Source organism: Anas acuta, chromosome W, assembly GCF_963932015.1.
Source record: "Anas acuta chromosome W, bAnaAcu1.1, whole genome shotgun sequence".
NCBI classification, from domain to species: domain Eukaryota; kingdom Metazoa; phylum Chordata; class Aves; order Anseriformes; family Anatidae; genus Anas; species Anas acuta.
In genome coordinates, this window is record NC_089016.1 from 9257545 (window position 1) to 9400302 (window position 142758).

The 142758-nt window shown below is 49.8% G+C and overlaps 5 protein-coding genes and 1 pseudogene across 5 annotated transcripts; 3 read left to right on the forward strand and 3 right to left on the reverse strand.

The window, feature by feature from the left end:
• Positions 1-31956: 31956 nt before the first annotated feature.
• Positions 31957-32991, forward strand: LOC137846754 (olfactory receptor 14J1-like). The gene has a single exon (XM_068664863.1). The coding sequence runs from the start codon at positions 31957-31959 to the stop codon at positions 32869-32871; it is 915 nt and encodes a 304-aa protein (XP_068520964.1). The 3' UTR covers positions 32872-32991.
• An 11847-nt stretch (positions 32992-44838) lies between these two features.
• Positions 44839-45774, reverse strand: LOC137846844 (olfactory receptor 14C36-like). Its single transcript, XM_068664954.1, has one exon. The coding sequence runs from the start codon at positions 45772-45774 to the stop codon at positions 44839-44841; it is 936 nt and encodes a 311-aa protein (XP_068521055.1).
• Positions 45775-60967: 15193 nt separating this feature from the next.
• On the forward strand, positions 60968-61906 carry LOC137846845 (olfactory receptor 14C36-like). Its single transcript, XM_068664955.1, has one exon. The coding sequence runs from the start codon at positions 60968-60970 to the stop codon at positions 61904-61906; it is 939 nt and encodes a 312-aa protein (XP_068521056.1).
• Positions 61907-72668: 10762 nt separating this feature from the next.
• LOC137846758 (olfactory receptor 14C36-like) lies at positions 72669-73592 on the reverse strand. Its single transcript, XM_068664866.1, has one exon. It carries the CDS (start codon positions 73581-73583, stop codon positions 72669-72671), a length of 915 nt encoding a protein of 304 aa, XP_068520967.1. The 5' UTR covers positions 73584-73592.
• Positions 73593-92333: 18741 nt separating this feature from the next.
• Positions 92334-92924, reverse strand: LOC137846846 (olfactory receptor 14C36-like). Its single transcript, XM_068664957.1, has one exon. It carries the CDS (start codon positions 92922-92924, stop codon positions 92334-92336), a length of 591 nt encoding a protein of 196 aa, XP_068521058.1.
• A 15018-nt stretch (positions 92925-107942) lies between these two features.
• On the forward strand, positions 107943-108905 carry LOC137847388 (olfactory receptor 14C36-like; annotated as a pseudogene).
• The last annotated feature ends 33853 nt before the right edge of the window (positions 108906-142758 follow it).

Genomic DNA, 142758 nt, shown 5'->3' on the forward strand with positions numbered 1-142758 from the left:
TGGGCTGAGTTTTGTCTTTTAGGGATACGTTGAGGTCACTCATTAGAGTAGTCAATTCCTGTCAGGGTGCTGAGTAGCATATAGGTTTAGGAATTTAGTTTATAGGTCGAAGCTGGGGAATAGACTCATATGACTATTTAAATTCACAGTTACAGCAGCATCAGCATAACCTGAACCCTCTTACCTCTACAAAATCCTTAATTTTGGCTGGCCAAGCCCCTATTTCCTCCTGTCTATCTCACATTTTTCCTGACCAGGCTTCTCTTGATTTCCCCATATCAGTTATCTTTTTAGGGGCATGCTTATGATGCCTTGCATGATCTTAGACTGTCAGTGCTCTGTTGGCTACTCTATTCCTGAGAAAAGCGTCACTTAATACACGATGGAAAAGGACACCAAAGTCCATCAGAGCACCCTGCACAATGTGCCCAGCAGCTCTGCAGTGCCACAAAAGTGCGATTCCTGCCTACAAGTTTTCTTTCCAGAATGGCTCCTATGGCTCCAGGGTAACTTTTCCCAGGCACTCACTTCCCCAGGCCACACCACTCTTGTCCGCAGGCCCCACGTGTCTCTCCAAGCCTCCCCTCTTCCCCTGCAGTAGTGGCACCTCACTGCAGCAGGTTGGTGCATGTCCAGGCTCAGGGGTGTTTGCTGAGGGCCCACCCCGTGTGGGGAGTGGTGGGGAGGAAGAGAGCAAGGTCATCTCCTGGGACATGGCTGAGCACAGCCCAGCCATCCTGCACTGTGGGCAGGCCCCTGCTCCCAGGCTGAGGCACACATGCAAGGTGGACACTTCTCCATCAGCCCAGCTTCACGCAGGGACCTTCAGCCCTGCCCCAGTCCCAGGACTGACCTCATCCTCCTACTCCATGCACAGACAGCTGCTAAAGCTCTGAGTGTCTCTGTTTCTCACAGCTTTCACCCAAGTCCCAGGTGGGGAGGGCCAAGTCTCCTGGCCCTCCCCACTGCCCAGCACTGCCTCTCAGGTGGCACTCAGTGACCCTTCAGAAGGGCCTTTGGGCTTCCTCAAATGTCCTGGTGTTTATTAGCACCTCCTTGGCTCCTTCCAGAGCTCAGAGGGAGCCTTCTAGTCCAGCACAGGGCCCTGCACTGGCTGTGGCTGGGATGGCGTTACTCTGTGCAGATCATCTCCTGTGGTTCTGTGTTTTTGATGTGTCTAGAGCAGTGTTGGTCACCCATGGCTCTGGTCCCTGTTCCTGAGCATTGCTTGCACAACATCAAGGCCTTCTCTGCTTCTCACTCTGCCCGACCAGCAAGGTGGTTGAGGGTGGGCAAAAGTCTAGGAAGGGAACCCGCTGTGACAGCTGACCCAGCCTGACCAAATGGATGTTCCATGGCACATAACATAGTGCTCAGCAATACATATTGGGATCATCTTTCCAAGACAAGGTGGCACTCTCTCAGAGACTGCGTGCACAATGGTCTGCTAGTGGGAACTGATGAGTTACAAAATGTTCATCATGTTTGGCTTTTGATTTTTATTTCTTTCTTTTTTCTCTTCCTTTCTTATCCTGATGTGTCTTTCTGTCAACTTGTGAGTTTCACTTACTTATACTGTTCCCTCCCCTCTGCCCTCTAGAGGAGGAGGAAACAGGCAGCTCGTACATGTGTAGTGTCTGTTTGGGGTGAGCAAGGAGGAGGCTGGCTATGGTGGCAGGAAATGGAGGTCCGTGAAGCTGCAGGAGCCCTGCTCTCCTGCCTGGCAGATCCCCAGCACACAGTACCTGTGCCCCGCAGGGCCAGCCCCGCTCCCCAGGCCAGCACAAGAGGCCTGGCCCAGCCACAGGGCAGCCTGTCCTGAGCAGGGGCCTGCACAAAGAGCTTTCCCTTTCCCCTTTCCCCATCAGTGCAGGCCCAGCAATGCTGCCCTGCTCTTCCCCAGGGCCATCCCTGCTCCCAGAGAAGGCCCAGGGTAATGTGTCCATGCTGGCCTGGCCAGCCGTTGCTGCTTCCCTCCCCATGCTCCTTCAGGGCCCCAAGCTGGTGGTGGTGCTGTGAGAGCCAGGGGCTGTGGTGACCCGGGACCCCGCGGGTCTTCGCCCTGCCCGTGCTGCTCAGGGTGGGCAGTAGACTCAACTCCATGGGGATCTCTGCGGTTGAGCTCCTTTCCATGTGTGCTGATGGCTCAGCAGCACAGGGCAGTGCTGGGCAGGGCCATGGGGTGTCTCTGAGGGCACAGAGGACAGGCGAGTGCTGCACCAGACCTTGTCCATTAGGCCTCAAGAAGGTTATCCTCAATTACTCTACACTCTTAGGGGTCTTTGTCCTCTGGCTCTTCAGCACCACTCGTGCCATGGCAGAGCTGTCCTTACCCCATGGACTCCTCAGATTCCCCTTTTTCTTTACCAAACTCTTCTTTGGATGGCCATTAATTTTATGAGGTTCTAATCCCTACTATCTCAGCGTTGCATGTTCTCCCTGCAGATCCCCTGACATCTCCTGGCAGCTCCAGATTCCTCTCCAGGCTGATAGTGGCCATGAGCCCCACTGCCATGCGGATGAGTCCAAGACCGTTTGTTGTCAGGTCCTGCCATAAAGCTCTTGGTAAAGCCTTTGCTCCCTCACAGACTTCCCTTGGACTTCAAGTCTATATTCTTCAAATAAAACCCCATTTTTGGTACTAGCAGGGAGACAGCTGTGACCCAGGGCTGCACAGTGCCTGTTGCTGCCTGCAGCCACAGGAAAGCCACTGTAGAGAGAACAGGACTGTCACCAAGGTACACGAGATATCAGGGCTTACCCAGAAAAAAAGAAGCACAATGTGGAAGCCAAAAGAGAGCAGCAGGGAAAAGGCCATGTCCTGCTGCTGGCCATGGCCATGGCTCCAGGGAAGCAGCAGCCCCGACCCAAAAGCAGCAGAGAGGCAGAGCCCAGTGGGCAGAGAGGGGCAGCCCCGAGGGCCACCGGGGCTGTTTCTGCATGTGGCAGCTGGGCTTTTGGCCCTGAGCCCCTCCTGCATGCTGGGGTGCTCCCCGACCTCCAGAAGAGTTAGGAAGAGAGGGATACTGAGACCAATCAGGTTCTGACAGCTTCTCAATTGTCATTATCTACAAGGCAGGCATGGTTGTACAGGTACATGAGATATTTGTGAGAAACAGAAAAAAAATTGAGAGATATGAAAATAAAGATACCGTTATTAAATTAAAATCTAAAGATGCAGTATAAATATTACAAAATAAGTATAACAAAAAATATTCTAAAAATTTTATAGAAAAACGGTGAGTCCTGACTGGATTGGGGGCTTCAATATTACTGATGAAGAGGCATATATCCAAAGAGTTTCTACAAGGCATCCTTGAGCTGCTGGTTCCCCATGCTATAGATGAGGGGGTTCAGAGTTGCACGAAAGACTGAGTACACAACAGCCACAGCCAGACCCAGGGACAAGGAGGAGGCTGAAGGGGGCTTCAGGTAGGCAAACATTCCAGTACTGAGAAACAGGGAGACCATGGCCAGGTGAGGGAGGCACGTGGAAAAGGCTTTGTGCCAGCCCTGAGAATAGGGCATCCTCAGTACTGCCCTGAAAATCTGCACATAGGATAGCACAATGAAAACAAAACTAAGATAGACTAAAGAAACACTAACTACAATAAGCCCAACCTCCCCGAGGAATTACTTTGAGCAAGAGAGCTTGAGGATGTGGGGGATTTCACAGAAAAACTGGTCCACAGCATTGCCTCGACAGAGGGGCAGGGAAAATGCAGTGGCTGTGTGCAGGACAGCATTGAGAAAGCCACTGCCCCAGGCAGCTGCTGCCATCTGGGCACAAGCTCTGCTGCCCAGGAGGCTCCCGTAGTGCAGGGGCTTGCAGATGGCAACGTAGCGGTCGTAGGCCATGACGGTGAGCAGCCCCTGTTCCCAGTGCCACTCTCAGTCAGCACCAGCCAGAGCTCAAGCAGGACATTCAATAATAGAACGTCAGCTTTCTAAAACTCCAAAGTGAGTTTTAGAAGGTTTCTTTGGTTGGCTTTTATAGTATCTACCTCACCTCTTGTCAGCCCCTGCCCACTCAGGCTCCTGGTACAAATGTGGCCCCGCACCAATACCACTGCTCGTGCTGCCTTTTCTGCCTCACCCTGTCCTCTCCCTTGACTCCTTGTCTCTGCTGGGCCCCACATTCCACACCCTTTGCTGTTGTCACCCTCTCCCCTGCCCAGTGGGATGGCAGAGCCAGGGCAGGACATGGTAGAGTTAGGCCCTGTAGAGCCCATGCAGAGTGCTTGTGGCAAAGTGGGAGCTGAGAGATTGGGTTCTGTGGTGCAGAGGAGGCCCCAAGCAGAAAAGATGAGGTTAAACAGCAACTTTGCGGAGGGGGGGGGGGGTGTCTTCATCTTGGTCTGGCAAGGAAGGCTTCTGGCCATGAAGGGCCAAGGGATGGGTCAACCACAACTTCTCCAGGCAACCTGTTCCAGTGACAACCAGCCCTAAAGGAACCAGCTGGCTCAGGAAACCCCCCTGTAGACCATGATCCCCCACTGTGCAGCAGAACGTGCCCACCTGCAGCTGAGTGCCTCGGTGAGTCCTAGCATAGTCCCAGGGCAGCTGTCACCGAGTGTGTCCTTGGAGAAGAGCAAAGGAACATTGCTGTGCCTGCAGGGAGGCAGAGGGGAGAAAGAGCAAGGTGTCTGTGTAGGCACCTGCCTGGGGCAGGGTGCGCTGGGGCTGGGCCAGGGCTCTTTCTCTGGCCTGGGCAGAAAGACTGGCCTGGAGGGACACAGGCTGAGCGACACCAGAGAGTTACACACTTAAATGAGAGTGGGATGAATTATTACGAGAAATTTCCATTCAAAAATAGTAGATAGGCATTGGAACAGGTTTCCCAGGGAGATGGAGGAGTCACCCTTCCTGGGGGTTTTGAAGGAAACGCTGGAAGTGTTATCTGGGAACATGGTTTGTGGGTAATATTGATGGCTGGGGAATGGTAGGACTAGATGGTGTTGGAGGGCAACACCATAATGATTCTTTTCCAACCATAATGATTCTATGATTTTTGTGGGCAACACTAGGAGAATTAAAGCTACTTTAAAAGCAAACAAAGAAAAGAATATTAACCAAAAGTAAACAAAACAGAAGCAAGAATAAACACAACCAGAAAAGCAAGAGAAGACAGAAGTAATGTGATGTCACATAACGAGTCACATACAAAAATTTAGCAGATTGCTGCTTTTGAAACATATCTAGTCAGTAATTTCCTGAGTGCAACTTTGAGCTCCTGGTTCCTCATGCTGTATATTAGTGGATTCAGTGTGGGAGGTATCACTGTGTACAGAAACGAAACCACCAGGTCCAGGACTGGGAGGGACACAGAGGGGGGTTTCAGGTAGACAAACATGAGTGTGCTGAGAAACAGGGAAATGGAAGTGAGGTGAGGGAGGCACGTGGAAAAGGCTTTGTGCCGGCCCTGCTCAGAGGGCATCCTCAGCACAGCCCTGAAGATGTGTATGTAGGATAGAGCAATAAAAGAAAAGCATCCAATACCAAAAAAGGCACTAACCACAAGAAGCCCTGCTTCCCTTGGGTAAGAGTTCGAGCAGGAAAGTTTAAGGATGTGGGGGATTTCACAGAAGAACTGGTCCACAGCATTGCCTTGGCAGAGGGGCAGGGAAAGTGTGTTGGCCGTGTGCAGGACAGCATTGAGAAAGCCACTGCCCCAGGCAGCTGCTGCCATCTGGGCACAAGCTCTGCTGCCCAGGAGGCTCCCGTAGTGCAGGGGCTTGCAGATGGCAACGTAGCAGTCATAGGCCATGACGGTGAGAAGATAAAATTCTGCAGATATGAAGAAGAGAAACAGAAAAACCTGGAAAGTACATCCTATGTAGGAGATGGCCCTGTTGTCCCAGAGGGCATTGGCCATGGCTTTGGGCAGAGTGGTGGAGATGCAGCCCAGGTCGAGGAGGGCGAGGTTGAGGAGGAAGAAGTACATGGGGGTGTGGAGGCGGTGGTCGCAGGCTACGGCGCTGAGGATGAGGCCGTTGCCCAGGAGGGCAGCCAGGTAGATGCCCAGGAAGAGCATGAAGTGCAGAAGCTGCAGCTCGCGCGTGTCTGAGAATGCCAGCAGGAGGAACTCAGTGATGGAGCTGCTGTTACACATTTCTATCCCCTGGGCAAAGAAGTCTGTCCAAAAGAAGAAATGACATTGTGAAGCTGAAGGAGTTCTTTAACCAAAATACATTACATGTCTCATAGAACAGTCACACACAACACAGTCTTTCACATTCCGTTCACTGGAAGAGCTTTCTTCAGCTGCCTGGCTTATTCCTGGTTGGTGCTCTGAGGGTGCTACAAGAAGCAGGGAGCTGTGCTGTGGGCTCTGCAGCAGTTAGTCCTGGGCTACAGCAACAATTAGAAGGGAACCTGGAGTGATCTGAGAAGTCCCTGCAGCAGGACACCACGAGAAGATCAAATAATTCCCTAAGAAACAACAAAGGTGGTGTCGGTACCATCTCTATGCTCAGGTGTTTGAGATGCCTCAGAGCAACAGCAATGCTCAAGGAGCCTTAGTCTCTGCTACAGATGTTCCAACTCCATGAGCATCCTTCTGCCTCAGCACATGGGCAGGAAAATGAAGCTGATTTTAAAAAGTGCACTGCCTTCAGGTAGCTGTCACCAGGCAGTTCTGCAATGCAGTGCCCTGGGGAGGTGTGGGGCTGTGAGCAGCCTGTCCCAGGCAGCAGGCTCTGGGCAGCAGCAGGACCCTGCCCTTTCCTGCCCTGCTGGAGGGGCTCGTTCCACCCACAGCTTCTCCCCACAAGCCCTGGGCAGCTCCCCAGGCAGGCTGAGTGCTGAGCCTGGCAGGCAGCAGAGGCCCTGCCCTAGCACACAGCCCCTGGGGCACAGCAGGGACCCTGCTCTGCACCACAGCCCTGGCCATTCCTGCCTGCACCCCCGGCATCTCCTTCCTCCAGGACCTGCCACTGCATTGACTTCCAGCCAGAGACTTACCAGGTTCAGGGCTGAGAAATGTTCTCCCCCAGTGAGCTCTGTGCATCCTGCCACTTCTGCCTGCCTTTAAGCACTCTGTCTCTGCAGGCAGTGCCCCCAGCCCTGCTGCGCTGTGCAGAGGAGCTGCTCCTGGGCACAGCTGTCTCTCTGCACCACGGCCCTCTTGCCACGAGTTCTCTCTGACCCACAAACCCAGCCCAGCTCAGCAGCACAGCACCAGCCCAAGGTACTGCAATCACCCCTCTGGGGGCTTGGCTGATGAGCCCACAAACCTCAGGCACTCAGAGACAACTGAAGACATCTCTCCAGAAGTGCAAGTCAGAGGCAAGTTTCCTGCAGTGTCCCCCTGAGGGCCAGCACTGACACAGCCTCCCTTGGAGCTCGTTAGAGCAGAACACTGGAGGCAGTGAGGACAAGGAGACAAAGGCAATGTGAAGGTGACACTGATGTGTAGGAAAACTGGATGTGTGTCACCAAGCACAAGGGCCAGGCCTTGAACCTTGGCCCATAGGAAGGGAGATCCTTTCCCTTGACACCTTGCTCAGGGCTCTTTGTGGGGCAGTAGGAGATGGGGATGTGCATGGCCAAGTGCAGGAGAATGGTACGACCCCTGCCTGGTTCATGGGTGGGGGCGAAGAGACAATGAGGCCCTGGTGCATTAATAAGCAGTCTCCTCATAAGCCTCTGTGGCAGAGGCAACAGCCATAGCCATGGACACAAAGACCTGGGTCCTGTTGGGACTTTGAGTCTTGCCATTCTCATTGCTCCTCTCCACATGAGGATGTCCTAGGGACTCCCAGACCTGCACCTCTTTACTGGCTAGTTTTTGGTACTTGTTCATGCGGTGTCTCAGGGGATCTGAGCTGTCTGATAACTGAGATCTTCTTGGTGGCCATGCTCCTCATAAGGCAGCTCTGTAGGAAGCTGGCCTGGTTCCTGGTGAGCAGGCACCACTGCTCGTATGGCATCCCTCGTGGTGCCCAGGCCCTCCTCCTCCTGGGCACTGCTCACTCAGCAGGGTCCCAGTGTGCCCTAATGCATGGGGTTACTCTTCCTCTGGTGCAGGACTGGGTCCTTCTCCTTGTAAACATCAAGAAGTTACTTTAGGCAAAATCCTGCAGTTTCTCAACATTCCCCCACACTCATGCTCCTTTCTGTCAGCCATTCATGTCTGCAGGCAGATGCTTCAACCTTTGTGTGACTGTGCTGTCTCTGAAAAGATAGTAGCATTACAAGCTGCGGGAATGTTTGGATAATACAGGAGTAACCAGTTGAATGGAACAGCAACCCAGAGTCACAGAAAAACAGTGGGTGGAAGGCTGCCAGATTGTACTTTTCCTGTGCTTCCTTCTCATGCATGTTGTCAGTTTGTCTGGATCTGCTTCCTGAATGTTATGGGGCTGTGCAGGTCAAAGTTCGAAGGGCCAAAGCCCAGCTGGAGCTCCATCTGTCTATTACTGACAAAGACAATAAACCCTGCTTATAGAAATACTTTAAATAAAGGAGAATTAAGGAGAATCATCATCCTTCATTGGACATGGGGGAAATCTGTTAATGATCTAGAGATAAGCTAAAGGCTGAGGTACTTAATGCCTTCTTTGCCTCAGACTCTAGCAGCAAGACCAGTTGTTCCACTGGATATTTCTTCTTCCTTGTAGCCAGTGCCAACCATCCATGGTGCACTTTGTGGCAGTTTTTTCTCTCCTGCTCTTTCCTGCGACCAAAGGAAGCTGCATCTGATAGGAAACCCCTCCTGAAGTAGGCATCCCAACCCAGCAGGCTCCTTGCGGCCTCTCAGCCAACCAGACACAAGTCACCTCAGCAGCAGCTTCCAAGCCAGGGGCCTGCTGCTGGCCTTGTAGCTTCTTGTGGAGACACAGCCAAGCCTTGTGCCTGCTGTTGCTGTGCAGTCATGGACTCAGGCACAATGGACAGGACAACCCATATGGGATCTTCTTTCTGCCTGGGTCCTCCTGGGTGTGTAGGCAGAGGGGATCCCCCAGTCAGCATGCAAAGCAGGTGCCTTCTGCTGGCCTAGCAGGGCCACTGACAGATGTCAGCCCAAAAGTGCAGCTCCCAGGGAGAAGTCAAGGCTGACCTGCCACCTCCAGACACAAGTGACCTCACATTCCCTTTCTGTGACACCTTCCTGCAGCTGCCCTATCAACTGCAGAGGCACAAGTAGCCTCACAGTCCCTGCCACTGTGTCGTGGTTTAACCCGGCCGGCAGCTAAACACCACACAGCTGTTCGCTCACCCTCCCCCCTCCCTCTCTGGGACAGGGGAGAGAAATGGAAAGTGAAGCCCGTGAGTTGAGATAAAGACAGTTTAATAAGACAGGAAAATAATAATAACAATAAAAATAATAACAATAAAAATAATAACAATAACAATAATAATAACAATAACAATAACAATAATAATAATAATAATAATAATAATACAATGATTATAATAGTAGTACTACTAATAATGTGTACAAACACGTGATGCAAAATGCAATTGCTCACCACCCGCTGACCGATGCTCAACGTAACCCTGAGCAGTCCGGCCCCCCTCCCCCAGCTAGCCACCCCTATATATTGTTTAGCATGACGTCAGATGGTATGGAATACCCCTTTGGCTAGTTTGGGTCACCTGTCCTGGGTCTGTCCCTTCCCAGCTCTTACTGCACCCCCAGCCTGCCCGTTGGCAGGACAGAGCAAGAAGCAGAGATGTCCTTGGCTTGGTATAAGCACTGCTCTGCAACAATTAAAACATCGGGGTGTTATCAGCACTCTTCTCATCCTAAGCCAAAACATAGCATTCTACCAGCTACTAGGAAGAAAATTAATTCTGTTCTAACTGAAACCAGGACATCTATCCACCCCTTATTCCATACCATTTATGTCATGCTCAGGTTACAATCTGTTCACAGAATCACAGAATCACTAGGTTGGAAGAGACCTCAAGATCATCAAGTCCAACCTCTAACCTAACACTAACAGTCCCCACTAAACCATATACCTAAGCTCTACATCTAAATGTCTTTTGAAGACTTCCAGGGATGGTGACTCCACCACCTCCCAGGGCAGCCCGTTCCAGTGCCTAACAACCCTTTCAGTAAAGAAATTCTTCCTAACATCTAACCTAAAACTCCCCTGGCGCAACTTTAGCCCATTCCCCCTCGTCCTGTCACCAGGCACATGGGAGAACAGGCCAACCCCCACCTCGCTACAGCCTCCTTTAAGGTACCTGTAAAGAGCAATAAGGTCACCCCTGAGCCTCCTCTTCTTCAGGCTGAACAAGCCCAGCTCCTTCAGCCGCTCCTCGTAGGACTTGTTCTCCAGGCCCCTCACCAGCTTTGTTGCCCTTCTCTGGACCCGCTCAAGCACCTCGATGTCCTTCTTGTAGCGAGGGGCCCAAAACTGAACACAGTACTCGAGGTACGGCCTCACCAGAGCTGAGTACAGGGGGACGATCACCTCACTAGCCCTGCTGGTCACGCTGTTTTTGATACAAGCCAGGATGCCGTTGGCCTTCTTGGCCACCTGAGCACACTGCTGACTCATATTCAGCCGACTGTCCACCATCACTCCCAGGTCCTTCTCTGCCTGGCAGCTCTCCAACCACTCATCTCCCAGCCTGTAGCTCTGCTTGGGGTTATTGCACCCCAGGTACAGGACCCGGCATTTGGCCTTGTTGAACTTCATGCAGTTGACCTCAGCCCATCAGTGCAGCCTATCCAGATCCTCCTGCAGAGCCTTCCTACCCTCGAGCAGATCGACACACACACCTAACTTGGTGTCATCTGCGAACTTACTGAGGGTGCACTCAATGCCGTCGTCCAGATCATTAATGAAGATATTAAAGTGGACCGGCCCCAGCACCGAGCCCTGGGGGACGCCACTAGTGACTGGCCTCCAACTGGACTTGACTCCATTTACCACAACTCTTTGGGCCTCGCTATCCAGCCAGTTTCTAACCCAAGGAAGCGTGTGCCAGTCCAAGCCAAGAGCAGCCATTTTCTTGAGGAGAATGCTGTGGGAGACGGTGTCAAAAACCTTGCTGAAGTCAAGGTAGACCACATCCACAGCCTTTCCCTCGTCCACCCAGCGCGTCACTTTGTCATAGAAGGAGATCAGGTTCGTCAAGCAGGACCTGCCTTCCATAAACACATGCTGACTGGGCCTGATCACTTGCTTGCCCTGCAAGTGTCGCATGATGACTCCCAAGAGGATCTGCTCCATGAGCTTCCCTGGTACTGAGGTCAAACTGACCGACCTGTAGTTCCCCGGGTCAGCCCTCCGGCCCTTCTTGTAGATGGGCGTCACATTTGCTAGCCGCCAGTCAGCTGGGACCTCCCCCGATAGCCAGGACTGCTGATAAATGATGGATAGGGGCTTGGCCAGCTCCTCTGCCAGTTCTCTCAGTACCCTTGGGTGGATCCCATCCGGCCCCATCGACTTGTGCACATCCAAGTGCCGTAGCAGGTCACCAACCAGTTCTTCGTGGATGGTGAGGGCCACATCCTGCTCCCCGTCCCCTTCCACCAGCTCAGGGTACTGGCTATCCAGAGAACAACCAGTATTGCCGCTAAAGACTGAGACGAAGAAGGCATTGAGCACCTCCGCCTTTTCCTCATCTCTTGTTCACTAAGTCTCCCCCCGCATCCAGTAAAGGATGGAGATTCTCCCTAGTCCTCCTTTTTGTGTTGATGTATTTATAAAAACGTTTTTTTTTATCTTTAACGGCAGTAGCCAGATTGAGCTCCAGATGAGCTTTGGCCTTCCTAATTTTGTCTCTGCACAGCCTCGCTACATCCTTATAGTCCTCCCTAGTGGCCTGCCTACTTTTCCAAAGATTAGAAACCCTCTTTTTTCTCCTAAGCTCAAGCCACAGTTCTCTGTTGAACCAGGCTGGTCTTCTTCCCCGTTGGCTCATCTTTGGGCGCATGGGAACAGACCGCTCCTGCGCCATTAGGATTTCCCTCTTGAAGAGTGCCCAGCTTTCCTGGACCCCTCTGCCCTTCAGAACCGCCTCCCATGGGACTCCATCAACTAGTGTCCTGAGCAGCTCAAAGTCAGCCCTCCGAAAGTCCAATACAGTGGTTTTACTGGTTCCCTTCCTGGCCCTGCCAAGAATAGTGAACTCCACCATTTCGTGGTCACTCTGCCCAAGACAGCTCCCGACAATCACATCCTCCACCAGTCCTTCTCTGTTTGTGAAGAGAAGGTCTAGCAGGGCACCACCCCTGGTAGGTTCACTAACCAGCTGCGTCAGGAAGCTATCTTCCACTCTCTCCAGAAACCTGCTAGACTGCTTTCTCTGGGCTGTGTTGTGCTTCCAGGATATGTCAGGGAAGTTGAAGTCCCCCACGAGTACAAGCGCTGACGATTTCGCAACTTCTGTCAGCTGCCTGTAGAACTCCTCATCCGTCTCCTCATCCTGGTTCAGCGGTCTATAGCAGACCCCGACCAGGACACTAGCCTTGTTGTCCCTGCTGATCCTAACCCAAAGGGACTCGATCTTGTCATTCCTAGCCTCGAGTTCTACAACCTCGAAAGACTCTCTAATATCGAGAGCCACACCGCCACCCCTTCTGTGCTGCCTGTCCCTTCTGAAGAGCCTATAGCCAGGCATCGCAGAACTCCAGTCATGAGACTGGTCCCACCACATTTCTGTGATGGCAACCAAGTCGTAGCCTGCCCGCTGCACGATGGCTTCCAGCTCCTCCTGTTTATTACCCATGCTGCGTGCATTGGTGTAGATGGACTTCAGCTGGGCCTTTACCTTATCCTCCAGCCTTGCCATTGCTCCCCCTGGCACAGCCCCAACAGTCCTTGCTTCAGCCCCATCCCCCTTCTTACCTAGTTTAAAGCCCTATCAATGAGCCCCGCCAGCTCCTGGCCCAGGATCCTTTTTCCCCTAAAGGATAGGGACCCGTCTACGGCCATCAGACCAGGTGCTGAGTAAAGTGCCCCATGGTCGAAAAACCCAAGATTTCTGCGTAGGCACCAGCCCCGGAGCCACGTGTTTAACAGGTGGGCTTTCCTTGTCCTCTCTGTACCCGTTCCTGTCGACGTAGGGATGGACAAAAATACTACCTGCACTCCTGCTCCGTCCACTAACCGTCCCAGCCCCCTAAAGTCTCTTTTGATAGCCTTCAGGCTTCTCTCTTCAATGTCGTCACTGCCCGCCTGGACTATCAGGAGAGGATAATAATCAGAGGGGCGTACCAGGTTGGGGAGCTTCCTGGCAACATCCCTGACCCTGGCCCCAGGGAGGCAGCAGACTTCCCTACGGGTAGGGTCAGGCCAACAAATAGGGCCCTCTGTCCCCCTAAGGATAGAGTCTCCCACAACAATCACCCTTCTTTCTTTCTTGGTGGAGGCAGTCCTGATGCGTGGAGTCAACCTCCTCGCCCTAGGCATCCTCCTGGGAACACTTTCTATCTCTTCCTCAGTTGCTGGTCTCTCAATCTCCAGGGCCTCAAACCTGTTTTGTAAGGGCACCTGGGAAGGTGGGGCCGGAAGGGGAGGGCATCGCCTGCCATGTTGCGCAGGGACCTGTCTCCACTCCTCCTCAACTCTCAGATCCCCTCCCTCTGTCCGACGGCGACAGGGCGGGGGGTCCACCCCCATTTGGGGTGTCTCACCCCGGTACCTCTCCTTGAGGCCCTGCAGGGAGTTGCTCCAGAAGTCTATCTCCCGCTCACACTCCCTGATGGCCCTCAGCCTCTCCACCTCCTCCTTGAGCTCCGCCACCATGCAGATCAGGTCATCCACCTGCTCACACCTCACGCACGCAGCGTCTCTGCTTCCCGCCGACGGCAGCAGCAGGCTCTGACACTCCCTGCATCCGGTGACCTGAACCGCTGCATTCTTTAACGGGCAGTCGGTCTGGGTGTGTACCGACCTCCTGCAGAGCGCTCCGTGCCTTGTGGAGACCATTAACGCCTAGCTAAAGACCGTCGTTAAGAGGTGTTCGTGTGGGCGGGGGTTGCTCTCCGCCCTTCCTGCTCGCCCTGCCTGCGCGAACTGCCACGCTAACTGCCGCGCCACTCCCTTCTGACGCGCCACTCCCTTTTTGCCCGCCCTGTTCGCCGCGCTCCTGGTCGCTCGCGCTCCCTAGGGGCTGCTTTTGAATGGCCGGGGAGGGGGCGCTGCTGGCTCCGCCTTCGCCTCGTCAGCCTCCCTCACGAGGGCTGCCAGCTCCTGGCGGCTCCCCGAAGTCGGCTCGATGCCGGAAAGTTAGCCCTGCCTGGCCCGATCCCCCGCTCCGCTGCAGAACGCGTCTGCCCCGGAGCCGATCGCCTCGGCAAATATCCAACCTAAAATACCCCTGGTGCAACTTTAGCCCATTCCCCCTCATCCTGTCACCAGGCACGTGGGAGAACAGACCAACCCCCACCTCACTACAGTCTCCTTTGATGTACTTATAAAGAGCGATAAGGTCTGAGTGCTGATTGACCCTCTGTTGTTAACTAGCCAAGTGGCTTCTGGTAGATTGAAGTCCCATCGTTTCCATGCCCCAGTACCCAATGCTCATAACATAGTCTCTAAAAGTCCATTGTACCTCTCAACCTTCCCAGAGGCTTGTGGGTGATAAGGGATGTGATACACCCACTCAGTACCATGTCACTCAGGAGGTGACAAGATTGTTTTGGAAAGGACTTCCACTGTCAGACTTAATTCTCTCTGGTGTACCATGACACCACAGCACTTGTCTTTCCCAAGACAGTGTTTTGGGCCATGGCATGGTTTACTGAATATATTTCCAGCCACTCAGTAGTTGTTTCTACCATGGTGAGTGTATACTGGTTCCCTTGGTGGGTTTGTGGGAATGGCCCGATGTAGTCAATCTGCCTGGCCTTGCCATATTGAAATCCAAGCCGTCTCCCCATATTTCAGGGAGACTTTACCCTCATGGCTCGTTTGATTGCAGCACAGGTCTCACACTCATGGGTAACCTGTGGTATGACCTCAATGGTAAGGTCCATCCCTTGATCTTGAGCCCACCTGTATGTGGCATCCCTCCCTAGAGTCCTGGTTTCAGTTAGAACAGAATTAATTTTCTTCCTAGTAGCTGCTGGAATGCTGTGTTTTGGCTTAGGATGAGAATAGTGCTGTTAACACCCCAATGTTTTAATTGTTGCAGAGCAGTGCTTATACTAAGCCAAGGACGTCTCGGCTTCTAGCTCTGTCCTGCCAACGGGCGGACTGGGGGTGCAGCAAGAGCTGGGAGGGGACAGACCCAGGACAGGTGACCCAAACTAGCCAAAGGGGTATTCCATACCATCTGACGTCATGCTAAACAATACATAGGGGTGGCCAGCCGGAGGAGGGGGGCCGGACTGCTCAGAGTTAGGCTCGGCATCCATCAGTGGGTAGTGAGCAATTGCATTGTGCATCACTTGTTTGTACACATTATTAGTAGTAGTACTATTATCATCATTGTTATTATTATTATTATTGTTATTATTACTTTCCTGTCTTATTAAACTGTCTTTATCTCAACTCACAGGCTTCACTTTCCGTTTCTCTCCCCCATCCCAGAGAGGGAGGGGGAGGGGGAGCGAACGGCTGTGTGGTGTTTAGCTGCCGGCTGGGTTAAACCACAACACCTAGATGTCCTGATGTTTAATGGGCCCATCGAGCTGCAAACAGCTCACCCTTACATCCCTAGTCCGGGTCCACCACAGCCACTTCAGCTTATATGATTTCTTCTGCTTTGTGCTCCTGCTTCCAAGATGGACCAACTTTGGAGAAACCTACCTCATCCTCTTCTTCCTCCTTTCTTGTCTGGGTAGGGGTTTCCTTCCTTTCTAAAGAAAAACTGAGTTTCACACCCACTATTTTCTGTTGTATATAGTCAACTGATACTGGCTTAGGTTGATTCTCTGGCCCAGTGATGTGTCCTATTGCAGGGGCTGGAGTGACTGCAGGAACTATCACAGGAGTTGTTCTGGCCGCAGGGCCTTTTGGAGGAGTTGGAGTGGCTGCAGGGCTTCTTGCAGGTTTGGGAGGGGCTATAGGACCTATTATAGGGATGTGTTTAACCTTAAGCCCATTGCAGGAGCTGGAGTACCTGTAGGGCCTGTTGCAGGGTTTGGAGTGGCTTTGGACATGCTCTGGGCCTGTCAAAGGGGCTGGAGTGTGACTGCAGGAAAAGCCACAGGGGTTGGAGAGGTGTGGACTGTAGCTTCATAAGCATACCTTAACCACCAGCATATTGCAGTGATTTGTGTCTCTTTGAAATTGCCGGCGTGATGACACAAATTTCTAAGCATTTCACAAGTTTTTTTAGGACTCTGCACTTGCTCAGAGGTGAAATTCCAAAGCACTGGACATGCCCACTGCACTAGGCGTCTGCCCAGATCCTCAAACTCTCCCTGCCACTCCTAACTTTCCTGCCTCTGGACAGATCTCTGGATGGCACGTTTAAGTAATTGTTTAAACAAAAACTGAATGGTATTCAGGAGACCTAAAAATAGGAACATGCTGGTTTGACCATCCCAAGGATATTCAAAGCTTTGAAGCGCTATTGTAATTAGCCTGGAGGAGAAGCATGAGGTGGAGGAGAAAGGGAGAGTGAAGAAGTGGGGAAAAGCATCCCCCACCACCCTGCATAGATTTACTCCCTGAGGAGAAAAGGCAAAGAGTGTAATTCTTAATAGTTTCCAAGAGATGAGGAGATGGTTCCTGAGGTATTGAGGGGGCAATAATTTGATCCTATCAGAAGTCAGTGTTATCCAGTACAGCAAAACAGTAAACTTAAATCAGCCCCCAGAATTCATAAACAGCATGACATGGAAGACAGACAGTTATTAATGTGCTATACAACACAGTTCAGGGTGTTGAAGTAGCATTTAGGTTTAGGGATTACTCTTTAAAACTCTTTAAAACTGGCTTTTCTTTAAAACTGGTTACTCTTTAAAATTGGCTAACAGCCTTACATCAATGTTTTAATTCAGTGTTAAAGCAGCATCAACATTACCTGCAGCCTCTTACCTCTACGAAATTGTTGTAGAGGTTCACTCACCCTCCTCCCTCCCTCTCTAGGGATGTGCGGATCAGCCCCTGGCTTTGTGTTTCATGGATTACTGAGGGCAGATTGAGAGACATCAGTCAAGGCAGGGAGGTGCTCAGGTGAGAGCAAGGTGGGGAAGCAAGGTGGGTATCTAAGTCCTGCAGGGAAACAGGTGCAGACGTGACAGGATAGGACAGCATGTGGTGGTTATGGTCAAAGATCTTTTGCAAGATGAAAGCCCTGACAGAGCCAACAGCTTTGTCTGCTGGGCTCTGGCTCTTGTCTCCGTTAGTGATGCCTATGAGGAGACACCTCATCCTTACAGCAGTAGGGCCTCAATGCCTCCTCATCCCCCTCCAGGAGCCTGGGAGATGTCCTCCTGTAGCCTTGTACTTGGCACTGCCCTTACCCACTGTGCACTGACCCAGGAAGAGCCCTAAACTCCGCTGGAGGGACAGCATCTCCCTTCCCAGAGGCTGGGGTCAGGGCCCGACTGTTGGACTTCATGGGACACATCAAGGTTTCCTCAGCATCAGGGCCACCTTTCCTGGGCCTTGGTCTCCCCATCATCACTGCCTGCCCTTTTCTGCTCTAACAAGTCCATGGGGAGGCCTTGACAGTAATGTCCCTCAGTGGGACCGTTAGCACTGTGAGAGGCTTTGGAGTTTGCATCAGACTTGGACTACTTGAGAAGCTGCTTCAGCCACCCAGATAAGGCTCCTTTGCCAGGCACAGCATTGCTGGGGGCACTGCGTGCAGCTGGCATGGGGAGAAGAGAGAAGGGGGAGAGAGGTTCAGGGCAGCCTTTAATAGGAAGGCAGGGGAGAGCTGGCAGAGGGAGAAATCTTCCCAGCCACCTCCTTACACATCCAAGGATATATGCATAGCATGAGTTTCTCACCTAATCTTCCGACACATGCTCTAGGCCTGGGTCACCTTGCCCTCAGTCTGAGATACAAGTCTGTAGGCTCTTATAGATAAAGCTGACTAATCAGTGACTAAAGTAACATCAGGGGTGAATGCTTCTAAATTTCCTTCTCTCTAACAGAACCTAGTAAAAGTTTCACCTATCTCCTAATGAAGCTTTTCAAATTTGAAGCCATTGTTCTGTCAAGGAAGAGACCATTTTGCCTTTCAGCTCAGTATCAAGGGGAGGCCAGGAAGCCCCTCCCAAGGCTGCTCATGCCACCAGAGACAAGGCCAAGGATGAGGGAAGAGAGGGGAATGGAAGGGATGTGGTGAGGTCCCTGTCGCTTTACGGCCTGGTTGCCTGGCAGGAGATGTGCTGGCCAGCAGGCCTTGTGAGGTCACCCAGCACCTCACAGAGCACCCCAAGGCAGCAGGGATGGCACTGGAGAGGCGGGTGGCAGAGCCCAGCCAGGGGCTGGCTGTGGGTCCTCTCTGCTGCAGCCGCCTGATGGCGCGTGGTAGGAGGAGGGCAGGCAGGGCTCGGGGACACTGAAAACCAGGCACCTAGGGGGCTAGAGAGAGGTCAGCTCTGCCTCAGGATCTCCTGCCCCAGGAGGAGGAATGTGACTGTGGCAGGGACTGTGAGGCCACTTCTGTCTCTGTGGTTCATAGCACAGCAGCAGGAACGTGACATGGAAAGGGACTGGGAGGTCACTTGTGTCTGGAGGTGGCAGGTCAGCCTTGACTTCTCCCTGGGATCTGTACTTTTGGGCTGACATCTGGCAGTGGCCCTGCTAGGCCAGCAGAAGGCACCTGCTTGGCATGCTGACTGGGGGATCCCCTCTGCTTCCAGACCCAGGAGAACCCAGGCAGAAAGAAGGTCCCAAGATGGGTCTTCATGGGCCCGCATAAGTACCTCAGCCTCTACCTTATCTCCAGACCAGCACCAGATTTTCCCAACATCTAACAAGAATGATGATGCTCCTTAATCCTTCTTTATTTAAAGTGTTTATATAAAGAGTTTTTTATTGTCTTTGACAGTAATAGACAGATTTAGCACCAGCTGGGCTTTGGTCCTTCTAATTTTGACCTGCACAACCCCAGAACATTCAGGACACAGCTCCAGACAAACTGACAGCATGCATGAGAAGGAAGCAGGGAAGCGGTGGAACCTGGCAGCCTTCCATCCCGTACCCTTCTGTGACTCTGTGCAGCAATTCCATTCAACTGGTTACTCCTGTGTTATCCAAAATTTCCTGCAACTCCTGATGCTGCTGTCTTGTCAGAAATAGCACAATCACACGAAAATTGAACCATCTGCCTGCAGCCATGAATGGCTGACAGAATGGAGCATCAGTGCAGGGGGAGCTTGAGAAACTGCAGGATTTTGCCTAAAGGAACACCTTGACATTTACAAAGAGAAGAGCTTTGTCCTACACCAGAGGAAGAGTAACCCCACACATCAGGGCAGACTGGGACCCTGCTGAGTGAGCAGTGCCCAGGAGGAGGAGGGTCTGGGCACCACGAGGGATCTCGTATGAGCTACTCAGCTAAGACCTGATGTGACATCACACAAATAGATGTCTACAGGAAACAGGGAAAGAGGTGCAGGTCTGGAAGACACTAAGATACTCTGGTCATCAGAGGAGCAAGGAAATAGGCAAGGCTGAAAGTCCCAACAAACTGAGATTTTTGTGTCCATGCCTGTGGTTGTTGTCTCTGTCACTGAGGCCTATGAGGAGACAGCTCATTGCTAAAGTACCAGGGCTTCCTTATTCCCCTGAAGAACCAGGCAGGGGTCGTACCATTCTCCTGCACATCTCCTACTGCCCCAGGAAGAGCCCGGAGCAAGGTGGGAAGGGAAAGGTTCTCCCTTCCCAGGGGCTGGAGGTCAAGGCCTGGCCCTTGTGCTTGGTGACACAAGAACACGACACCTACGTGCTAAGGCCCTGTCTGTGCTGCTGGATGGCTGTCTGTGAGCAGCATAGTGTGAAGTGAAGCAGGAAGAGCCGAGGTCCTGCTCAGTACCCCAGAGACAAGCTGAGTTTTCTATCCAGCTGCACTTGGACTTGGGGTTCTCTGCCCTCAGCTTTCTCCAGTTTCTTCTCAGGGAAAAAACGGAGTGGGATGGTCCTGCATCTCAAAGACGGGAGATACAGGGCAGCTTAGAACAAGAGTAGTGGGTAATGGCTTCTTGAACTCTGGACACAGATGAGTTGTTTCCAACAACACTGCAAATCTCATTGACCTGAGAAGTGGACTGAATTTGAATTTCCCACATGTTCCTGCTTCCTTCCTGCTGCACAGCAGGAAGGACTCATCTAAAGCCCACAGCAGCCTGTGCTCCCGGTGCCACTCTCAACCAGCACCAGCCAGAGCCCAAGCAAGAGAGCTGCAGAGACGTTCTCCTGCAAAGAGAGAGGCACAGGTGGAGTGGTGCTTTAAGGCTTGTAGTAGGTTTTCCTCTGCTTTGTTGTAAATTGTTGTAAATTGTTGTAAATTTGTTCTGCCTTCTCCTCTTCAGCAGACAACTGTGTCCAGAGCCAGCAAATGCCCAACAGCAGCTCTGTGAGCGAGTTCCTCCTGCTGCCATTCACAGACACACACGAGCTGCAGCTCCTGCACTTTGCGCTCTTCCTGGGCATCTACCTGGCTGCCCTCCTGGGCAACAGCCTCATCCTCAGCGCCGTAGCCTGCCACCACCGCCTCCACACCCCCATGTACTTCTTCCTCCTCAACCTCGCCCTCCTCGACCTGGGCTGCATCTCCAGCACTCTGCCCAAAGCCATGGCCAATGCCCTCTGGGACACCAGGGCCATCTCCTATCAAGGATGTGTTGCACAGGTCTTCTTTTTCTTCTTCTTGGTTGGAGCAGAGTATTCCCTTCTCACTGTCATGGCCTATGACCGCTACGTTGCCATCTGCAAGCCCCTGCACTACGGGAGCCTCCTGGGCAGCAGAGCTTGTGCCCAGATGGCAGCAGCTGCCTGGGCCAGTGGCTTTCTCAATGCTGTCCTGCACACAGCCAACACATTTTCCCTGCCCCTCTGCCAAGGCAATGCTGTGGACCAATTCTTCTGTGAAGTCCCTCACATCCTCAAGCTCTCCTGCTCAGATGCCTACCTCAGGGAAGTTTGGGCACTTGTGTTTAGTTTTTCTTTGGGGTTTGGTTGTTTTGTTTTCATTGCTCTTTCCTATGTGCAGGTCTTCAGGGCAGTGCTGAGAATGCCCTCTGAGCAGAGCCGGCACAAAGCCTTTTCCACGTGCCTCCCTCACCTGGCTGTGGTCTCCCTGTTTGTCAGCACTGCTGTGTTTGCCTACTTGAAGCCCAGCTCAATCTCTTCCCCATCCCTGGACATGGTGGTGTCATTTCTGTACTCGGTGGTGCCTCCAGCAGTGAACCCCATCATCTACAGCATGAGGAACCAGGAGCTCAAGGAAGCCTTGAGGAAACCCTGGGTATAGGCCTCTTTATCATTTATAATGGGACCACAATCCTAACAAGAGTCTTTAAAAAATAAATAAATCTATTAAGATAATCTTTTGTATTATTTTCCTTTTATACTGTCTTCTGAAGTTATTTCTGAACATTCTGAATTCTCTTAGTTTCCTACCAGTTAATTATTATAATTATATATGTATATTTAACCAAAAATCTTACTACTCTCAATAAAGACTCCAGCAGGAATTTGCTGGTCTCAGCAGCCCTAGCAGCAGGAGGGGCTCAGGACCAAGAGCCCAGCTGCCACATGCAGAAGCAACCCTGGTGGCCCTCGGGGCTGTCCTCACTGCCCCCAGGTCTCTGCCTCTCTGCTGCCTTCGGGTTGGGGCTGCTGCTTCCCTGGAGCCATGGCTATGGCCAGCAGCAGGACGTGGCCTTGTCACTGCTGCTCTGTGGCTGGGCCAGGCCTCTTGTGCTGGCCTGGGGAGCGGGGCTGGCCCTGCGGGGCACAGGCACTGTGTGCTGGGGATCTCCCAGGCAAGAGAGCAGGGCTCTTGCAGCTTCACGGACCTCCATCTCTTGAGCCGGGTCTGGCCCCAGTGTGGGGACTGCTGGGGATGCCCAGAGCCGCCCTTGTGCCAGCAGCTGCGGTGCCTTGTGAGGGGCTGGGGCTGTGGTGGCCATGCCCAGAGCCCTGAAGCAGCCTGCGGTGGGCTCTGCCCTGGGGCCAGAACAGCCTGGGCTGCTGGGCTGGGGAGAGGGCAGGGAGCTGGGGAGAGGTGGGCAGGGGCTGGGCTGGGCTGGGCAGTGCCCGGCAAAGGGCAACAGCAGCATCAGGGAGCGGTGGCAGCATGCAGGGGAGGGCTCCCAGCAGGGCTTGGTGCTGCAGAGCCAGGGCTGTGCGAAGGGAGCCCAGAGCTGCAGGGGCAGGGCAGAGGAGGCCGAGGGCCAGGGCGGCTGCTGCAGGGGCAGGGAGCTCAGCATGGCCCTTGCAGCCCCCTGCCCTGGGCCTGCCTCTGCCCTTGGGCTCGGCCCCGGCCTTGGCTCTGCTGGCAGCAGCGCTCTTGCCATGCGCTTCCTGGCCTCCCCTCGCCTGCGCACAGACTGCTGCCACTCAGGCTGCTGCCACAAACCTGTCCTCACTAGCAGCACCACCCCTTGGGCTGCTTCTGCTGGCCTCCCCCACCCCACTGCCTTGACTCCTTGTGTCTGCTGGGCCCCACCTTCCACACCCAAATGTGTCCCTTGGCTGTCGGCTCTATTCCCCTGCCCCATGGGATTACTGTGTTATGGCAGCACGTTTTTCCATTGGGCCGTCTACCAGACACAGTAATGAATACTATGAGCAGGACTAGAAGGATCCTGCTTCAAGCCAGGGGGAGGCGGGGAGGAAAGGGAGAATAGGGTTTACTGGACTGGGTATATTTAATGGCCTGGCATATCAGATCCACAAATGTATCAGGCTCTACTGGACACCGGTGCACAGTGTACCCTAATGCCATCAAGCTAGAAAGAAGTAGAACCCACCTGTATTTCTGGATGACAGGGGCATCCCTACGGTTAACTGTACTGGAGACTGAAGTGAGTTGAACTGGGAAGGAATGGCAAAAGCACCCCATTGGTTCTGGCCCAGAGGCTATATGCATCCTTGGCATAGACTGTTTTGGGAGAGGGAATTCAGAGTTCCAAGAGGGCACCACCGGTCGGGCTTTGGCAGAGCTGCCTTGGAAACAAAGGACATGTAACAGTTGTCTACTTTGCTTGGCCTTCCATAGAATCCTTCTGTTGTGGGTTTGCTGAGGGTTTGAAGAACAGCAGGTGCCAATGGCTACCATGGTGGTGCACCTGAGGCAGTGTCACACTGACCGAGACTCCCTGATTGCCATCCATGAGCTGGGTCATCGACTGGAGAGCCAAGGTATAAATGTAGAGCTTGGGAGCGTGGTTTAGTGATGGACTTGTCAGCACTAAGGTAAAGTTGCCTGACCTGGGTGACACGTCCCAGAGTAGTGTCAGGCACAATGCAATTCTTTTTGCCTTCTGCATTTATAGCACAGGAAGTAGGATTTTGCCCTACTCCATTGACTGGGCAGGTCTTTTCACTCTACTCAATGTAGGTTTCCGTGGCTGGAAGGGGACAATTTCCCAAAAGAGTCCAAGCTCATGGGTACAGCTACAGCCAATAAAGATATATTTTCTTTATATTTCACCCTGAGGTTTCCACAAACGATCCAAGATAGTCCATGGATGTCCAGGTGTCTACCGAGATTCAGGCTGAATTTCTCAGGATCCAATGGTCATTTCAATCTTTTTTCTTTTTTCTTTTCTTTTCTTTTCTTTTCTTTTCTTTTCTTTTCTTTTCTTTTCTTTTCTTTTCTTTTCTTTTCTTTTCTTTTCTTTTCTTTTCTTTTCTTTTCTTTTCTTTTCTTTTCTTTTCTTTTCTTTTCTTTCTTCTTTGTTTCCTTTCCTTTCCTTTCCTTTCCTTTCCTTTCCTTTCCTTTCCTTTCCTTTCCTTTCCTTTCCTTTCCTTTCCTTTCCTTTCCTTTCCTTTCCTTTCCTTTCCTTTCCTTTCCTTTCCTTTCCTTTCCTTTCCTTCTTTCCTTTCCTTTCCTTTCCTTTCCTTTCCTTTCCTTTCCTTTCCTTTCCTTTCCTTTCCTTTCCTTTCCTTTCCTTTCCTTTCCTTTCCTTTCCTTTCCTTTCCTTTCCTTTCCTTTCCTTTCCTTTCCTTTCCTTTCCTTTCCTTTCCTTTCCTTTCCTTTCCTTTTCCTTTCCTTTCCTTTTTTCCTTTTCCTTTCCTTTCCTTTCCTTTCCTTTCCTTTCCTTTCCTTTCCTTTCCTTTTTTTTATTATTATTTTCTGAACACACCCCTGACTTATCTTAGAAAGGGTTTCATGTGCTGCGCTGGGCTGCACTTACAGGGACAAAGACCACTGTTGGCAGTGGAAGTGTCAGACAAGCACACTCTGTTCTTCCTCCCGATGAAGGTATCTAAAGAAGTCACTCTGGATGAATAGCAAGAGGAGAATGATGTTCAAAACAGAAATGCAGAAAAATTCAGCCTTTGAAACAAGAAAATCTATTTATTGGTTGCTCTTTGAAATCTTCTTCCTTAATTACATCTTGCAACCTTTGCAATTAGCTGCACAAGGCGTGAAGGCTTGAAGACAACTATCAAAGAGATGTTAGGAGTTTCTGCATTTTAATGAGTTCCATGGTGTATTTTGGTGCTCAGTCTATGAAGCTCAGGTACTGAGAGGGGAACGATGTAACTGCTTGAGCAAGTAAAGTCAGAAGGAAAAGTTGAAGTGACTTGGAGTATTAATGGGCCCCACTGAGGGCTGTTAGTAACAAAGCCTCCCCAGGGCTTGTTAGGGCAGCTAATTGGAGGCCATGGTTACAGAGAGGCAAAGCACTGTGCTGAGAAAATTTTGGTTTGTTTTAGTGAAGAAGAAGAGCAAATGCCTGACCCCTAGAACTGTGAGAGGAGACCCTGCACCCCCACGTTTGGCTCAAGGCTTTTCCTGGGGTCTGTGGGATGTGGTGGGCAGTGTGATGCCATGAGAACAACACTGGTGTCACACCTCCAAGGTGCTGCACAGGGTTGAAAGGAATCGATGAGGCCTCATCACAATGAATAAAATATATTTCCTCATAAGCTCTAGGCAAGAGGACAGAAATTTCAGGGCTGTTGGGCCTACCATTTCTACCAGTACCCTCTGTCTTCCCCTCTGCAGGCTTTCCTATCATGTGCCACAGTCTGACCTATTTCCTTGCAGTCTTCAGACACCCATCTCTGTTCACCATCTTGCGTTCATCCCTTGCTTTCACTGATGTCTCGTCAGCCCTCACCAGCTGTTCCTTGAAACACAAAGAGACGGTCTAATCAGAGGGTGACCTCTGGCACCACAGCAATGTACTTTGAGGGACATTTCTTCCTCCTTGTGGCCAATGCTTAACTTCCAAGGTGTACTTTGTGGAAGTTTTTTCTTCTGCTCTTTCCTACTACCAAAGAAAGCTCCCTCAGAGTGGAAACCCCTCCTGAAGTAGGCATCCCAACCCAGCAGGCTCCTTTCAGCTTCTCAGCCAACCAGACACAAGTCACCTCAGCAGCAGCTTCCAAGCCAGGGGCCTGCTGCTGGCTTTGCAGCTTCTTGTGGAGACACAGCCAAGCCTTGTGCCTGCTGCTGCCCAGTCATGGACTCAAGCAGAAGGGACAGGACAACCCATGTTGGGGCCTTCTTTCTGCCTGGGTCGTCCTGGGTCTGGAGGCAGAGGGGATCCCCCAGTCAGCATGCCAAGCAGGTGCCTTCTGCTGGCCTAGCAGGGCCACTGCCAGATGTCAGCCCAAAAGTGCAGATCCCAGGGAGAAGTCAAGGCTGACCTGCCACCTCCAGACACAAGTGACCTCCCAGTCCCTTTCTGTGACACGTTTTCCTGCAGCTGCCCTATCAAGTGCAGAGACAGAAGTGACCTCACAGTCACTGCCACAGTCACATTCCTGCTGCTGGGGCAGCAGATGCTGAGGCAGAGCAGAGCTCCTCAGAGCATTCCCACACATCTCCTCCTTGCGGCTCACAAATGATCAGGTCACAGAATTTCACAGAATCACAGAATTGTCTAGGTTGGAAGAGAGCTCAAGATCATTGAGTCCAACCTCTGACCTAACGCTAACAGTCCCCACTAAACCATATCCCTAAGCTCTACATCTAAACGTCTTTTAAAGACTTCCAGGGATGGTGACTCCACCACTTCCCTGGGCAGCCTGTTCCAATGTCTAACAACCCTTTCGGTAAAGAAGTTCTTCCTAACATCCAGCCTAAAACTCCCCTGGCGCAACTTTAGCCCATTCCCCCTCGTCTTGTCACCAGGCACGTGGGAGAACAGGCCAACCCCCACCTCACTACAGCCTCCTTTAAGGTATCTGTAAAGGGCAATAAAGTCGCCCCTGAGCCTCCTCTTCTCCAGGCTGAACAAGCCCACCTCCTTCAGCCACTCCTCATAGGACTTGTTCTCCAGGCCCCTCACCAGCTTCGTCGCCCTTCTCTGGACCCGCTCAAGCACCTCGATGTCCTTCTTGTAGCGAGGGGCCCAAAACTGAACACAGTACTCGAGGTGCGGCCTCACCAGAGCCGAGTCCAGGGGGACGATCACCTCCCTAGCCCTGCTGGTCACACTGTTTCTGATACAAGCCAGGATGCCGTTGGCCTTCTTGGCCACCTGAGCACACTGCTGGCTCATATTCAGCCAACTGTCCACCATCACTCCCAGGTCCTTCTCTGCCTGGCAGCTCTCCAACCACTCCTCTCCCAGCCTGTAGCTCTGCTTGGGGTAATTGCGCCCCAGGTGCAGGACCCGGCACTTGGCCTTGTTAAACTTCATGCAGTTGACCTCAGCCCATCGGTGCAGCCTATCCAGATCCTCCTGCAGAGCTTTCCTACCCTTGAGCAGATCGACACACGCGCATAGCTTGGTGTCATCTGCAAACTTACTGAAGGTGCACTCAATGCCCTCGTCCAGATCATCGATGAAGATATTAAAGAGGACCGGCCCCAGCACCGAGCCCTGGGGGACGCCACAAGTGACTGGCCTCCAACTGGACTTGACTCCATTTACCACGACTCTTTGGGCCCGTCTATCCAGCCAGTTTCTAACCAAACGAAGCATGCGCCAGTCCAAGTCAAGAGCAGCCAGTTTCTTGAGGAGAATGCTGTGGGAGACGGTGTCATTTCTTCTGCTTTGTCCTCCTGCTTCCAAGATGGCCCAACACTGGAGAAACCTGCCTCATCTTCTTCTTCCTCTTTTATTGTCTGGGTAGGGGTTTCCTTCCATTCTAAAGAAAAATTGAGTTTCACACCCATTTTTTCCTCTTGCATGTAGAGTCAACAGATGCTGGCTTAGGTTCATTCTCTAGCCCAGTGACGTGTCCCATTGCAGGGGCTGGAGTGGCTGCAGGGCCCATCACAGGAGTTGTTCTGGCTGTGAGGCCTTTCATAGGAATTGGAGTGGCTGCAGGGCTTATTGCAGGTTTGGGAGTTGTTATAGGGCCTATTATAGGGATGTGTTTAACCTTAAGCCCATTGCAGGAGCTGGAGTGCCTGTAGGGCCTGTTGCAGGGTTTGGAGTGGCTTTGGACAGGCTCTGGGCCTGTCAAAGGGGCTGGAGTGTGCCTGCAGGAAAAGTCACAGGGGTGGGAGAGGTGTGGAGTGTAGCTTCATAAGCATAACTTAACCACCAGCATATTGCAGTGTTTTGAGTCTCTTTGGAATTGCCGGGGTGATGACACGCTTAAGCATTTCACAGTTTTGTTTAAGATTGCACTTGCTCAGAGGTGAAATTCCAAAGCACTAGACATGTCCACTGCTGTAGGTGCCTGCCCAGATCTTCGAACTCTCCCTGCCACTCCTAGCTTTCCTGCTTCTGGACAGATCTCTGGATGGCACGTTTAAGTTGTTGTTTAAACTTAAACAAAACCTGAATGGCATTCAGGAGACCTAAAAATAGGAACATGCTGGTTTGACCATCGCAAGGATATTCAAAGCTTTGAAGAGCTATTGTAATTACCCTGGAGGAGAAGCATGAGGTGGAGGAGAAAGGGAGAGTGAAGAAGTGGGGAAAAGCATCCTCCACCACCCTGCATAGATTTAATCCCTGAGGAGAAAAGGCAAAGACTGTAATTCTTAGTAGTTTCCAAGAGATGAAGAGATGGTTCCTCAGGTATTGAGGGGGCAATAATTTGATCCTATCAGAAGTCAGTGTTATCCAATACAGCAAGGCAGTAACCTTAAACCAGCCCCCAGAACTGATAAACAGCATGACATGGAAGTTACTAATGTGCTATACAACACAGTTCTGAAAAGAAGCACAACAGACCCCAGATCAAAAAGATCAATATTGTGATCAGCAACTGTTAAACTCATCTAATGCTTATAACAATATATTTTTAAAACTCTGTGGTCAGATCTGGCATCTCAACCTCTGTGCTCCACGCTAGGCACCAAGAAGACTTGCTGTGGTTTGACCCTGCAGGAAACTCAGCACTACAAATCTATTCATCCAATGGGACAGAGAGAACTGAGAGGAAAAAAAAAAAAAAAGTTCATGGGTTGAGATAAAGGCAATTTAATAGAATGCAAAAGGAATTATTATTATTACTATTATTATTGACACCAATTGACTAAGGTCATGACATTTTTGTGTTCATATCGAAAGACAGGAAAGGTGGTGGTGATAAATCAGAAATTGACAGAGCTGAGCATGACATAGATTGTATGAAATACGTGCTGGATATTGTCTTAGTTTTGTCTGAGATAGAGTTATTTTTTCTTCCTAGTAGCTGGTATGGAGCTGTGTTTCAAATTTACAGAATCACAGAATAGTTCGGGTAGGAAAAGACCTTATAGATCACATAATTCCAACTCACCTCCCATGGGCAGGGGCACCTTCCACTAGACCAGGTTGATGAAAGTCCATCCAACCTGGCCTTGAATGCATCACGGGATGGGGCACAGATCTAATAGATCCATATCCTTCTTACACAGGGAGCCCCAGAGCTGAATGCAGTCCTTGAGGTGTGGCCTCACCAGGGCCAAGTACAGAAGGACTATCACTTCCCTACATCTGTTGACCACAGTATCCTTGGTACAAGGCAGGCCTTCTTGGCCAACTCAGCACACTGATGGCTCATACTAGGCCGACTATCCACCAATATCCCCAGGTCCTTTTCCCCTGGGCAGCTGTCCAACCACCCTTCCCACAGCATTGCGTGGGGTTCTTGTGCCCCAAGTGCAGGACCCAGCGCTTGGCCTTGTTGAACTTCATGCAGTTGGCCTCAGCCCATGGGTGCAGCAATCAACAAGACAGAAGTCACCTCATGAGCATTTTTAAAGAAATGGGATGGCTGCTGCTCTTGCAGCTTCTTGGCAAGACACAGCCAAGCTTTGTGCCTCCTGCTCTCCAGTCATGGACTCAAGCTGAAGGGACAAGATGACCCATATGCGGGCCTTCTTTCTGTCTGGGTTCTCCTAGGTCTGGAGGCAGAGGGGATCCCCCAGTCAGCATGCCAAGCAGGTGCCTTCTGCTGGCCTAGCAGGGCCACTGCCAGATGTCAGCCCAAAAGTGCAGATCCCAGGTCTATGTCAAGGCTGACCTGTCACCTACAGACAGAAGTGACCTCACAGTCCCTTTCTGTCACACGTTCCTGCTGCTCCCCTATCCACTGCAGAGACAGAAGTGACCTCACAGTCCCTGCCACAACCACATTCCTGCTGCTGCGGCAGGAGATCCTGAGGTAGAGCTGACTTCTCTAGTCCCTTAGAGACAAGGGTTCACTTTTCTGGATTAGAAATTTAGCAGATGGGCTGTTCTGTTTAGGGTGTCAGGTCTGTGGTTAGGTTATGGGCAAGCTTTGTGGAACAGTTTTTTGTTTTACATCTGCCTAGAAGTCTAGGTTTAATGGAGCATGTTAATGCTAGTATTGAAGGCAGGGATTAGGGTGAACACAAGAGTAAAGGCAAGGGCAAAGGACTATGGGCTGAGTTTTGCTTCATGGAATACTTTGAGTTCAAGCATTAGAATAGGGGATTCTTGTCAGGGTGTTGGAGTGGCATTTAGGTTTAGGGATTACTCTTTAAAACTCTTCAAAAGTGGGTTTTCTTTAAAACTGGTTACTCTTTAAAATTGGCTAACGGCCTTACATCAATGTTTTAATTCTGTGTTAAAGCAGCATCAACATTACCTGAAGCCTCTTACCTCTACGAAATTGTTGTAGAGGTTCACTCACCCTTCTCCCTCCCTCTCTAGGGATGTCCGAATCAGACCCTGGCTTTGTTTTTCATGGATTACTGAGGGCAGATTGGGAGACATCAGTCAAGGCAGGGAGGTGCTCAGAGCAAGGTGAGAGCAAGGTGGGGAAGCAAGGTGGGTATCTAAGTCCTGCAGGGAAACAGGTGCAGACGTGAGAGCATAGGACAGCGTGTGGTGGTTATGGTCAAGGATCTTTTGCAAGATGAAAGCCCCGACAGAGCCAACAGCTTTGCCTGCTGGGCTCTGGCTCTTGTCTCCGTTAGTGATGCCTATGAGAAGACACCTCATCCTTACAGCAGTAGGGCCTCAATGCCTCCTCATCCCCCTCCAGGAGCCTGGGAGATGTCCTCCTGTAGCCTTGTACTTGGCACTGCCCTTACCCACTGTGCACTGACCCAGGAAGAGCCCTAAACCCAACTGCAGGGACAGCATCTCCCTTCCCAGAGGCTGGGGTCAGGGCCCAACTGTTGGACTTCATGGGACACATCAAGGTTTCCTCAGCATCAGGGCCACCTTTCCTGGGCCTTGGTCTCCCTGTCATCACTGCCTGCCCTTTTCTGCTCTAACAAGTCCATGGGGAGGCCTTGACAGTAATGTCCCTCAGTGGGACCGTTAGCACTGCGAGAGGCTTTGGAGTTTGCACCAGACTTGGACTACTTGAGAAGCTGCTTCAGCCACCCAGATCAAGCTCCTCTGCCAGGCACAGCATTGCTGGGGGCACTGCGTGAAGCTGGCATGGGGAGAGGAGAGAAGGGGTAGAGAGGTTCAGGGCAGCATAGGGTGGGGGGGAAGACAGGGGAGAGCTGGCAGAGGGAGAAATCTTGCCAGCCACCTCTCCACGGTAAGTCTCTTGGTGCAGAGCCTGCCAGGCTCTGCTGGAGCTGGCACAGCCCTCAGCTGATGGGAGCTGTCAGGAGGATGCTCGGTGTTGGAGCTGAAGGCCACACAGGGCTTGTGTGCTGCAGGGTCAGCATGCAGGGCCTGAGGGCTCCCTTCTCTTGGGGCCGGCTGCAGGCTGTGCAGCCGAGGGTGCAGGCAGGGGTGTCCAGGGCTGTGGTGCAGAGCAGGGTCCCTGCTGTGCCCCAGGGGCTGTGTGCTGGGGCAGGGCCTCTGCCACCTGCCAGGCTCAGCACTCAGCCTGCCCGGGGAGCTGCCCAGGGGCTGCGGGGAGAAGCTGTGGGTGGAAGGAGCCCCCCTGGTACCGCAGGGCAGGACAGGGCAGGGTCCTGCTGCTGCCCAGAGCCTGCTGCCTGGGGCAGGCTGCTCACAGCCCCACACCTCCCCAGGGCACTGCACTGCAGAACTGCCCGGCAAGAGCTACCTGAAGGCTGTGCACTTTTTAGAATCTGCTTCATTTTCCTGCCCATGTGCTGAGGCAGAAGGATGGTAATGGAGTAGGAGCATCTGTAGTAGAGGCTAAGGCTCCTTGAGCATTGCTGCTGCTCTGAGGCACCTCACACACCTCAGCATACAGAACCACCTTTGTTGTTTCTTAAGGAGTTATTTGACCTTCTCCTGTCCTGCAGACAAGGACATGACCTTGCCCAGTGGACTTCTCAGATCACTCAGGGTTCCCTTTTACCAGTCTACACCAGGACTGACTGCTGCAGAGCCCACAGCACAGCCCCCTGCTTCTTGTGGCACCCTCAGAGCACCAAGCAGAGGTAAGCCAAGCAGCTGCAGAAAGCTCTTCCTGTGAAAGGAATGGGAAAGAATGTGTTCTGTGTGACTGTTCTACGAGACGTGCAAAGTATTTTGGTAAGAGAAGTCCTTAAATTTTACAATGTCACTTCTTCTTTTGGACAGACTACCTTGCTCAGGGGAAATAAATGTGTAAAAACAGCTCCATCACTGAGTTCCTCCTGCTGGCATTCGCAGACACACGCGAGCTGCAGCTCCTACACTTTGGGCTCTTCCTGGGCATCTACTTGGCTGCCCTCCTGGGCAACGGCCTCATCCTCACTGCTGTAGCCTGCGACCACCACCTGCACACCCCCATGTACTTCTTCCTCCTCAACCTTGCCCTCCTCGACCTGGGCTGCATCTCCACCACTGTCCCCAAAGCCATGGCCAATGCCCTCCGGGATACCAGGGCCATCTCCTATCTAAGGTGTGCTGCACAAGTCCTATTTTATGTATTCTTCTTTGGTTCAGAGTTTTCAATTCTTACCATCATGGCCTATGACCGCTACGTTGCCATCTGCAAGCCCCTGCACTACGGGAGCCTCCTGGGCAGCAGAGCTTGTGCCCAGATGGCAGCAGCTGCCTGGGGCAGTGGCTTTCTCAATGCTGTCCTGCACACGGCCACTACATTTTCCCTGCCGCTCTGCCAAGGCAATGCTGTGGAGCAGTTCTTCTGTGAAATCCCCCACATCCTCAAGCTCTCCTGCTCAGATGCCTACCTCAAAGAACTTGAGCTACTTGTTTTCAGTTTTTCCTTAGTCTTTGGTTGTTTTGTTTTCATTGTGGTGTCCTATGTGCAGATCTTCAGGGCAGTGCTGAGGATGCCCTCTGAGCAGGGCCGGCACAAAGCCTTTTCCATGTGCCTCCCTCACCTGGCTGTGGTCTCCCTGTTTGTCAGCACTGTCCTGTTTGCCTACTTGAAGCCCCCCTCCATCTCTTCCCCATCCCTGGACCTGGTGGTGTCATTTCTGTACTCAGTGGTGCCTTCAGCACTGAACCCCCTCATCTATGGCATGAGGAACCAGGAGCTCAAGGATGCCTTGAGGAAACTGATGACCTGATATCTTTAAAAAAAAAAAAAAAATAAGCCAAAGCCCATTGTCTTCTACATATGACTCATAATGCATTGCAGGAACATGGTTTTCTTTTTGACAATTTTTCATACTCTGGAGCGTGTCATCACAAGCTCAGAGCTGTGGGGTGTATGGGCAGGACGCTCAGCAATGACTGAGCAGGCCATTGCTAATTGCTCACTTGTTCTTCGGGGGATGGGATAACTCAGAAGAGCAGGGCCTGCTGTATGTGTATGGAAAGAGACATGGAAAGAGAAACCCAGTGCTGGTGCCAGCAGGCACATCATATGTGTGTGGAGAGATGAACACGAAGGAGCACAAAGGCCATCAGCTATTCCTAGAAGTCTCATGAAGGCCAGCTGGACAGATAGTGTCACAAGACCAAGTAACGTCCCCTGTGAAGCCACCTGAAGGCAGCTCTGGGATGTGCCTCCTTGAACCGAGGTCTCTGTGCCCATTCCTCATGCCTTGGGGTATCTCAGAGGAGGGCAGAGCAGGGCGAGGCACCACATGGCCAAGGTGCCTCCCAGCCTCTGGCAGTGGTTGCAGGAGCCAGAGGGACACTGCAGGCACTGCAGTGCACTGCCTGTGGATGTGCAAGGCAGGGACCTGTGTCTCTCAACAGCCCCATGTGTATGAGGAGCATGGGAGGACAGCTCAGACAAAGGCACCTCACGGAGCCCTGACGCTGCCCTGTGTGACTCCAGAAACAACCCCTGTTGTCCCTGTGAGATTTCTGTCATGCCTCTTGCACAGATTCAATGCACATGCTCCTCTCCTCTATGTCACACTACCATGACTTTGTGGACTGGGCTGTCAGAGATTTGGATCATAGATTTCTGGGACTTGGAAAAGGCAGGCATTAAAAGCATGTTAAGAAATGACAATAAATAAACAAATAAATAAATAAAAGGGCGAGGAGAATTGCAACTGTCACCTCTGCACCTGCTGACATGATGGGGAAAGTCCTGCCACAGCCGTCTTCACGTATGTGGCAGAAAAAAAAAAAGAAATTGCTGAAGCAGTAGGGAAGGGGAAAGAAGGCAATGTGGTGAACCTGGACTTTATCAAGGCCTTTGCCATGGTCTTCTGCAGTCTCCCTTTAGCCAGACTGGTGAGATTTGGACTGAAGAAAGGGATGATGATGTGAGGGGGAGGGTTGCTGGACATTAATGGTACAAAGTCCTCCTGCCAGCCAGATACCAGCAGCATTCCTCAACACCACTAACCCTATTTGTTATTGTTATAAATGGCGCAGGATTCAAATTAGGATTAAATGAAAAATAGGATTTATTAAAAGAATATAAAGGAATAGAGGTAAGCAAACAGCGCTGGGTGCACCGGGAGTCTCTGCTCCACCAGGACGCACACCAGTTACATCAAGCAGCTGATTTTTATGCACCTAGACTAATACATATTCATTACTACTTCTAAAAAAAATAGATTATTATAATTAGCTTCCGGGGTCCAGTTCCTCCTACTGGAGCATGCGCATCAGTCTCCTCTGGGGGTCTCTAGGGGTCTTTCATGCTGAAGGCTCGTAGTCTTCCTCCCACCCTTTGTACTCACTTGGCACTATTCCAAGTTTATGGAACACTCTCTGTACACTCTCTGCAGGTCTTGTCTCCCAACCATCCTTCAGCTTCTTTTTTCTTCCTCTTAATCTCTTGGCCCCCCTGGCCAGATACCAAGGATCCACATAGTATCTCATTACAGTCACCAGCAGTCACCAGTTATTATCAGTTGTTCTGAAACTCCCAAACAGCTTGACGATTCACGAGCAATTAAAACATTCTTTCCCAGCTATTCACAGTCATCTATATAACATCTAGAGCAGTGTTAAATCAATCTCGAAGAAGACAGAAAAAAAAAACCTATAACTGTTAGAACTAAAAGTCAGGAATAACAAAAGCAAACAGGTTCATAAATTTAAGGAGTGTTTTCTGAAGACTTGATAAATTGACTAGAATGAGGGGGAGACTGGGACACACTGCATCTGTGGTTCAAGAATTAAATTGCCAGTGCAGGGCCCAGAGGCAGACAGGATTCAAACAGAATTATTCTTTATGGACACGAATTTATAGACACGAATTTATGGACACGAATTTATGGACACGAATTTTTGGACACGAATTGGAATTGTTAAAACATTCCTCACAGTTATCTCCCTTTATGATGACACGGAGCACATTTTCAGCTCATTTGTGGCTGATGCCAAGCTAGGAGTCCTTGAGCAACTTCACCTTGCGCAGAGCACAACACTATGTGGGCTGCTGCAGGGCAAGTTAACTCCATCCCTGTCAGACCCAGTACAAGCAGACACTCGGTTGCCATGCCGACTGTGAGATCCCCTCTGCCTACATACCTAGTAGGACCCTTACAGGAAGAAGACCTGGCTATAGGTTGTCATGTTCCTTCTTGGCGGTAAGGAACTGGACAGGCTTGAGAGGTTGCTTGTGGGAAACTCATGAAACTCCCACCTGCACTCATGAGACACCACCTGGAGTACTGCATTCAGCTCTGGGGCTCCCAATACAAGAATGACTTGAAGCTATTAGGGTGAGTCCAATCAAGGACCACAAGGATGATCAAGGGGCTGGAGCACCTCTCCTATTAAAACAGGCAGAGGGAGTTGGTGTTGTTCAGCCTGGAGAAGGCTCTGAGGAGACCTTAGAGCATCCATCCAGTACTTAAAGTGGGCCAACAGAAAAGCTGGGGAGAGACTTTTTCTCAGGGTGTGCAGTGATAGGACAAGGGGAATGGTTTTAAACTTAAAGAGGGTAGATTTAGAGTGGATAGTCAGATGAAATTCTTGATTTGGAAGTGAGGCACTGGCACTGGTGCTGTGGGTCCAGAGGACACCCAGAGGGAGTTTGGACCAGCCCATGCCCTTGTGTTTGAAGGAACAGCTGGCGAGAGAGGAGAGGCATCGCTGAAATCATGGGAATATCGGAGTGAGAGCAAGGTGGGGAAGAGAAGTGCCTGTCTGCAGCCTTCAGAGAGGTGTGGAACAGCATAGGAAAGTCTGCAGAGGAGAAGGCAGAGGGCTTTGACAAGAATGGAAGGCTGCAGCAGCACTGATACCTTTGTCCCCTTGGCCATGGCTTATGAGGAGACGTGTTATACTTGCAATAAATGACCGAGTCCCAAATAGGATTGCAATTAAAATTTACAATTTCTTAAAGGAATAGAGGCAAGCAAACAGCACTGGGTGTGCCAGGAGTCTCTGCTCAACCAAGACGCACACCTATTACATCAGGTGGCTGTTTTTTATGCTCCTAGGCTAATACATGTTCTACACCACTTTTTGGAAAAGGCAGCGTTATTATAATTAGTTTTCTGGGATCCAAACCACCCCACGTGCGCATGCATATCGGTCTCCAGTGGTTCCTCTGAGGGGTCGCTCGTACTGAAGGCTCATAGTCTTCCTTCCAGGCTTTGTCCTTCGATTGTTCTTCATCTTCCCCCCTTCTTCTTATTTGGTCATATCTTAGCTGGATCTCAGAGACCCGTGCAGTGCCACATGCAAAAGTTAGCAGTTATTATGAAACCCCTTTGTTCTCTTCTCCCAGATATCAGAGACTTGTCCCATGCGAAAGTCAGCAGTTTTTGGAAACTCCTTTGTTCTCTTATCCCCTAGACCCGAGTCTCAAGGTTTACCCTTCAAACGCTCTATTGACACAAACTGCTAGACGATTCTTTTGCAAGATACAAGAACTGTGTACATTAACCACTCTGTTTCACTGAGACGTGTGGTTATCCAAGGGTATGTAAGCCAGAAGGTCACATTCATCATACCATGCAGCCCTAGCATTGTTCCATATCGACACGAATCAGATGAACATATTTCACATACTCGTGGCATTGGGACAATGTATTCTCCTTTCAACCATGTGAAAACGCTGGATGGTATCATAATGCTGTCCTTCACATGATATTATGGGCATCGTCCTACCCCACAGACTCCAGGAAGTGCCCTGAGGGAGACATGGAGGTGCTGGGGGTGCAGGATCTCCCCTCCCAGTGGCTGGGATCAGGCCTTGGCCTTCTGCTTCAGCAAAACAAACCAAGACTTTTCTCAGCACAGTGCCTTTGCCTGTCTGTAATCATGGCCTCTAGTTATCTGCCGTAATGGTTCCCATGCGAGGCTTTCATAGCAACAGACTAGAATGGCCAACAGAGTGTAGAGTATAGAGCAGTCTAATAGTATGGAATAGAGTAACCAGCAGAGGTGAGACAGGTACTTTGATATAATGAAAGCCATCAGAAAGCTGATCTCAGTTAGATGACTGATATGGGGAGGTCAGGAGTAACCTGGCCAGGAGAGACATGAGATCTGGGGGAGGGAAGAGAAGGGAGGAGGAGCTCAGAAGCTTACCTCTGTAGAGGTAAGAGGGTTCATGTAATGTTGAGGCTGCTGTGACACTGACTTCAAACAGTCTTGTAGGGCCTATAAACTGTTTTCAACAGCCATTTGCCGAGGCGATCGGCTCCGGGGCAGACGCGTTCTGCAGCGGAGCGGGGGATCGGGCCAGGCAGGGCTAACTTTCCGGCATCGAGCCGACTTCAGGGAGCCGCCAGGAGCCGGCAGCCCTCGTGAGGGAGGCTGACGAGGCGAAGGCGGAGCCAGCAGCGCCCCCTCCCCGGCCGTTCAAAAGCAGCCCTTAGGGAGCGCGAGCGACCAGGAGCGCGGCGAACAGGGCGGGCAAACAGGGCGTGGCGCGTCAGAAGGGAGTGGCGCGGCAGTTCGCGCAGGAAGGGCGAGCAGGAAGGGCGGAGAGCTACCCCCGCCCACACGAACGCCTGTTAACGACAGTCGTTAGCTAGGCGATAATGGTCTCCACCAGGCACGGAGCGCTCTGCAGGAGGTCGGTACACACCCAGACCGAGTACCCGCTAAAGAATGCAGCGGTTCAGGTCACGGGATGCAGGGAGTGTCAGAGCCTATTCCTGCCATCGGCAGGAGGCAGAGACGCTGCGTGTGTTAGGTGTGAGCAAGTGGATGACCTGATCCACATGGTGGCAGAGCTCAAGGAGGAGGTGGAGAGGCTGAGGGCCATCAGGGAGTGTGAGCGGGAGATAGACTTCTGGAGCAACTCCCTGCAGGGCCTCAAGGAGAGGTACCGGGGTGAGACACCCCAAATGGGGGTGGACACCCTGCCCAGTCGCCGTCGGGCAGAGGGAGGGGACCTGGGAGTTGAGGAGGAATGGAGACAGGTCCCTGCGCAACATCGCAGGCGATGCCCTCCTCTTCCGACCCCACCTTCCCAGGTGCCCTTACAAAACAGGTTTGAGGCCCTGGAGAATGAGAGATCAACAGCAACTGAGGAAGAGGTAGAAAGTGTTCCCAGGAGGATTCCTAGGGTGAGGAGGTCAACTCCACGCATCAGGACTGCCTCCACCAAGAACGAAAGAAGGGTGATTGTTGTGGGTGACTCTGTCCTTAGGGGAACAGAGGGCCCTATTTGTCGGCCTGACCCTACCCGTAGGGAGGTCTGCTGCCTCCCTGGGGCCAGGGTCAGGGACATTGCCAAGAAGGTCAAGCGCCTGGTACGGCCCACTGACTACTACCCGCTATTGGTCTTTTAGGCTGGTAGCGATGAAGTAGCAAAGAGAAGCCCGAAGGCGATCAAAAGAGACTTTAGGGATTTGGGGCGACAACTTAGAGGTTCAGGCGCACAGGTTGTGTTTGCCTCTGTCCTTCCGATAGGGGGGATGGAAGCTGAAAGGTGCGCTGTTCGCATAAACTCGTGGCTTCGTGACTGGTGTGACCGGCACAACTTTGGGTTCTTTGATCACGGGAAGGTCTATGCTACACCGGGCCTGATGGCACCGGATGGGATGGGCCTCTCTCGGAGAGGGGTAAGGATCTTGGGTCAGGAGTTGGCAGGGCTGATAGATAGGGCTTTAAACTAGGTAAGAAGGGGGATGGGGCTGAAGCAAGGACTGTTGGGGCTGTGCCAGGGGGAACAATGGCAAGGCCGGAGGATAAGGTAAAGGCCCAGCTGAAGTGCATCTACACCAATGCACGCAGCATGGGTAATAAACAGGAGGAGCTGGAAGCCATCGTGCAGCGGGCAGGCTACGACTTGGTTGCCATCACGGAAACGTGGTGGGACCAGTCTCATGACTGGAGTGCTGCGATGCCTGGCTATAGGCTCTTCAGAAGGGACAGGCAGCACAGAAGGGGTGGCGGTGTGGCTCTCTATATTAGAGAGTCTTTCGATGTTGTAGAACTCGAGGCTAGGAATGACAAGATCGAGTCCCTTTGGGTTAGGATCGGCAGGGACAACAAGGCTAGTGTCCTGGTCGGGGTCTGCTATAGACCGCCGAACCAGGATGAGGAGACGGATGAGGAGTTCTACAGGCAGCTGACAGAAGTTGCGAAATCGTCAGCGCTTGTACTCGTGGGGGACTTCAACTTCCCTGACATATCCTGGAAGCACAACACAGCCCAGAGGAAGCAGTCTAGGAGGTTTCTGGAGAAAGTGGAAGATAGCTTCCTGACGCAGCTGATTAGTGAACCTACCAGGGGTGGTGCCCTGCTAGACCTTCTCTTCACAAACAGAGAAGGACTGGTGGAGGATGTGATTGTCGGGAACAGTCTTGGGCAGAGTGACCACGAAATGGTGGAGTTCACTATTCTTGGCGGGGCCAGGAAGGGAACCAGTAAAACCACTGTATTGGACTTTCGGAGGGCTGACTTTGGGCTGCTCAGGACACTAGTTGGTGGAGTCCCATGGGAGGCGGTTCTGAAGGGCAGAGGGGTCCAGGAAGGCTGGGCGCTCTTTAAGAGGCAAATCCTAATGGTGCAGGAGCGGTCTATTCCCATGCGCCCAAAGATGAGCCAGCGGGGAAGAAGACCAGCCTGGCTCAACAGAGAATTGTGGCTTGAGCTTAGGAGAAAAAAGAGGGTTTATAATCTTTGGAAAATTGGGCAGGCCACTAAGGAGGACTATAAGGATGTAGCGAGGCTGTGCAGGGACAAGATTAGGAAGGCCAAAGCTCGTCTGGAGCTCAATCTGGCTACTGCCGTTAAAGATAATAAAAAACGCTTTTATAAATACATCAACACAAAAAGGAGGACTAGGGAGAATCTCCATCCTTTACTGGATGCAGGGGGAAACTTAGTTACAAGAGATGAGGAAAAGGCGGAGGTGCTCAATGCCTTCTTTGCCTCAGTCTTTAGCGGCAAAACCGGTTGCTCTCTGGATACGCAGTACCCAGAACTGGTGGAAGGGGATGGGGAGCAGGATGTGGCCCTCACCATCCACGAAGAACTGGTTGGTGACCTGCTACGGCACTTGGATGTCCACAAATCGATGGGGCCGGATGGGATCCACCCAAGGGTACTGAGAGAACTGGCAGATGAGCTGGCCAAGCCCCTATCCATCATTTATCAGCAGTCCTGGCTATCGGGGGAGGTCCCAGCTGACTGGCGGCTAGCAAATGTGACGCCCATCTACAAGAAGGGCCGGAGGGCAGACCCGGGGAACTACAGGCCGGTCAGTTTGACCTCAGTACCAGGGAAGCTCATGGAGCAGATCCTCTTGGGAGTCATCATGCGGCACTTGAAGGGCAAGCAGGCGATCAGGCCCAGCCAGCATGGGTTTATGGAAGGCAGGTCCTGCTTGACGAACCTGATCTCCTTCTACGACAAAGTGACGCGCTGGGTGGACGAGGGAAAGGCTGTGGATGTGGTCTACCTTGACTTCAGCAAGGCTTTTGACACCGTCTCCCACAGCATTCTCCTCAAGAAACTGGCTGCTCTTGGCTTGGACTGGCGCACGCTTTGTTGGGTTAGAAACTGGCTGGATAGCCGGGCCCAAAGAGTTGTGGTGAATGGAGCCAAGTCCAGTTGGAGGCCAGTCACTAGTGGCGTCCCCCAGGGCTCGGTGCTGGGGCCGGTCCTCTTTAACATCTTCATCAATTATCTGGATGACGGCACTGAGTGCACCCTCAGTAAGTTTGCAGATGACACCAAGCTAGGTGCGTGTGTCGATCTGCTCGAGGGTAGGAAGGCTCTGCAGGAGGATCTGGATAGGCTGCACCGATGGGCTGAGGTCAACTGTATGAAGTTCAACAAGGCCAAGTGCCGGGTCCTGCACCTGGGGCGCAATAACCCCAAGCAGAACTACAGGCTGGGAGAGGAATGGTTGGAGAGCTGCCAGGCAGAGAAGGACCTGGGAGTGATGGTGGACAGTCGGCTGAATATGAGCCAGCAGTGTGCTCTGGTGGCCAAGAAGGCCAACGGCATCCTGGCTTGTATCAGAAACACTGTGACCAGCAGGGCTAGGGAGGTGATCGTCCCCCTGGACTCGGCTCTGGTGAGGCCGCACCTCGAGTACTCTGTTCAGTTTTGGGCCCCTCGCTACAAGAAGGACATCGAGGTGCTTGAGCGGGTCCAAAGAAGGGCGACGAAGCTGGTGAGGGGCCTGGAGAGCAAGTCCTACGAGGAGCGGCTGAAGGAGCTGGGCTTGTTCAGCCTAGAGAAGAGGAGGCTCAGGGGTGACCTTATTGCTCTGTATAAGTACCTTAAAGGAGGCTGTAGCGAGGTGGGGGTTGGCCTGTTCTCCCATGTGCCTGGTGACGAGGGGGAATGGGCTAAAGTTACGCCAGGGGAGTTTTAGGTTAGATGTTAGGAAGAATTTCTTTACTGAAAGGGTTGTGAGGCATTGGAACGGGCTGCCCAGGGAGGTGGTGGAGTCACCATCCCTGGAAGTCTTCAAAAGACGTTTAGATGTAGAGCTTAGGGATATGGTTTAGTGGGGACTGTTAGTTTTAGGTCAGAGGTTGGACTCGATGATCTTGAGGTCTCTTCCAACCTAGAAAATTCTGTGATTCTGTGATTCTGTAACAATAATCCCTCAACCTAAACATTACACAAACACCCTGACAAGAGTCCACTACTGTACTGCAGAAATCCAAGTATCACCTGAAGAAAAACTCAACCCATAGCCCCTTTCCCTTACATTTACTCTCTTGCTCACCCAAATCACTGCCCCTAACACTAACATCAGATGGCTCTATTTCATCTTAGACTTCTTGACAGATGTAAACAAAACCCTTAAGCATAATGTGTGACCATAACCTAACCAGAGACCTGACACCACAAGCAGAACACCAAATGCTCCATCTTAAACTTTGCTTAATCTACAACCCAGAAAGGTCAAATCTAGTCCCTAGGAGAGTAGAGAGAGGTCAGCTCTACCTCAGGATCTCTTGCCCCAGCAGGAGCAATGTGACTGTGGCAGGGACTGTGAGGTCACTTCTGCCTCTGCAGTGGATAGGGCAGCAGCAGAAACGTGTCACAGAAAGGGACTGGGAGGTCAATTCTGTCTGGAGGTGGCAGGTCACACTTGCCTTCTCCCTGGGAGCTGCACTTTTGGGCTGACATCTGGCAGTGGCCCTGCTAGGCCAGCAGAAGGCACCTGCTTGGCATGCTGACTGTGGTTCCCCTCTGCCTCCAGAGCCAGGAGGACCCAGGCAGAAAGAAGGCCCCCAGATGGGTTGTCCTGTCCCTTCTGCTTGAGTCCATGACTGGGCAGCAGCAGGAGGCACAAGGCTTGGCTGTGTCTCCACAAGAAGCTGCAAGGCTAGCAGCAGGCCCCTGGCTTGGAAGCTGCTGCTGAGGTGACTTGTGTCTGGTTGGTTAACAGGCCACAAGGAGCCTGCTGGGTTGGGATGCCTACTTCAGGAGTGGTTTCCACCCTTATGGAGCTTCCTTTGATAGTAGGAAAGATCAGGAGAGAAAAACTGCCACAAAGTGCACCCTGGAATGTTGGCACCGGCCATGAGGAGGAAGAAATATCCAGGGGAACAACTGGTCCGTCTGCTAGAGTTAGAGGTAAAGAAGGTGTTAAGAGCCTCAGCCTTTACCTCCTTTCTTGTTACCAGGTTTCCCCTCACATCCAATAAAGGATGATGATTCTCCCTAATCTTCCTTTATGTGAAGTATTTATATAAGCAGTTTTTATTTTCTTTGACAGTAATACTCAGATGGAGCTGCAGCTGGGCTTTGACCCCTCTAATTTTGACCTGCACAGCCCCATAACATTCAGGACACAGCTCCAGACAAACTGAAACCATGCATGGGAGGAAAGCACAGAAGACTTTCCTTCAAGTCCTGATGCTGCTGTCTTGTCAGAGATAGCACAATCACATGGAATTAGAACTGTCTGCCTGCAGACCTTAACACCTGACAGAATGGAGAGTCAGTCCACGGGAACCTTGAGAAACCTCAAGATTTGTCTAAAGGAACATCGTGCCCTTTACAAGAAGAAGAGCCCTGTCCTGCACTGATGAAGCGTAACCCTACACATCAGGGCAACGTGGGACGCTGCTGAGTGAGCAGTGCCCAGAAGGAGGAGGGCCTGGGCACCACGAGGGATGTCATAGGAGCAGTGGTGCCTGCTCACTAGGAACCAGGCCAGATTCCTACAGAGTTGCCTTATGAGGAGCATGGCCACCAAGATGATCTGAGTTATCAGACTCAGTTCACATCTGGTGTGACACCACATGGACAAGGGTCTGCAGCCAGCTGGTAAAGAGGTACATGTCTGGGAGTCCCTAGGATATCCTGATTTGGAGAGGAGTAAGGGCTATGGCAAGGCTGAAAGTCCCAACAGGACCCGGGTCTTTGTGTCCATGGCTATGGCTGTTGTCTCTGCCACTGAGGAGTATGAGGAGACAGTTTACTGTTAAAGCACAAGGGCCTCATTGCCTCCACCCATCAACCAGGCAGGGGTTGTACCATTCTCCTGCACTTGGCCATGCATATCCCCATCTCCTGCTGCCCCTTGCAGAGCCCTGAGCACTGTGTGAAGGGAAAGGATCTCCCTTCCCAGGAGCTGCGGGTCCTGCGCTTTGCTTGCTTGCTCTGTGCCATTGGGCTCCCTTGAGGTGTCCCCAAGGCCTCAGGGCTTTTGTTACTGTTTGTTTTTTTGTTTGGTGCTAGCAGGGAGGCCAGCTATGACAGAGGACTGCACAGTGCCTGCTGCTGCCTGCTGGGACACGGATGCCACTGCAGAGACAACAGGACTGGCACCAGATTACACGAGATATAATGTCTAACCCAAATACAAGAAACACAAGAGAATAATGTGGAAGCCAAAAGAGAGCAGCAGTGAAAAGGCCATGTCCTGCTGCTGGCCATGGCCATGGCTCCAGGGAAGCAGCAGCCCTGACCCGAAGGCAGCAGAGAGGCAGAACCCAGTGGGCAGTGAGGGGCAGACCCAAGGGCCACTGAGGCTGCTCGTTCATGTTTCAGCTGGGCTCTTGGCCCTGAGCCCCTCCTGCGTGCCGGGGTTTGCTCCCCCAGCTCCAGAGGAGATGGGAAGAGATGGCAGCTGAGACCAATGAATTTCTGCTGGATTCTTTATTGTCTTTATCTACACAGGAAGCATGGTTCTATAGGTAAATCTTTAACAAGTAGAAGGCTAAGAATAATATTATTTATATCTGAAACAATAGTTAGTGAAAATAATAACACAGACAAATGTAAAAAAAAAAAAAAAAAAAAAAAAACACTTAAAATTTTCTGAGAAAAATAGGTGTTTCTGATTATAGGCTAATTGTTATAGGAATTGTTATAAGAAGCTGAAGAACATGTATTGAAACGGTGTCCTCACTGCATCCCTTAGTTCCAGGTTCCTCATGCTGTAGATGAGGGGGTTCACCGCTGGAGGCACTGGTGAGGGGAAGAGATTGCAGTTGAGACCAATTAATTTCTCCCTGTTTCTTTATTGTCTTTATTTAAACATGAATATTGATTGTAAAGGTATTTGAAATTATTGACTTAATAATAAAAATAAAAATAAAAATTAAGAGACTTAGAATAACATTAAATCAAAGCCACAAGTTAGAGGAAATAATAATAAAGAAAACTACTTTCAAGAATTTGCATTGTGTCTTTTTTTCAGAAATCCTATGTGTCCTGTTGGTATTATATGCACATTATTTCTGCTGAAGAAAGATGTATTCAAATAATTTCCTCACTGCATGCTTGATCTCCGTGTTCCTCATGCTGTAAATGAGGGAGTTCACTGCTGGAGGCAACACTGAGTATAGAAAAGCCACCACCAGATCCAGGGATGGGGAAGAAATGGAGGGAGGCTTCAGGTAGGCAAATATGCCAGTGCTAAGAAACAGGGAGACCACAGCCAGGTGAGGGAGGCACGTGGAAAAGGCTTTGTGCTGAGCCTGCTCAGAGGGCATCCTTAACACTGCCCTTAAAATCTGTACATAGGACACCACAATGAAAACAAAACAACCAAAAACTAAAGAAACACTAAAGACAAGTGCCCCGACTTCCCTGAGGTAGGCACCTGAGCAGGAGAGCTTGAGGATCTGGGGAATTTCACAGAAGAACTGCTCCACAGCATTGCCTTGGCAGAGCGGCAGGGAAAATGTATTGGCCGTGTGCAGGACAGCATTGAGAAAGCCACTGCCCCAGGCAGCTGCTGCCATCTGGGCACAAGCTCTGCTGCCCAGGAGGCTCCCGTAGTGCAGGGGCTTGCAGATGGCAACATAGCGGTCGTAGGCCATGACAGTGAGAAGGGAATACTCTGCATCAAAAAAGAAGACTATGAAAAGGACTTGTGCAACACATCCTTGATATGAGATGGTCTTGGTGTCCCAGAGGGCATTGGCCATGGCTTTGGGCAGAATGGTGGAGATGCAGCCCACGTCGAGGAGGGCGAGGTTGAGGAGGAAGAAGTACATGGGGGTGTGGAGGCGGTGGTGGCAGGCTACGGCGCTGAGGATGAGGCCGTTGCCCAGGAGGGCAGCCAGGTAGATGCCCAGGAAGAGCGTGAAGTGCAGGAGCTGCAGCTCCCGCATGTCTGCGAATTCCAGCAGGAGGAATTCACTCACAGAGCTGCTGTTGGACATTTTCAGGTTCTGCCACGGAGTCCTGCCCAAGGCAGAGGAAGACTATTTACCACAGAGTTATGTGAGAGGAATAATTTCCATTTCTCTTTTAAGCCTCCCTTTTCAAATATCCGTAGACCTTTGGCGGGTCTTTTTCATGCCATATTAGTGATGCTGCCTTAAGGCCTCCATGGGAGCAGGCGATTCTGCTCTGGACAATGCAGGAGTCAGTCCTGACCTACAGCAAGAGATGAAGAACATAGGTGGATTTATATTTTCTATATTATGTTCTAGCTGCCCCACCACACCTGAGCACTGTCTGTAAGGCATAAATCCTGGGCACTTCTGCTGCATTCCAAGTGAAATCCTGTGAATCGTCAGAAGCAAAGGTACCGTCCCTTTAGTTTGGGTTGTACTTTCAGAGGGGACAGCCACTCTGTCTATAGAGGCTGGTCTCTTCTGCTGGCATGTGTATGAGCTGTAGGATAATTATGCTCACATGTTTACCTGAAAAGAAGTAGGACACTGCTGAATCCAGGCTCAGAGTGCACATCTCCAGACACCTCACCCTGTCCCTGTATTTGCCATTCCCCAAGCACACCGAGGGTTCACTTCATGTGCATGTGAAACCCCATCCCCAGCCAGAATCACAGAATTGCAGGGGTTGGAAGGGACCTCAAGAGATCATCTGGTCCACCCCCCCTGCCAAAGCAGGTTCCTTGGAGCAGGCTGCCCAGGTAGGCATCCAGACAGGCCTTGAATATCTCCAGAGAAGGAGACTCCACAACCTCCCTGGGCAGCCTGTTGCAGAGCTCCGTCACCCTCACCGTGAAGAAGTATTTTTGCATGTTGGTGCGGAACTTCCTGTGCTCCATGTTTTGACTATTTGCCCCATGTTCTGTCCCCACAAACCACTGAAAAGAGGTTGGCCAAATCCCTCTGTCTCCCACACTAAGATATTTGTAAACATTGATAAGATCCCCTCTCAGTCTTCTCTTCTCAAGGCTGAACAGACCCAGGTCTCAGCCTTTCCTCATAGTGAAGATGCTCCAGGCCCCGTATCATCTTTGTGGCCCTCCGCTGGACTCTTTCCAGGAGATCCCTGTCTTTCTTGCACCGGGCAGACCAGAACTGGACACACCACTCCAGGTGAGGCCTGACCAAGGCAGAGTAGACGGGGAGGGTCACCTCCCTTGACCTGTCTCCAAGCTCCTTTTAATGCCTGGAAACAAGAACAGCAGCAGCACGGCCAGGTGGAGAAGCCAGGAGGAATGCCAGCGTGCTGCTGCCAGGGGAGGCAAGGCCAGGGAGGGACAGACGGACACTCAGCAGACCCTCCTGTGATGCAGCTCTGCCTGCAGGGGAGGTAGCTCCTGCTTATTTCAAATGCTGTGTGCTCTGCTTTGGCCCGCAGACACCTCCCAAAGACAGGGCACTGGGCATCACAGAGGGTTTGCAGCTCCTAAGGTCAGCTAGGATAAAACCTGAGAGGACCACAATGATGATGTTGGTGCAATCTGTGGGATGAGGTGTGGGAAGGGATTTCACAAAGTTAATAACTGGCACTTTGATTTCTCAATGCAATGCTCCAGGAGTCTCAGTCTGCTGTACAACCCCAATAATCCATTACTATGAAATCTGCCTCCCCTCCATGGCAGGAATCTCAAAACACAGACTGCAGAAAAATCCTTACCCTTCAGATAAACCAAGCGTCAATCTTCCTCTTGAAATGCTTCCTCATAATGCCATTCTCTAAAGCATTTCAGAAACAGAGAGACCCATCCCGACAGATACTATCAGCCATCAGATGTGCCAGCTGTAGAAGACCCCTCTGGCAACCCCACCTGCATTGCCCTGCTGCCAGAGACTCACGGTGTCAAGAGCCTGCAGATGTGTCCTACCACACGCTGCCCTCTGTTGTTGTGCTCCACAGTGCCTCCAAGCCCTCTCTCCTTCTCTCCTCTCTGCGTGCCAGCTGCTGTCAGAGTCCCCAGCCCTGCTGCGCTGTGCAGAGGAGCTGCTCCTGGGCACAGCTGTCTCTCTGCTGCGCTGCCCGTTTGCCAGGAGCTCCCCTTGGGCCCAGGAGCCCGGCCCAGCTCAGCAGCACAGCACCCGACCATGGCATCGCTTGCTCTGTGCCCTTGGGCTCCCTTGAGGTGTCCCCAAGGCCTCAGGGCTGACAGCTCCTGAGAGCAGCAGGGTCTCTCCTGGGGTGTGGTTTTTGAAGCAGCCTGAAGTCATCACCGACTTCTTCTCTCTGTAGATGACAGAGACTGATTGTTTAAAGTGTGATTTGTGCTGTTGGACTGTGGTTGTTAAACACGTTGTGCTTTAACTTGTCAGGAACCTCAGCACCACACAGATGTTAGCTCACACCCAACACCCAAAATATAATTGGTTGAAACAAAGGTAGTTAAAAGGACAGAAAATGAAGAGACAGTAATAACAGTAACAATACTAATAATAAATAATTATAAACCTTATTTTCATTATGTTTATACGTATAAAGCAAGTGATGCACAGTGCAATTGCTCATCACACACTGACCAACGCCCAATCTTTCCCGAAGCAGGGGTCGCACAGAACCTGGACAGCCTGCATTAGGCTCTTTACCTTACCTTGACCTTACTTTGTTTTAGGGCAATACAAGTTTTCAGAAGGATTTGCAACATTTGTTTCCCTTCTCAAATACTTCCGCTGTGCTACCCCAAGTAGTGATGTTATCAAGGTATTGAAGGTTTTCAGGAGCTTCCCCCTACTCTAGAGCAGTCTGGATCAGCCAATGGCAAATGGGAGGGCTGTGCTTCCAGCCCTGGGGCAGTCAATTCCAGGTGGACAGGACGACCCTCCATGTGAAAGCAAAGTGTGGCCTTTATATTGCTGTCAAAAGAATGGAGGAAAATGCATTAGCAAAATATAGCAATATTAATTGTGGCATAGCACTTGGCTGCCTTTCAGTTCGTACTGAATGAAGTTCTAGCATGCCTGGCACAGCAGCACTCAGTGGTGGTGGGACTTCATTCAAGCCACAGAAGTGCACCGTTATCTTCCACTCACCATTCGAATTTTGTACTGTCCATATGGGACTATTATAGGGTGAGCAAGTGTTGCTGATCACTCCGTGGCTCTCCAGTCGATGAACCAGCTCATAGATGGGACTCAGGGAGTCTCTGTTAGTGCAATATTGCCTCAGGTGCACTGTTGTGGTAGCGATTGGCACCTGCTGCTCATTGGCCATCAGCACCTCCACAGCAGAAGGGTCCTGTGAAAGAGTGGGCAAGGTAGACAACTGCTTGGTGTCCTCCACCTCCAAGGCAGCTATGCCAAAAGCCCACCAATACCCTTGTGGATCTCCTGAAATAGTCTATGCCAATGTTACACAGAGCCTCCAGGCCAGTCCCAATGGGTTGCATTTGCCACTCCTTCCCCGTTAGACTCACTTCAGCCTCCTGTATAGTTAAGTCTTGGGTTTGATGTGCCAGGCCAATAATCCTCAAAGTCCAATACACCCGATTGTCCTCTCCCTCCCCCAGAGTGGAGGCTGGGCCCCTCGAGTCCTGCTCATAGTATTCTTTACTCTGTTTGGAGGATTGCCCACTAGAAATTGGAGTAGCAAGTGTCTCAGAAGAACCCCGTTTTGACAATCTATTTTTCCTTGCACTTCATGTATCCGTGCCTCTAATGTGGAGGTCGATTTTTGCATCCCATTTTCTCATGGCCTCTCCATGGTCACACAGTCAAAAGCACAGGATGGAACCTGGTATGTACCCACTATGTCACCTTTCTTAAGCAGAGGGATGCTTACATCTGATAGCTGAGCTATTTGTTCGTGCAGGTGGGGTGGAAGCCGTATTCTCTTGTAGTTGTTGGACCTCTTGGAAAAGTTTCTTTCTGGACAAGACACAGGCCCATAGGGAAGAAGAGAGACTTGCTTTGTAATGCCATAGTTGGCTAACTAATTCATCCACCATGGGTTCCTCTTGGTCTTTCCAGGTCATTACTGCCCATGGGTTGGCATACGATGATGGTGTGCTCTGTACAAACTCCTGCCCCATGGGTCATGTGCACTTGACTTCATCTGGATCTTTGGATAGCTGTTTGTTATCTAGGTTTTTATAAATCTCCTTCAGCAAATCTCCTTCTAATTCCCTCAGGTACCGGATACCCCTCCGCATGGTGGTCCACTTTCCTAGTTGACATACAAGATCTTCCTTCAAGGGAGACCTTTCCTTGATGCCTGACAGGATTAAGTTTCCTTGTGCCCATTTGCAACGGCTTTGTCAATCACCTACAGGAGGATCCCAGCTGCTTGGCTTCCCTGCCTTCTAATTCCAGGCTATTGGCCCTGTTCTCCCACCGCTGGAGCAGCCAGCTGACAATGTGCTCACTGAGATGATGGCTGAAATCATTTCCAATACCTCGTAGCTTACCATGGGATAGAGACCACTTGGTTTCCGATGCTTATATTATTTCACAGAATCACAGAATCACGGAATTTCTAGGTTGGAAGAGACCTCAAGATCATCGAGTCCAACCTCTGACCTAACGCTAACAGTCCCCACTAAACCATATCCCTAAGCTCTACATCTAAATGTCTTTTGAAGACTTCCAGGGATGGTGACTCCACCACCTCCCTGGGCAGCCTGTTCCAGTGTCTAACAACCCTTTCAGTAAAGAAATTCTTCCTAACATCCAACCTAAAGCTCCCTTGGCGCAACTTAAGCCCATTCCCCCTCGTCCTGTCACCAGGCACTTGGGAGAACAGGCCAACCCCCACCTCGCTACAGCCTCCTTTAAGGTATCTGTAAAGAGCAATAAGGTTGCCCCTGAGCCTCCTCTTCTCCAGGCTGAACAAGCCCAGCTCCCTCAGCTGCTCCTCGTAGGACTTGTTCTCCAGGCCCCTCACCAGCTTTGTCGCCCTTCTCTGGACCCGCTCAAGCACCTCCATGTCCTTCTTGTAGCGAGGGGCCCAAAACTGAACAGAGTACTCGAGGTGCGGCCTCACCAGAGCCGAGTCCAGGGGGACGATCACCTCCCTAGCCCTGCTGGTCACACTGGTTCTGATCCAAGCCAGGATGCCGTTGGCCTTCTTGGCCACCTGAGCACACTGCTGGCTCATATTCAGCCGACTGTCCACCATCACTCCCAGGTCCTTCTCTGCCTGGCAGCTCTCCAACCACTCATCTCCCAGCCTGTAGCTCTGCTTGGGGTTATTGCGCCCCAGGTGCAGGATCCGGCACTTGGCCTTGTTAAACTTCATGCAGTTGACAAGTTGTCATCACAGAATCATCACAGCGTCTTCACAATGGAAGCACAGAATCATCACAGTGTCAGCACACCATCGTCATAGAGTCATCACAGCATCATCACAGCGTCATCACAGCGTCATTGCAACGTCATTATAGGATAATCACAGCGTCATCACAGCATCAGAACAGCATCATCAGAACATCATCATAATGTCATCACAGCATTATCAGAGCGTCATCACAGCATCGTCATAGAGTCATCACAGCATCATCACAGCATTATCACAGCATCATCACTTTCATCGCAGCGGAAGCACAGCATCATCACAGTGTAAAAACACCATCATCACAGCATCATCATCAGAGTGTCATCACAGAATCATAACAGAATCATCACAGCGTCATCAGAACATCATTGTAGTGTAATCACAGCATCATGACAGCATCATCACAGCATCATTACAGTATAATCATTGTCATCAGAGCGTCATAACACCGTCACAAGAGCATCATTACAGCATCATCACAGCGTAATAAAAGCATCATAACAGTGTCATCACAGCATCTTCATAGTGTCATCACAGCATCATAACAGCGTCATCACAGTGGCATCACTGCGGCATCACAGCGTCAACACAGTGTCATCAGAGAGTCATCATAGCGTCATCACAGCATAATCATAGCATCCTCACAGTGTTATCACAGCGTCATCACAGTGTCATCACAGCATCATTGTAGTGTCATAACAGCATCATCACAGCATCATCATAGCATCATCATAGCATCATTACAGCATCATAACAGCACCATCTCAGCATCATATCTGCATTATCACAGCGTTATCACAGTGCCATTACAGAGTCATCACAGCGTCATCATAGCATCATCAGAGAATAATCACAGCGTCAACAAAATATCATCATAGCGTCATCACACCATCATCACAGTGTAATCACAGCGTCATCGCAGCGTCATCACAGCGTCATCACAGTGTCATAACAGCATCGTCACAGCATTATCATAGCGTCATCATAGCAAAATTACAGCGTCATAACAGCACCATCAGTGTAATCACAGCATCATCACAGCGTCATTACAGCTTGATCGCAGCATCATCACAGCGTCATTGCAACGTCATTACAGGATCATCACAGCGTCATCACAGCGTCAGAACAGCATCATCAAAGCGTCATCAGAACATCATCGTAGCGTCATAACAGCATCATCACAGCATCATCACAGAATCATCGCAATGTCATCAAAGCGTCATCGCATCATCATAACAACATCATCACAGCGTCATCACAGCGTCATCACAGCGGAAGCACAGAATCATCACAGTATCAGCACAGCATCATCATAGAGTCATCACAGCATCATCACAGCGTTATCACAGCATGATCAGAGCGTCATCACAGCGTAATCACAGCATCATCACAGTGTAAAAACACCATCATCACAGCGTCATCAGAGTGTCATCAAAAAATCATAACAGAATCATCACAGCGTCATCAGAACATCATCGTAGTGTAATCACAGCATCATGACAGCATCATGACAGCATCATTACAGTATAATCAGTGTCATCAGAGCGTCATAACACCGTCACAAGAGCATCATTACAGCATCATTGAAGTGTAATCAAAGCATCATAACAGCGTCATCACAGCATCATGACAGCGTCATCAAAACATCATAACAGCATCATAACAACATCATCACAGCGGCATCACAGCCTCATCACAGCATCATCAGAGAGTCATCATAGCGTCTTCACAGCATAATCATAGCGTCCTCATAGTGTTATCACAGCGTCATCACAGAATCATCACAACATAATCATAGCGTCATTACAGCATCATCACAGCGTCATAAAAGCATCTTAACAGCATCATCACAGCATCATCAAAGCGGAATCACAGCGGCATCACAGCATCCTCACAGCGTCATAACAGCGTTATCACAGTATAATCACAGCATCATCGCAGCGTCATCACAGCATCATCACAGTGTCATCATTATTTCATCGCGGCTCCCTTGCTGCGTCATTGCAGCATCATAACAGTGTTATCACAGCGTCATCTCAGCGTCATCATAGCATCATCAAAGTGTCATCACAGCGTTATCATAGCATCATCACAGCATCACAAGAGCATCATCACAGTGTCACAAGAGCCTCTTAGCAGCGTCATCACAACGGCATCACAGAATAATCAAAGCATCATCACAGTGTAATCGCAGCGTCATAATAGCTTTATCACAGCGTCATCACAGCGTCATTACAGCTTGATCGCAGCATCATCACAGCGTCATCACAGCGTCATTGCAACGTTATTACAGGATAATCACAGCGTCATCACAGCGTCAGAACAGCATCATCAGAACATCATCATAACGTCATCATAGTGTCATCACAGCACCATAACAGAATCATCATAGCATCATCAGAGCTTCATAACAGCGTCATCACAGCATCATCACAGAATCATCACAGCGTCATCACAGCATCATCACAGCGTAATCACAACATTATCACAGCGTCATCACAGCGGAAGCACAGAATCATCACCGTGTCAGCACAGCATTGTCATAGAGTCATCACAGCATCATCACAGCATTATCACAGCATCATCACTTTCATCGCAGCGGAAGCACAGCATCATCACAGTGTAAAAACACCATCATCACAGCATCATCAGAGTGTCATCACAGAATCATAACAGAATCATCACAGCGTCATCAGAACATCATTGTAGTGTAATCACAGCATCATGACAGCATCATGACAGCATCATTACAGTATAATCATTGTCATCAGAGCGTCATAACACCGTCACAAGAGCATCATTACAGCATCATCGCAGCGTAATAAAAGCATCATAACAGCGTCATCACAGCATCTTCATAGTGTCATCACAGCATCATAACAGCGTCATCACAGTGGCATCACTGCGGCATCACAGCGTCAACACAGTGTCATCAGAGAGTCATCATAGCGTCATCACAGCATAATCATAGCATCCTCACAGTGTTATCACAGCGTCATCACAACATCATCATAGCGTCATTACAGCATCATCATAGAATCATAGAATCATAGAATATCCTGAGTTGGAAGGGACCCCCAAGGATCATCAAGTCCAACTCCTGACACCGCACAGGTCTACCCAAAAGTTCAGACCATCACAGTGTCATAACAGCATCTTAACAGCGTCATCACAGAATCATCACAGCTTCATCGCTGGTGCATAAGAGCATCATCAATGCATCATCACGGAGTCATCACAGAGTCATCAGAGTCAGCACAGCATCATTACAGCATCATCAGAACATCATCATAGCGTAATCACAGCACCATAACAGCATCATCACAGCATGATCGCAACGTCATCACAGCGTCATCGTATCATCTGATAGCGTCTTCTTAGCGTCATCACAGCGTCATCACAGTATAATCATTGCGTCATCATATCATCATAGTAGCGTCATAACAGTGTCATCACAGCATCATCACAGCATCATCACAGCGTCATAACAGCATAACCACAGCGTCACAAGAGCATCATCACAGTATCATCAGAGCGCCATCACAGTGTCATCACAGCATCATCACAGAATCATCACAGCATCATCACAGCGGAAGCAGAGAATCATCACAGTGTCAGCACAGCATCATCACAGCGTCGTCACAGAATCATCACAGCGTCATCACAGTGGAAGCACAGAATCATCACAGTGTCAGCACAGCATCGTCATAGAGTCATCACAGCATCATCACAGCGTTATCACAGCATCATCAGAGCGTCATGACAGTGGAAGCACAGCATCATCACAGTGTAAAAACACCATCATCACAGCGTCATCAGAGTGTCATCACAGAATCATAACAAAATCATCACAGCGTCATCAGAACATCATCATAACGTCATCACAGCATCATCAGAGCGTCATAACAGCATCATCACAGTAACATCACAGCGTCATAACAGCATAACCACAGCGTCACAAGAGCATCATCACAGTATCATCAGAGCATCATCACAGGGTCATCACAGCATCATCGCAGAGTCATAACAGCATCATCACAGCGTAATCATAGGGTCATAACAGCATCATCACAGCGTCATCACAGCGTCATAATTGTGGAATCACAGAATCATCAGAGTGTCAGCACAGCATCGTCATAGCATCATCACAGTGTCATCACAGCATCATCCTAGAGTCATCACAGCATCATGTCAGTGTTATCACAGCGTCCACATAGCGTCACAAGAGCATTATCATAGCATCATCAGAGCGTCATCACAGCGGCATCACAGGGGCATCAAAGCATTATCACAGTGTTATCACAGAATCATCACAGCGTTATCACAGCGTCATCACAGCGTAATAACACCATCATCGCAGCGTCATCAGAGTGTCATCATACCATTATCACAGCATAAACACAGCATCATCACAGAATCATCACAGCATCATCACAGTATAATCAGTGTCATCAGAGTGTCATAACAACGTCACAAGAGCATCATCACAGCATCATCGGAGCATCTTAGCAGTGTCATCACATCGGCATCACAGAGTAATCAAAGCATCATCACAGTGCAATCGCAGCGTCATCGCAGCTTCATCACAGCGTCACCAAAGTATAATGTGTCATCACAGCGTCATCACAGCATCACAAAAGCATCATCACAGCATCATCACAGCGTCATCACAGCATAGAATCATAGAATCATAGAATATCCTGAGTTGGAAGGGACCCTTAAGGATCATCAAGTCCAACTTTTGACACCGCACAGGTCTACCCAAAAGTTCAGACCATGTGACTAAGTGCACAGTCCAATCTCTTCTTAAATTCAGACAGCCTCGGTGCAGTGACCACTTCTCTGGGGAGCCTGTTCCAGTGTGCAACTACCCTCTCTGTGAAGAACCCCCTCCTGATGTCAAGCCTAAATTTCCCCTGCCTCAGCTTAACCCCGTTCCCGCGGGTCCTGTCACTGGTGTTAATGGAGAAAAGGTCTCCTGCCTCTCGACACCCCCTTACGAGGAAGTTGTAGACTGCGATGAGGTCTCCCCTCAGCCTCCTCTTCTCCAGGCTGAACAGGCCCAGTGCCCTCAGCCGTTCCTCGTACGTCTTCCCCTCCAGGCCTTTCACCATCTTCGTAGCCCTCCTCTGGACACTCTCCAACAGTTTCATGTCCTTTTTATACTGTGGTGCCCAGAACTGCACACAGTACTCGAGGTGAGGCCTCACAAGCGCAGAGTAGAGCGGGACAATCACCTCCCTTGACCTACTAGCGATGCCGTGCTTGATGTACCTCGGGACACGGTTGGCCCTCCTGGCTGCCAGGGCACACTGCTGGCTCATATTCAACTTGCTGTCTACCATGACCCCCAGATCCTTCTCTTCTAGGCTGCTCTCCAGCGTCTCATCGCCCAGTCTGTACGTGCAGCCAGGGTTTCCCCATCCCAGGTGCAGGACCCGGCACTTGCTCTTATTGAACTTCATGCGGTTGGCGATCGCCCAGCTCTCCAACCTATCCAGATCCCTCTGCAAGGCCTTTCCACCCTCAACAGAGTCCACAACTCCTCCAAGTTTGGTGTCATCAGCAAACTTGCTCAAAATACCTTCTATTCCTACATCCAGATCGTTTATAAAAATATTGAAAAGTACCGGCCCTAAAATGGAGCCTTGAGGGACCCCACTGGTGACCGCCCGCCAGCCTGACGCAGCCCCATTCACCATAACCCTTTGGGCCCTGCCCGTTAGCCAATTGCTCACCCATCGTATGATGTTTTTATTTAGCTGTATGGTGGACATTTTGTCCAGTAGGATCCTATGGGAAACCGTGTCAAAAGCCTTGCTGAAGTCCAAAAAAATCACATCAGCTGGTTTCCCTTGGTCCACCATACGGGTGATCTTATCCTAAAAGGAAATCAGGTTAGTTAGGCAGGACCTACCCTTCACAAACCCATGCTGGCTGGGACCAATGACTGCATTGTCCCCCAGGTGCGCCTCAATACGTTCGAGAACCATCTTCTCCATGATTTTACCAGGCACTGGTAAAAGCATCATCATAGCATCATCATAGCATCATTACAGCATCATAACAGCACCATCTCAGCATCATATCTGCATTATCACAGCGTCATCACAGTGTCATCACAGCGTCATCAGAGAATAATCACAGCGTCATCAGAGAATAATCACAGCGTCATCACAGCGTCATCGCAGTAATTGCAGCATTATTGCAGCGTAATACCAGCATCATCATAACGTCATCATAGTGTCATCACAGCGCCATAACAGCATCATCATAGCATCATCAGAGCGTCATAACAGCGGAAGCACAGAATCAGCACAGCGTCATTACAGCGTCATCACAGCGTAATAACAACATCATCACAGCGTTATCAATGAATCATCACATCATCATATTCACAGCATCATAACAGCGGCATCACAGCGTCATCACAGCATCCTCACAGCGGTATAACAGCGTCATCACAGTATAATCACAGCATCATCACAGCGGCATCGCAGTGTCATCACAGAACCATAACAGCTTCATGACAGCATCATCACAGTGTAATCATAGCATCATAACAGCATCATCATAGTGTCATCATACAATCATCATAGCTTCATCACAGCATCATCACAGCGCCATCACAGCGTAATCACAGCATCATCACAGCGTAATCACATCATCATCACAGCGTCATTACAGTGTCATCCCAGCGTCATCACCGCATTATCATAGCGTCATCATAGCGTCATCACAGCATCATCACAGTATAATAAGTGTCATCACAGCGTCATCACAGCATCAAAACAGCATCATCATAGCGTCGTCACAGCGTCATCACGGCATCATCATAGCATCATCACAGCGTCTTTGCAGTGTTATTGCAGCGTCATAACAGCATCATCATACCATCATCGCAGCATCATTACAGCATCCTAACAGCACAATCAGAGCGTTATCACAGCATTATCACAGCATCATAACAGCGTCATTTCAGTGTCATCACAGCATCATTATAGCATCAACACAGCATCATAACAGAGTCATCACAGCGTCATCACAGCATCATCAGAGCGTCATCACAGCATCATCAGAGCGTCATCACAGTGTCGTCACAAGATAATCGCAGCGTCATAACAGCATCATCACAGCATCATCATAGCATCATTACAGCATCATTACAGCATCATAACAGCATGTCCTGGTTTTAGTTAGAATTAATTTTCTTCCTAGTAGCTGATGGAATGCTGTGTTTTGGCTTAGGATGAGAAGAGTGCTGATAACACCCCGATGCTTTAATTGTTGCAGAGCAGTGCTTATACTAAGCCAAGGACATCTCAGCCTTTTGCTCTGTCCTGCCAACGGGCAGGCTGGGGGTGCAGTAAGAGCTGGGAGGGGACAGACCCAGGAGAGGTGATCAAAACTAGCCAAAGGGGTATTCCATACCATCTGACGTCATGCTAAACAATAGATAGGGGTGGCTAGCCAGGGGGAGGGGGCCGGACTGCTCGGGGTTAGGCTGGGCATCGGTCAGCGAGTGGTGAGCAATTGCATTGTGCATCACTTGTTTGTACATATTATTATTACTTTCCTATTATCACCATTGTATTATTATTATTATTATTGTTATTATTATTTTCCTGTCTTATTAAACTGTCTTTATCTCAACTCACGGGCTTCACTTTCCATTTCTTTCCCCCGTCCCAGAGAGGGAGGGGGGAGGGTGAGCGAACGGCTGTGTGGTGTTTAGCTGCCGGCCGGGTTAAACCACGACACAGTGGCAGGGACTGTGAGGCTACTTGTGTCTCTGCAGTTGATAGGGCAGCTGCAGGAAGGTGTCACAGAAAGGGACTGGGAGGTCAATTCTGTCTGTAGGTGGCAGGTCAGCCTTGAATTCTCCCTGGGAGCTGCACTTTTGGGCTGACATCTGGCAGTGGCCCTGCTAGGCCAGCAGAAGGCACCTGCTTGGCATGCTGACTGGGGGATCCCCTCTGCCTCCAGACCCAGGAGGACCCAGACAGAAAGAAGGCCCCCAGATGGGTTGTCCTGTCCCTTCTGCTTGAGTCCATGATTGCACAGCAGCAGGAGGCACAAGGCTTGGCTGTGTCTCCACAAGAAGCTGCAAGGTCAGCAGCAGGCCCCTGGCTTGGAAGCTGCTGCTGAGGTGACTTGTGTCTGGTTGGCTGAGAGGCTGCAAGGAGCCTACAGGGTTGGGATGCCTAATTCAGGTGTGGTTTCCCCCCTGATGGAGCTTCCTTTGGTAGTAGGAAACAGCAGGAGAGAAAAAACTACCACAAAGTGCACCATGGATAATTGACACTGGCTACAAGGAAGAAGAAATATCCAGTGGAACAACTGGTCTTGCTGCTAGAGTCTGAGGCAAAGAAGGCATTAAGTACCTCAACCTTTACCTTATCATTAACCTTTACCTTATCATTACCTGATCATTAACAGATTTCCCCCATGTCCAATGAAGGATGATGATTCTCCTCAATAATCCTTTATTCAAAGTATTTCTGTAAGCAGTCTTTATTGTCTTTGACAGTAATAGACAGATGGAGCTCCAGCTGGGCTTTGGCCCTTTGAACTTCAACCTGCACAGCCCCATAACATTCAGGACCCAGCTCCAGATAAACTGACAGCATGCATGACAATGAAGAATAGAAAAAGTAGAATCTGGTAGCCTTCCACCCACTGTTTTTCTGTGACTCTGTGTTGCAGTTCCATTCAAGTGATTACTCCTGTATTATCCAAACTTTCCTGAAGTCCTGATGCGACTATCCTGTCAGAGATAGCACAATCACATGAAGGTTGAACCGTCTGCCTGCAGCCATGAATGGCTGACAGAATGGAGTATCAGTGTTGAGGAGCCCTGAGAAAATGCAGGACTTTGCCTATAGAAATCTCTTGTCATTTACAAGGAGACGAGCCTCGTCCTTCACCATAAGAATAGGAACCCCACACACCAGGGCATACTGGGATGCTGCTGAGTGAGCAGTGTCCAGGAGGAGGAGGGCCTGGACACCACGAGGGATGCCATACGAGCAGTGGTGTCATCTCAACAGGAACCAGGCCAGCTTTCTACAGAGTTGCCTTACGAGGAGCATGGCCACCAAGAAAGTCAGAGTTATCCGAATCAGATCAGATCCAACGTAGCACCACAGAGAAGAGTGTTTGCAGCCCTCAGGAAAAGAGGTACAGGTCTAAGAGACCCTAGGACAGCCTGGTGTGGAGAGGATAAAGGGCTATGGCAAAGCTCAAAGTCCCAGCAGGACCCAGGTCTTTGTGTCCATGGCTATGGCTGTTGTTTCTGTCACTGAAGTCTTTGAGGAGACAGCTGATCGTTAAAGCACCAGGGCCTCATTGCCTCCTTGCCCTCACCCATGAAGCAGGCAGGGGTTGTACCATTCTCCTGCACTTGGCCATGCACATCTCCAACTCCTACTGCCCCACGAAGAACCCTAAGCAAGGTGTCAGGGAAAGGATCTCCCTTCCTTGAGTAGGGAGTCAAGGCCTGGCCCTTGTGCTTGGTGACACACATACAGTTTTCCTCCACATCAGTGTCATCTTCACATCGCCTTTGTCTCCTTGTCCTCACTGCCTCCAGGGTTCTGCTCTAACGAGCTCCAAGGGAGGCTGTGTCAGTGCTGGCCCTCAGGGGGACACTGCAGGAAACTTGCCTCTGACTTGCACTTCTGGAGAGATGTCTTCAATTGTCTCTGAGTGCCTGAGGCTCGTGGGCTCATCAGCAAAGCCTCCAGAGGGGTGACTGCAGTGCCTTGGGCTGGTGCTGTGCTGCTGAGCTGGGCCAGGCTCGTGGGACAGAGAGAGCTGCTGGCAAGAGGGTCCTGGTGCAGAGAGACAGCTGTGCCCAGGAGCAGCTCCTCTGCACAGTTTCCCTCCTTGGGAGAACCTTATGGCCAGAACCACCAAATGCCTAACATCAGCTCTGTGAGTGAGTTCCTCCTGCTGGCATTCGCAGACACGCGCGAGCTGCAGCTCCTGCACTTCACGCTCTTCCTGGGCATCTACCTGGCTGCCCTCCTGGGCAACGGCCTCATCCTCAGCGCAGTAGCCTGCCACCACCGCCTCCACACCCCCATGTACTTCTTCCTCCTCAACCTCGCCCTCCTCGACCTGGGCTGCATCTCCACCACTCTGCCCAAAGCCATGGCCAATGCCCTCTGGGACACCAGGGACATCTCTTATCAAGGATGTGCTGCTCAACTCTTCTTTTTTGTCTTCTTCTTTGGTTCAGAGTTTTTTCTTCTCACAGTCATGGCCTATGACCGCTACGTTGCCATCTGCAAGCCCCTGCACTACAGGAGCCTCCTGGGCAGCAGAGCTTGTGCCCAGATGGCAGCAGCTGCCTGGGCCAGTGGCTTTCTCAATGCTGTCCTGCACACGGCCAACACATTTTCCCTGCCCCTCTGCCAAGGTAATGCTGTGGACCAGTTCTTCTGTGAAATCCCCCAGATCCTCAAGCTCTCCTGCTCAGATGCCTACCTCAGGGAAGCTAGGGTACTTTTCTTTACTCTTTGTTCAGTCTTTGGTTGTTTCATTTTTATTGTGTTGTCCTATGTGCAGATCTTCAGGGCAGTGCTGAGGATGCCCTCTGATCAGGGCCGGCACAAAGCCTTTTCCACGTGCCTCCCTCACCTGGCTGTCGTCTCCCTGTTTGTCAGCACCGCCATGTTTGCCTACCTGAAGCCCCCCTCCATCTCTTCCACACATCTGGACCTGATAATGGCAGTTTTTTACTCGGTGTTGCCTCCAGCAGTGAACCCCCTCATCTATAGCATGAGGAACCAAGAGCTCAAGGATACAGTGAAGAAAATCTTTGGATACACCGTTACAGTAATATTCCAATAGACATAACTGTACTTTTAGTTTAAAATGTGTTTATGAGAATTTCATAATTTTTTTGTATTTCTATTTCTTAATAATAGTGCTTCTGATTATTATTTTTTTTTCCCAGACTCCTACCTTTTAATTTAATTTTTTTATTTATATATATATATATTATGTTATTTTCTCATGTACATATTGAACCAGGCTTCCTGTTTAGATAAAGACAATAAAGAAACAGAAATTCTGTTGAGTCCTTGACTGGACAAAAGAAACAGAAAGAAAGAAGAAACAGAAATTCTGCTGACTGTGGGATCCCCTCTGCCTCCAGAGCCAGGAGGACCCAGGCAGAAAGAAGGCCCCCAGATGGGTTGTCCTGTGCCTTCTGCTTGAGTCCATGAGTGGGCAGCAACAGGCACAAGGCTTGGCTGTGTCTCCACAAGAAGCTGCAAGGCCAGCAGCAGGCCCCTCGCTTGGAAGCTGGTGCTGAGGTGACTTGTGTCTGCTAGGCTGAGAGGTCGCAAGGAGCCTGCTGGGTTGGGATGCCTACTTCAGGAGTGGTTTCCACCCTGATGGAGCTTCCTTTGGTAGTAAGAAAGAGCAGGAGAGAAAAAAATGCCACAAAGTGCACCTTGGAAGTTATGCACTGGCCACGAGGAGGAAGAAATGTCCCTCAAAGTATATTGCTGTGGTGCCGGAGGTCAACCAAAGAGTGTCTGTGATCAGATCGTAGCTTTCTGTTTCAAGGAACATCTAATGATGTTTTGTGAGACATGGGTGAAATGATGGAAATGCTGGGATGAGAACAAGGTGGTGAACGGAGATGGGCTTCTGCAGACTTCAAGGAAATGGGGCAAAAGTGGGATAGCACAGGAATGCCTGCAGAGGATAAGGCAGAGGGTGCTGGTAAAAAGGGAAGGCCCCAACTGCCCTGAGGTTTTTGTTCCTTTGTCTAGAGCTGATGAGGAGATGAGAAGTAGTCATTGCACTGGAACCTCATTGCCTCCTTGCAACCCTGTGCAAATAGAGGTGTCATACCATTGTTCTTCCCAAGGCATCTCACTGCCCACTGCATCCCACAGACCCCCAGGAAGAGCCCTGATGTGGACAGGGGGCTGCAGGATCTCCCCTCCCAGTTCCAGGGATCAGCCCTTGGATCTTCTGATTCATCAAAGGAAACCAAGACTTTACTCAGCACAGCGCCTTTGCCTGTCTGTAATCATGGCCTCCAATTATCTGCCCTAACAAGGCCCTGGGGAGGCTTTGTTAGTAACAGCCCTCAGTGGGGCCCATTAATACTCCAAGTCACTTTGACTTTTCCTTCTGACTTTATATTCTTAAGCAATTGCATCGCTCTCCTCTCTGAGGAGTTCCATGGTGTATTTTGGTGCACAGTCTATGAAGCTCAGCTTCATTGACTGTGCGCGTAAATACACCATGGAATTCATTAAATTGAAGAAACTCCTAAGATCTCTTCAATACTTTTCTTCATGACTTCAAGACTTGTACAGCTAATTACAGAGCTTTTGTGATATTCTTAAGGAAGAAGATTTCAAAAAGCACCTAATACGTATATCTTTTCTTGTTTTAAAGGCTAAATTTTGCTGCATTTCAGTTTCCAGCCTCATTCTTCTATTGCTATTGATCCAAGGAATCTTCTTTGGAGACTTCAATAGGGAGCAGAGAAAAGCAGAGTCTGGAGGTCTGAAACCTCTACTGCCAGCAGTGCTCTTTGTCCCTGTAACTGCAGCCCAGCCCAGAGCATGAAACCTTTTTAAAGACAAGTCAGGCATTCCTTGGGTAAAATAATGAAGCAAATAATAAAATAAAATAAATAACATAAAATAACATAAAATAACATAACATTAAAATAAAATAAAATAAAATAAAATAAAATAAAATAAAATAAAATAAAATAAAATAAAATAAAATAAAATAAAATAAAATAAAATAAAATAAAATAAAATAAAATAAGTTGAAATGACAATCAGAACTTGAGAAATTCCGGTTAAATCTTATTAGACAACTGGACATGGTTCTATTGTGTCTTCTGTCAAAAACTCAGGATGAAGAGTAAAAAAATATATCTTCAAGTGGCTGTACCTGTACCCATGATCTTGGACTCTTTGGGGAAATTGTCCTCTTCCAGCCACGGAAACCTTAATTGAGTAATTTGAAAAGACCTGCCCAGTCAATAGAGTAGGGCAAAGTCCTTCTTCCTGTGCTATAGATGCAGAAGGCAAAAAGAATTGCATTGTGCCTGACACTACTCTGGGACGTGTCACCCAGGTCAGGCAACTTTACCTTAGTGCTGACAAGTCCATCACTAAACCACACTACCAAGCTCTCCAGTCAATGACCCAGCTCATGGATGGCACTCAGGGAGTCTCAGTTAACACCATGCTGCCTCAGGTTCTCCACCATGTTAGCCATTGGCACCTGCTGTTCTTCAACCCTCAGCAAACCCCCAACAGAAGGATTCTGTGGAAGGCCAAGCAATGTAGACAACAGTTTCATGTCCTTTGTCTCCAAGACAGCTCTGCCAAAGCTCCACCAGTGGTGCCCTCTTGGAACTTTGAAGTACCCTCTTCTGAGACAGTCTATGCCGAGGATGCACATAGCCTCCGAACCAGTCCCAATGGGGTGCTTTGGCATTCCTTCCGAGTTAGACTCACTTCTGCCTCCAGTACAGTTAACTGTTGGGATGCCCCTGTCACTCCAGAAATACAGGTGGGTTCCGCCTCTTTCTAGCTTGATGGCATTAGGGTACACTCTGCACCGGTCTTCAGTAGAGCCTGATACATTTGTGGGTGTGATGTGTCAGGCCATTAAATATACCCAGTCCAGTAAATCCCATTGTCCCTTTCCTCCCTGCCTCCCCCTGGCTGGAAGGAAGACCCCTCTACTCCTGCTCGTCGTATTTATTTCTGTGTCTGGTAGACAGCCCACTGAAAACACATCCCACCATGGCACTGTCATTTCATGGTGCAGTGCAGAGGCTGTTGATAGCAAAGGGATGCATTTGAGTGTGGAAGGTGGGGCCCAGCAGAGACGAGGAATCAAGGCAGTGGGGTGGGTGAGGCCAGGAGAAGCAGCCCAAGGGGTGGTGCTGCTGGTGAGGACACATTTGTGCCAGCAGCCGGAGTGGCCAGCAGCTGTGTGGAGGCAAGGGGAGGCCAGGAAGCGCATGCCAAGAGCGCTCCTGCCAGCAGAGCCAAGGCCGGGGCAGAGGCCAAGGGGAAAGGCAGGTCCAGGGCAGGGGGCTGCAAGGGCCATGCTGAGCTCCATGCCCCTGTAGCAGCCGCCCTGGCCCTCGGCCTCCTCTCCCCTGCCCCTGCAGCTCTGGGCTCCCTTGGCGCAGCCCTTGCTCTGCAGCACCAAGCCCTGCTGGGAGCCCTCCCCTGCATGCTGCCACTGCTCCCTGACGCTGCTGTTGCCCTCTGCCGGGCACTGCCCAGCCCAGCCCAGCCCAGCCCAGCCCAGCAGCCCAGTCTGGGCTGGCCCCAGGGCAGTGCCCACTGCAGGCTGCTGCAGGGCTCTGGGCACAGCCACCACAGACCCAGCCCCTCACAAGGCACCGCAGCTGCTGGGACAAAGGTGGCTCTGGGCCTCCCCAGCAGCCCCCACACTGGGGCCAGCCACGGCTTGGGAAATGGAGGTCCGTGAAGCTGCAGGAGCCCTGCTCTCTTGCCTGGGAAATCCCCAGCACACAGTGCCTGTGCCCCGCAGGGCCAACCCCGCTCCCCAGGCCAGCACAAGAGGCCTGGCCCAGCCACAGAGCGGCTCCAGAGTCCTCTCCACGATGCCATTTGCCATCAGACCCAGCAACTGCAGGAAATGCCCAGGCCAGTCAAGCCCAGTTATTATTGTTTGCTGGGCCATGTGTTTCCAAGAAGTCAGATCCCAGTCCAGCCCTTTGTCCTCCTGTGATCACTATGGGACTCTGATCCATCCTGAAGCCCAGAAAAACAAGAGGGCTGTCCAGGGAGAATCTCCTTGGGTGTATTTCTGACACCAGCTTTAGAAGAGGCGTACAGAGATGTGGCGGGGATGCCACTGTAGGTACATCAGGAAAGTCATGAAGGTGCTGTGGTGTAAATGCCTGAAGTAACTAGGAAAATAAAACTAACATTCACACTTTTAAGGAAAAGGTTGAAGAGGCTTTCAGGGTAGGGCATAACTGCATTACCTGAGCATTCCCTAGGCTCCCAACCTTAGATGCTATCGCGCTGGGGAAACTTGGTGTGCTAGCCCTAAGGAACACCACGGAGCGTGGAGTGGAGTGGAGACACCACGGCTAGGCTCTGTAATCAGGTGGGACCTCGATTGTTCTTGTGCACAAAGCTGCACTTTTTGCCACCCTAAGCCAAAGACCTGTCATGTTTTGACAAATGCTGTACCCTAGTGTTCTTTTTGCTCATTATAATATCATTATAATACCAAAACACACCTCCATCCCAAAAGCTACCCACCTCCAAGGTGCGACCACCTCTCACTGAGCATGCGCTCTGAATTTCTCGGAGCCTATTACTTTAAACGGAGACGGGAAAACTTTACACCAATCATAACTAAGATATGCTTGACTAGAGCCACTCAAGCTCCACCTAAAAGATAGAAAATAATATAAATTGGCCCAAGAGAGAGGGGATGTTAGGGAAGATACCACCGTCAGGGGAGATACCATCCCGAGGGCATACAACATCCTTAGGACCTCCTGACTCCTGGGATCAGTTGACGGGCTGAGCCTCTCTTCCCCCCCCATTGGGACGCCTTTGGGTGAGATCTGAATATTTGCTTATAAATCTCTATAGAGTCTTGAATTATTTAACGCGTTTATTTCTAGGCTGCGCACCTGTAACACCTGTAACACCTATAACACCTATAACATCTACAACACCTATAACATCTGTAACACTTATAACATCTATAACATTTAACATCTGTAACATCTATAATATCTATAACATCTGTAACACCTGTAACACCTATAACACCTGTGTATTTCATGCATACTAGCTTGCTTTTGCAGACAGTCACTATCGCCGGCAATCCAAAAGAACATGATTATCTGTTGCTGTAATAAACCATACTTGATTACATTGTGATAGCTCTCATTAATGCAACTAGGGTGAGGGTGGTTATCCGTGATAGTTCAGTGTTCTGAATCTAACCAGACCCCCAGACGGTTAACGCATTTTTGGTGAATGTCTGAATGGACCCCCAGGTGGTTAATACGTTTTTGGTGAATGTCTGAGCGGACCCCCAGGCGGTTATTACGTTTTTGGTGAATGTCCGAACGGACCCCCAGACCGTTAATGTGTTTTTGGTGAATGTCCGACTGGTTCAGTACTCTGAATCCAACCGGGCCCGTAACGGTTAATCAGCTACACCCCTTTAACGCGACACTGGAGTGACAGGGGCATCCCAATAGTTACCTGCACTGGAGGCTGAAGTGAGTCTAAGAGGGAAGGAATGGCAAAAGCACCCCATTGGGATTGGCCCAGAGGCTATGTGCATCCTCGGCATAGACTGCTTCAGGAGAGGGAATTCAGAGTTCCAAGAGGGCACCACCGGTGGGACTTTGGCATAGCTACCTTGGAGACAAAGGACATGAATCAGTTGTCTACTGTGCTTGGCCTTCCACAGAATCCTTCTGTTGTGGGTTTGCCGAGGGCTGAAGAACAGCAGGTGCCAATGGCTACCATGGTGGAGAACCTGAGGCAGTGTCACGCTAACCAAGACTCCCTGATTGGCATCCATGAGATGGGTCATCGACTGGAGAGCCAAGGTGTAGATGTAGAGCTTGGGAGAGTAGTTTAGTGATGTCAGCACTAAGGTAAAGTGTTGCGAAGCACAGACAAAACACGACAGACACCAGCAGAGTCAGATCATGTTTCTCCATTTTATTGCCCGAATAACCCGAATTTATAGTGAATTTTACAGGGATGGACAGTGTTTCACACAAGATTATTGGTCAAAAGCACACAGACAAACCGTTAAGAAAATAACATCACCTTTTGATTAGAAGTTAGGAAAACAACCCCCTTTGTGCTTAACGGTCACGTAGACCTAGTCCTTGAGGCCAGCTGCTGATAACAATATTTTCTGAGTTCCTTAATTGGGTGATGTGGGAGTCATTGCCGTGGGAGCTTCTCACAGTTACTCTGGCGGCTTGGTTTGCTCAGCTACAGCAGGCCCTGAGATTTCTAAGGCCTACCCCTGGTTGCTTAAAGCAAGCTTAGATCAAACAATTATGCCAATTCCCAACAGTAAAGTTGCCTGACCTGGGTTACACGTCCCAGAGTAGTGTCAGGCACAATGCAATTCTTTTTGCCTTCTTCATCTACAGCACAGGAAGTAGGACTTTGCCCTACTCTATTGACTGGGCAGGTCTTTTCACTCTACTCAATATAGGTTTCTGTGTCTGGAAGGGGACAATTTCGCCAATTTAGTCCAGGCTCATGGGTACAGCTACAGCCAATAAAGATGTATTTATTTTTCACCCTGAGTTTTCCACAGACGATCCAAGAGAGTCCATGGATGTCCAGGTGTCTACTGAGATTCAGGCTGAATTTCTCAGGATCCAATGGTCATTTCAATCTTCTCTTCTCTTCTCTTCTCTTCTCTTCTCTTCTCTTCTCTTCTCTTCTCTTCTCTTCTCTTCTCTTCTCTTCTCTTCTCTTCTCTTCTCTTCTCTTCTCTTCTCTTCTCTTCTCTTCTCTTCTCTTCTCTTCTCTTCTCTTCTCTTCTCTTCTCTTCTCTTCTCTTATCTATTTAGTTTAGTTTAGTTTCATTTAGTTTAGTTTAGTTTAGTTTAGTTTAGTTTAGTTTAGTTTAGTTTAGTTTATTATTTTCTGAACACACCCTGACTTATCTTAGAAAGGGTTTCATGTGCTGGGCTGGGATGCAGTTACAGGGACAAAGATCACTGCTGGCAGTGGAGGTGTCAGACCAGAACACTCTGCTCTTCCCCCCGATGAAGGTCTCCAAAGAAGTCACCCTGGATCAATAGCAATAGGAGAATGAGGTTCAAAACTGAAATGCAGCAAAATTCAGCCTTTGAAACAAGAAAATATTTTTAGTGGTTGCTCTTTGAAATCTTCTTCCTTAATTACATCTTGCAAGCTCTGCAATTAGCTGCACAAGGCATGAAGGCTTGAAGACAAATATCAAAGAGATGTTAGGAGTTTCTTCATTTTAATGAGTTCCATGGTGTATTTTGGTGCTCAGTCTATGAAGCTCAGGTACTGAGAAGAGAGTGATGTAACTGTTTAAGCAAGTAAAGTCAGGAGTAAAAGTTGAAGTGACTTGGAGTATTAACGAGCCCCACTGAGGGCTGTTACTAACAAAGGCTCCCCAGGGACTTGTTAGGGCAGATAATTGGAGGCCATGGTTACAGACAGGCAAAGCACTGTGCTGAGAAAAATTTTGGTTTGTTTTAGTGAAGAAGAAGAGCAAATGCCTGACCCCTAGAACTGTGAGAGGAGACCCTGCACCCCCACATCTGGCTCAAGGCTTTTCCTGGGGTCTGTGGGATGTGGTGGGCAGTGTGATGCCATGAGAACAACACTGGTGTCACAACTCCAAGGTGCTGCACAGGGTTGCAAGGAATCGATGAGGCCTCATCACAATGAATAAAATATATTTCCTCATAAGCTCTAGGCAAGAGGACAGAAATTTCAGGGCTGTTGGGCCTACCATTTCTACCAGTACCCTCTGTCTTCCCCTCTGCAGGCTTTCCTATCATGTGCCACAGTCTGACCTATTTCCTTGAAGTCTTCAGACACACATCTCTGTTCACCATCTTGCGTTCATCCCTTGCTTTCACTGATGTCTCGTCAGCCCTCACCAGATGTTCCTTGAAACACAAAGAGACGGTCTAATCAGAGGGTGACCTCTGGCACCACAGCAATGTACTTTGAGGGACATTTCTTCCTCCTTGTGGCCAATGCTTAACTTCCAAGGTGTACTTTGTGGAAGTTTTTTCTTCTGTTCTTTCCTACTACCAAAGGAAGCTCCCTCAGAGTGGAAACCCCTCCTGAAGTAGGCATCCCAACCCAGCAGGCTCCTTTCAGCCTCTCAGCCAACCAGACACAAGTCACCTCAGCAGCAGCTTCCAAGCCAGGGGCCTGCTGCTGGCTTTGCAGCTTCTTGTGGAGACACAGCCAAGCCTTGTGCCTGCTGCTGCCCAGTCATGGACTCAAGCAGAAGGGACAGGACAACCCATATGGGGGCCTTCTTTCTGCCTGGGTCCTCCTCGGTCTGGAGGCAGAGGGGATCCCCCAGTCAGCATGCCAAGCAGGTGCCTTCTGCTGGCCTAGCAGGGCCACTGCCAGATGTCAGCCCAAAAGTGCAGCTCCCAGGGAGAAGTCAAGGCTGACCTACCACCTCCAGACACAAGTGACCTCCCAGTCCCTTTCTGTGACACGTTCCTGCTGCTGCCCTATCAAGTGCAGAGACAGAAGTGACCTCACAGTCCCTGCCACAGTCACATTGCTCTTGCTGGGGCAGGAGATCCTGAAGCAGAGCTGAGCTCATCAGAGCATTCCCACCCATCTCCTCCTTGTTGTCCAGAAGCTGATCAGATCCATGGCCCCTCACATTCATCTTTGCATGCCATGTGACTGCAGAGCAACCTCATGGTTATTACCCTGCATCATGAGCCAAACACCTTAAGTGCTTGAGATAAGTGCCAAGCACCTTAAGTGCTTAAGTTAAGGGTTAGGGAAAGGGTTGGATGTGAAGAAGTGAATGCAAAGGAATCAGAGCTTTTGTTGTTAGGCATCCATGTATGAGGTTAGGGACTAGGGCTCAGCTTTCTGTGATAGAGACTAATCAAATATTTAGTGGGAGGGTTTGGTGTTTGGCTTGTGGTGTCAGGTCTGTGGTTAGGGTATGTGCAAGTTCTTTGGTTTTGTTTAGGTCTGCAAGAAGTCTAGGGCTAAATAGAGCATGTTAATGGTAGTGTTAAGGGCAGGGATCAGGGTGAGCAAGAGACTATGGGTGATGTAATGAGGCTGTGGACTAGTTTTGGCTTCAAGGGATCTTGTGGTCAAACATTAGAGCAGTGGATTCCTATCAGTGTGTGAAGTAGCTTTGATGTTTACGGATTAATGTTACAGGTTAAAATAGGGCAATGGCCTCACATAACTGCTTTAAGTCTGTTTTATGGTAGGACCAACAGTACCTGAACATTCTTACCTCTGCAAAATCATCACCTTCTGCTGTCCACGCTCCTTAGCCCTCCCACAAGTCTCACATCTCTGTTGGCCAGGCTTCTCCTGACTTCCCCATATCAGTCATCTTCTTAGGGGAAGTTTGGAGAACCAGCATGGAGAAGGAGAGAAACGTCTGTAGGAGCACCCTGCACAATGTGCCCAGCAGTTCTGCAACACCACAGAAGCAGGCCTGAAGGATGAGTTTAGGCAAAAGCTGATACCTCTGATATGACAACACCTATTCAAGACCTCTTCCTCTATGGGGCCTACCAGCTACTTAGAAAGAGGGGATCTCACAAACTGTGTGCAGAGCAGGTGCATCTGCTGTCCTGTCATGGAGACCAGCAGATGTGAGCCTAAAGGCACAGATCCCAGCCAGGAGTCAAGGGTTGAGCTGTTGGCTACTTCAGAAAGAAGTCAACTCCCAGCCACTTAAAAGCCATTAGCTTCCTACTGGGCTGACAGCTTCTGAGGCATCTCTGCCATCATAATACCAGACCTACAGAACACCCCCTTTTTGGCCCAGGACCTGCCCAGCTAGAAGTGAGCTGGTTTTCATCCTTCAAGCCTGCTGGGCTCCCAGCCTCTCTGACACACAGGATCCAGTTTCGTGCCAGTCCTGGGAGGTGATAGGGCAGGAGGAACCTTGCAGGCAATGTTACAGCCCAATGCCTGCTGGCAGTCTGTCAGCTCCCTGTGCACAGTGAAGATGACACTCAAGTCCAGAAGCCTGAAGTTGGCCTAGATGACACTCAGGGGAAGCACCCTCCAAGCTCCAGCCCCAACAACAGGTCCAGCCCCAGCTGGCGGTGCTGCTCTGCAGAGCGAGGGGGCTATGGTGCCTGGGGCATGGGGGCACTCTGCAGGGCTGTGCTGGGCAGGCTGGGAGGCCAGCTCATGGGGTCACTGCCATTGCGCCGGGGCTGCAAGGAATCACTCGCCAGGCTCCTCTGCTGGGGCTTCTGTGTGCCCTGGGGCTGCTGAGCTCTCCTCTGCCTGCTTACAGCAGATCAAGCACTTGAGCTCTGCTCATTCCACCTCGGAGGAGATCCCCCCTTAGGAGGGAAGTGCTGCAGTGGAGGCCAGCTGTGCCACTGCCGTGCCCACTGCCTGTCCCTGCCTGCAGTCCCAGCACAGCCCCACAGCAGCACTGGCACCAAGCTCCAGGACCAGCCAGGCCTGACCCCACCAACAGGGCTCAGCAGGAGAGGGCGGCAGTGGCAAGAGAGCCGCTCTGCATGCCCCAAGTGCTGGTGCTCCCTGGCCGTGCTGCTGGGATGGGACTCTTTTCCTCTGCACCCCTGCACACGGGCACTGCCCCTGCAGAGCCAGAACAGGTCTCTTTGTGTACAGTTGCTGAGCTAGACTTGACAAATACATACTGAAGTTGAATTTGGATGACCAATATCATTTTAGTGGGTAACATTAACTAAACTAAAACTAAGGAAATCCATTAATAAAATTCACACACACAAACACAAAGGAACAGAATATAGGCTGTTCCTATAATAAGTGACATTAAGACTCATCTGCAGAAGCAGTCTGAGCACTTATTCTCTTGAAACACATTAAGTCATCAATCTCCACAGGGCTTCTTTGAGCTCCTGGTTCCTCATACTGTAGATGAGAGGATTCAATACTGGAGGCACCACCGAGTATAGAAATGTTACCACCAGGTCCAGGTATGGGTAAGAGATGGAGGGAGGTTTCAGATAGGCAAACATGGCAGTGCTGACAAACAGAGAGACCACAGCCAGGTGAGGGAGGCACGTGGAAAAGACTTTGTGCTGGCCCTGCTCAGAGGGCATCCTCAGCACTGCCCTGAAGATCTGCACATAGGACACCACAATGAAAACAAAACAACCAAAGGCTGAATAAAAACTAAACACAAGTGCCCCAACTTCCCTGAGGTAGGCATCTGAGCAGGAGAGTTTGAGGATCTGGGGGATTTCACAGAAGAACTGGTCCACAGCATTGCCATGGCAGAGGGGCAGGGAAAATGTGTTGGCCGTTTGCAGGACAGCATTGAGAAAGCCACTGCCCCAGGCAGCTGCTGCCATCTGGGCACAAGCTCTGCTGCCCAGGAGGCTCCCGTAGTGCAGGGGCTTGCAGATGGCAAAGTAGCGGTCATAGGCCATGACAGTGAGGAGGCAATACTCAGCTACTACAAAGAAAGCAAAGAGAAAGAGTTGGGCAGCACATGCTTCATAGGTGATGACCCTGTTGTCCCAGAGGGCATTGGCCATGGCTTTGGGCAGAGTGGTGGAGATGCAGCCCAGGTCGAGGAGGGCGAGGTTGAGGAGGAAGAAGTACATGGGGGTGTGCAGTCGGTGGTGGCAGGCTACGGTGCTGAGGATGAGGCCGTTGCTCAGGAGGGCAGCCAGGTAGATGCCCAGGAAGAGCGCAAAGTGCAGGAGCTGCAGCTCGCGCGTGTCTGCGAATGCCAGCAGCAGGAACTCAGTGACTGAGCTGCTGTTGGACATCTGTTATTTCTGTGAAGCGGTCCTGCACAAAGAGAAAGAATAGTAGTAATGTACAACAGACTTATCGGAGGAAAACTCAGTTTTCTCATTTAAAACCAATTGATTGTCCACTTGCAGGCAGTTATTTTTAAGGTCCCTTTAATGACTTTCACCTGATAATGAGTCTCTCTGGGAGAAGAGTGCTCTTCTGTGAGCAATGGAACAATCTGTCCTGCACTACAGCTCAAGGTAGCAACATGGTAGGAACATGGGGCAGTCTCAGATTCATTTCACTCCTGATATCAGAGATTTCCCTAGTTTTGCTCGAAGTTCCTCACAGAGCAGACGTGTGGAGATTTATTTGTTTATTTGTTTCTTTATTTGATTTTTACTCTTTGTTCAGCTGCTCCACCACACCTGATGAGTCTTTCTAAGGCATAAATCCTGGGCATTCAGCTGCACTCCAAGTGAAACCTTGTACATCTTCAGAGTCACAGATACTGCATTTTTAGAGCAGAATGCTCTTCCGAGAGGAGTCCATCAGTTCTGGGCTCAGCTGCTCTATGTTGGCCGGTCTTTTAGCTACAGTGTAATTCTGCTCCTATGTTCCTAGTGTCATAGAATCATAGAATATCCTAACTTGAAAGTGTTCGACAAGGATCATCAGATCCCGCCACTGAATTTGTACATGACCACCCAAAAATCAGTCTATATGCCTGAGGGGGTTGCCCAAATATTTAAATTCTGACAGCATTAGTGCTGTGACCACTTCCCTGTGGTGCCTGTTCCAGTGCCTACAGAACCTGGACACTGCTGAGTTTTTCTAAAACAGAAATCCTGGGCATTCCCCCTGCACTTGAAGGGAAACTTTGTGTCTGCTCAGAGAAAAAGGGACTGTCCCTACAGTGCAGAGTGTCCTTTAGTGAGGACAGACAATCTGTCCATCAGTGCTGGTCTCAGCCACCGTGTGAGTGTTGCAGGAAAGTTGGATTCAGACATTGATCTGAGAAGAACCTGGACACTGCTGAGAGCAGAGGAATCCAGGCAAAAACTGCACATCTCCACACCCCTCACCCTGTCCCCATACTCCACGTCCCACAAGCACACCGAAGGCTCACTCCATGGGCATGTGAAACCCCCATCCCCAGCCAGCCTGGGAACAAGACCAGCAGCAGCACGGCCAGCTGGAGAAGCCTGCAGGAATGCCAGCGTGCTGCTGCCAGGGGAGGCAAGGCCAGGGAGGGACAGACGGACACTCAGCAGACCCTCCTGTGCTGCAGCTCTGCCTGAAGATGAGGCAGCTCCTGCTCGTTGCAAATGATCTGTGATCATCTCAAACTGTCAGAGACCTCCCAAAGACAGAGCACTGGGCATTGGAGGGTTTGCAGCTTCTAATGATCAGCTAGGATAAAACCTGAGAGGACCACAATGATGATGTTGGTGGAGTCTGTGGGCTGAGGTGTGGGAAGGGACTTCATGAAGTTCATTGATGAAATATCGATCCCTCACTGCAATACTCTAGCAGTCTCAGTCTGCAGTGCAAACCTGACCACCTATTACCATGAAACCAGCCTCCACTCTACCACAGGTATCTGCAAGCACAAGCTACAGTAAAAGTCTCGTCTTTCAGGTAGCCCCTGCCTTGGTCTTCCTTTTGAAAAATCCAGTCATATATACCATTCTTTATAATATCTTCTACTCCTACCTGGAGAAACAGAGAGACCAACCCTGACAGATGCTACCAGCTGTCAGATGTGCCAGCTGTAGAAGACCCCTCTGGCAACCCCACCTGCATTGTCCTGCTGCCAGAGCCTCACGGTGCCAAGAGCCTGCAGATGTGTCCTGCCACACGCTGCCCTCTGTTGTTGTGCTCCTCAGTGCTTCCAAGTCCTCTCTCCTTCTGTCCTCTCTGTGTGCCAGCTGCGGTCAGAGCCCCCAGCCCTGCTGCGCTGTGCAGAGGAGCTGCTCCTGGGCACAGCTGGCTCTCTGCACCAGGGCCCTCTTGCCACGAGCTCTCTCTGTCCCATGAGCCCAGCCCAGCTCAGCAGCACAGCACCCGACCATGGCATCGTTTGCTCTGTGCCTTTGGGCTCCCTTGAGGTGTCCCCAAGGCCTCAGGGCTGACAGCTCCCGAAGGCAGCAGGGTCTCTGCTGGGGTGTGGTGGTTGAAGCAGACTGAAGGCATCACCAACTGCTTCTCTCTGTAGATGTCCGAGACTGATTTTTTAACATGTGATTTGTGCTTTTGGACTGTGGTTGTCAAATATGAGTACAAATGTTTCCCTCCCTTAACCCCTATTCTGTTCCCACTGCATGGCAGGACACCTCAGCCACGACTGCCAGGGATCGTTTCACCCCTCTGAAGGTGTCCTAACAAGAGAGGGGGGAACTGAATGCTCTAAAAGGTTGTCCAAGAAGGGAATTGGACACTAAGACACCATTTGTTGAGTTTTCCCAGTAATCCACATGGAAGATCCTCCACCCATACACAAATCTCTTCTTCCTCTCTCACATGACCAGCATGGAGACTTGGATGTGGAACACACTCAACACTGTGCTGATGCCTGCAACCTGCAGATGCCGTGCTTCCTTCTGGGGACCATGCCCTATGGTCAGCCCTGGGCTGTATGCCATCCCTGTTCTCTGCAAGGCTCGAGAAGTGGAAGGTCTGACTCCAGAAGGCAGCTGTACCTGAACCAGGGGAATTTCTCTCATGTACAGAAATTATATCTTCTCCTCCCAGCAATCCTTCTGTGGCCCCAGTGTCATACATAACTTCTGTGGATTTTTCCCATTGCTGGAGCTGTCCTGCAGTGCCAAGGTGATACTCACAGTCTTTGATTTCATAATCTAGATTTTTGGATCCAATCTTCCTCTTCACTCTCATGCAGTTTTCAGGTGTGTGTGTGTCCTGTATTGGCAGGCCAAGGCCTTATCCACCTGCTCTTCCGTCCTCACGAGTGTCACTGTTTTCTATGATACCATTTCTATGATATCATTATCTAATTGAACAAAGAGTCACTCTCCATCTTTTTATAAGCTCCCTTTAAGTACTGAAAGTCCACAAAGAGGTCACCCCGGAGCCTTCTTTTCTCCAGGCTGAACAGCCTCAGCTCTCTCAGCCTTTCTTCATAGGAGACATGCTCCAGCCCCTTGATCATCTTTGTGGCCCTCCTCTGGACCCGTTCTAACAGATGCACACCCTTCTCATGCTGGGGGCACAAGTCCTGGATGCAGGACTCCAAGTGGGACCTCACAAGGGCAGAGTACAAGGAGTAGAAGTAGAAGTGACCTCCCTTTACCTGCTGGTCACTCCTCTGCTTATGGAGCCCAGGATGCAGTTGGCCTTCTGGGTTACAAGCGCAGAATGTACTCTCATTGTCAATCTCACTGTCTGTCACAGATAAAGATATTATACAGCACCAGTCCCAGGACAGACTCCTGAGGTACAACACTTGTCACCAGCCTCCACTTGGACATAGAGCCATTGAGCACCACTCTCTGGGTGTGACCTTTAGGCCAACTCCTTACCCACTGAATTGTGCACTCATCAAATGCGTATCTCTCCAATTTGGAGACAAAGATGTCATATGGGACAGTGTCAATGGTCTTACAGAAGTCCAAGTGGATGACATAGGTCGGTCTTCTCTTGTTGTCTGATTTGGTCACTCCATTGTAGAAAGCCATCACATTGGTCAGGCACAATTTACCCTTTGGAGAAGCCATGCTGGCTGTCTGAGATCACCTCTTTGTCTTGCATGTGCCTTGACATCGATTCCAGGAGGATCATTTCCATGATCTTGCCAGCCACAGAGGTGAGGCTCACTATTCGGTAGTTCCATGGATTCTCCTTTCTACCCTTTTTAAAAATGGGAGTGATGTTTCCTTTTTCCAGTCAGCAGGGACTTCACCTGACTGTCAGGACTCTTCAAATATGATGGAGAGAGGCTTGCCAACTGCATCAGGCAGTTCCCTCAGGACCCTGGGATGCAAGTCAGCAAGCCCCATAGACTTGTACTTGTTGAGTTCCATCAGGTTGTCTCAAACCTCCTCTTCACTTAGAGCAGGAGGGACTTTGCCCCCCAGCCTCCATCTATGGCTTCAGGGAATGAAAGACTTGGGAAGCCTGACTGGCAGGGAAGACTGAGGCAAAGATGTTGTTGAGTCCCTCAGCCTTCTCCATGTCTGTCATTACCAGTTCACCCTTCTCATCCCTCAGAGGGGGCACACTCTCCTTGGCCTTACTTTCCTGAGCAATATACCTATAGGATCTCTTCCTATTATTCCTTGCATCCCTTGAAAAGAACAGTTCCATCCATGCCTTGGCTTTCCTTATCCCATCCCTGCACATATGAAACTGAAACATGTGAGAGGTCCTGGGAAAAGTAACCCCGGATGCACAGAACCCACTTGGGAAAAAAAAAACTTTGTAGGAAGCATGATTTTGTGGAAGTGCAGAGCTGATGGGCACATTGTGCAGGATGCTGCTAAAGACCTTTGTGTCCTTTTCTCTCCTGAGTACAACGCCACTTCCTTCTCAGGAATGGAGGAGCCAACAGAGGTGAGACAGATACTCTGCGATCATGGATGTCATCAGAGAGCTGATTCCAGGAAGATACGCAGAGGTCAGGAGCAGCCTGAACAAGAGACATGTGAGATTTTGGCGTGGGAAGAGGAGCATGGCCAGCAGAAATTAGTGGTTTCATAGAGGTAAAAGCATTCCTGCAATGCCCATACTGCAGTAACAATGACTTAAAAAAGTCACATATGGCCCTTACCTAACTGGAAACAGTAATTTTAATCCCTAAACCTAAATGCTACTACAACACTCTGAAAGGAATCAATTTTCTCTCTTGATAACCATAATCCCTTCCCTTAAAACTAACATTAAAATGCTCTATTTAACCCTAGACTCCCTGGAAGACGTAAAACACCTGTAAACCACAGAGCTTGTCTATACCTGAACCACAGACATGACAGCACAAGCAGAACACCAAACAATCCCACTAAAACTTTGCTTACTCTAACCCAGAAAGTGAAAAAGAGATACCAAGGGGCCTAGAGAAAGCTCAGCTTTACCTCAGGATCTCCTGCCCCCGCAGGAGCAATGTGACTGTGGCATGGACTGTGAGGTCACTTCTGTCTCTGCACTTGATAGGGCAGCAGCGAGAATGTGTCACAGAAAGGGACTGAGAGGTCACTTCTGTCTGGAGGTGGCAGGTCACCCTTGACTTCTTCCTGGGAGCTGCACTTTTGGGCTGACATCTGGCAGTGGCCCTGCTAGGCCAGCAGAAGACACCTGCTTGGCATGCTGACTGGGGGATCCCCTCTGCCTCCAGACCCAGGAGGACCCAGACAGAAAGAAGGCCCGCATATGGGTTGTCCTGTCCCTTCTGCTTGAGTCCATGACTGCACAGCAGCAGCAGGCACAAGGCTTGGCTGTGTCTAGCCAAGAAGCTGCAAGGCCAGCAGCAGGCCCCTGGCTTGGAAGCTGCTGCTGAGGTGACTTGTGTCTGGTTGGCTGAGAGGCTGCAAGGAGCCTGCTGGGTTGGGATGCCTACTTCAGGAGTGGTTTCCACCACAAGGATGCCATACGAGCAGTGGTGCCTTCTCACAAGGAACCAGGCCAGCTTTCTACAGAGCTGCCTTATGAGATATTTGTGTCCATGGCTATGGTTATTGTCTCTGCCACTAAAGCTTTTGAGGAGACAGCTAATCATTAAAGCACCAGAGCCTAAATGACTCCTCAGGGGCTCATTTAATTGGTGATTCCAATTCCTTTGTCTGGGCCTCTGTTACAGAGCAGGGGCCGGGCTCGTGGGAGAGAGAAAACACATTTGAGAAAGTCCCATGATGCAGAGAGACAGCTGTGCCCAGGAGCAGCTCCCCTGCACAGCTGTGACTGGGGGCTGTGACTGCAGCTGGCATGGGGAGAGCAGAGAAAGAGAGAGTGGCTGAAGTCAGTTGGCAGTGGGAGGATGCTGAGAGCTGCCTGCAGGAGAAATGTGCACAGCCCTTGACAAGGTAAGGGTCTGGCTGCAGGGCCATGCAGCTGCAGGTCCTGGAAGGGTCTCCTGCTGGGTCTTGTTTCTGGGAGGGCAGTGGGCAATGCAGTAGGCTTTGAGAGTCCTGCTGGGTTGCCCTGCAAGGTGAGGAAGTCTGGCAGAAGCTCCTTGGAGTGTCATAACCTAGCTACCCCTGGTCAGATAAGAGAGGGGTGGACAAGCCTCCTCCAGACCCTACAGGGGTGCAGCTGGGCTATGGGACACTCCAGCTTTCAGATATCCAGCTCTGACCGTGGGGCATCCTCCTGGGCTGCAGGCTGCTCTCCAGCAGGATGCAGCTCTCCTGTGGCATCCTTGTGTTATCCAGGTGCACCAAGGAGAAGACACCTCCATGCTAACACCATGGCCTTGCGTCCTGATGGCTGTCTGTGGGAAGCTGCAATGAGGTGCAATAAGGGCAATGACCTCTACACCTCTTGCTAGGAGGGAAGAGCTGAGAACTTGCTCACAATGCACAGACAAGGTGAGGTTTCTGTCCAGCTGCACTTGGACTGGGGCTTCTCTGCTCTCAGCTGTCTCCTGTTTCTTCTCAGGGCTGCACCTGAGAGGGATGCTCCTGTAGCTCATAGAGGGGTAGCCCAGGGCAGCAGAGAGCAGGACTGATGGGCAGAGCTGCTCTGCTCAGTCTTCCCCAGAGGACAAGTCCTTTGCCTCTTGGCACCCACAGGATATCACCTGGAGTGTGGAAGTAATGTCAGGGAGTTCCACCATTCAATACCTCTCCTATGTGTTATACGGGCAACTAGGATAAAATAAAGCGAGGAAAATAGTTGCAGCTTTGCTCCACAATCAGCTCAGTTGTTTGCAACTATACTGCAAAGCTCATTGGTCTGACATTTTTCTGACTTTGAGTTATCCACCCTTCCGTTTTATTTCCTATTTTCCTCAGAGAAGTCTGTTCTAACATTGCTCTGCCTTCTCCTCTTCAACAGAGAAGCAAGTAGAAAGTCAGAGAATGCCCAACATCAGCTCTGTGAGTGAGTTCCTCCTGCTGGCATTTGCAGACACGCGCGAGCTGCAGCTCCTGCACTTCGCGCTCTTCCTGGGCATCTACCTGGCTGCCCTCCTGGGCAACGGCCTCATCCTCAGCGCCGTAGCCTGCCACCACTGCCTCCATACACCCATGTACTTCTTCCTCCTCAACCTCGCCCTCCTCGACCGGGGCTGCATCTCCAGCACTCTGCCCAAAGCCATAGCCAATGCCCTCTGGGACACCAGGGCCATCTCCGATCAAGGCTGTGCTGCCCAAGTACATTTTTAGTCTTTTTTTTTTTGATGCAGAGTTTTCCCTTCTCACTGTCATGGCCTATGACCGCTACGTTGCCATCTGCAAGCTCCTGCACTACGGGACCCTCCTGGGCAGCAGAGCTTGTGCCCAGATGGCAGCAGCTGCCTGGGGCAGTGGTTTTCTCAATGCTGTCCTGCACACAGCCACTACATTTTCCCTGCCCTTCTGCCATGGCAATGCTGTGGAGCAGTTCTTCTGTGAAATCCCCCACATCCTCAAGCTCTCCTGCTCAGATTCCTATCTCAGAGAAGTTTGGGCAATTCTGTTTAGCATTTTGTTAGCATTTGGTTGTTTTGTTTTCATTGAGGCATCCTATGTGCAGATCTTCAGGGCAGTGCTGAGGATGCCCTCCTCTCAGGACCGGCACAAAGCCTTTTCCACGTGCCTCCCTCACCTGGTTGTCACCTCCCTGATGATCAGCACTGCCATGTTTGCCTACCTAAAGCCCCCCTCCATCTCCTCCCCATCCCTGGACCTGGTGGTCACTCTTCTGTACTCAGTGCTACCTCCAGCACTGAACCCCCTCATCTACAGCTTGAGGAACCGGGAACTAAGGGATTCCGTCAGGACTCTACTTGAGGACACACATCTTCAGCAAATTCACCTATAATACTATCCCTAATATTAGAAATCCCAGCTCTTCTCAGAAAGAAAATAATATGATGTCTTCTATTATTAAATGTCTGTATTATTATTTTCTCTCATTATTACACATTTGATTAAATATTATTCCTAGCCCCCTACAAGTCAATTATTTTTCTGTAGAAGATGGCTTCCTGTGTAGATAAACCTAATAAGAAAGCCATCAGGAATTCATGGCTCTGAGCTGCCATCTCTTCCTATCCCCTCTGGAGCTGGGGGAACAGCCCCAGCATGCAGGAGGGGCTCAGGGCCAAGAGTCCAGCTGCCACATGCACGAGCAGCCCCGGTGGCTGTTGGGGCTTCCCCTCCCTGCCCGCTGGGCTCTGCCTCTCTGCTGCCTTCGGGTCGGGGCTGCTGCTTCCCTGGAGCCATGGCCATGGCAAGCAGCAGGACGTGGCCTTTTCCCTGCTGCTCTCTTTTGGCTTCCACATTGTGCTTCTTTTTTTCTGGGTTAGACCTGATATCTCCTGTACCTTGGTGACAGTCCTGTTGTCTCTGCAGTGGCATCCCTGTGGCTGCAGGCAGCAGCAGGCACTGTGCAGCCCTGGGTCACAGCTGTCTCCCTGCTAGCACAACAATAATGCAAGGGGCTGCTCACAGAAAACCCAGAAACCTGGAGGCCTCTTCCAATGAATTCTTTCTCCCCACATTGGGGACATTCTTTGTCCCCACAATGGATGAGACGCTCTTGAAGGAGCACGGAAGGTGCTAATAAGCACTAGGACAATTGAGGAAGAATAAAGGCCCTTCTGAAGGGTCACTGAGTGCCACCTGAGAGGCAGTGCTGGGCAGTGGGGAGGGCCAGGAGAAAGACTTGTGAGAAGGCTGTGAGAAACAAGGAAATCCATGGCTTTAGCAGGTCCTTAAAGTCCTGCCTAAGTCCCCAAATGGAAAGCAATCTAAGTCTGTGGGTTGACGAGAAGGAAGTCGTGAGTCCCAGGTGGGGGACAGGGCTGAAGGTCCCTGCGTGAAGCTGGGCTGATGGAGAAGTGTCCACCTTGCATGTGTGCCTCAGCCTGGGAGCAGGAGCCTGCCCGTGGTGCAGGATGGCTGGGCTGTGCTCAGCCATGCCCCAGGAGATGACCTTGCTCTCTTCCTCCCCACACGGGGCAGGCCCTCAGCAAACACCCCTGAGCCTGGAGATGCACCAACCTGCTGATGTGAGGTGCCAGTAGTGCAGGGGCAGAGGGGAGGCTTGGAGAGACACACGGGGGCTGTGGACAAGAGTGGTGAGGCCTGGGGAAGTGAGTGCCTGGGAAAAGTTACCTTGGAGCCATAGGAGCCATTCTGGAAAGAAAACTTGTAGGCAGGAATCACACTTCTGTGGCGCTGCAGAGCTGCTGGGCACATTGTGCAGGGTGCTCTGAAGGACTTTTGTGTCCTTTTCCATCGTGTCTTAAGTGACGTTTTTCTCAGGAATAGAGTAGCCAACAGAGCACTGACAGAGAGTCTAAGATCATGAAAGGCATCATAAGCATGCCCCTAAAAAGATAACTGACATGGGGAAATCAGGAGAAGCCTGGCCAGGAGAAATGTGAGACTTAGAGGAGGGAATAGGGGCTTGGCCAGCCGAAATTAAGCATTTTGTAGAAGTAAGAGGGTTCAGGTTATGCTGATGCGGCTGTAACTGTAAATTTAAATAGTCATACGAGGCTATTCCCAAGCTTCAACCTGTAATCTTATTTCCTAAACCTAAATGTTACTCAGCACCCTGACAGGAATCCACTACTCTAATGATTGACCTCAAAGTATCCCTTGAAGACAAAACTCAGCCCATAGCCGCTTCCCCTAGCTCTTTTTCTCTTAATCACTCTGATCTCTGCCCTTAATACTAGCATTAAAATGGTCCATGTAACACTATAAATCTGCTTAAGAGACCTAAACAAAAGCCCTAACTCCAAATAAATGTGAGGGGCCATGGATCTGATCAGCTTGTGGGCCACAAGGAGGAGATGGGTGGGAATGCTCTGAGGAGCTCAGCTCTGCCTCAGGATCTCCTGCCCCAGCAGGAGGAATGTGACTGTGGCAGGGACTGTGAGGTCACTTCTGTCTCTGCCCTTGATAGGGCAGCAGCAGGAACATGTCACGGAATAGCACTGTGAGGTCACTTGTGTCTGGAGGTGGCAGGTCAGCCTTGACTTCTCCCTGGGATCTGCACTTTTGGGCTGACATGTGGCAGTGGCCCTGCTAGGCCAGCAGAAGACACCTGCTTGGCATGCTGACTGGGGGATCCCCTCTGCCTCCAGACCCAGGAGGACCCAGGCAGAAAGAAGGCCCCATATGGGTTGTCCTGTCCCTTCTGCTTGAGTCCATGAGTGGGCAGCAGCAGGCACAAGGCTTGGCTGTGTCTAGCCAAGAAGCTGCAAGGCCAGCAGCAGGCCCCTGGCCTGGAAGCTGCTGCTGAGGTGACTTGTGTCTGGTTGGCTGAGGCCACAAGGAGCCTGCTGGGTTGGGATGCCTACTTCAGGAGGGGTTTCCACCTTGATGGAGCTTTCTTTGGTAGTAGGAAAGAGCAGGAGAGAAAAAGTTGCCACAAAGTGTGGCCTGGAGGTTGGCGCTGGCCTTGATGAGGAAGAAATGTCTCTCAAAAGGTCGTGCTGTAGTGCCACAGGTCACCCTTTGATCAGACCCTGGCTTTGTCTTTCAAGGAACAGCTGGTGAGGGTTTACGAGACATGGGAGAAAGCAAGGGATGACAGCAAAGTGGTGAACAGTGATGAGTGTATGAAGAGTTCAAGGAAATAGGAAAAATTGTGGGACAGCATAGGAAAAGCTACAGAGGAGAAGGCAGAGGGTGCTGGCAAGAACGGAAGGTCCCAACAGCCCTGAAGGTTTTGTCGTCTTGGCTAGAGCTTATGAGGAGAGATGTTATACTCGTTGCAATGGGGCTTCATTGATTCCTTGCAACCCTGTGCAGCACCTCAGAGGTGTCATAGCAGTGTTCTTCTCATGGTATCACACTGCCCACCACAGCCCACAGACCCCAGCAAGAGCCTTGCGCCAGACATAGGGGTGCAGGATCTCCCCTCCCAGTGTCTTGGGCCAACCCTTGGCCCTTCTGCATCACCAAAACCAACCAAGACTTTTCTCAGCACAGTGCTTTGCCTGCCTGTAACCATGGCCTCCAATTATCTGCCCTAACAAGGCCCTGGGGAGGCTTTGTTAGTAACAGCTCTCAGTGGGGCCCATTAATACTCCAAGTTACTTCAACTTTTCCTTCTGACTTTACTTTCTCTAGCAGTTGCATCATTCACCTCTCAGTACCTGAGCTTCATAGACTGAACACCAAAATCCACCATGGAACTCATTAAAATGCAGAAACTCCTAACATCTCTTTGATAGTTTTCTTCAAGCCTTCACGCCTTGTGCAGCTAATTGCAGAGCTTGCAAGATGTAGTTAAGGAAGAAGATTTCAAAGAGCAACCAATAAATAGATTTTCTTGTTTCAAAGGCTGAATTTTGCTGCATTTCAGTTTTGAACATCATTCTCCTATTGCTATTGATCCAGGGTGACTTCTTTGGAGACCTTCATTGGGAGGAAGAGCAGAGTGTGCTGGTCTGACACCTCCACTGCCAGCAGTGGTCTTTGTCCCTGTAAATGCAGCCCAGCAAAGCACATGAAACCCTTTCTAAGACATGTAAGGGGTTCCTTAAGAAAATAAATAAATAAATAAATAAATAAAAATAGAAAATAAAATAAAATAAAATAAAATAAAATAAAATAAAATAAAATAAAATAAAATAAAATAGTAAAATAAAGTAAAAGTTTAAATGACCATTGGATCCTGAGAAATTCAGCCTGAATTTCAGTAGACACCTGGACATCCATGGACTATCTTGGATCATCTGTGGAAAACTCAGAGTGAAAAATAAATATGTCTTTATTGGCTGTAGATGTACCCATGACCCTGGCCTCATTGGGGAAATTGTCCCCTTCCAGACACAGAATCCTCAGTTGAGTAAAGTGAAAAGACCTGCCATGTCAATGGAGTAGGGCAAAATCCTACTTCCTGTGCTATAGATGCAGAAGGCAAAAAGAATTGCATTGTGCCTGACACTACTCTGGGACGTGTAACCCAGGTCAGGCAACTTTACCTTAGTGCTGACAAGTCCATCGCTAAACCATGCTCCCAAGCTCTACATCTACCCCTTGGCTCTCCAGTCGATGACCCAGCTCATGGATGGCAATCAGGGAGTCTCGGTTAGTGCAACGCTGCCTCAGGTGTGCCACCATGGTAGCCATTGGCACCTGCTGTTCTTCAGCCCTCAGCAAACCCCCAACAGAAGGATTCTGTGGAAGGCCAAGCAAGGTAGACTCCAAGACAGTTAACTGTTGGGATCCCCCTGTCACTCCAGAAACACAGGTGGGTTCCACCTCTTTCTAGCTTGATGGCATTAGGGTACACTGTGCACCGGTGTCCAGTAGAGCCTGATACATTTGTGGGTCTGATGTGCCAGGCCATTAAATATACCCAGTCCAATAAGCCTGATTCTCCCTTTCCTCCCTGCTTCCCCCTGGCTTGAAGCAGGACATTTCTAGTCCTGCTCATAGTATTCATTACTGTGTCTGGTAGATGGCCCAATGGAAACACGTGCCGCCATAGCACAGTATTCCATGGGGCAAGGGAATGGAGCCGACAGTCAAGGGACACATTTGGGTGTGGAAGGTGGGGCCCAGCAGAGAGAAGGAGTCAAGAAAGTGAGCTGGGGGAGGCCAGGAGAACCAGTCCAAGGGGTGGTGCTGCTTGTGAGGACACATTTGTGGCAGCAGCCTGAGTGGGCAGCAGCTGTGCGCAGGCGAGGGGAGGCCAGGAAGCGCATGGCAAGAGTGCTCCTGCCAGCAGAGCCAAGGCCGGGGCCGAGCCCAAGGGCAGAGGCAGGCCCAGGGCAGGGGGCTGCAAGGGCCATGCTGAGCTCCCTGCCCCTGCAGCAGCCGCCCTGGCCCTCGGCCTCCTCTCCCCTACCCCTGCAGCTCTGGGCTCCCTTGGCGCAGCCCTGGCTCTGCAGCACCAAGCCCTGCTGGGAGCCCTCACCTGAATGCTGCCACCGCTCCCTGATGCTGCTGTTGCCCTTTGCCGGACACTGCCCAGCCCAGCCCAGCTCCTGCCCACCTCTCCCCAGCTCCCTGCCCTCTCCCCAGCCCAGCAGCCCAGGCTGTGCTGGCCCCAGGGCAGTGCCCAGTGCAGGCTGCTGCAGGGCTCTGGGCACGGCCACCACAGCCCCAGCCCCTCGCAAGGCACCGCAGCTGCTGGCACAAAGGCAGCTCTGGGCCTCTTTAGTGTCTCCTGGGCTGGGGCGAACTATGGTGATGCTGGTCCATTATGCTGCCAGTCCATTAAGCTTTTCCTGCGATACTCATTGGCTCTAGTCCTGGAAGCAGCATTGGAAGAGGCCTCCAGGTTTCTGGGTTTTCCGTGAGCAGCCCCTTGTATTATTGTTGTGCTAGCAGGGAGGCCAGCAGTGACCCAGGGCTGCACAGTGCCTGCTGCTGCCTGCAGGGATTGGGATGCCACTGCAGAGACAACAGGACTGTCACCAAGGTAGTCAAGATCTCAGGGCTAACCCAAACACAGGAGCACAAGAGAACAAACTGGAGGCCAAAAGAGAGCAGCAGTGAAAAGCCACTTCCTCCTGCTGGCCATGGCCATGGCTCCAGGGAAGCAGCAGGCCCGACCCGAAGGCAGCAGTGAGGCAGAGCCGGGGCTGCTCCTGCATGTGTCAGCTGGGCTCTTGGCCCTGAGCCCCTCCTGCAGGCTGGGGCTGCACTCCCACAGCTCCAGAGTAGATGGGAAGAGATGGCAGCTCAGACCAGTGAGGTTCTCATGCATTTTTTTATTGTCTATATCTACTGAGGAAGCCCAGTTCTATGGGTAAATTAGATAACCTGATCAAAGTAAATAAAATAATAAACAGGCAGGCTGCTAAGATTAATATTTAACTCAAAATGTTATCATATATTTGCTAAACTAGTTCTAAATTATATTAGAAATGAAAGATTATCTCAACTCTTTTTGGATATGCTAGAAGAATGGATAAATTGATGAGACCTTTAGTGATGCTTTAACAAATGTTTAAATTCTTTGTTTATAACATCCTTCAATTCCTGGTTCCTCATGCTGTAGATGAGGGGGTTCACTGCTGGAGGCACCACCGAGTATAAAAATGACACCACCAGGTCCAGGGATGGGAACGAGTTTGAAGGGCGCTTCAGGGAGGCAGACGTGCCAGTGCTGACAAAAAGGGAGACCACGGCCAGGTGAGGGAGGCACGTGGACAAGGCTTTGTGCTGGCCCTGTTCAGAGGGCATCCTCAGCACTGCCCTGAAGATCTCCACATAGGACAGCACAATGAAAACAAAGCAACCAAGGACTAAAGAAACATTAAACACAAGTGCCCCAACTTCCCTGAGGTAGGCATCTGAGCAGGAGAGCTTGAGGATCTGGGGGATCTCACAGAAGAACTGGTCCACAGCATTGCCATGGTAGAGGGGCAGGGAAAATGTGTTGGCTGTGTGCAGGACAGCATTGAGAAAGCCACTGCCCCAGGCAGCTGCTGCCATCTGGGCACAAGCTCTGCTGCCCACGAGGCTCCCGTAGTGCAGGGGCTTGCAGATGGCAACGTAGCGGTCGTAGGCCATGACGGTGAGAAGGGAATACTCTGCTCCAATCATAAAAACAAAAAAGAAGACCTGTGCAGCATCCTTGATAGGAGATGGCCCTGGTGTCCCACAGGGCATTGGCCATGGCTTTGGGCAGAGTGGTGGAGATGCAGCCCAGGTCAAGGAGGGTGAGGTTGAGCAGGAAGAAGTACATGGGGGTGTGGAGGCTGTGGTGGCAGGCTACGGCACTGAGGATGAGGCCGTTGCCCAGGAGGGCAGCCAGGTAGATGCCCAGGAAGAGCGCGAAGTGCAGGAGCTGCAGCTCGCGCGTCTCTGCAAATGCCAGCAGAAGGAACTCAGTGATGGAGCTGCTGTTGGGCATTTGCTCTTTCTGGCCATGGATTCCTGCCCAAGGATGAAAAAAAGCTTTAATAAATAAGAAGACATACCTCGGATAAACTTCTAACATTTCTCACATAACTGCCCTGAAAACCCTTTCAGTCAGGCTTTTAGCAGCTCCCTTTCATATGCTCTTCTTGATGCTGCCTGAGGGTGTCCCTGGGAGAAAGGGACCCTGCTCTGAGCGAGGAGTCAGTCCTGCCCCACAACCAGAGGTAAAGAGGAAAATGGGGTATTCTCAGATTCAATCCGCTGATAATAAAGAGCTTTTCAGTTTTGTTGCTCCCAATTCACCCAACTGCGGAGCAGGGCTACGGGAATTTATTTTTGTATTTTCTGTCTAACTGCTTACCTGACCCTGTTTTCTAAGGCATAAATCCTGGGCATTTCAAATGAAAACTTGTGGAGCCTCAGATGAAAGAGTCCCTTGGGCTCCCTTGAGGTGTCCCCAAGGCCTCAGGGCTGACAGCTCCTGAAGGCAGCAGGGTCTCTGCTGGGGTGTGCTCACTGAGGCAGACTGAACTGATCATCTACTGCTCCTCTCTGAACACAAGATTTTTAGAAGTGTGATTTGTGCTGTTGGACTGTGGTTGTCAAACATGTTGTGCTTTAACCTGGCAGGCAGCTCAGCACCACACAGCTGTTAGCTCACACCAACCCCCCCACATGCTTATCGGTTGAGGTCAGGGCAGTTGAAAGGACTGAAATGGTAGAGAAAGAATTATAATAGCAATTATTTTTAGTACTTTTATTGTTATGTAGAAAGCAAGCTATGCACAGTGCAATTGCTCATTACTGACTGATGTCCAGCCTGTCCCCAACTGGTAGAACATTGTGGTAACCATCTGCACCTGTTCTTCTTTGACCTTCATCAAGTCCACAAATGGAAGGGTCCTCCCAGGGACTGGGAAAGGTAGACAGCTCTTTAACATCCTCTCTCTCGAAGGCAGCTATCCCGAAACCCCACCTGTACCCTTTTGGATCTTGGAAGTACCCTCTCGTGGGGAAGTTTATGTCAAGGTTTCATAGATCAACATTCTTCTCCCTCCTTTCTTTTCTGGGCAGTAGTTGGCAGTAGTTCTTTTCCATTCTCAGAAGCCTGATTTTCACACCCTCTGTTTTCTCCTGCATGTAGAGGCAGTTGAACCTGGCACAGGTTGGTGCTCTAGCCTAGCAAGAGCAGACCTGGGGGGTCTGGTCTAGTCTGGGGCCTGTCCCAGGGTCTGGAGTGGCTGCGGGACATGTCAGAGGTGTTGGAGTAGCTGCAGGGCCTGTCCCAGGGCTTGGAGTGGCACTGACTGAAGCTCTCTTTGGAATTCCCTTTGGAATTGCCAAGGTGATAACCTCTCCTTTTCAAGCACTTCTGCAATTTTTAAGGATTCTGCATGTGCTCAGGGGGGAAGTTCCAAAGCACTGGAGGTGCCCACTGCTCTAGGTGCCTGCCCAGATCCTCCCATGCTCCCTGCCACTCCTAACTCTCTGGCCTTGGGGCAGGTCTCTGGAGGGCATTCTTCAAGAGTTGTTTATCCTTAAACAACAGTTGAACCACATTCAGGAGACATCACAGTAGGACCATCCCATGGATATCCAAAGCTTTGTAGAGGTAGTGTAATTAGCCTGGAGGAGAAGGGTGAGGTGAAGGAGAAAGAGAGAGTGAAGAAGTGGAGAAGTGTCCCTCCTTTTTCTCCCCCTAGATTGGCTCCTTAAAACAAAAAGGCCAAGAGTGTAATTCTTAATATTTTCTGAGTGATGGTTCCTGAGGAATGGACGTGATGGCAATGCTCAGTACAAAGAACAGATTTGTCACATGACCAGTAATTTTATAGACTCATAAGCCAGTGCTACACAACATAGTAAAATAACTTTAAACCAGCCCCAGAAATGAGAAACAGCACAACGGGAACACATGCAGCAAGTAATGTGCTATACAACACATTTCTGAAAACAAGCCCAACAGACCTGAGATCCAAAATGTCGACCTTGTGATCAGCAACTATTAAACTGGTCTAATGCTTATAACATTTTAACTTTAGCACTCTGTGGTAAGATCTGTCCTTATCTCTACCCTTCCTGCCCCGCACTGGGCACCAAAAAGACTTGTGGTTTAACGCGGCAGTTCAAGTACATGGAATTATTTGAAGAGGTCCAGAGAAGAGCCACAAAGGCGATCAAGGGGCTGGAGCACTTCTGCTATGAAGGCACGCTGAGAGAACTGGCACTACTCAGCAGCGGAGAAACCTTAGAGCAACCTTCCAGTGCTTAGAGAGGACTTACAGGAAAGCTGGGGAAACAGTCTTTGTCTAGGAGTGGAGTGATAGGACAAGGAGTAATGACTTCAAACTAGAAGAGGGCAGGTTTAAATTAGATATATGGAAGAAATTCTTTCCTCTGAGGATGGCGAGGCACTGGAACAGGTTTCCTGGAAAAGCTGTGAATGTCCCATCCCTGGAAGTGTTCAAGGAGAGGTTGAAATGAGTTTTGAGCAAGCAGGTCTAGTAGGAGGATGGTTGGAATAAGAGGATCTTTAAGATCCCTTCCAACCCAAACCATTCTATGATTCTATGATCCCATGTTTCTATGATTATCTGTGACACTGCTACCATTGTCCTTCTGCAGCCCATAATGTCTCTCCTCAGAGATTTTAACCAAGATTTTTGGTTAGTCCAGCTGGCATCTTGTTACAAGTGGTGTCCCCCTGGGGTCGGTACTGAGACCTATCTTGTTTCATGTCTTTATTGATGACCTAGATGAGGGGATTGAGTGTACCCTCAGTAAATCTGCAGATGACACCAAGCTCGGAGGTTGTGACGATCTGCGTGAGGATCTGTAGGTGGCCCTTGTTTAGCATGACGTCAGAAGGTATGGAATACCCCTTTGGCCACTTTGGGTCAGTTGTCCTGGGTCTGTCCCCTCCCAGCTCCCACTACACCCCCAGCCTGCCCGTTGGCAGGACAGAGTGAGAAGCTGTGACGGCCTTGGCTTGGTGTAAGCACTGCTCTGCAACAATTAAACATCACTGTGTTATCAGCACTCTTCTGTTCCTAAGCCAAAACACAGCATTCTACCAGCTACTAGGAAGAAAATTACCTCTGTCCTAACTGAAACCAGGACATATATCCACCCCTTATACCACATAATTTATGTTATGCTAACATTACAATCCCTACAAGACGACATCCTGCTGCTGGCCATGGCCATGGCTCCAGGGAAGCAGCAGCCCCGACCCGAAGGCAGCAGAGAGGCAGATCCCAGCGGGCAGTGAGGGGCAGCCCCGAGGGCCACCGGGGTTGCTCCTGCATGTGGCAGCTGGGCTCTTGGCCCTGAGCCCCTCCAGAGGAGATCAAAAGAGAGGGATACTGACACCAATGACTTTCTGATGGCTTCTTTATTGTTTTTATTTACACTGGAGGACTAGTACTATGGGTAGATTAGATGATTTGGTAAAAGTAAATAAATTAATTAACAGGCAGGATGCTAAGAATGATATTAGTGAAATAATGATAAAAATAAAATGACATCACAGAATCACAGAATTTCTAGGTTGGAAGAGACCTCAAGATCATCGAGTCCAACCTCTGACCTAACACTAACGGTCCCCACTAAACCATATCCCTAAGCTCTACATCTAAACATCTTTTGAAGACTTCCAAGGATGGTGACTCCACCACTTCCCTGGGCAGCCTGTTCCAATGTCTAACAACCCTTTCAGTAAAGAAGTTCTTCCTAACATCCATGAATAACAATATTTTCAAATAATTATGATTATATATTATAAATACATTATTGATGCTTAAGAAGCATGTATAGGAACAGTCTCTTCACTCCATACTTTAGGTCCTTGTTTCTCATGCTGTAGATGAGGGGGTTCAGTGCTGGAGGTACCACTGAGTACAGAAATGCCACCACCAGGTCGACGGTTGGGGAGAAGACAGAGGGGGGCTTCAGGTAGGCAAACATGCCAGTGCTAACCATCAGGGAGACCACGGCCAGGTGAGGGAGGCACGTGGAAAAGGCTTTGTGCTTGCTCTGCTCAGAGGGCATCCTCAGCACTGCCTTGAAGATCTGCACATAGGACAACACAATGAAAACGAAGCAACCAAAGCCTAAAAAAACACTAAACACAAGAGACAAAATTTCCCTGAGGTAGGCATGTGAGCAGGAGAGCTTGAGGATCTGGGGGATCTCACAGAAGAACTGGTCCACAGCATTGCCTCGGCAGAGGGGCAGGGAAAATGTGTTGGCCGTGTGCAGGACAGCATCGAGAAAGCCACTGGCCCAGGCAGCTGCTGCCATCTGGACACAAGCTCTGCTGCCCACGAGGCTCCCGTAGTGCAGGGGCTTGCAGATGGCAACGTAGCGGTCGTAGGCCATGACTGTGAGAAGGGAATACTCTGCTCCAATCAGAAAAATTAAAAGGAAGACCTGTGCAACACATCCTTGATAGGAGATGGCCCTGGTGTCCCAGAGGGCATTTGCCATGGCTTTGGGCAGAGTGGTGGAGATGCAGCCCAGGTCAAGGAGGGCGAGGTTGAGCAGGAAGAAGTACATGGGGGTGTGGAGGCGGTGGTGGCAGGCTATGGCGCTGAGGATGAGGCCGTTGCCCAGGAGGGCAGCCAGGTAGATGCCCAGGAAGAGCGCGAAGTGCAGGAGCTGCAGCTCGCGCGTGTCTGCGAATGCCAGCAGGAGGAACTCGCTCACAGAGGTGATGTTGAGCATTTTCTGACATTCTCTGTTTGGGAGAAAAAATTATAGCAAAGTTAGAACTGATTTGGATGAGGAAAACCTATTACAAGTCTTAGAGAACCCCCAAACAGAGCCTCTCTCTTTGCAGCAGAACCTTTCTGCAGCTCTCCTGCTTGAGCTGTGGCTGGTGCTGGCTGAGAGTGGCACTGGGAGCAGGGGCCACTATGGGCTGCAGAGGAGTCCTACCTGCAGCAGAAGGGAATCAGGAACATGGGGGAAACTCAAGTTCAGTCCACTTGTCAAGTCAATAAGTTTGCAGAATTTTCTTGCAAACAACTCATCTGAATGCAGAGCAGAGCTGCGGTGTTTTGCTTGCTTTAATGTTATTCGCTTGCCCCTGTAACGCTTAGGTGAATTATTGGATGGTTGAATGCTGTGACTTTTCATGTGTGCTTCTGGTCAAATCCTGCGGATGCCAGGAGGCAAAAGGACTGTCCCTTGGTGAAGACTGAGCAGAGCAGATCTGCCTAGCAGTGAGCTTGGGCACGAGAAGAAACTGGAGACAGCTGAGAGCAGAGAAGCCTGACTCAAAAGGCAGATGGACAGAATCCTCACCTTATCTCCAGGTGTGTGATCAAGATCTCAGCTCTTCCTTCCTAGCCAGGGCTGCAGAAGCCTCAAACCAGCTGCCCACAGACAGCCATCCAGAAGCACGGACATGGCCTTAGCAAGGAGGTGTCTTCTCATTCAGGCAGCTGGATAACAAAAGGATGCCACGAGGGAGCTGCATCCTGCGGGAGAGCAGCCAGCAGCCCAGGAGGATACCCCACAGACAGAGCTGGATATCTGCAAGCTTGTGTGTGCCAGTATCCTAGCTGCACTCCTGCAGTGTTCTAGCCACCCCTGTCTTATCTGACCAGGGGTAGCTAGGTTATAACACTCCAAGGGGCTTCTGCCAGACTTCCTCACCTCGCACTGCAACCCAGCAGGACTCTCAAAGCCTACTGCATTGCCCACTGCCCTCCCAGAAACAAGACCCAGCAGGAGACCCTTCCAGGACCTGCAGCTGCATGGCCCTGCAGCCAGACCCTTACCTTGTCAAGGGCTTTGCAGGTTTCCCCTGCAGGCAGCTCTCAGCATCCTCCCGCTGCCAACTGCCTTCAGCCCCTCTCTCCTTTTCTTCTCTCTGTGTCTGTGCCTCTGTGTCTCTTTCCTGCTGCGCTATGCAGAGGAGTTGCTCCTGGGAACAGCTGTCTCTCTGCTTCATGGGACTTTCTCAAATGTGTTTTCTCATGTCCCAGGAGCCCGGCCCAGCTCAGCACCAGAGGCCTATCCCAAGGTATTATAATCACCACTCTGGTGGCTTTGCTGATGAGCCCACGAGAAGTCAATTAGGATCTGGTGCTTTAATGGTTATCTGTCTCCTCAAAAGCTTTAGTGGCAGAGACAATAGCCATAGCCATGGACCCAAATATCTCATAAGTCAGCTCTGTAGGAAGCTGGCCTGGTTCCTGGTGATAAGGCACAACTGCTCGTATGGCATCCTTGTAGTGGAAACCACTCCTGAAGTAGGCATCCCAGCCCAGCAGGCTCCTTGCGGCCTCTCAGCCAAGCAGACACAAGTCACCTCAACAGCAGCTTCCAAGCCAGGGGCCTGCTGCTGGCCTTGCAGCTTCTTGTGGAGACACAACCAAGCCTTGTGCCTGCTGCTGTGCACTCATGGACTCAAGCAGAAGGGACAGGACAACCCATCTGGGGGCCTTCTTTCTGCCTGGGTCCTCCTGGCTCTGGAGGAAGAGGGGATCCCCCAGTCAGCATGCCAAGCAGGTGCCTTCTGCTGGCCTAGCAGGGCCACTGCCAGATGTCAGCCCAAAAGTGCAGCTCCCAGGGAGAAGCCAAGGATGACCTGCCACCTCCAGACACAAGTGACCTCCCAGTCCCTTTCTGTGACACGTTCCTGCTGCTGCCCTATCAAGTACAGAGGCAGAAGTGACCTCACAGTCCCTTCCACAGTCACATTCCTCCTGCTGGGGCAGGAGATCCTGACGCAGAGCTCTGTTGTGTCCTTCTCTGGACACGTTCCAGGACCTCAATGTCCTTCTTGTAATGAGGGGCCCAAAACTGAACACAGTGCTTGAGGTGTGGCCTCACCAGAGCCGAGTCCAGGGGGATCATCACCTCCCTGCTCCTGCTGGCTCTATTGTTTCTAGTACAGGCCAGGATGCCCTTGGCCTTCTTGGCCACCTGGGCACATGGCTGGCTCATGTTCAGCCAAGCATCCACTCCCAGGTCCTGTTCCTCTTCACAGTCTTCTAGCCACTCTGCCCCAAGCCTATAGCATTGCATGGAGTTATTGTGGCCAAAGTGCAGGACCCTGAACTTAGCCTTGTTGAACCTCATCCCATTCACCTCAACACAGTAATCCAGCCTATCTAGGTTCCTCTGAAGGGCCACCTACAGATCCTCAGACAGATCAACACTTCCTCTCAACTTGGTGTCATCTGCAGACTTACTGAGGGTACACTCAATCCCCTCATCTAGGTCATCAATAAAGACATTAAACAAGATAGATCCCAGTACCAATCCCTGGGGGACACCACTTGTAACAGGATGCCAGCTGGACTAACCAAAAATATTGGTTAAAAGCTCTGAGGAGGGCTTTAAGGACTTTGTATGGACAGCAAAGTCCATACAAAGTTACTGTACTGGGTCTGGCTGGGATGTTAATTTTCCCTACAGCAGCCCATACAATGCTGGCCTCTGCACGTGGAGCTAGAACAGCAGTGGGATCACACCAGTGTTGTGTCTCCTGCTGAGCAGTGCTCGCTCAGCATCAGGACTCTCTCTAACCCTCCCAGGGGGTCGGTAAAAAAGTGTGGGAAGTACATTTGTGGGAAGTAGAGAGCGATTTCTTTCCTCTGCACTTCCACATAGGCTTTATTTGTTTTGTTTGTCTGTTTGTGTTTCCCTTTCCCCCTGCCTTTTCCCCTTCTTTTTCCCTTTAGTTAAATTATTTACTTCATAATAATCTTTCTCTATTAATAATAATAATGACTATTTTTTCCCCTTTAATTAAATTTTTTATATCTGAAAAATTTAATCGTGAGTTGTTCTTTACTTTACTTCTTCCCATTTTCATCTAAGTGAGTGAGAGAGCGGTTGTGGTGTTTAGTTGTCTAGCACGGTAACACCTCCACACTCCTGCCCCAGCAGGAGGAATGTGACTGTGGCAGGGACTGTGAGGTCACTTCTGTCTCTGCACTTGATAGGGCAGCAGCAGGAATGTGTCACGCAAAGTGACTGTGAGGTCACTTGTGCCCCACTCCCCAGGCCAGCACAAGAGGCCTGGCCCAGCCACAGAGCAGCCTGCCCCAAGCAGGGGCCTGCACGAAGAGCTTTCCCTTTGCCCTTTCCCCATCAGTGCAGGCCCAGCAATGCGGTTCTGCTCTTCCCCAGGGCCATCCCTGCTCCCAGAGAGCCTTGCCCAGGGCAGTGTGTCCGTGCTGGCCTGGCCAGCCATTGTAGCTTCCTGCCCTGTGCTCTCCACAGGGCCCTGAGCTGGCGGTGCTGCTGTGAGAGCCAGGGGCTTTAGTGACCCAGGACCCTGTGGGTCTTCACCCTGCCCGTGCTGCTCAGGTTGGGCAGCAGACCCAACTCCATGGGGATCTCTGCTGCTGAGCCCCTTTCCATCTGCCCTGATGGCTCAGCAGCACAGGGCAGTGCTGGGCAGGGCCATGGGGTGTGTCTGAGGGCACAAAGGGCAGGCGAGTGCTGCACCAGACCTGGCCCAGGAGCCTACAAGAGGGTCTCCACTGTTGCTTTGCAGTCTTATGGGTCTTCACCTGCTGGCTCTCCACCATGTCTTCTGGCATTGCAGAGCCCTCCTTTAGACCATTGAATCCTCAGATTCCCCTTTTCCTTTACCAGACCCTTCTTTGGATACTCATTTTATGAGGTTCTAATCACTACCCACTGAGCATTGTCACTGCAGATCCCCTGACATCTCCTGGAAGCTCCAGATTCCTCTCCAGGCTGGAATCTGCCATCTGCCCCACTGCAGGGGGTGCAGTTCCATGCAGATGAGTTTAAAATCAGTTGTCATCTCCTTAGGGAAGCTCTGCCATAATAGAAGCTCTTAGTCCTGCCCTTGGATCCTCAGGGACCACCCTGGGACTTTCAGCCTGTGTCCCTCACTTCATGACGAATCCCCAGAAAACAAAAGAGCAGGGAGCAACTCATGGCTGTGTTCCTGATAGCACATCTGGAAGAGGTGTCCAGGCTTCTGGGTTTGCCCTGAACAGCCCCATTCGTTACTGTGCTGCTAGCAGGGAGGCAGCTGTGACCCAGGCCTGCACAGTGCCTGCTGCTGCCTGCAGGGACAGGGATGCCACTGTAGAAACAACAGGACTGTCAATGAGGCATATGAGACCTCAAGACTAACACAGATACAAGGGCACAAGAAAGAAATGAGGAAACAAAAAGAAAGAAGCGGTGAAAGGGCTACATCCTGCTGCTGGCCATGGCCATGGCTCCAGGGAAGCAGCAGCCCTGACCCGAAGGCAGCAGAGAGGCAGAGCCCAGTGGGCAGTGAGGGGCAGCCACGAGGGCCACCGGGGCTGCTTCTGCATGTGGCAGCTGGGCTCTTGGCCCTCAGCTCCTCCTACATGCTGGGGCGGCTCCCCCAGCTCCAGAGGAGATGGGAAGAGAGGGGACCTGAGTGAAATAAACTTATGACTTCCTTATTGGGTGTAACTATACAGGAAACTGCCATGTTTCCTGTAAAAGAGTAACAAGTAAATGATTAACAAGTAGGAGGATAAAAAATATATTAGATATATAAGAAAAAATATCTTCTGAATATAATAATACAGACAAATATTAAGAGAAAAAGTCTTCCTTTTTTGAGGAAATATGGGAGTTTTGATTTTATGCATAATATTATATGTGAATATATTGAAGAATTGCGTATTCTAGCACTGTCCTCACTGAATTCCTTAGTTCCTTGTTCCTTATGCTGTAGATGAGAGGGTTCACTGCTGGAGGTACAACTGAGTAGAGAACTGCCATCACCAGGTCCAGGGTAGGGAAGGAGATGGAGGCAGGCTTCAGGTAGGAAAACATGCCAGTGCTCACCATCAGGGAGACAACAGCCATGTGCGGGAGGCACGTGGAGAATGCTTTGTGCTGGCCCTGCTCAGAGGGTATCCTTAGCACTGCCCTGAAGATGTGAATATAGGAAATAATAATGAAAATAGAACAACCAAATAACACAGAAATACTAAATACAACTACTCCAGCTCCCCTAAGGTAGACATCTGAGCAGGAGAGCTTGAGGATCTGGGGGATCTCACAGAAGAACTGCTCCACAGCATTGCCTTGGCAGAGGGGAAGGGAAAATGTATTGGTCGTGTGCAGGACAGCATTGAGAAAGCCACTGCCCCAGGCAGCTGCTGCCATCTGGGCACAAGCTCTGCTGCCCAGGAGGCTCCCGTAGTGCAGGGGCTTGCAGATGGCAACGTAGCGGTCGTAGGCCATGACGGTGAGAAGGGAATACTCTGCTCCAATGAAGAAGACTATAAAGAAGACCTGTGCAGCACATCCTTGATAGGAGATGGCCCTGGTGTCCCAGAGGGCATTGGCCATGGCTTTGGGCAGAGTGGTGGAGATGCAGCCCAGGTCGAGGAGGGCAAGGCTGAAAAGGAAGAAGTACATGGGGGTGTGCAGGCGGTCGTCGCAGGCTATGGCTGTGAGGATGAGACCGTTGCCCAGGAGGGCAGCCAGGTAGATGCCCAGGAAGAGCGCGAAGTGCAGCAGCTGCAGCTCGCGCCTGTCTGCAAATGCCAGCAGCAGGAACTCAGTGACTGAGCTGCTGTTGGACATCTGTTATTTCTGTGAAGTGGTCCTGCACAAAGAGAAAGAATAGTAGTAATGTACAGCAGACTTATCAGAGGAAAATTCAATGTTTTCGTTTAAAACCATCAAACAGATTGTCCACTTGCAGGCAGTTATTTTGAAGGTCCCTTTAATGACTTCCAGCTGATACTGAGTCTCTCTGGGAGAAGAGTGTTCTTCTGTGGGCAATGGAAGAATCAGTCCTGCACTACAGCTCAAGGTAGCAACATGGTAGGAACATGGGGCAGTCTCAGATTCACTTAAGTTCATATCAGATTTCCCCAGTTTTGCTCAAAGTTCATCACAGAGCAGACACATGGAGATTTATGTATTTATTTGTTTATTTGTTTGTTTGATTTGTACTCTTTGTTCAGCTGCTCCACCACATCTGAGGAGTCCTAAGGCATAAATCCTGGGCATTCAGCTGCACTCCAAGTGAAACCTTGTAGATCTTCAGAGTCACAGATACTGCATTTTAGAGCAGAGTGCCTTTCAGAGAGGAGAGCCAGTCAATCCATCAGTTCTGGTCTCAGTTGCCCTGTGTTGGCCGGTCTTTGAGCTACAGGACAATTCTCCTCCTATGTTCCTGGAGTCATAGAATCATAGAAAATCCTGACATGGAAGAGTTGCACAAGGACCATCAGATCCCACCCCTGAATCTGTACATGACCACCCAAAAATCAGTCCATATGCCTGAGGGGGTTGCCCAAATGTTTGAATTCTGACCACTTCCCTGTGGTGCCTGTTCCAGTGCCTACAGAACCTGGACACTGCTGAGTTTTTCTAAAACAGAAATCCTGGGCATTCCCCCTGCACTTGAAGGGAAACTTTGTGTCTGCTCAGAGAAAAAGAGACTGTCCCTAGAGTGCAGAGTGTCCTTTAGTGAGGACAGACAATCTGTCCATCAGTGCTGGTCTCAGCCGCCCTGTGAGAGCTGCAGGAAAGTTGGACTCAGTTGTTCATCTGAAAGGAACCTGAACACTGCTGAGAGCAGAGGAATCCAGGCTCAAAGTGCCCATCTCCACACCCCTCACCCTGTCCCTCCACTCAAGCACACCGAGGGCTCATGCCATGGGCATGTGAAACCCCCATCCCCAGCCAGCCTGGGAACAAGACCAGCAGCAGCACGGCCAGCTGGAGAAGCCAGGAGGAATGCCAGCGTGCTGCTGCCAGGGGAGGCAAGGCCAGGGAGGGACAGACGGACACTCAGCAGACCCTCCTGTGCTGCAGCTCTGCCTGACAGGAGGCAGCTCATGCTAGGGACATTGGGAGCTTGAGGACAGAGGCTGTGCTGGTGGGAGAGGAGAACAGGGGGTGTCCCAGGGAAGGCGCCTGCCCTGCAGAGGGTTGCAGGGAGGTGCCTGAGCCCTCCCTCTCACAGCATTTGTGGCAGCAGCTCCCTCTCACCGCCTGCCTAAGTCCCTGCTGCCTTCCTATTTCTTTGCTGGGAGATGGTTCTATGTCCTCACATCTCCTCCCTGTCCATGCTCACAGATCCCATCCATGCTTCCACTGCATTGCAAGATTTGGAAAGCACATAAACTAAAAAAGCCTTCCTCTTCAGACTAACCAAGCCTCAGATTTCCTCTGGAAATGCACTTTATAAATGCCATTGTGTATAGCACATTATATTCCATATTAAATGTAGATTAAAAGCCATCCTGACAGATGCTATCAGCCATCAGATGTGTGAGCTGTAGAAGACCCCTCTGGAAACCCCACCTGCATGGCCCTGCTGTCAGAGCTTCACGGTGTCAAGAGCCTGCAGATGTGTCCTGCCACACGCTGCCCTCTGTTGTTGTGCTCTTCAGTGCCTCCAAACCCTCTCTCCTTCTCTCCTCTCTGTGTGCCAGCTGCGGTCAGAGCCCCCAGCCCTGCTGTGCTGTGCAGAGGAGCTGCTCCTGGGCACAACTGTCTCTCTGCACCAGGGCCCTCTTGCCACAAGCTCTCTCTGTCCCACGAGCCCAGCCCAGCTCAGCAGCACAGCACCAGCCCAAGGCACTGCAATCACCCCTCTGGGGGCTTTGCTGATGAGCCCACGAAACTCAGGCACTCAGAGACAATTGAAGACATCTCTCCAGAAGTCCAAGTCAGAGGCAAGTTTCCTGCAGTGTCCCCCTGAGAGCCAGAACTGACACAGCCTCCCTTGGAGCTCGTTAGAGCAGAACCCTGGAGGCAGTGAGGACAAGGAGACAAAGGCAATGTGAAGGTGACACTGAGGTGTAGGAAAAGTGGATGTGTGTCACCAAGCACAAGGGCCAGGACTTCATCTATCCCATTTTAAGGGAGATCCTTTCTCTTGACAGGTTGCTCAGGGCTCTGTGGGGCATTAGGAGATGGGGATGTGCATGGCCAAGTGCAGGAGAATGGTACGACCCCTGCCTGCTTCATGGGTGGGGGCGAGGAGGCAATGAGGCCCTGGTGCTTTAACGATCAGCTGTCTCCTCATAGGCCTCAGTGACACTGACAACAGCCATAGCCATGGACACAAAGACCTGGGTCCTGTTGGGACTTTCAGTCTTGCCATTCTCATTGCTCCTTTCCACATGAGGATGTCCTCGTGACTCCCAGACATGCACCTCTTTACAAGCTAGTTTTTGGCACTTGTTCGTGTGGTGTCTCAGGGGATCTGAGCTGAGTCTGATAACTCAGATCTTCTTGGTGGCCATACTCCTCGTAAGGCAGCTCTGTAGGAAACTGGCCTGGTTCCTGGTTTTAGGAATGTTTTAACAATCTGTGTCAATAAAGAACACTCCTGTCTGCGTCTGGGCCCTGCACTGGCAATTTAATTCTTGAACCACAGATGCAGTGTGTCCCAGTCTCCCCCTCATTCTAGTCAATTTATCAAGTCTTCAGAAAATACTCTTCAAATTTATGAACCTGTTTGCTTTTGTTATTCCGGACTTCTGTTTCTAACAGTTACAGCCTTTTTTTTGTCTCCTTCGAGATTAATTTAACACTGCTATAGGTGTGACTGTCCCTGTGAATGGCTGGTGAGGAATGTTTTAATTACTTGTAAAGTGTCAATAAGAGAGCTATTTGTGTTTGTATGAAGTCTTTGATGTCTGGGTGTTTTAGAACAACTGATAACAACTAGTGACTGTTATGGGATGCTATGCAAGCCTCTGATATCTGGCCAGGTGGCCAAGAGATTAAGAAGAGAAAAAAAAGAAGCTGAAGGACGGCTGGGAGACAAGACCTGCAGGGGATGTTCTATAAACTTGATACGGTGCCAAAGGAGTACAAAGGGGAAGGATGAGAAAAAAACTTGGAGAGGAAGACTACAAGCCTTCAGCATGAAAGACCCCTAGAGACACCCAGAGGGACCACCGGAGACTGATGCGCATGCTCCAGTAGAAGGGACTGGACCCTGGAAGCTAATTATAATAATCTATTTTTTTAGAAGTAGTAATGAATATGTATTAGTCTAGGAGCATAAAAATCAGCTACTTGATGTAACTGGTGTGTGTCCTGGTGGAGTGGAGACTCCCGGTGCACCCAGCACTGTTTGCTTACCTCTATTCTTTTAATAAATCCTATTTCTTTATTTAATCCTATTTTGAAGACTGAGCCATTTCTAACATGCCCTATCCACTGCAGAGGCAGAAGTGACCTCAGAGTCACTGCCACAGTAACATTCCTCCTGCTGGGCCATGAGATCCTGAGGTAGAGCTGACCTCTCTCTAGGCCCCTACGCACCTGGTTTTCACTTTCTGGGTTAGAGATTAAGCAAAGTTTTAGTGAGAGTGTTTGTTGCTCTGCTTGTGGTGTCAGGTCTGTGGTTAAGTTACGGACAAGCTCTGTGGTTTAGGGTTTTTTTAGGTTTGCCCAGAAGTCTAGGGTTAAATGCAGCATTTTCATTCTAGTGTTAAGGGAAGGCATTAGGATTAGCAAGAGGAAAAAAAGTGATTCCTTTCAGAGTATTTTAGTAGCATTTATGTTTAGAGATTAAAATTACTGGCTCAAGTAAGGTAAGGGCCATACGCGACTGTTTTATATCAAGTCAGTGTTATTGCAGCATCCACGTTACATAATCCCTCTTACTTCTATGAAATCATAAGTTTCTGTTGGCCAAGCTCTTCTTCCCACCCTGTAATCTCACATCTCTCTTGTCCAGGCTGCTCCTGACCTCCCCATATCTTATTGGGATCAGATTTCTGATGACATTCATGATTGCAGAGTATCTGTCTCACCTCTGTTGGCTCCTCCATTCCTGAGAAGGAAGTGGCGTAGCAGTCAGGAGGGAAAAGGACACAAAGGTCTTTAGGATCATCCTGCACGATGTGCCCATCACCTCTGCACCTCCTCAAAGTCACACTTCCTGTCTATAAGTTTTTTTTCACAGATGGCTTTTGTGGATCCAGGGTTATTTTTTTCTCATGCATGTTTCAGTTTTGGATATGTAGAGACGGAATAAGGAAAGCCAAGGCACAGATGGAACTGACCTTCTCAAGGGATGCAAGGAATAATTGGAATGGATTCTATAGATACATTGCTCAGAAAAGAAAGGCCAAGGAGAGTGTACCCTCTCTGATGGATGAGAAGGGTTATCTGGCAATGAGAGACATGGAGAAGGCTGAGGGACTCAGCACCGTCTTTGCCTCAGTCTTCAGTGCCAATCAGGCTTCCCAAGTCTTTCACTTCCCTGAACCCATAGATGGAGGCTGGAGAGCAAATTCCCACCTGCTGTGAGTGAAGAGCAGGTCCAAGACAACCTGATGGAACTCAACAAGTACAAGTCTATGTGGCCTGATGACTTGCATCCCAGGATCCTTAGGGAACTGGCTGATATAGTTGCCAAGCCTCTCCCCATCATACTGGGGGCTGTTCATTCTACAGAAGAGAAAGCTCCAGGGTGACCTCTTTGTAGCCTTTGAGTACTTAAAGGAGGCTTATAAAAAAGACGGAGAGTGGCTCTTTGTCAATTAGAGAATTACAGGAAAAGGGGGAAAGGTTTTAAGGTAAAAGAGGGGAGATTTAGATTAGAGGTTAGGAGGTAATTCTTCACTCAGAGGGAGGTGAGGCACTTGAAGGGGCTACTGAGAGACCTTATAGATGTGCCATCCCTGGATTTGTTCAAGAGCAGGTTAGATGAGGCCCTGGGCAACCTGATCTCAGGGGGGCATCCCTGTCCAAGGCTGGGGGATTGGAACTAGATGATCTTTAAGGTCTCATCCAACATGAGCCATTCTATGGTTCTATGGTCTCACAAACTATACCTCAGAAATGACTCCCATCCCATCAGCTTTCCTGTGGTCTATCACCTGACCAGAACAGAAGGTGCCTTGCCATTTTCAATGCCATGTGCATGCTTCTGGCCTTTACGGTTCCTGTGACACATTCTTCCTGCTGGTCAGGCAGATCCAGAGACAGAAGTGACCTCCCAGCCTCCATCACAGCCACGTACCTCCTGCAGGCCCAGCAGATCCTGAGGCACAGCTGATCCCATCACAGCATTCCCAGCCAGCTCCTCCTTGTGGCCTCTGATCTGATCACATACCTGCCACTTCACATGCCTCTTCCAATGCCATACAACTGCTGCAGGACCTCGCAGTCCATGACCTTCCCCAAGGGGACAAACAGGTGAAGTTAGGGTAGGAGTGGGGTTGAAGCTGAGATGTGCTGTGTGCATGTTGGAGGGCTTTGGGAGTTAGGTGTTCAGGTAAATGTTTAAGAATTACAGGTCACCCTCCAGGTTTAAGGGAATGGTAAGGGCTTCAATGAAGTGTTTGGTGTTCTGCTTACGGATCCTGCTCCAGGTTTAGGATGAGGGAAAGATTTGAGGCTTATAGTTCAGATCTGGGTTAATGGCTAGGTTTAAGGCTGGCATTTCAATCCCTGGTTAGACTTAATCATCCTTCTGCCTGCCCTTCTAGTAGAAAATGGGTTTAATATCTGCCTTTTTAAAGTTCTGAGGAATGTCTTTGATCAATCTGTCATTTCCAAGGTCTTTGGGATAGATCTTATGACAGTGTCAGCAGTTCCACCAACACCTCTCTCACCCTTCCCACACCACCACTAAGCAACTTGAAGACTGACCAGTGGGATGATGAAGGTTTGGAAAAGGGCTTCCTTTAGATCTCTGAGGAGGGCTGTTATGGGCTTCACACAGGAAGTGATGGCAGTATCATAGAAAACAGTGACACTTGTGTGGACAGAAGAGCAGGTGGATAAGGCTTTGGGCCTGCCAACACAGGACACACACACATGAAAACTGCATGAGAGTGAAGAGGAAGATTGGATCCAAACTGCAGATTATGAAAGAAAAGGCCACGAGTATTACCATGGCACTGCAGGACAGCTCCAGCAATGGGGCAGAATCATAGCAGGTGTGAATGACACTGGGGCCACAGAACTGTAGCATGAAGGAGGAGAAATAATTCCTGTACATGAGAGAAATTCTCCTGGTTCAGGTGCAGCTGCCTTCTGGAGTCAGACCTTCCACTTCTCGAGTCTTGCAGAGAATAGGGATGACATACAGCCCAGGGCTGACCTTTGGACATGGTCCCAGCAGGAAGCACTCTGTTCATGCAGAAGGTGCAGCTGATAGTGCTCCCACCTCTGTGAGCAAAGGGGATGCTGTCGACATCCAGGAAGCTGGCCAGCATCTGTCGTGGGGTGGTGGAGCTTTTTGAGAAAGGGAAGCAAATGTTCCATATCCTTCTGAAAGCTGGTATTGCCCTAACCAAAGAAAGGTCAAGGGACCTACGCACGAGATCCTAGTCCGGGTAGGCCAGGATCAGGGGAACTGCTGCATCGAGACAGGCTGGGAGTTGGTCTGTGGGTGATGAGCAATTGTATTGTGCATCATTTGCTTTATACATGTCATCATCATCATCATAAAATGTGTTATTATTTATTGCTATTGTGTCTGTTATTCTTATATTTCATTTTCTGTCCTTCTAACTTGTCTATATTTCGACAAATAAGCTTTTGAGTGGTGGGTGTGAGCTAACATCGTGGTGTTGCTTAGGTGCCCAACAGGTTAAAGCACAACAATTTTGACAACCAAACATTAATAGAAAAAATCACATTTCTAAAATCAGTCTCTCTGCTGTTCAGACAGGAGCAGTCAGTAATAACTTCATTCTGCCTAAAACACCACACCCCAGGAGAGACCCTGCTGCCTTTGGGAGCTGTCAGCCCTGAGGCCTTGGGGACACCTCGAGGAAGCCCAATGGCACAGAGCAAGAGATGCCATGGTCTTCCCTATGCAGGCCCATAGGGAAAACCATACACGCTGTGCTGCTGAGCTGGGCAGGGCTCCTGGGCCCAAGGGGAGCTCCTGGCAAGCGGGCAGCACTGCAGAGAGACAGCTCTGCCTAGGAGCAGCTCCTCTGCACAGCGCAGCAGGGCTGGAGTCTCTGACAGCAGCTGGCCGAGGAGAGGAGAGAAGGAGAGAGGGCTTGGAGGCAGTGAGGAGTGCAACAACAGAGGGCAGCGTGTGGCAGGACACATCTGCATGCTCTTGACACTGTGAGTCTCTGGCAGCAGGGCAATGCAAGAGGGCTTGCCAAAAATGTCTTTTACAGCTGGCACATCCGATGGCTGATAGCATCTGTCAGGATGGTTCACTGTTTTTCTCCAGTGAGGAGTAGCAGATGCTGTAGAGAATGTCATTTATGAGGCAGCATTTCAAGAGAAAGACCACGGCTTTTTTATCTGAAGGGGAAGGCTTTTTTGGACTCTGTGGTTTAAGACTTCTACTGCAAACGTTTTGCAGGTTTCATGGTAATGTGTTCTCAGGATTGTACAGGAGAATGAGTCTACTAGAGCATTGAACTGAGAAATCAGTATGTCAGCAATGAACTTCATAAAGACCCGTCAGCCACCTCGCCTTACAGACTGCACCAACATCATGTCTGTGATCTCAGGTTTTAACTGAGCTGACATAGATCCGGCTCCTTGCAGGGACATAGGCAGGTGGTGAGAGGGAGCTGCTGCTAGAAATGCCATGCGAGGGAGGGTTCAGGCACCTCCGTGCCATCCCCTGCAGGACAGGAGCCTACCCTGGGACACCCCCTGCTCTCCTCTCCCACCAGAACAGCCTCTGCTCTCAAGCCCCTGGTGTCCCCAGCAGGAGCTGCCTCCTCTGCAGGCAGAGCTGTAGCACAGGAGGGTCTGCTGAGTGTCCGTCTGTCCCTCCCTGGCCTTGCCTCCCCTGGCAGCAGCACGCTGGCATTCCTGCTGGCTTCTCCACCTGGCCGTGCTGCTGCTGGTCTTGTTCCCAGGCTGGCTGGGGATGGGGGTTTCACATGCCCACAGAGTGAGCCCTCGGTGTGCTTGGGGGAAGGGGAGTACAGGGACAGAGTGAGGGGTGTGGAGATGGGCACTTTGAGCCTGGATTCTTCTGCCCTCAGAAGTGTTCAGGTTCTTCTCAGGTGAACCTATGAATGCAGTTGTCCTGCAGCTCAAAGAGATGCCAGAACAGGTCAGCACAAACCAGGAAGATCCACAGGATTTTACTTGGAATGCAGGAGAATTGCACAGGATTTCTGCTTTAGAGACTCTCCTCAGGAGTGGTGGGTAAACTAGAACAAAAGACACAATTATAAATCCACCTATGTTCTTTCCTATTGCTATAGGACAAAACTCACTCCTGAATTACCCACAGCAGAATGTCCTCCTACAAGGGAAAGCCTCAGGCAGCATCAATACAGACACAGGAAAGGGATCTGCCAAATGTCTGCGTGTAATTAGGCAAGCGCGTTGGGGAGATATATGAGAAATGGAATTGTTTTTTCTCAGATAACTCTGGTATATTATCACTGTATTTCTGTTCCTTGGGCAGGATCCCATACGCAGAACCAGCAAATGCCCAACAGCAGCTCAGTGAGTGAGTTCCTCCTGCTGGCATTCGCAGACACGCGCGAGCTGCAGCTCCTGCACTTTGCGCTCTTCCTGGGCATCTACCTGGCTGCCCTCCTGGGCAACGGCCTCATCCTCAGCGCCGTAGCCTGCGACCACCGCCTCCACACCCCCATGTACTTCTTCCTGCTCAACCTCGCCCTCCTCGACCTGGGATGCATCTCCACCTCTGCACCCAAAGCCATGGCCAATGCCCTCTGGGACACAAGAGTTATCTCCTATCAAGGTTGTGTTGCACAGGTGTTCTTTTTAGTCTTCTTCTTTGGTTCAGAGTATTCAATTCTCATCACCATGGCCTACGACCGCTACGTTGCCATCTGCAAGCCCCTGCACTACGGGAGCCTCCTGGGCAGCAGAGCTTGTGCCCAGATGGCAGCAGCTGCCTGGGGCAGTGGCTTTCTGTATGCTGTCCTGCACACAGCCAACACATTTTCCCTGCCCCTCTGCCATGGCAATGCTGTGGACCAGTACTTCTGTGAAATCCCACAGATCCTCAAGCTGTCTTGCTCAGATGCCTACCTCAGGGAAGGTCGGCTTCTCATCTTTAGTGCCTGTTTAACCACAGTATGCTTTGTTTTCATTGTGGTGTCCTATGTGCATATCTTCAGGGTGGTACTCAGGATGCCCTCTGACCAGGGATGCCATAAAGCCTTTTCCACATGCCTCCCTCACCTGGCTGTGGTCTCTCTGTTTGTCAGCACTGTCATATTTGCCCATCTTAAACCCCCCTTGATCTCCTCCGCATCCATTGACCTAGTGGTTGCAGTTCTGTACTCATTGGCACCTCCAGCATTGAACCCCTTAATCTACAGCATGAGGAACCAGGAGCTGAAGGATGCTTTGAGGAAACTGATGCATTGATGTCTTTCAAAATCAGGAAATTGCCCTTCGTCTTCCACATATGGCTGATAATGTAATGCATTTCTGGCACAAGGTTTAGTTTGTTGGTTTTTGGACTTTTTTAATACTCCTCAGAGTAGCAGCACCAGGTCAGGGATGTGTGTAATGGGGAATGCATGGGGAAGGGGTTCCACAGTGGCTGTCCAGGCCAGCACCAATGTGCTCACCTGGGAATTGTTCCCTTGGACATGGGATATCCAAGAAGATCAGGGCCCCCTGTGTGTGCAGGGGAGATATGGGAAGGGAAACCCTTTGCTACTGCTGCCAGCAGGCCCATCATACCCATGTAGAGAGATGAACATATGCCAGCACAAAGGCCATCAGCTATTCCTAGAAGTCTCATGAAGGCCAGCAGGGCAGATAGTGTCATGAGGCCAGCTAACGTCCCCTGGGAAGCCACCTGAAGGCAGCTCTGGGATGTGCTTCCTTCAATGTCTCTGTGCCCATTCCTCATGTCCTGGGGTATCTCAGAGGAGGGCAGAGCAGGGCGAGGCACCGCAGGGCTGAGGTGCCTCCCAGCCTCTGGCAGTGGTTGCAGGAGCCAGAGGGACACTGCAGGCACTGCCGTGCACTGCCTGTGGATGTGCAAGGCAGGGACCTGTGTCTCTCAACAGCCCCATGTGTATGAGGAGCATGGGAGGACAGCTCAGACAAAGGCACCTCACGGAGCCCTGACGCTGCCCTGTGTGACTCCAGAAACAACCCCTGTTGTCCCTGTGAGATTTCTGTCATGCCTCTTGCACAGATTCAATGCACATGCTCCTCTCCTCTATGTCACACTACCATGACTTTGTGGACTGGGCTGTCAGAGATTTGGATCATAGATTTCTGGGACTTGGAAAAGGCAGGCATCAAAAGCATCTTAAGGAATGACAACAACAACAAAAAAAAAAAAAAAAAAAAAAAGGAGAATTAAACTGTCACTTCTGCTCCTGGTGACATGATGGGGAAAGACGGGGAAAGTCCTGCCACAACCATCTTCAAGTACGTGGAGGAAAACAAAGGGATTGCTGAAGCAGTAGGGAAGGGGAAAGAAGGACATGTGGTGAACCTGGACTTTATCAAGGCATTTTCCATGGTCTTCTGGAGTCTCCCTTTAGCCAGACTGGTGATATTTGGACTGAAGAAAGGGATAATGATGTGAGGGGGAGGGTCGCTGGACATTAATGGTACAAAGTCCTCCTGCCAGCCAGATACCAGCAGCATCCCTCAGTGATGGGCACTTGGGTCTACACCATTGACCCTCTTTGTTATCTCCCTTTATGATGACATGGAGCACATTTTCAGCTCATTTGTGGCTGATGCCAAGCTAGGAGGAGTCCTTGAGCAACTTCACGTTGCGCAGAGCACAACACTATATGGGCTGCTGCAGGGCAAGTTAACTCCATCCCTGTCAGACCCAGTACAAGCAGACCCTCGGTTTTCATGCCGACTGTGAGATTCCCTCTGCCTACATATCCAGTAGGACCCTTACAGGAAGAAGACCTGGCTATAGGTTGTCATGTTCCTTCTTGGAGGTAAGGAACTGGACAGGCTTGAGAGGTTGCTTGCGGGAACCTCATGAGACTCCCACCTGCTCTCATGAGACGCCACCTGGAGTACTGCATTCAGCTCTGGGGCTCCCAATACAAGAATGACTTGAAGCTATTAGAGTGAGTCCAGACAAGGACCACAACGATGATCAAGAGGCTGGAGCACCTCTCCTATTAAAACAGGCAGAGGGAGTTGGTGTTGTTCAGCCTGGAGAAGGCTCTGAGGAGACCTTAGAGCATCCATCCAGTATTTAAAGTGGGCCAACAGAAAAGCTGGGGAGAGACTTTTTCTCAGGGTGTGCAGTGATAGGACAAGGGGAATGGTTTTAAACTTAAAGAGGGTAGATTTAGAGTGGATAGTCAGATGAAATTCTTGATTTGGAAGTGAGGCACTGGCACTGGTGCTGTGGGTCCAGAGGACACCCAGAGGGAGTTCGGATCAGCCCATGCCCTTGTGTTTGAAGGAACAGCTGGTGAGAGTGGAGAGGCAGCAGTGAAATCATGGGAATATCGGAGTGAGAGCAAGGTGGGGAAGAGAAGTGCCTGTCTGCAGCCTTCAGAGAGGTGTGGAACAGCATAGGAAAGTCTGCAGAGGAGAAGGCAGAGGGCTTTGACAAGAATGGAAGGCTGCAGCAGCACTGATACCTTTGTCCCCTTGGCCATGGCTTATGAGGAGACGTGCTATACTTGCAATAAATGACCGAGTCCCAAATAGGATTGCAATTAAAATTTACAATTTCTTAAAGGAATAGAGGCAAGCAAACAGCACTGGGTGCGCCAGGAGTCTCCGCTCCACCAAGATGCACACCTATGACATCAGGTGGCTGTTTTTTATGCTCCTAGGCTAATACATATTCTACACCACTTTTTGGAAAAGTCAGGGTTATTATAATTAGTTTCCCGGCATCCAAACCATCCTATGGACGCATGCGTATCAGTCTCCGGTGGTCCCTCTGGGGAGTCGCTCGTACTGAAGGCTCATAGTCTTCCTTCCAGGCTTTGTCCTTCAATTGTTCTTCATCTTCCCCCCTTCTTCTTATTTGGTCATCTCTTAGCTGGATATCAGAGACCCGTGCAGCGCCACATGCAGTAGTTAGCAGTTATTTTGAAACCCCTTTGTTCTCTTCTCCCAGATATCAGAGACTTGTCCCATGCAAAAGTCAGCAGTTTTGGGAAACTCCTTTGTTCTCTTATCCCCTACACGCGAGTCTCAAGGTTTACCCTTCAAACGCTCTATTGACACGAACTGCTAGACAATTCTTTTGCAAGATACAAGAACTATATACATTAACCACTCTGTTTCACTTAGACGTGTGGTTATCCAAGGGTATGTAAGACAGAAGGTCACATTCATCATACCATGCAGCCCTAGCATTGTTCCATATTGACACGAATCAGATGAACATATTTCACATACTCGTGGCATTGGGACAATGTATTCTCCTTTGAACCCTGTGAAAACGCTGGATGGTGTCATAATGCTGTCCTTCACATGATATTATGGGCATCGTCCCCTACCCCACAGACCCCAGGAAGAGCCCTGAGTGAGACATGGAGGTGCTGGGGGTGCAGGATCTCCCCTCCCAGTGGCTGGGATCAGGCCTTGGCCTTCTGCTTCAGCAAAACAAACTGAGACATTTCTCAGCACAGTGTCTTTGCCTGTCTGTAATCATGGCCTCTAGTTATCTGCCATAACAGTTCCCATGTGAGGCTTTCATAGAAACAGACTAGAATGGCCAACAGAGTGTAGAGTATAGAGCAGTCTAATACTACGGAATAGAGTAGCCAGCAGAGGAGAGACAGGTACTTTGATATAATGAAAGCCATCAGAAAGCTGATCCCAGTTAGATGACTGATATGGGGAGGTCAGGAGTAACCTGGCCAGGACAGATGTGAGATTTGGGGGAGGGAAGAGAAGGGAGGAGGAGCTCAGAAGCTTACCTTTGCAGAGGTACGAGGGTTCATGTAATGTTGAGGCTGCTGTGACACTGACTTCAAACAGTCTTGTAGGGCCTATAAACTGTTTTCAACAGTAACAATAATCCCTCAACCTAAACATTACACAAACACCCTGACAGGACTCCACTAGTGTAATGCAGAAATCAAAGTATCACCTGAAGAAAAACTCAGCCCATAGCCCCTTTCCCTTACATTTACTCTCTTGCTCACCCAAATCACTGCCCCTAACACTAACATTAAATTGCTCTATTTCATCTTAGACTTCTTGACAGATGTAAACAAAACCCTTAAGCAAAATGCTTGCCCATACCCTAACCAGAGACCTGACACCACAAGCAGAACACCAAATGCTTAATCTAAAACTTTGTTTAATCTATAACCCAGAAAGGTCAAATCTAGTCCCTAGGAGAGTAGAGAGAGGTCAGCTCTACCTCAGGATCTGATGGCCCAGCAGGAGGAATGTGACTGTGGCAGGGACTGTGAGGTCACTTCTGCCTCTGCAGTGGAAAGGGCAACAGCAGGAACGTGTCACAGAAAGGGACTGTGAGGTCACTTCTGTCTCTGCACTTGATAGGGCAGCAGCAGAAACGTGTCACTGAAAGGGACTGGGAGGTCACTTCTGTGTGTAGCTGGCAGGTCACACCTGCCTTCTCCCTGGGATCTGCACTTTTGGGCTGACATCTGGCAGTGGCCCTGCTAGGCCAGCAGAAGGCACCTGCTTGGCATGCTGACTGGGGGATCCCCTCTGCCTCCAGAGCCAGGAGGACCCAGGCAGAAAGAAGGCCCCAACATGGGTTGTCCTGTCCCTTCTGCTTGAGTCCATGACTGCACAGCAGCAGGCACAAGGCTTGGCTGTGTCTAGCCAAGAAGCTGCAAGGCCAGCAGCAGGCCCCTGGCTTGGAAGCTGCTGCTGAGGTGACTTGTGTCTGGTTGGTTAACAGGCCACAAGGAGCCTGCTGGGTTGGGATGCCTACTTCAGGAGTGGTTTCCACCCTTATGGAGCTTCCTTTGATAGTAGGAAAGAGCAGGAGAGAATAAGCTGCCACAAAATGCAATGTGGAAGGTTGGCACTAGCCTCGATGAGGAAGAAATGCTGGGATGAGAGCAAGGTGGTGAACAGACATGGGTGTCTGCAAACTTCAAGAAAATAGGGCAAAGTGTGAGACAGCATAGGAAAGCTTGCACAGGAGAAGGCAGAGGGTGCTGGCGAGAATGGAAAGCCCCAACAGCCCTGAAGTTTTTGTCCCCTTATGAGGTGATGAGATGTAGTCATTGCAGTGGGGCCTCCTTCCTCCCTTGCAACCCTTGCAGATGCTGGGAGGTGTCATTCCGGTGTTCTTCTCATGGCATCACACTGCCCAGAACATCCCACAGATCTCCAGAAAGAACCCTGAGCCAGACATGGGGTACAAGGTCTCCCCTCCAGTAGCTGGTGGCAGGCCTTCAATCTTCTGCTTCACTAAAAGAAACCAAGACTTTTCTCAGCATAGCGCTTTGCCTGTCTGTAACCATGGCCTCCAATTATCTGCCCTAACAAGGCCCTGGGGAGGCTTTGTTAGTAACAGCCCTCAGTGGGGCCCATTAATACTCCAAGTCACTTCAACTTTTGTGCCTCCTGACTTGACTTGCTCAAGCAGTTACATCACTCTCCTCTCAGTACCTGAGCTTCATAGACTCAGCACCAAAATACACCATGGACCTCATTAAAATGCAGAAACTCCTAACATCTCTACCACACTTTTCTTAAAGACTTCAAGATTTGTTCAGCTAATTGCAGAGCTTGCATGATGCAGTTATGGAAGAAGATTTCAAAAAGCACTTAATCAAAAACTTCTTGTTTCAAAGTCTGAATTTTGCTGCATTTCAGTTTTGAGCATCATTCTCCTATTGCTGTTCATCCAGGGTGACTTCTTTGGAGACATCCATCAGGAGGAAAAGCAGAGTCTGGAGGTCTGACAGCTCCACTGCCAGCAGTGGTCTTTGTCCCTGCAACTGCAGCCCAGCCCAGCACATGAAACCCTTTCTAAGACAAGTCAGGTGTTGTTTGGGAACAAAATAAATAATAAAATATATAAAATAAAATAAAATAAATTAAATTAAATTAAATTAAATTAAATTAAATTAAATAATAGAATAATAAAATTGAAATAACCGTTGGAATCTGAGAAATTCAGCTTAAATCTTAGTAGACACCTGGACATCCATGGTGTCTCTTGGATCTTCTGTGGAAAACTCAGGAAGAAAAGAAAAGAAAATATATTTTCAAGTGGCTGTAGCTGTACCCATGAGCTTGGCCTCTTTTGGGAAATCGTCCCCTTCCAGCAATAGAAACCTAAATTGAGTAATGTGAAAAGACGTACCCAGTCAATAGAGTAGGGCAAAGTCATGCTTCCTGTGCTATAGATGCAGAAGGCAAAAACAATTGCATTGTGCCTGACACTACTCAAGGACGTGTAAACGAGGTCATGCATCTTTACCTTAGAGCTGACAAGTCCATCACTAATCCATGCTACCAAGTTCTACAGCTACACCTTGGCTCTCCAGTCAATGAACCAGTTCATGGATGGCAATCAGCGAGTCTTCGTTAGCGCAACGCTGCCTCAGGTGCACCACCATGGTAGCCATTGGCACCTGCTGCTCTTCAACCCTCAGCAAACCCCCAACAGAAGGATTCTGTGGAAGACCATGTAAGGTAGACAATTTTTTAATGTCCCCAATCCCCAAGGTAGCTATGCCAAAGCCCCACCAGTAGTGCCCTCTTGGAACTTTGAAGTACTCTCTTCTGAATCGGTCTATGCCGAGGATGCACATAGCCTCTGGACTGGTCCCAATGGGGTGCTTTTGCCATTCCTTCCCAGTTAGACTCTCTTCAGCCTCCAGAGAGTTAACTGCTGGGATCCTCCTGTCACTCCAGAAATACAGGTGGGTTCTACCTCTTTAAGTCTTGATGGCATTATGGTACACTGTGCACCAGTATCCAGTAGAGCCTGACACATTTGTGGGTCTGATGTACAAGGCCATTAAACATACACAGTCCAGTAAACCCTATTGTTCAGAAACACCAGGACAAGCATCGCAAGGGGTGGTGCTGCTGGTGAGGACACGTTTGTACCAGAAGCCGGAGTGGGCAGCAGCTGTGCGCTGGCGAGGGGAAGCCAGGAAGTGCATGCCAAGAGCGCTCCTGCCAGCAGAGCCAAGGTTGGGGCCGAGGCCAAGGGGAGAGGCAGGCCCAGGGCAGGGGGCTGCAAGGGCCATGCTGAGCTCCCTGCCCCTGCAGCAGCCGCACTGGCCCCCAGTAGATGTGCTGGCCAGGCAGGCACAGGGAGGTCCTGGTATGCATCGGAGAGCATCAAGGAAGGCGCTGGAGAGGGCTGGGGTGAGGCAGGTGGCACAGCCCCAGGCAGGGGCTGTCTGGGGGTCCCCTCTGCTGCAGCCACCGCATGGAGCATGGCAGGAAGAGGGCACGCAGGGCTTGTGGCCACAGTGCAGATCCTGCCTCTAGACACTCCATGACTGTCTTGCAGGTCCTGGCAGGCTGCAGTGAGGGTGCAAATGCCTTGGGCCCCCGTCCTGCTCTGCCCAGGCCAGCAAGGGCCCAGAGCAGCCTCCTCTCCCCTGCCCCTTCAGCTCTGGGCTCCCTTCATGCAGTCCTGGCTCTGCAGCACCAAGCCCTGCTGGGAGCCCTCCCCTGCATGTTGCCACCGCTCCCTGACGCTGCTGTTGCCCTCTGCCGGGCAATGCCCAGCCCAGCCCAGCCCCTGCCCACCTCTCCCCAGCTCCCTGCCCTCTCCCCAGCACAGCAGCTCAGGCTGTGCTGGCCCCAGGGCAGTGCCCACCGCAGGCTGCTGCAGGGCTCTGGGCATGACCACCACAGCCCCAGCCCCTCGCGAGGCACCACAGCTGCTGGCACAAAGGTGTCTCTGGGCCTCCCCAGCAGCCCCCACACAGGGGCTAGCCACAGCTCAGGAAATGGAGGGTCCTGAGCTGGTGGTGCTGCTCTGCAGAGCCAGGGGCTGTGGTGCCCTGGGCACTCCCCCATTACTCTCCCTGCCCGTGCTGCTCAGCGTGGGCAGCAGACTCAACTCCATGGGGATCTCTGCTGCTGAGCCCCTTTCCATCTGCCCTGATGGCTCAGCAGCACAGGGCAGTGCTTGGCAAGACCACGGGGTATCTCAAAGAACAGAGACAGCTGCAGTAGGCCTGACCCGCGAGACTCCAAAAACGGTCTCCTCAATTACTCTGTAGTCTCATGGGCCTTTGCATGATGACTCTTCAGCAGCTGTCCTGGCATTGCAGAGCCCTCCTTAGCTCATGGACTCCTCAGATTCCTCTTTTCCTTTGCCAGACTCTTCCTTGGATGGTCACTCATGGTTCTAATCACTGCCAACTCAGCGTTGCGTATTCTTCATGGAGATCCCCCAACATCTCCTGGAAGCTCCGGATTCCTCTCCAGGCAGGCATCGGCCATCAGACTGGTACATGGAAACAAATTTTACAACTCAAGGAGTGTTTTAAAGGAGCTATGTTTCTTGCAGTGCTGGGTGCAAAGGGTATTACTCCTCCTAACTTGCACACTAAGGGTCACTACCAGGGTGCTTATAATGATGGAATAGATACATATTCATTTCACTTCCCCTGTAAGTCTCTTGCATATTCATTAGGTATTCGAAGAATCGTTAACTGAGGTTCCCGCCCCTATTCACGTGTGCATTAGAGTCCTCGGGTGGTTGTCCATTGTACTCTGGTGGTCTTTTGATGAGGGCCAGAAGTCTTCCCCACTGCTAAACTTTTGACACTTCCTCTCATTTGCAGACTTCAGCAGTCCAAGCCAGTTCTTGCTGGTTCTATTGTCTATGTGTACAAAGTCTTTTCTTCCCTTATCTTTTAGCGATGTCCCATACTCATACTCCCTGTCCTTGTGGTTGATTTACAATATGCATCTGTGTTAGCTAAAACTTGCAAAATCAGCATTGGGTGACTTCTCTAGATATGCTATAGTTCTACAGTCAAAACTTTAGTATCTATTTCTTAGTTCACCACCAGGAGGGCTCAGCAGGAGAGGGTGGCAGTGGCAAGAGAGCAGCTCTGCATGCCCCAAGTGCTGGTGCTCCCTGGCCATGCTGCTGGGGTGGGACTCTTTTCCTCTGCACCACTGCACACGGGCACTGCCCCTGCAGAGCCAGACCAGGTCTCAAAGGAAGGACGTCAGACAAAGAAGGCACTGCAGGCTCCTTCCTTAAGTTTAAATTCACAGAGAGACGGGCTTCTCATTTACAGTCTCTGAGCTATACTGGACTCGTACACATTTAAATAAGAGTGAATAATACTATTTATTGGGTAACAGTAGTCAAACTAAAAGAAAAACACAAGCAAACCTGTACTAAAAATGCAAGAACACGCACTCATGAGAAGAAAGAAAAAGAGGAAAGAAAGAAAGAAAGAAAGAAAGAAAGAAAGAAAGAAAGAAAGAAAGAAAGAAAGAAAGAAAGAAAGAAAGAAAGAGAGAAAGGAGAGAGAATATTGGCTGTTCCTGTAATAAGTGACATTATGAGTTATCTGCAGAAGCAGATTGTAAATGTATTGCATCTGGACCATATCTACGCATAACTTTCCAGAGTACATGCTTGATCTCCTTGCTTCTTATGCTGTAGATGAGGGGGTTCATTGCTGGAGGCACTACCACATATAAAACTGCAACCACCAGGTCCAAGGATTGGGAAGAAATGGAGGGGGGCTTCAGGTAGGCAAACATGCCTATGCTGATAAACAGGGAGACCACAGCCAGGTGAGGGAGGCACATGGAAAAAGCTTTGTGTTGGCCCTGCTCAGAGGGCATCCTCAGCACCACCCTGAAGATCTACACATAGGACACCATAATGAAAATAAAGCAACCAAGACCCAAACAGGCACTAATCAGAAGAACCCCAGCTTCCCTGAGGTAGGCATCTGAGCAGGAGAGCTTGAGGATCTGGGGGATCTCACAGAAGAACTGGTCCACAGCATTGCCTTGGCAGAGGGGCAGGGAAAGTGTGTTGGCCGTGTGCAGGACAGCATTGAGAAAGCCACTGCCCCAGGCAGCTGCTGCCATCTGGGCACAAGCTCTGCTGCCCACGGGGCTTCCGTAGTGCAGGGGTTTGCAGATGGCAACGTAGCGGTCGTAGGCCATGACAGTGAGAACTGAAAACTCTGAACCAAAGAAGAAGACTAAAAAGAGGACTTGTGCAGCACAGCCTTGATCGGAGATGGCCCTGGTGTCCCAGAGGGCATTGGCCATGGCTTTGGGCAGAGTGGTGGAGATGCAGCCCAGGTCGAGGAGGGCGAGGTTGAGGAGGAAGAAGTACATGGGGGTGTGGAGGCGGTGGTCGCAGGCTACAGCACTGAGGATGAGGCCGTTGCCCAGGAGGGCAGCCAGGTAGATGCCCAGGAAGAGCGCGAAGTGCAGGAGCTGCAGCTCCCACTTGTCTGCAAATGCCAGCAGGAGGAACTAACTCAGAGAACTTACGTTTGTCATTTAATGACATTAGACACAGTTGCCTGTTAAAGAGGAGAAGGCAGAGCAACGTTAGTACAGACTTCTCTCAGGAAAACACATTGTAAGTCTTAGAACACTCCCAACCTGAGCCTCTGTCTTTGCAGGAGAACCTTTCTGCATCTCTCTTGCTTGAGCTGCTGCTTTTGCTGGCTGGGAGTGACATTGGGAGCAGGGGCTGCTGTGGGCTCCAGAGGAGTCCTTCCTGCTGTGCAGCAGGAGGGAAGCAGGAGAAAGGGGAACTCAAGTTCAGTGCACTGGTCAGACCACAAGTTTTGAAATGTTGCTTCAAAGAAAGCATCCAACCACACTGTAGAGCAGGGGGCATTTCTTTGCTTTATTTTCTGGTAGCTACACTTGTAATAATTTGGAGGAACAAGCAACCTGGTGGTTTCCCTGAGAAGAAAGTACAGACAGCTGAGAGAGAGAAGTCCCAGTCCCAGTGCAACTGGACAGAATTGTGAGGAATGTTTTAACAATCATGTCCATAAAGAACAATTCTGTTTGAATCCTGTCTGCCTCTGGGCCCTGCACTCGCAATTTAATTCTTGAACCACAGATGCAGTGTGTCCCAGTCTCCCCCTCATTCTAGTCAATTTATCAAGTCTTCAGAAAATACTCCTTAAATTTATGAACCTGTTTGCGTTTGTTATTCCGGACTTCTATTTCTAACATTACAGCCTTTTTTTTTCCTGTCTTCTTCGAGATTAACTTAACACTGCTATAGATGTGACTGTGAATGGCTGGGGAAGAATGTTTTAATTACTCATGAAGCGTCAATAAGAAAGCTGTTTGTGTTTGCTGTCTGGGAGTTTCAGAACAACTGATAACAACTAGTGACTGGTATGGGATACTATGTGGATCTTTGGTATCTGGCCAGGGAGCCAAGAGATTAAGAGGAAGGAAAAAGAAGCTGAAGGACAGCTGGGAGACAAGTGTGGCAGAAAGTGTTCTATAAACTTGGAATTGTGCCGAGTGAGTACAAAGGTGAGAGGAAGACTATGAGCCTTCAGCATGAAAGACCCCTAGAAACCCCCAGAGGAGACTGATGCGCATGCTCCAGTAGGAGGAACTGGACCCCGGAAGCTAATTATAATAACCTGTTTTTTTTAGAAGTAGTAATGAATATGTATTAGTCTAGGAGCATAAAAATCAGCTGCTTGATGTAACTGGTGTGCATCCTGGTGGAGCGGAGACTCCTGGTGCACCCAGCGCTGTTTGCTTACCTCTATTCCTTTATATTCTTTTAATAAATCCTATTTTTCATTTAATCCTAATTTGAATCCTGAGCCATTTATAACAATTTGGGGGCTCGTCCGGGATGGCTATAGTTCCTGAATTCTGATTTAATCTAGGAGAGGCCCCCCACCATTTGGTGGACAGGATCACCCCCCAAAATGAAAGAAAACCCCAAAAACAATAGATCCACCCCAAAACCACCCTAAACCTACCTGATGTTCTCCAAAACCCACAATTTACGCTTTTTCACCATGATGACCAACAAGAACCCAACAAAACCCAACGGAGACCCCAAAACATGTCAAAAACAGCCCAAAAAAGAACAGGATCACCCCCAAAAACAGAAGAAAGCACCAAATACCATGAATCCACCCCAAAAGTCCCCCTAAACCTACCTGATGTTCTCCAAAACCTGCAATTTACACTTTTCCACCACGATGACCACGGAAAACCCAACGAAACCCAACGGAGACCCCAAAACACATCAAGCACACCCCAAAAAGAAATGGATCAGAAGAAAAAAAGAAAAAAAAAAAAAAAAAAACATATATCCAATCCAAAACAGCCCTAATCCTACCTGATGTTCTCCAAATCCCAAAGTCCACTCCCAACCACCAGAAAACCCATTAGGAACTCCACGAAACGCAACGGAAACCCCAAAACACGTCAAAAACACCCCAAAAGAGAACCGGATCAGAAGAAAAAACGTGATTTAACCCCCCAAAAAAACTTAAACCTACCTGATGTTCTCCTAAATGTATAATCCACTCCCAACCACCAGAAAGCCCAATGGAAACCCAACAAGAACCCAACGGAGACCCCAAAACACGTCCAAAACACCCCAAAAAGAACAGGATCACCCCCCAAAATGAAAGAAAACCCCAAATACCATGAATCCACCCCAAAAGTCCCCCTAAACCTACCTGAAGTTCTCCAAAACCCACAACTTACCCTTTTCCACCACAATGACCACGGAAAAACCAACAAAACCTAACGGAGACCCCAAAACACGCCAAAAACACCTCCCCAAAAAATTGGATCAGAAGATAAAACACCAAAAACTATGAATTTCCACCCAAAACCACCCTAAACTCACCTGATCTTCTCCAAATCCCACATTTCACTCCCATTTATCTTAACGACCAACGAGAACCCAACGAAACGCAACGGAAACCCCAAAACACGTCAAAAACACCCCAAAAGCGAACCGGATCAGAAGAAAAAACGTGATTTAACCCCCAAAAAAACCTTAAACCTACCTGATGTTCTCCTAAATGTACAATGCACTCCCAACCACCAGAAAACCCAATGGAAACCCAACAAAACCCAACAGAGACCCCAAAACATGTCAAAAACACCCCCAAAAAGAACTAGACGTGAAGAAAAAAAAAAAAACAAAAAAACATGAATTTCCCCCCAAAACCACCCTAAACTCACGTGATCTTCTCCAAATTGCACATTTCACTCCCATTCACCATAATGACCAACAAGAACCCAACGAAAACCAATGAAGACCCCAAAACAGCTCAAAACCACCCCAAAATCATCCCAGATCCTAAAAAAAACCAACAAAATGCCATGATTTCACCCCAAAAAACCCTTAAACCTACCTGATGTTCTCCAAAACTCACAATCCACTCCTATTTAACATAATGACCAACAAGAACCCAACAAAACCCAACGGAGAACCCAAAAGACATCAAAAACACCCCAAAAAATAACTAGACGTGAAAAACAAACAAACAAACAAAAAAAAACAGGTCTACCTCTCCCTCCTCCTCCCCACTCTGTCCTCCCCGCCCCCTCCCTCCTCATGGAGCCACCAGGTTTACTTTTCCCTCCTCCCCGCTCTCCCCGCCCCGCTCATCCCCCTCCCCGCCTCGTGGAGCCACCAGGTCTACTTCTCCCTCCTCCTCCCCGCTCTCCCCCCGCCCCCTCCCTCCTAGTGGAGCTATCATGTCTACCCCGCCGTCACGGCCATTGGTCTAGCCATCACGTCCAGTGCTAGAGGGCGGCCCGTCTGCCTCGTCTACATGGCCACACGGACACACGTGTGCACAGATGCGCGCGTTCCCGCACGCTTCCCTCTGGCGGCCCGCCAGGTCTATGTGAGAAGCACTCCGTAGCCAATAACTTAGGCTCAGGAGAGGATCTCAGTGAAGTAGTAATTTATTCGCGATTGCAATGGCGGGCGCCCCACAAGCAGGAGAGAGTGCATCTACTAGTTCCAAAACACTGTTTATATACCTTTTGATGACAGGACCCTCCCCTGTTTCCCTACTGAGTGGGTAATCCATGTTCACAATCTATCTGATGCTTCACAAACAATGCATGACCTTCAGTTGCCGGCCTGTTAAATTTCAAATTTCTTTTGACATTTTTACTGCTTGAAGTGGTAATGTTTCTTCACTTATCTGACTTGACTTGACACCGTGATTTTCACCTAATTGTCCTAAGGAGTCTGGTTGTCTGCATTTTACTAGGTCACCTGCTAAACTTTCTTATCACTTATCACTGTAAGCATATCTCAGTACCACATTCCCTCCTTCTAAACAATGTAACTGTGAAAAAACAACATTTCTATTCCCACAATTCCCCCCTTTTCGTTTTTTTATAAACTGTTGATTTTTGCAAAACCTTTCTCTAAGGTGTAATTTGATAGACGTCTTCTTCTTTGCTTTCTTTGCTTTCCGTCTCCTCATTATCTCCTTATCTGAGTAAGGTGGTAGCTCCATGGTCATTTGTTTCAATAGTGCGGTTTCAGTTAACCACTGTACTAGTCCTCTTACACAGGGGAAAATGCAGCAACCAATGGCTGTCAAAACTCCTACAACTACGATCAATGTTGCAAATATGCCTACTTTTTTTTTTTTTTTTCTGCCAATTCACTGGCAAGGGTGGTAAGCCCTTTCAATGCTCTTGTTACTGAGCCATCTGGAACACTATTGTTGGGTATAAGAGTGCAACAATGGTTGCTCAGTATTACACACACAAACACACCTCCTTCCTCTGCGAGCATCATATCTAATGCTATCCTGTTTTCCCAAGCCATTTTGCTGATGGCATCTAGTTGTTCAGCGATTTCTCTCATCGCTTCCTTGGTATAATTGATGAATCTCTGCTGATTATAATAGAAATAATTAATCCAATCCACATTTTTATTGATTGTTACCCACCAGAACAGTGACTCAAACCCTGCAGCAATTTGATTTCTGGCTTTATGTTCATCTGGAACTCCTCTAGGTACCCCAATAGAATCTATGTATACTCTATCATCAAATGATATTCCTAAGCCTCTTTTACTTCTGGGTATTTGTGATGTTTCTCTTTCAAATGCCAGGGTGAAGGGTATAGCTAATTGAACAAGTGCACAAGTGCCTTCCCAATTAGATGGTAGGGTGGACCGTAAGATCTTCCCTCCACCATACCACCAGAGATCTGCCCTGGGGATCTCTAGTCTTGAGCAGTTTCCCATCAAGTCCTTGGTAGCACAAGGCAAATTCTCCCAGATGCCAGGTAGCACTCACACCCTGCCGTGAGAGGCAAGCTGTATGGTTACCTATAGCTATAGAGAATGCAGGGGGAACCGTGATATTGTTACCATGCAAGAAACAGCAAAGAGAGACTTACAGGCCTCATTTCCCCAGGCAGTCTTTTCTTGGTACAATGCAATCATACATCGCATGCCTTGGGAGTCTTTGGTCCACCCCCATGGGAAGGGCACTATCTGGGCAATCGGTCATCCGGAGGCACAAGCATAGCAGTAGCTACGGCTGAGACTCTGGACAGTATATTTGACCCATTCTGTCCAGGCATTCACATCCCCATACCCTGTTTGAATCTCAAATGTTTGAACTGCCACATTTCAGAGGCCCTCCTGTTTTCTCTCCTGTTTTCTCCTTGAGTTTCTCCCTTTCTCTGATGGCAATAGAGGATAGTTTCCATACAGCTATTCTCAATCTGGCTGTTGGGTCTCTCCCAGTTATTTGTTCTTTCTGCTCAATTGTCATTGGGAATTTAAATCTCCACAAGCTAGCACCTCACAAGCATCAAACGTGACGGCTTGTGGTAAATAACCCTCTGTCACAGTCACCCATATTTTGATGGGGTATCCCGTTTTTGCTATTATCTGGTCATGCCTTTTCCAAGTTACCAATTGACCGAGGCTTTCTTTGAGGCCTAGAATCACTACAAACAAAATTAGTAATCAATTTTTCCCCGTCATTATTCTTAAACCTTAGGTTTCCAAATAATTATCACAGAATCACAGAATCACAGAATTTCTAGGTTGGAAGAGACCTCAAGATCATCGAGTCCAACGTCTAACCTAACACTAACAGTCCCCACTAAACCATATCCCTAAGCTCTACGTCTAAACGTCTTTTGAAGACTTCCAGGGATGGTGACTCCACCACCTCCCTGGGCAGCCTGTTCCAGTGCCTCAAAGCCCTTTCAGTAAAGAAGGTCTTCCTAACATCTAACCTAAAACTCCCCTGGCGCAACTTTAGCCCATTCCCCCTCGTCCTGTCACCAGGCACGTGGGAGAACAGGCCAACACCCACCTCGCTACAGCCTCCTTTAAGGTATCTGTAGAGAGCGATAAGGTCGCCCCTGAGCCTCCTCTTCTCCAGGCTGAACAAGCCCAGCTCCTTCAGCCGCTCCTCGTAGGACTTGTTCTCCAGGCCCCTCACCAGCTTCGTCGCCCTTCTCTGGACCCGCTCAAGCACCTCGATGTCCTTCTTGTAGCGAGGGGCCCAAAACTGATATCGATACAAAAAATAAGATGTACACTACTACTATAACAACCCCCCTTTGGGAGCACTGCAATTCACTATAGGTCTGTTCTTTCTCTCAATCACAAGTCACAGTCATTAGTTACCTGTGAAAATAAAAGGTTAGTTTACAATTGTAAGCTCTTATCCTGCTCAGAGTCCACTATGAGATTTTTCTCTTCAATTTCAACTTCCAGCATGTCTTTTGTAGGAACAGCTTCCCAGGTACTAGTGTCGACGGACGCCTTCACTCGAGTATAGTGAGTCCAACCTTTTTCCACAGTTCTTAGGCTGTTTCAGTGGTTAGTAATTGTCCTTCCCATTCAGGCCGGAGTTGACTCTTTCCAGGTCCAAATCAGGACCTGGTTTCCTGGGTGATGGTGGTGAATGGGGAATTCCAAAGGTGGGGTTTGAGCCAACAACCCACAGGTCCTGAGAAATCACAAAGAAGAGGACAACCCCAGAATACAGTTCTTAAGAAAACTCTCTTGTTTTGAATTGTGGTATCTCATCACTTCTGCCCAGATAGGGCAATCTGAACAGCATCTCATATGGTGAAATTCCTATATCCTTTCTTGTTGCTGTTTAAACCTGTAGGAGTAAGCATTTTACCCAAGGAAGCTGGGTTTCTAACACTAGTTTAGTTAATTGCTTCTTTAATGTCTGATTCATTCGCTCCACTTTCCCAGAAGAGGAGGGGTGCCAGGGGCTGTGAAAATCCCACTCAATCTCTAAGACCTGCTTTAACCCTTGCAGTAAAGCTTACACCCATCCAGTCACGTGGTCAATTAGGACAAACAAATAACTCAGTAAAATCTACCTGTATACTTTGGAAAGGTCAAAGCCCTGGCTCCCGTCCCCCTCTAGGTAGGTTACAGAAGACCTTTTTATTTACCTTTTGACATATAGTACGTCCTCTGTATGTGTGCTTCCCTAAAGAATATATATTCCTACACAGACATGCTTTCTTAGAACAACATCACACATTGCTTGCACCTCCCAATGACTCTTCTGATGTAAAACAGTTAATATTTGCCTCATTATCACTTTATTCAGCATTTCTCTCCCATCAGGGAGTATCCATTTTCCTTCAGACTTCATAGCTCCTGATTCCTTAAAAAAATCTTTCTTTTAAAACTTTTTAGTTCTTTCTTAATTTTCAACAATTCCCTGAATCCTCTCTGCATTTATTCTTTGTTTTCCTTCAGACATTAGATGCCTTAAATACCTGACTTCTCTTTCTCCATATTGTAATTTATTTTTCAATACTCCCAAGCCCTGCTTTCCCAGAAAGTTAAATAGCTTGTTAGTAGCTTTCTTCACAACTCTTTTCTCCTGTCCTGACAATAGAAAACAATCCACATATTTGTTAACATTAATACCTCCTTGGGAGGTTGTAATTGCTCCAAAATCTTTTTAGAACTTACCCAAATAGATAGGTGGCCCTGTAAACCCCTGAGGTAAAATTGTCCACCTATATTGTTGCTTCCGCCCCCATTTCAGGGTCTTTCCAGTCAGAGGTGAATATATGTTTGCTCTCAGGGCCTGAGAGCACTCCATTAATAACACTGTTATTCCAGTCTAACAATTTACTATTTGGATGCCCAATTTAATCATCAAATCCCTTCTCAAAAAGTTAGTCCCTGCCTTGGGTACATACAATAATTACCCAGTGATCATTTTATCCCCTGGTCTCAGCTTGGTATTCCCCAAAAGTGGCACTGTTATCCCAGCCCCTTCTACCCCCATCACATTTAGGGTTTCATTAGTTAATTTAATCCCTGATACTTTACAAGTCAGTAATGACTTAGCTGCCCCAGTGTATTGGGTTTGATGGCAAGGTTCGGGGGGTGTGAGGGGTGTGGGGGTGGGAAACTGCAGTGGCAGCCCCCGTGAGAAAAACCCCGAAACCTCCCCGTGGTAGATAAGGGACAATTTCATCTGGCCCCAAAGGGGCCCACTGCTGCCCAGAGCCAAGCCATGAGCAATACAGTCCGTGCCTCTGTGAGAGCACATCCACGAAAACAAACAAACAAAGAAACAAACAAAAACCTGCTGCTCAACAGCAGTTGGGAGAGCGAGAAACCCCCCCGCAGACACCAAAGTCAGTGCAGAAGGAGGGGGAGGAGGCGCTCCAGGCACTGGAGCTGAAGCCCCCCTGCCGCCGCTGGAGAGGCCCCTGGTGGAGCAGGTTGTTCCCCCCTCCTGTCCCCCTCCCCGATGCTTGGGAAACTGACCAAACACCACGGCAAATATACCAAAACTTCTAGACTGTTACTTAGATAATGCCTACATCACCTTTCCCTGCTCATTCAACTTCAAACAGCTCTGTTAAATACTACATGCCACACCTTTAACACCTTCAGCAACCCTTTTAATACTTCCTTTATCTTTCTCCAGCCTGTACTTTTCTAATACCAGCACCAAAGGCTCAGTCAGGGTCCAACTTAATTCCATACCTTTTCCCTCCAAGATAAACAACATATCAATATAGCATATTTCATCCAATTTTCCTTTTTTCTTCCTTCTTCCACTGCAGATATTCCTATTCGAAGTGGCCAGCCTGGCCACACTTAAAACATCTTATCAAAGCCTGTCTCTGCTAGGACTCAGGCCACAACACAGGCAGCCTTCTTTGCCTGCCATTCCTTCATCTCTCTTCCTCTCCTTTCCATCCTGGCCCTGACTCCCCCTGAGGATTTTCTTCCTCTTTCTCCAACCCTCTGCCTCACTACCCGCTGCACTGTCAATACCATTAGTTTCGCTCTCCTTTTTTTTTTTTTTTTCCTTCTTATCTCCCCTCCGGACACACACCTCCAGGGCCTCCCGCAGGAAGGTCCCCCAGTCAGTTCACTACATCCCCCCACCTTCTGAAGCATTTTCTGCGTATTTTGCCAGGCTTTAATCACACAATGGACTTTCAAGAGCCCTTGGGATACTGGGTCCTCAGGTCTCATCCCCAAGTACTTTCTCATTCTGACCCCAAGTCTCTCATATGATCTCTGTGTTGCACACTATTATTATTCCAGCCAGGATTGGCAAGTGGGTACTTCTGCCCTGCCAGTATTACCCCTAGTCCTGGAGGATGAGCTCTTTCCCATTCTTGTATAGCAGCTCTCCTTCTGATCATTCCCATTTCTTTCCCTGTAAACAACATACTTATAGACATAATTCCCTCCCCCAAGAGTATAAATCAGGTCGTAGGAACTGGTCTAATTGTTCAACTAGGCTGTTGGGGTCCTCGAATAAAGATTTCCTCTCCTTCTTAAAAGTCCTAACCTCTCTGCTGGTAAGGAGGAGGGAGTAGTTCACCTAAGAGGATACACAGTTAGTGTTAGTACTGTTAGTATCAGGGAAGGCAAAATTCTCAATATATCTTCTACCTTGTTCTAATTCTTGCCGGAGCCTAGGATACGATACTTTTTTTAGGGACAGTGTTAATTACAGTCCCTGTCTCCCTTCCTGGAGTGACTGCTGCTGCCACCAGTTCAATATTAAGATTATAGGAAGCATAACTTGGCTCCTTCTCTGAAAAAGGAATCTTCTTGTTTACACATAAATTTAAAGCCTGAATTTTCATCAGACCCATATTTTGGCCAAAATACTGCTGTTTCCTTAATTGGTTCTTTTGTCCAGACTGATACACAATATTTAACCTTTTTTTTTTTTTTTAAATTATTTTTCTTTTACAATCCCTCTAATTTTGGGATTATGTTTCCAATTTCTTATCATTCTTCAGGAAGAACTATTAGTAGGCACTCCCCCAGGGATATCTCCCTGTCCCCTGGAACTCATATTTTCCCATTTTTCCTAACCCTCGCCAGTATGTGCTACAGAAATTTCCCTTCTGCAGTATACCACACCAACGTACTGAAAAATGGGGGTGTACCGCCAAGCACTTCCCCATGCCAGCGTTACCGCACACCTGAGTTTACCAGATTCCCTGGTGTACTTCCAAGCACTTCCCTGTGCAAGGATTACCGTACACCAGATTCCCCTGGTGTAGTGCCAGCACTTCCCCGTGCAAGGGCTTACCATACACCAGATACCCGACCCCCAAGGCAATACTTAATATTTCTTACCTTGGTCTGTGCACAGAGTAAACGGATCGATTCTTAAAAACCCGGAGTGCCTACCTTCTTCCTTTCCCCACTACTTCATGGCTCCTGTCTCTTTAACCAGTCTCGGGCCCTCTGTCAGCTTTCCGCAGAACCGCCACCGTCGATGTACAGGACCGCTGAAATCAGCGGGGCATGCCTTCCTGCTGCTGCGGCGGTGGGGCTCCCCAGTAGGTGACTGGATCCTGGATGAGCCCCCAAATTGTGAGAAACACTCCGTAGCCAATAACTTAGGCTCAGGCGAGGATCTCAGTGAAGTAGTAATTTATTCGCGATTGCAATGGCGGGCGCCCCACAAGCAGGAGAGAGCGCATCTACTAGTTCCAAAACACTGTTTATATACCTTTTGATGACAGGACCCTCCCCTGTTTCCCCACTGAGTGGGTAATCCATGTTCACAATCTATCTGATGCTTCACAAACAATGCATGGCCTTCAGTTGCTGGCCTGTTAAATTTCAAATTTCTTTTGACATTTTTACTGCTTGAAGTGGTAATGTTTCTTCACTTATCTGACTTGACTTGACACCGTGATTTTCACCTAATTGTCCTAAGGAGTCTGGTTGTCTGCATTTTACTAGGTCACCTGCTAAATTTTCTTATCACTGTAAGCATATCTCAGTACCACATTCCCTCCTTCTAAACAATGTAACTCTGAAAAAACAACATTTCTATTCCCACACTGTGATTACTCTGTGATGACACTTTGATGATGCTATGATGACACTATGACGATGCTGTTATGATGCTATGATTACACTGTGATGATACTGTCATGACACTGTTATGGTTCTGTGATGACGCTGCGATGCTGCTGTGATGATGCTGTGATGATGCTGTTATGACGCTGCGATGATGCTCTGATGACACTGCAATTATGCTGTGATGACGCTGTGATGACGCTGTGTTGATGCTGTGTTGATGCTATAATGATGCTGTGATGACACTGAAATGACGCTGTTATGATGCTGTGATAATGCTGTGATAACGCTCTGATTGTGCTGTTAGGATGCTGTAATGATGCTGTGATGACGGTATGATGATGCTGTTATGACGCTGCGATGACACTGCAAAGACGCTGTGATGACGCTATGATGATGCTGTTTTGATGCTGTGATGACGCTGTGATGACACTTATTATACTGTGATGACGCTGTGATGACGGTATGATGATGCCGTGATGACGCTGTGATGACGCTGTGATGACACTGATTATACTGTGATGACGCAGTGATGAAGCTGCGATGACACTGCAATTACACTGTGATGATGCTTTGATTACTCTGTGATGCCGTTGTGATGACGCTGCTAAGACGCTCTGATGATGCTGTCATGATGCTGTGATGACACTGTGATGACACTGTGATTATGCTTTGATGATGCTGGTGCGGCCTCACCTCGAGTACTCTGTGCAGTTCTGGGCACCACAGTATAAAAAGGACATGAAACTGTTGGAGAGTGTCCAGAGGAGGGCTACGAAGATGGTGAAAGGCCTGGAGGGGAAGACGTACGAGGAACGGCTGAGGGCACTGGGCCTGTTCAGCCTGGAGAGGAGGAGGCTGAGCGGAGCGGAGACCTCATCGCAGTCTACAACTTCCTCGTAAGGGGGTGTCGAGAGGCAGGAGACCTTTTCTCCATTAACACCAGTGACAGGACCCACGGGAACGGGGTTAAGCTGAGGCAGGGGAAATTTAGGCTTGACATCAGGAGGGGGTTCTTCACAGAGAGGGTGGTTGCACACTAGAACAGGCTCCCCAGGGAAGTGGTCACTGCACCGAGCCTGTCTGAATTTCAGAAGAGATTGGACTGTGCACTTAGTCACATGGTCTGAACTTTTGGGTAGACCTGTGTGGTGTCAAGAGTTGGACTTGATGATCCTTAAGGGTCCCTTCCAACTCAGGATATTCTATGATTCTATGTTTCCATTGGGCCGTCTACCAGACATTGTAATGAATACTATGAGCAGGACTAGAGGGGTCTTGTTTCCAGCCAGGGGGAGGCAGGGAGGAAAAGGACAATCGAGTTTACTGGACTGGGTATATTTAATGTCCTAGCATATCAGACCCACAAATGTATCAGGCTCTACTGGACACAGCCAATAAAGATATATTTTCTTTATTTTTCACCCTGAGTTTTCCACAGAAGACCCAAGAGAGACCATGCATGTCCAGGTGTCTACTGAGATTCAGGCTAAATTTCTCAGGATCCAATGATCATTTCAAATGTATTTTATTTTATTTTATTTTATTTTATTTTATTTTATTTTATTATTTTATTTTATTTTATTTTATTTTATTTTATTTTATTTTATTTTATTTTATTTTATTTTATTTTATTTTATTTTATTTTATTTATACTTTATTTCTTTCCCAAGGAACCCCTGACTTCTCTTAGAAAGGGTTTCATGTGCTGGGCTGGGCTGCACTTACAGGGACAAAGACCACTGCTGGCAGTGGAGGTGTCACACCTCCAGACTCTGATTTTCCTCCTGATGGAGTTCTCCAAAGAAATAACCCTGGATGAGTAGCAATAGGAGAATGATTCTCCAAACTGAAATGCAACAAAATTCAGCCTTTGAAACAATAAAATATTTTTATTATGTGCTTTGTGAAATCTTCTTCCTTAACTACATCTTGCAAGCTCTGCAAGTAGCTGCACAAGGCGTGAAGGCTTGAAGATTAAAATGGAAGAGATGTTAGGATTTTCTTCATTTTAATGAGTTCCATGGTGTATTTTGATGCTCAGTCTATGAAGTTCAGGTACTGAGAAGAGAGTGATGCAACCGCTTGAGCAAGTAAAGTCAGGAGTAAAAGTTGAAGTGACTTGGAGTATTAATGGGCCCCACTGAGGGCTGTTACTAACAAAGGCTCCCCAGGGCCTTGTTAGAGCAGATAATTGGAAGCCATGGTTGCAGACAGGCAAAGCACTGTGCTGAGAAAAATCTTGGTTGGTTTTGGTGAAGCAGAATTGGCAAGGCCTGACCCCTGGAACTGGGAGGGGAGATCCTGCACCCCCATGTCTGCCTCAAGGCTTTTCCTGGGGATCTGTGGGCTGTGGTGGGCAGTGTGATGCCGTGAGAAGAAGAGTGGTATGAAACCTCTGAGCTGTTGCATGTGTTGAAAGGAATCTATGAGGCCCCATCACAATGAATATAACATATCTCCTCATAAGCTCTAACCAAGGGGACAAAACCTTCAGGGCTGTTGGGTCTTCCCTTTTTATCAGCACCCTCTGCCTTCTCCTCTGCAGGCTTTCCTATGCTGCCCCACACATTGCCCTATTTTCTTGAAGTCTGCAGACAAACATCTCAGTTCACCATCTTGCTCTCATCTCTTGCTTTCACTGAACTCTTGTCAGCCCTCACCAGCTATTTATTGAAACACAAAGCAAGGGTCTGATCAGAGGGTGACCTTTTGCACCACAGCATGACCCTCTGAGGGACATTTCTCCCTCCTTGTAACCAGTGCCAGCCTTCCATGGAACACTATGTAGCAGTTTTTTATTTCCTCCTCTTTTCTACTGCCAAAGGAAACACCATCAGGGTGGAAACCACTCCTGAAGTAGGCAGCCCAACCCAGCAGGCTCCTTGCGGCCTCTCAACAAACCAGACACAAGTCACCTCAGCAGCAGCTTCCAAGCCAGGGGCCTGCTGCTGGCCTTGCAGCTTCTTGGCTAGACACAGCCAAGCCTTGTGCCTGCTGCTGCCCACTCATGGACTCAAGCAGAAGGGACAGGACAACCCATCTGGGGGCCTTCTTTCTGCCTGGGTCCTCCTGGCTCTGGAGGCAGAGGGGATCCCCCAGTCAGCATGCCAAGCAGGTGCCTTCTGCTGGCCTAGCAGGGCCACTGCCACATGTCAGCCCAAAAGTGCAGCTCCAAGAGAGAAGCCAAGGGTGACCTGCCACCTCCAGACACAAGTGACCTCACAGTCCCTTTCTGTGACACATTCCTGCTGCTGCCCTATCAAGTGCAGAGACAGAAGTGACCTCACAGTCACTGCCACAGTCACATTCCTGCTGCTGGGGCAGGAGATGATGAGGTAGAGCTGAGCTCTTCAGAGCATTCCCACCCATCTCCTCCTTGTGACCCACAAGCTGATCAGATCCATGGCCCCTCACATTCATTTGCGGTAAGGGTTTTGTTTAGGTCTCTTAAGCAGTTTTCTAGTGTTATATAGACCATTTTAATGCTAGTATTAAGGACAGAGATAAGAGTAATTAATAGAGTAAGACCTAGGGGAAGCGGCTATGGGCTGAGTTTTGTCTTCTAGGGATACGTTGAGGTCAGTCATTACAGTAGTGGATTCCTGTCAGGGTGCTGAGTAGCATTTAGGTGTAGGAATTAAGTTTACAGGTTGAAGCTGGGGAATAGCCTTGCATGACTATTTTAAGTCACAGTTACAGCAACATCAGCATAACCTGAACCCTCTTACCTCTACAAAATCCTTAATTTCTGCTGGCCAAGACCCTATTCCCTCCTCTCAGTCTCACATTTCTCCTGGCCAGGCTTCTCCTGATTTCCCATATCAGTTATCTTTTTAGGGGCATGTTTATGATGCCTTTCATGATCTTAGACTGTCAGTGCTCTGTTGGCTACTATATTCCTGAGAAAAGTGTCACTTAAGACACGATGGAAAAGGACACACAAGTCCATCAGAGCACCCTGCACAATGTGCCCTGCAGCTCTGCAGTGCCACAAAAGTGCGGTTCCTGCCTACAAGTTTTCTTTCCAGAATGGCTCCTATGGCTCCAGGGTAACTTTTCCCAGGCACTCTGTTTTCCAGGCCACACCACTCTTGCCCACAGGCCCCACGTGTCTCTCCAACCCTCCCCTCTTCCCCTGCAGTAGTGGCACCTCACCGCAGCAGGTTGGTGCATCTCCAGGCTCAGGGGTGTTTCCTGAGGGCCTGCCCCATGTGGGGAGGAAGAGAGCAAGGTCATCTCCTGGGGCATGGCTGAGCACAGCCCAGCCATCCTGCACCGTGGGCAGGCCCCTGCTCCCAGGCTGAGGCACACATGCAAAGTGGACACTTCTCCATCCACCCAGCTACACGCAGGGACCTTCAGCCCTGCCCTAATTCTAAGGAGTGACCTCATTCTCCTACTGCATCCACAGACAGCTGCTAAAGCCCTGAGTGTCTCTGTTTCTCACAGCTTTCACCCAAGTCTTTCTCCTGGCCCTCCACACTGCCCAGCACTGCCTCTCAGGTGTTACTCAATGACCCTTCAGAAGGGCCTTTGGGCTTCCTCAATTGTCCTGGTGCTTATTAGCACCTTCCTGGATCCTTCCAGAGTGCAGAGGGAGTCTTCTTGTCCATCAGGAGCCCTGTACTGGCTGTTGGTGGGACGGAATTACTCTCTGCAAAGGAGCCCCTTGTGGTACCGTGTTTTGGTTGTGTGACCAGTGATGGTCACCCACAGTTGTGGTTGCTGTTTTTGAGCATTTCTTGCGCAGCATCAGGGCCTTCTGTGTCTCACAATTTCTGATTTTTACTTGGTTTTGCTATTCTGTCCCCAGTTCCTCTAGAAGAAGAGAAAGCAGGTGGCCGATAGGTGTTTATCTGCTGGATGCATGGAGCAAGGAGGTGTCCATTGTGCCAGGAGATGGAGGTCCGTGAAGCTGCAGGAGCCCTGCTCTCTTGCCTGGCAGATCCCCAGCACACAGTGCCTGTGCCCCGCAGGGCCAGCCCCGCTCCCCAGGCCAGCACAAGAGGCCTGGCCCAGCCACAGAACAGCCTGCCCCGAGCAGGGACCTGCACAAAGAGCTTTCCCTTTGCCCTTTCCCCATCAGTGCAGGCCCAGCAATGCTTCCCTGCTCTTCCCCAGGGCCATCCCTGCTCCCAGAGGGTCTTGTCCAGGGCAGTGTGTCTGTGCTGGCCTGGCCAGCCATTGCTGCTTCCCTCCCTGTGTTCCCTCAGGGCCCCAAGATGGTGGTGCTGCTGTGAGACCTACATCCGTGGGGATCTCTGCTGCTGAGCCCCTTTCCACGTGCCCTGATGGCTCAGCAGCACAGGGCAGTGCTGGGCAGGGCCATGGGGTGTCTCTAAGGGCACAAAGGGCAGGCGAGTGCTGCACCAGACCTCGCCCATAGCACTTCAAAATGCCTATCCTCAGTTACTCTGCAGTCTTATGGGCCTTTGCCTGCCGGCTCTTCACCACCTCTGCTAGCATTGCAGAGCCCTCCTTTAGCCCATGGACTCCTCAGATTCCCCTTTTCCTTTAACAGACCTTTGTTTGGATGGTCACTCATTTTATGAGGTTCTAATCACTTCATCTGAGGACCTTGTCCCTGCAGATCCCCTGACATCTCCTGAAAGCTCCAGATTCCTCAACAGGCTGGAATCTGCCGCCTGCCCCGCTGCAGGGGGTGCAGATAAGTTTAAGATCAGTTGTCATCTCCTTAGGCAAGTTCTGTCATAATGGCAGCTCTTAGTGCTACCCTTGGTTCCTCAGGGACCACCCTGGGACTTTCATCCTGTGTCTTTCACTCCATGAAGAACCCCCAGAATACAGAAGAGCAGGGAACAGCCCCTTGGTGTTCAGGCTCCTGGCTTTGCCTTCAGCAGCCCCTCTTGTTACTATGGTGCTAGCAGGGAAGCGGCTGTGACCCAGGGCTGTACAGTGCCTTCTGCTATCTGCAGGGATCGGGATGCCACTACAGAGAAAACAGGACTGTCATCGAGGCATATGAGAGCTCAAGACTAACACAGATACAAGAGCACAAGAGAACAATGTGGAAGCCAAAAGAGAGCAGCAGTGAAAAGGCCACATCCTGCTGCTGGCCATGGCAATAACTCCAGGGAAGCAGCAGCCCTGACCCAAAGGCAGCAGAGAGGCAGAGCGCAGCGGACAGTTTAGGGGCAGCCCCAAGGGCCACCAGGGCTGCTCGTGCATGTGGCAGCTGGGCTCTAGGCCCTGAGTCCTTCCTGCATGGTAGGGCTGCTCCCTCAGCTCCAGAGGAGATGGGAAGAGATGGTAGGTGATGGTAGGTGTTTTTTGTTGTTGTTGGTGGTGGTGGTTTTGTTTTTGTTTTTGTGTGTCTTTATCTACATGGTAAGCCTGCTTCTTTAGGTAATTAGAAGATTGGGTATTTTAAATGAAAAAAAATCCGGTAGTAGGTTAAGGATGATATTATTTAAATAAAAACAAATAATTTGAAGAAAATATTTATAGAGAAATGTAATAATTATTTTTTCTTCTCACTTCCTGAAATTATCAGGGAACTCGCAGTCATTATTGATTCCGAAAAAGCAGGTTTCTGAAGAGTTTCCTTACTGTATCCTTGAGCTCCTGGTTCCTCATACTGTAGATGAGGGGGTTCACTGCTGGAGGTACTACTGAGTACAGAACTGCCACAACAAGATCCATGGATAGGAAGGAGATGGAGGGGGGCTTCAGATAGGCAAACATACCGGTGCTGATAAACAGAGAGACCACAGCCAGGTGAGGGAGGCACATGGAAAAGGCTTTGTGCCGGCCCTGCTCAGAGGGCATGCTCAGCACTGCCCTGAAAATCTGAATATAGGACACCACAATGAAAACAAAACAACCAAATAGTAAAGAAACACTAAACACTAGCACCCCGACTTCCCTGAGGTAGGCATCTGAGCAGGAGAGCTTGAGGATCTGGGGGATTTCACAGAAGAACTGGTCCACAGCATTGCCATGGCAGAGGGGCAGGGAAAATGTGTTGGCCGTGTGCAGGGCAGCATTGAGAAAGCCACTGCCCCAGGCAGCTGCTGCCATCTGGGCACAAGCTCTGCTGCCCAGGAGGCTCCCGTAGTGCAAGGGCTTGCAGATGGCAACGTAGCGGTCGTAGGCCATGACGGTGAGAAGGGAATACTCCGCTCCAACCAAGAAAGCAAAGAGAAAGAGTTGGGCAGCACATCCTTGATAGGAGATGGCCCTGGTGTCACAGAGGGCATTGGCCATGGCTTTGGGCAGAGTGGTGGAGATGCAGTCCAGGTCGAGGAGGGCGAGGTTGAGGAGGAAGAAGTACATGGGGGTGTGGAGGCGGTGGTGGCAGGCTACGGCGCTGAGGATGAGGCCATTGCCCAGGAGGGCAGCCAGGTAGATGCCCAGGAAGAGCGCGAAGTGCAGGAGCTGCAGCTCATGCGTGTCTGCGAATGCCAGAAGGAGGAACTCGCTCACAGAGCTGATGTTGGGCATTCTCTCACTGGACAAAGTTGTCTGTTGAAGAGGAGAAGGCAGAGCAACGTTAGAACAGAATGGTCTGAGGCAAACCTGTTGTAAGTCTTAGAACATTCCCAGCCCAAAACTCTCTTGTTGCAGGAGAACCTTTCTGCTTTTCTCTTGCTCTCAGACTTCCCCACCTCACACTGCAACCCAGCAGGACTCTCAAAGCCTACTGCATTGCCCACTGCCCTCCCAGAAACAAGACCCAACAAGAGCAGACCCCTCAAGTACCTGCAGCGGCATGGCCCTGCAGCCAGACCCTTACCTTGTCAAGGGCTGTGCAGGTTTCTCCTGCAGGCACCTCTCAGCATCCTCCCACTGCCAGCTGCCTTCAGCCCCTCTCTCCTTTTCTTCTCTCTGTGTCTGTGCCTCTGTGTCTCTTGCCTGCTGTGCTGTGCAGAGGAGCTGCTCCTGGGCACAGCTCTCTTTCTGCTTCATGGGACTTTCTGAAATGTGTTTTCTCTGTCTCACGAGCCTGGCCCAGCTCAGCAGCACAGCACCAGCCCAAGGCACTGCAATCACTCCTCTGGGGGCTTTGCTGATGAGCCCACAAACCTCAGGCACTCAGAGACAATTGAAAACATCTCTCCAGAAGTCCAAGTCAGAGGCAAGTTTCCTGCAGTGTCCCCCTGAGGGCCAGCACTGACACAGCCTCCCTTGGAGCTCGTTAGAGCAGAACACAGGATGCAGTGAGGACAAGGAGACAAAGGCAATGTGAAGGTGACACTGATGTGGAGGAAAACTGAATGTGTGTCAGCAAGTACAAGGGCCAGGCCTTGACATCCAGTTCCCCTGGAAGGGAGATCCTTTTCTTCCACTCCTTGCTCAAGGCTCTTTGTGGGGCAGTAGGAGATGGGATGTGCATGGCCAAGTGCAGGAGCATGGTACGATACCTGCCTACTTCACGGTTAGGAGCGAGGAGGCAATGAGGCCGTTGTGCTTTCACAAATAGCTTTGTCCTCATAGGCCTCAGTGACAGTGACAAAAGCCATAACCATGGACACAAAGACCTGGGTCCTGTTGGGACTTTTAGTCATGCCATCATCATTGCTCCTTTCCACATGAGGATGTCCTAGTGACTCTCAGACCTGCACCTCTTTACAAGCTAGTTTTTGGCACTTGTTCGTGTGGTGTCTCAGGGGATCTGAGCTGAGTCTGATAACTCAGACCTTCTTGGTGGCCATACTCCTCGTAAGGCAGCTCTGTAGGAAACTGGCCTGGTTCCTGGTGTTAGGAATGTTTTAACAATCCGTGTCAATAAAGAACAGTCCTGTCTGCCTCTGGGCCCTACACTGTGAATTTAATTCTTGAACCACAGATGCAGTGTGTCCCAGTCTCCCCCTCATTCTAGTCAATTTATCAAGTCTTCAGAAAATACTCTTCAAATTTATGAACCTGTTTGCTTTTGTTATTCCGGACTTCTGTTTCTAACAGTTACAGCCTTTTTTTTTGTCTTTTTCGAGATTAACTTAACACTGCCATAGGTGTGACTGTCCCTGTGAATGGCTGGTGAGGAATGTTTTAATTACTCGTGAAGTGTCAATAAGAAAGCTATTTGTGTTTGTACGAAGTCTTTGATGTCTAGGGGTTTCAGAACAACTGATAACAACTAGTGAGTGTTTTGAGATACTATGCAGGCTTCTGATATCTGGCCAGGTGGCCAAGATATTAAGAAGAGAAAAAAAAGAAGCTGAAGGACGGCTGGGAGACAAGACCTGAAGGGGATGTTCTATAAACTTGATACGGTGCCAAAGGAGTACAAAGGGGAAGGATGAGAAAAAAACTTGGAGAGGAAGACTACAAGCCTTCAGCATGAAAGACCCCTAGAGACCCCCAGAGGGATCACCAGAGACTGATGTGCATGCTCCAGTAGGAAGGACTGGACCCCGGAAGCTAATTATAATAACCTATTTTTTTAGAAGTAGTAAAGAGTATGTATTAGTCTAGGAGTATAAAAATCAGCTACTTGATGTAACTGGTGTGCGTCCTGGTGCAGCGGAGACTCCCATTGCACCCAGCACTGTTTACTTACCTCTATTCTTTTAATAAATCCTATTTTTTTATTTAATCCTATTTTGAAGGCTGAGCCATTTCTAACACTGGTGAGCAGGCACCACTGCTCGTATGGCATCCCTCATGCTGCCCAGGCCCTCCTCCTTCTGGGCACTGCTCACTCAGCAGGGTCCCAGTCTGCCCCCATGTGTGGGGTTGCTCTTCCTCTGCTGCAGTACTGGGTTCTTCTCCTTTTAAATGTCAAGAGATATCTGTAGGCAAAATCCTGCAGCTTCTCGAGGTTCACCCACACTGATGCTCCATTCTGTCAGCTCTTCATGTCTGTAGGCAGACAGTTCAACCTTCCTGTGATTGTGCTGTCTCTGAGAAGACAGCAGCATCAAGAGCTGCAGGAAAGTTTGGATAACGCAGGTGTAATCAGTTGAATGGAATTCTAGCACAGGAACAGAGAAGGGTAGGGGATGGAAGGCTGCCAGGTCCCACATTTGCTGCGCTTCCTTCTCATGCATGCTGCCAGTTTTTCTGGAGCTGTGTCCTGATGTTATGGGGCTGTGCAGGTCAAAATTAGAAGGGCCAAAGCCCAGCTGGAGCTCAATCGGTCTATGACTCTCAAAGACAATAAACACTGCTTATAGAAATACTTTAAATAAAGGAGGATTAAGGAGAATCATAATTCTTTATTGGATGTGGGCGAAATCTGGTAATGATCTAGAGACAAGATAAAGGCTGAGGTAATTAATTCCTTCTTTACCTCTGACTCTAGCAGATGGACCAGTTGTTCCCCTTGATGTTTCTTCCTCCTCATGGCCAGTGTCAACATTCCAGGGAACGCTTCATGGGTGTTTCTCCTCTCCTTCTCTTTCCTACTACCACAGAAAGCTCCATCAGGGTGGAGACCCCTCCTGAAGTAGGCATCCCAACCCAGCAGGCTATTTCTGGCCTGTCAGCCAAGCTGACACAAGTCACCTCAGCAGCAGCTTCCGAGCCATGGGCCTGTTGCTGGCCTTGCAGCTTCTTGGCTAGACACAGCCAAGCTTTGTGCCTCCTGCTGCCCAGTCATGGACTCAAGCAGAAGGGTCAGGACAACCCATCTGGGGGCCTTCTTTGTGTCTGGGTCCTCCTGGGTGTGGAGGCAGAGGGGATCCCCCAGTCAGCATGCCAAGCAGGTGCCTTCTGCTGGCCTAGCAGGGCCACTGCCAGATGTCAGCCCAAAAGTGCAGCTCCCAGGTCTATGTCAAGAGTGACCTGCCACCTCCAGACAGAAGTGACCTCCCAGTCCCTTTGCGTGACACGTTCCTGCTGCTGGCCTATCAAGTGCAGAGACATAAGTGACCTCACAGTCCCTGCCACATTCACATTGCTCCTGCTTGGCCATGACATACTGAGGCAGAGCTGAGCTTTCTCTAGCCCGCTTGGTATCTCTTTTTGTTTCTGGGTTAGAGATTAAGCAATGTTTTAGTGGGAGTGTTTGGTGTTCTGCTTTTGCTGTCAGGTCTTTGGTTATGATATGGACAAGCTCTATGTGTTTGTTTTTTTTTTTTTTTTTTTTTTTTCTGCCAAGGTGTCTAAGGTTAAATAGAGCATTTTAATGTAAGTGTTAAGGGATTAGATTGGAGTTATCAAGAGAGAAAATTGATTTCTTTCAGTTTGTTGTAGTAACATTTAGGTATATTTAACGTTAAAATTACTGGCTCACGTAAGGTAAGGGCCATATATGACTGTTTTAAGTCAGTGTTACTGCAATACCGGCATTGCATGAATGCTCTTACCTCTATGAAATTATTAATTTCTTCTGGCCATGCTCCTCTTAGCACCCCAAAATCTCACATGCCTCTTGTTCAGGCTGCTCCTGACCTCCCTATATCTTATTGGGATCAGCTTTTTGTCCCGCTCTACTCTGCGCTGGTGCGGCCTCACCTCGAGTACTGTGTGCAGTTCTGGGCACCACAGTATAAAAAGGACATGAAACTGTTGGAGAGTGTCCAGAGGAGGGCTACGAAGATGGTGAAAGGCCTGGAGGGGAAGACATATGAGGAACGGCTGAGGGCGTCTGGGCCTGTTCAGCCTGGAGAAGAGGAGGCTGAGGGGAGACCTCATCGCAGTCTACAACTTCCTCGTAAGGGGGTGTCGAGAGGCAGGAGACCTTTTCTTCCTTAACATCAGTGACAGGACCCGCGGGAATGGAGTTAAGCTGAGGCAGGGGAAGTTTAGGCTTGACATCAGGAGGAAGTTCTTCACAGAGAGAGTGGTTGCACACTGGAACAGGCTCCCCAGGGAAGTGGTCACTGCACCGAGCCTGACTGAATTTAAGAAGAGATTGGACTGTGCGCTTAGTCACATGGTCTGAACTTTTGGGTAGACCTGTGTGGTGTCAAGAGTTGGACTTGATGATCCTTAAGGGTCCCTTCCAACTCAGGATATTCTATGATTCTATGATCTAAGTGTCTCTGTCTCACCTCTGTTGGCTCCTCCATTCTGAGAAGGAAGTAGCATTGTAGTCAGGAGAGAAAAAGACACAAAGGTCTTTAGGAGCATCCTGCACAATGTGCCTATCAGCCCTGTTCTTCCATAAAATTACGCTTCCTACCTACAAGTTTTGTTTCCCAAATGGCTTCTGTGGATCCCAGTCTACTTTTCCCAGGCCCTCTCACATGTTTCAGTTTTGGATGTGCAGGGATGGGATAAGGAAAACCAAGGCATGGATGGAACTCAGCTTGGCAAGGGATGAAAACAATAACAAGAAGAGATTCTGTAGATACATTGCTCAGAAAAGAAAGGCCAAGGATAGTGTACCCCCTTCTGATGGATGAGAAGGGTGAACTGGTAATGACAGACATGGAGAAGGCTGAGGCACTCAACAACTTCTTTTCTTCAGTCTTCCCTGCCAGTCAGGCTTCCCAAGTCTTTCATTCCCTGAAGCCATAGATAGAGGCTTGGGGGTGCAAATTCCCACCTGTTGTAAGTGAAGAGAAGGTTTGAGGCCACCTGAAGAAGCTCAAGAAGTAAAAGTCTATGGGGCTTGATGACTTGCATTCCAGGGAGTGGAATGCTGTGGCTGAGGCTGTGGATGTTCCATCTTTTGGGGTGTTTAAGGCCACGTTAGATGAGGCCCTGAGGAACCTGATCTAGGGGGTGATGTCCCTGCCTATGGCAGGGGGGTTGGAACTAGATGATCGTCAAGGTGTTTTCCAACTCAACTGTTGTATGATTCTCTGATTCTGTGATTGTGCTTCAGAGGCAAATTAATAATAACAGTAATAACAGTAATAACAGTAATACCAATAACAATAACAATGACAATAATAAAAGCATGATATTGAGTTTCAGAATACTCAGTGATCCTTTGTGATACGGTTTAGTGGAGGACTTGTTAGTGGTAGGTCAGAGGTTGGACTAGGTGATCTTGGAGGTCTCTTCTAGCCTAGGTGATTCTGGGATTCTGTGATCTAGTTCATCCATGAGACAAAACCCTGCAAGCAGCACGAAGGACACTGAAATGTGGCCTAA

Excerpts from the sequence above, each read along its gene's own strand:
- LOC137846754 (XM_068664863.1), top strand. The coding sequence starts at position 31,957 with ATGTGTAAAAACAGCTCCATCACTGAGTTCCTCCTGCTGGCATTCGCA.
- LOC137846844 (XM_068664954.1), bottom strand. The coding sequence starts at position 45,774 with ATGTCCAACAGCAGCTCTGTGAGTGAATTCCTCCTGCTGGAATTCGCA.
- LOC137846845 (XM_068664955.1), top strand. The coding sequence starts at position 60,968 with ATGCCTAACATCAGCTCTGTGAGTGAGTTCCTCCTGCTGGCATTCGCA.
- LOC137846758 (XM_068664866.1), bottom strand. The coding sequence starts at position 73,583 with ATGTCCAACAGCAGCTCAGTCACTGAGTTCCTGCTGCTGGCATTCGCA.
- LOC137846846 (XM_068664957.1), bottom strand. The coding sequence starts at position 92,924 with ATGGCCTACGACCGCTACGTTGCCATCTGCAAGCCCCTGCACTACGGG.